General features: G+C 46.4%; 4 protein-coding genes, 2 long non-coding RNA genes, 2 other non-coding genes and 2 pseudogenes across 11 annotated transcripts; 4 read left to right on the top strand and 6 right to left on the bottom strand.

Moving 5' to 3' along the window:
• Positions 1-3,296: 3,296 nt before the first annotated feature.
• LOC139533117 (U2 spliceosomal RNA) lies at positions 3,297-3,459 on the top strand (annotated as a pseudogene).
• Positions 3,460-3,764: 305 nt separating this feature from the next.
• On the top strand, positions 3,765-3,943 carry LOC139533108 (U2 spliceosomal RNA; annotated as a pseudogene).
• On the bottom strand, positions 3,805-8,700 carry LOC139532834 (uncharacterized). The gene is made up of 2 exons (XR_011666658.1): positions 6,606-8,700; positions 3,805-6,553 (listed from the first exon to the last, which is right to left on the bottom strand). It is a non-coding gene; the product is annotated as an uncharacterized lncRNA (long non-coding RNA).
• A 188-nt stretch (positions 8,701-8,888) lies between these two features.
• On the bottom strand, positions 8,889-26,792 carry LOC139532833 (uncharacterized). Its single transcript, XR_011666657.1, has 3 exons — positions 21,346-26,792; positions 14,083-14,189; positions 8,889-13,929 (listed from the first exon to the last, which is right to left on the bottom strand). It is a non-coding gene; the product is annotated as an uncharacterized lncRNA (long non-coding RNA).
• A 5,620-nt stretch (positions 26,793-32,412) lies between these two features.
• gtf2f2a (general transcription factor IIF, polypeptide 2a) lies at positions 32,413-48,427 on the top strand. 3 transcript variants are annotated; one of them, XM_071330943.1, is made up of 10 exons: positions 32,413-32,614; positions 32,799-32,872; positions 33,007-33,025; positions 33,166-33,310; positions 35,137-35,148; positions 37,240-37,299; positions 42,065-42,146; positions 42,658-42,757; positions 43,167-43,310; positions 46,737-48,427. In XM_071330943.1, the coding sequence occupies exons 1-10, from the start codon at positions 32,549-32,551 to the stop codon at positions 46,866-46,868; spliced, it is 834 nt and encodes a 277-aa protein (XP_071187044.1). In that variant the 5' UTR covers positions 32,413-32,548; the 3' UTR covers positions 46,869-48,427. The 3 variants fall into 3 exon arrangements, with proteins under 3 accessions (XP_071187044.1, XP_071187046.1, XP_071187043.1); XM_071330945.1 differs by lacking the exon at positions 37,240-37,299; XM_071330942.1 differs by lacking the exons at positions 32,413-32,614; positions 32,799-32,872; positions 33,007-33,025; ... (4 more) ...; positions 42,658-42,757; positions 43,167-43,310 and adding an exon at positions 43,518-43,550.
• A 1,330-nt stretch (positions 48,428-49,757) lies between these two features.
• LOC139532838 (translationally-controlled tumor protein homolog) lies at positions 49,758-54,716 on the bottom strand. Its single transcript, XM_071330946.1, has 6 exons — positions 54,412-54,716; positions 53,871-53,944; positions 53,456-53,643; positions 52,705-52,810; positions 52,141-52,257; positions 49,758-50,248 (listed from the first exon to the last, which is right to left on the bottom strand). Exons 1-6 carry the CDS (start codon positions 54,437-54,439, stop codon positions 50,246-50,248), a joined length of 516 nt encoding a protein of 171 aa, XP_071187047.1. The 5' UTR covers positions 54,440-54,716; the 3' UTR covers positions 49,758-50,245.
• LOC139533122 (small nucleolar RNA SNORA31) lies at positions 51,161-51,296 on the bottom strand. Its single transcript, XR_011666708.1, has one exon. It is a non-coding gene; the product is annotated as a small nucleolar RNA SNORA31 (small nucleolar RNA).
• LOC139533121 (small nucleolar RNA SNORD58) lies at positions 52,425-52,504 on the bottom strand. The gene has a single exon (XR_011666707.1). It is a non-coding gene; the product is annotated as a small nucleolar RNA SNORD58 (small nucleolar RNA).
• A 16,457-nt stretch (positions 54,717-71,173) lies between the features above and the next one.
• Positions 71,174-132,699, top strand: rbm26 (RNA binding motif protein 26). Of its 2 annotated transcripts, none has more exons than XM_071330940.1 (21): positions 71,174-71,588; positions 71,894-72,012; positions 72,349-72,497; positions 72,774-72,862; positions 73,948-74,234; positions 74,482-74,772; positions 77,202-77,441; positions 78,764-78,889; positions 79,670-79,807; positions 80,029-80,140; positions 87,133-87,316; positions 87,759-87,983; positions 91,089-91,280; positions 91,871-91,993; positions 94,179-94,253; positions 94,889-95,056; positions 97,778-97,882; positions 130,111-130,314; positions 130,658-130,744; positions 130,888-131,001; positions 131,884-132,699. In XM_071330940.1, the coding sequence occupies exons 1-21, from the start codon at positions 71,530-71,532 to the stop codon at positions 131,971-131,973; spliced, it is 3,177 nt and encodes a 1,058-aa protein (XP_071187041.1). In that variant the 5' UTR covers positions 71,174-71,529; the 3' UTR covers positions 131,974-132,699. The 2 variants fall into 2 exon arrangements, with proteins under 2 accessions (XP_071187041.1, XP_071187040.1); XM_071330939.1 differs by having other exon boundaries at positions 71,176-71,588; positions 91,086-91,280.
• Positions 83,008-86,769, bottom strand: LOC139532836 (uncharacterized). The gene is made up of 9 exons (XM_071330941.1): positions 85,992-86,769; positions 85,728-85,904; positions 85,576-85,637; positions 85,407-85,493; positions 85,278-85,319; positions 85,036-85,209; positions 84,268-84,956; positions 83,875-83,986; positions 83,008-83,780 (listed from the first exon to the last, which is right to left on the bottom strand). Exons 1-7 carry the CDS (start codon positions 86,086-86,088, stop codon positions 84,921-84,923), a joined length of 675 nt encoding a protein of 224 aa, XP_071187042.1. The 5' UTR covers positions 86,089-86,769; the 3' UTR covers positions 83,008-83,780; positions 83,875-83,986; positions 84,268-84,920.
• Positions 132,700-144,179: the final 11,480 nt, after the last annotated feature.

The following is a 144,179-nucleotide window of genomic DNA, read 5'->3' as shown; positions in this document are numbered from 1 at the left end:
ACTTTGTAATCTAATAACTTTCCCTGGTGCCCTCGAATTCATAGTTAATTAGTTACGTTATTACTCAAGTGATCGCGTAATCCCTAATTATAGGAATCTATGATAAAAACTATAAGTCTTCAATTTAACGATAATAAAGACACGACACAGCGAAAACACAACATGTATTTCTATTAGCTAACCACAATAGCAAAAGACGCATATTTTCACAATTTTTCTACCGCATAGGTAGCTTTCACAAAACCGACCAAATGGAGATATAATTAGTCACTAACCAAGAAACAACTTCATCAGATGACAGTCTTATAACACGTTATACAATAAATCTATGTTTTGTTGGAAAATGTGCATATTTGAGGTATAAATCATAGTTTCACATTGCAGCTACCATCAAAAATATCACCAAAGCAGCCAGAATAATTACAGAGAGCAACGTGAAATACCTAAATACTCATCATAAAACATTTATGAAAAATACATGGTGTACAGCAAATGAAAGATAAACATCTTGTGAATCCAGCCAATATTAACGATTTTTTAAGTGTTTTACAGCGAAAACACAATATAGCATTATATTAGCTTACCACAATAGCCAAACACACAACCGCATTCATTCACCGCAAAGATAGCATTCGCAAAAACCAGCAAAAGATATAAAATTAATCACTAACCTTGACCAACTTCATCAGATGACAGTCTTATAACATCATGTTACACAATACATATATGTTTTGTTCGAAAATGTGCATATTTAGAGGTACAAATCTTGGTTTTACATTGTGAATACGTAGCCAAAATGCACAAAATTCTCCGGAGATATTTTGGACAGTCACCTAATCTAATCAAAGAACTCATCATAAACTTTACTAAAAAATACTTGTTGTACAGCAAATGAAAGATACACTGGTTCTTAATGCAATCGCCGTGTTAGAATTCTAAAAATAACTTTAGTACGACATACAGCTTGCGTTATTGCGAGACAGAGCCTGCTATAAGGGCGGAGAATAGGACTAAACATTTCACACAAAAATACGAAATAACATCATAAATTGTTCTTAGTTTTTGCTGAGCTTCCATCAGAATCTTGTACAAGGAGTCGTTGTTTGGTTTTAGAATGTCCTTTTCTCCTGTCGAATTAGCAACCTTAGCTAGCCAAGTGGCGCGAAGATGTCCATCTTCACCTAACGCAGAGAACGGAAAACCCCAAAACTCCCGATAAACGTTGAATAATCTGATGAAACTCGATTGAAAAAACATACTTTACGATGATATTATATTATGTATCAAATAAAATTAGAGCCGGAGATATTAGCCGTGTATACCGAACGCTTTTCAGAAGGCAATCTGGGGTTCCTTCTCGCGCCTTCGAAGACAATGAAATTTCCAGACCTGTCACTCCAAAAGCTCTTATTCGACCTCAGATCAAGCTAGACACCCCATTCCACCTCCCACTGCCTGTTGACATCTAGTGGAAGGCGTATGAAGTGCATGTATATCCATAGATTTCAGGCAATTGAATAGGAAGGCCCTGGAACAGAGCCTCGATTTCAGATTTTTCACTTCCTGTTAGGAAGTTTGCTGCAAATTGAGTTCTGTTTTACTCACAGATATAATTCAAACGGTTTTAGAAACTTGAGAGTGTTTTCTATCCAATAGTAATAATAATATGCATATTGTACGATCTAGAATAGAGTACGAGGCAGTTTCAGTTGGGCACGATTTTTTCCAAAGTGGAAACAGCGCCCCCATATTGACAAGAAGTTTTAAGGCCACTCCGTCCTCTACTGCTGGTTCCAGCTCCGTGACAATGCAGTTGGACAGTGGAGATGAAGAGGATTTCCTTGCCGATCTATGATTCATCATATTTACAGTACGTATGCAAGGAGTGGACTTTCTGGAACTGGCGGAGACACACAGCTGATGGTGGCAGTGTGTACTGCAGTGTGTGCGAAAACAGTGGCAATATCTGGAGGAAACCATTGAGCAGCTAGCCAGCCAAGCAGCACAACAGCCTGGAGAGAGATGCCTAGCGCACACATCATTATTAGAGTTAAGTTGCTTGTTCAATAATAAAGCATATATACCTTGTTATTAGCTTGTACCTATAGTAGTTGATCAGTTAGGTAGCATGTTAACTACCAATACACTGCTTAAAATTATAATTGTTCAGAATGTGTACGTTTACTAGTTAAAAAGAAAATAAATAAAATGTAATTGTTCAATGTGTAATTGTTTAATAATTCAATGTGTTATGTTTAAAAATTCAAAATATCTAATCATATAAAATGTGTTGTATTTATATTACTTTTACACAGAAAAATATATGATAATAAACAAACAAATCTAAACTAACAAATGTCAAATCATATTTTTCGCCGAGATGGCCAGTCAATTTGAGATACAAAAAAGACAGGCTATTTTTAATTGTTCACATTATTTTCGTAGACGATGTATTGAAGTCAAGTGGTTCAACATCCCAATGCCCCAGGGCAGTGATTGGGGACACTGCCCTGTGTAGGGTGCCGTCTTTCGGATGGGACGTTAAACGGGTGTCCTGACTCTCTGAGGTCATTAAAGATCCCATGGCACTTATCGTAAGAGTAGGGGTGTTAACCCCGGTGTCCTGGCTAAATTCCCAATCTGGCCCTCAAACCATCTTGGTCACCTAATAATCCCCAGTTTATAATTGGCTCATTCATCCCCCTCCTCTCCCCTGTAACTATTCCCCAGGTCGTTGCTGCAAATGAGAACGTGTTCTCAGTCAACTTACCTGGTAAAATAACGGTAAAAAAAAATAAAAAAATAAAAAAATAAAAAATTGAAATGCAGCTTGCTGTACCACACAGGACAGCCAGGAAAAAGCGACGGTCGGTGGAACTCTGGCGCCACCAAGTGGACAATTGCTTCAGTTCAGTTGTGGCAGCAGCGCTACCGGAGATATTTGATACAAGATCAAATGTTATGTCAATATTAGTATCTCCAAATTGTTCCCCCCACCCGTAATATATTATTATTCCAATGTAGCTGTTGATCTGGTTTTAATTTAACAAAGCTTTCTCTCATTTCTAATTGGAGGGCGGATGACCACGTGACATTAGAACCTACAAATGTGTTACTTTGTAACAGTCGAACGTGGTTATTCCTGACGTTGATCAACTCCCAATCCATGCCACCTTTTATTTAAAGCCTTGTCTTTTTTTATGGGGAAAAAAAGCATACGGAGCTCATTTTGGTGTGTCCATTGTCGAATTTGACGTGTCGGAGAACGGCGACTTCCTCCCGAAACCATTGCGGGTATCGCTTCTCGGCCTTTTGGCTAAGATCAAGTGTAGTATCTGTTCTTGTTTGAATTTATAAAACAGGACATTTGGAAAAGAATAGAATTCGAAATAGATAAGTGGGGCATTGTATCTGTGAAACAGAAATGGAAAGGGATTTACCCTTCACTGTAAATGTTTTTAGAGCCAATTGAAATGTAGGCTAAGCCTTTGTACATATTTGTATACACTGAGGTTTATTCAGAATTCACTTTGGTATATGTATATGTTTGTATTTATAGAATTCTTTGTATTGTTTTTTGGAGATTGTTAGAGACATGTTAAACTTGAATGTAATAATACTGGTCAGGTTCTGCAGAACAGCACTTTATTGAGTAGTTTTGCTATTGTTATATTGTTACACTACTTTTGGATACTGTTTTTATGAATCGATGTAATGTAATGCACTGATTTTGTAATTGTATTTTAATGAGAAATGAAAATAAAAAATCTTTTTCCAAAAAAAAAAAAAATCTGTTCTTATCAGTTTAATATCTGATACGTCCCCTATCTGGGGACCATATATTAAATTGATTTTTGGAATAGGGAGATGGAATAGGGGCTTGCTCCGTCCACTCCACGCATCGACCTGGTATCGCAGTACCTCCAGGAACGGTGCACCCCCTGCCGTTGTAAACAGAAATCAGACAGAATCAACGGAGTTGCTTCGTTGGTCTATATTGTATTTGCACTTTGAGCAACTTCAGTTCAATGTCAGTGATGGCTAGATAGCGCTGGTTAAATCGGTCACCGTTATATTGACTACGATAGCCGCTGGGAATGGGCTGCGTTCATCTTCTATTCAAACATTTTTATTCACGGGATACAGGGTACAGTGAAACGCTTACTCGCAAACTTTGCAATCAATAGCCATGATCAAAAATATACACAAATAGCTAAGCGATAAAGTAGTTAAAACATGTTTTTGTTATGATTGGAAATATATACAGTAGAAGACTATACAGAATAAACTATGAAATGTGCCTCAAGCCGTGTACTGGTAACATGGACTGTCTCACAAGCAGCTGTCTGTATGTATTCGTTTCTCTCAATCACCTACAAGCTGTTCTCTGGAACAATGTTGTCGATTTTCAAAACAGAGTCCACAAGACACACAACTTTTGAAAAACAGTAAATGCATTTTGAAAAATGTAGTTGTCTTTCAAACACATAAAAACATGAATAAAAAATGTATTATACCGTCAAAATTGCAAATGTATTCATCAAAATAACACGACTGTGTGCAGAAACATGAATACATCTATACTTATCTCTTGAGTGCAAGAGCAGACAAAACAGAAAGTTAGTCTCTTTTAAAAAATCCCAGTCGATCCATAAATGTTCTTTGCAGTCACTAAATCAGGATGATCAACTATCCAAAGTTGCAGAATTATGGACAATTACTCTCCTTTTATGCATATTTCACCAAACTATTTCATACACATCAAATTTGATTCCTGATAAACAATGAAATAAATAATTTGTGTGCACGATTCATTCATCGGTATCATCACAATCCAATTCCATGTATTCAATACATAGGCTGGTTTTCTCATAGTTTTGTAGACTTTCCATTGGCGTACAGAAACACAATCCACAACAGAAATAAGGAAAAGGTGAATACAATGGGGGAACACCACTGATAGGAATGTATAGGACTCAATCCACACCAAAACATTTGGATTTGAACTAAACTATTTAATGTCAGATAAATCATGGTAAACAATCTGGTTGATGGTTAGCCTCAGATACATGATCTATTTAAAAATGTAGAACATACAGCTAGCTCAACAATAAACAAATGATGTTTGTGTTCATATATTCTCTGCTTCAGATGTATAGTGACAAAGGGCACATTGATTGCACATGCCCATTAGGCCAGTAATGCCATCATACTGTAGACAGACAGTATGGCTGCATTGGTAATCCATTATGATAAGCAGCAAAATGGGTGATATCCTGAGACAGACTGACAATCAAATAAAACCTCTCGCAGAGATTACAGCTGGACAAAAAGGTCATGTTCATTTGGGAAAACAACACAGAAACAAAGACAAATTAGAGACAGATCCCCTTCACACCTTTTTTTATTGTAGCATTGTGTTCTGTAACTAATGAGCATTGACACTAGTTCATCTTGAATAATGTTTTTACCTTAACAATTTAAAACAAGTTCAAACAACTAATACAAATGAAATGAATCAACATATAATTTCAAAATGTACAAATAAGATAACTTGTTTGTAAATGTTAGACATCTTTAGTAAGTAGGCTGTTATTACATAAGCATCATTTAGGGAAAACAAATATATCCATACCAGAGGTGGAACCTGATCCACTCCCTGATCTACTGGGTGAGCAGACTTCTATTCCAGCCCAGCATTAATACACATTACTATCAACTCATTGGATAAATTGAGCAGACTTCTAGCATTAATACACATTATTATCAACTCATTGGATAAATTGAGCAGACTTCTAGCATTAATACACATTACTATCAACTCATTGGATAAATTGAGCAGACTTCTAGCATTAATACACATTATTATCAACTCATTGGATAAATTGAGCAGACTTCTAGCATTAATACACATTATTATCAACTCATTAGGTTGGATAAATTGAGCAGACTTCTACTCGTACACTACTAGTCCCCTACTCTACTAGTCCCCAACTCTACTATTCCCCTACTCTGCTAGTTCCCTACTCTGCTAGTTCCCTACTCTGCTAGTTCCCTACTCTGCTAGTTCCCTACTCTGCTAGTTCCCTACTCTGCTAGTTCCCTACTCTGCTAGTTCCCTACTCTGCTAGTCCCCTACTCTGCTAGTTCCCTACTCTGCTAGTTCCCTACTCTGCTAGTTCCCTACTCTGCTAGTTCCCTACTCATCTCCTACTCTACCGGTCCCCTACTATTGTGCTGACCCTGGTTTCTCCCTTCAGATCAGAAGAATCAGTGGAACAGGCAAAGCCATGGCGAAGTCTGACAAATACCAACACAAGAGGTGAGTTACACCTGGAGACTACTGTCTTGGGTAACTAACCTTCTGTCGCGTCTCTCTGGTAACTAACCCTCTGTCGCGTCTCTCTGGTAACTAACCTTCTGTCGCGTCTCTCTGGTAACTAACCTTCTGTCGCGTCTCTCTGGTAACGAACCCTCTGTCATCTCTCTGGTAACTAACCCTCTGTCATCTCTCTGGTAACTAACCTTCTGTCGCGTCTCTCTGGTAACTAACCTTCTGTCATCTCTCTGGTAACTAACCCTCTGTCATCTCTCTGGTAACTAACCTTCTGTCGCGTCTCTCTGGTAACTAACCTTCTGTCATCTCTCTGGTAACTAACCCTCTGTCATCTCTCTGGTAACTAACCCTCTGTCATCTCTCTGGTAACTAACCTTCTGTCGTCTCTCTGGTAACTAACCTTCTGTCGTCTCTCTGGTAACTAACATTCTGTCATCTCTCTGGTAACTAACCTTCTGTCGTCTCTCTGGTAACTAACCTTCTGTCGCGTCTCTCTGGTAACTAACCTTCTGTCGCGTCTCTCTGGTAACTAACCTTCTGTCATCTCTCTGGTAACTAACCTTCTGTCATCTCTCTGGTAACTAACCTTCTGTCATCTCTCTGGTAACTAACCTTCTGTCGTCTCTCTGGTAACTAACCTTCTGTCATCTCTCTGGTAACTAACCTTCTGTCATCTCTCTGGTAACTAACCTTCTGTCGTCTCTCTGGTAACTAACCTTCTGTCGTCTCTCTGGTAACTAACCTTCTGTCATCTCTCTGGTAACTAACCTTCTGTCGTCTCTCTGGTAACTAACCTTCTGTCGCGTCTCTCTGGTAACTAACCTTCTGTCGCGTCTCTCTGGTAACTAACCTTCTGTCATCTCTCTGGTAACTAACCTTCTGTCATCTCTCTGGTAACTAACCTTCTGTCATCTCTCTGGTAACTAACCTTCTGTCGTCTCTCTGGTAACTAACCTTCTGTCGTCTCTCTGGTAACTAACCTTCTGTCATCTCTCTGGTAACTAACCTTCTGTCATCTCTCTGGTAACTAACCTTCTGTCGTCTCTCTGGTAACTAACCTTCTGTCGTCTCTCTGGTAACTAACCTTCTGTCATCTCTCTGGTAACTAACCTTCTGTCGTCTCTCTGGTAACTAACCTTCTGTCGCGTCTCTCTGGTAACTAACCTTCTGTCGCGTCTCTCTGGTAACTAACCTTCTGTCATCTCTCTGGTAACTAACCTTCTGTCATCTCTCTGGTAACTAACCTTCTGTCATCTCTCTGGTAACTAACCTTCTGTCATCTCTCTGGTAACTAACCTTCTGTCGTCTCTCTGGTAACTAACCTTCTGTCGTCTCTCTGGTAACTAACCTTCTGTCATCTCTCTGGTAACTAACCTTCTGTCATCTCTCTGGTAACTAACCTTCTGTCATCTCTCTGGTAACTAACCTTCTGTCGTCTCTCTGGTAACTAACCTTCTGTCATCTCTCTGGTAACTAACCTTCTGTCATCTCTCTGGTAACTAACCTTCTGTCATCTCTCTGGTAACTAACCTTCTGTCGTCTCTCTGGTAACTAACCTTCTGTCGTCTCTCTGGTAACTAACCTTCTGTCATCTCTCTGGTAACTAACCTTCTGTCATCTCTCTGGTAACTAACCTTCTGTCGTCTCTCTGGTAACTAACCTTCTGTCATCTCTCTGGTAACTAACCTTCTGTCATCTCTCTGGTAACTAACCTTCTGTCGTCTCTCTGGTAACTAACCTTCTGTCATCTCTCTGGTAACTAACCTTCTGTCGTCTCTCTGGTAACTAACCTTCTGTCGTCTCTCTGGTAACTAACCTTCTGTCGTCTCTCTGGTAACTAACCTTCTGTCGTCTCTCTGGTAACTAACCTTCTGTCGTCTCTCTGGTAACTAACCTTCTGTCGCGTCTCTCTGGTAACTAACCTTCTGTCATCTCTCTGGTAACTAACCTTCTGTCATCTCTCTGGTAACTAACCTTCTGTCGTCTCTCTGGTAACTAACCTTCTGTCGTCTCTCTGGTAACTAACCTTCTGTCGCGTCTCTCTGGTAACTAACCTTCTGTCATCTCTCTGGTAACTAACCTTCTGTCATCTCTCTGGTAACTAACCTTCTGTCATCTCTCTGGTAACTAACCTTCTGTCATCTCTCTGGTAACTAACCTTCTGTCATCTCTCTGGTAACTAACCTTCTGTCATCTCTCTGGTAACTAACCTTCTGTCATCTCTCTGGTAACTAACCTTCTGTCGCGTCTCTCTGGTAACTAACCTTCTGTCGTCTCTCTGGTAACTAACCTTCTGTCGTCTCTCTGGTAACTAACCTTCTGTCAACCCCTAGGTCCCGGAGAACAGGTAATGGAGGACATCTCATCCAACGTCTCCGACCACTACTTTGTATCCTTTTCCCTCTCGCTCTCATCCAACACTTCCCACACTGCCCCTACTCGGATGGTATCGCGCCGTCCCAACCTTCGCTCTCTTTCCCCCGCTACTCTCTCCTCTTCCATCCTATCATCTCTTCCCTCTGCTCAAACCTTCTCCAACCTATCTCCTGATTCTGCCTCCTCAACCCTCCTCTCCTCCCTTTCTGCATCCTTTGACTCTCTATGTCCCCTATCCTCCAGGCCGGCTCGGTCCTCCCCTCCTGCTCCGTGGCTCGGCGACTCATTGCGAGCTCACAGAACAGGGCTCCGGGCAGCCGAGCAGAAATGGAGGAAAACTCGCCTCCCTGCGGACCTGGCATCCTTTCACTCCCTCCTCTCTATATTCTCCTCTTCTGTCTCTGCTGCTAAAGCCACTTTCTACCTCTAAATTCCAAGCATCTGCCTCTAACCCTAGGAAGCTCTTTGCCACCTTCTCCTCCCTCCTGAATCCTCCTCCCCCTCCTCCCCCCTCCTCCCTCTCTGCGGATGACTTCGTCAACCATTTTGAAAAGAAGGTCGACGACATCCGATCCTCGTTTGCTAAGTCAAACGACACCGCTGGTTCTGCTCACACTGCCCTACCCTGTGCTTTGACCTCTTTCTCCCCTCTCTCTCCAGATGAAATCTCGCGTCTTGTGACGGCCGGCCGCCCAACAACCTGCCCGCTTGACCCTATCCCCTCCTCTCTTCTCCAGACCATTTCCGGAGACCTTCTCCCTTACCTCACCTCGCTCATCAACTCATCCTTGACCGCTGGCTACGTCCCTTCCGTCTTCAAGAGAGCGAGAGTTGCACCCCTTCTGAAAAAACCTACACTCGATCCCTCCGATGTCAACAACTACAGACCAGTATCCCTTCTTTCTTTTCTCTCCAAAACTCTTGAACGTGCCGTCCTTGGCCAGCTCTCCTGCTATCTCTCTCAGAATGACCTTCTTGATCCAAATCAGTCAGGTTTCAAGACTAGTCATTCAACTGAGACTGCTCTTCTCTGTGTCACGGAGGCGCTCCGCACTGCTAAAGCTAACTCTCTCTCCTCTGCTCTCATCCTTCTAGACCTATCGGCTGCCTTTGATACTGTGAACCATCAGATCCTCCTCTCCACCCTCTCCGAGTTGGGCATCTCCGGCGCGGCCCACGCTTGGATTGCGTCCTACCTGACAGGTCGCTCCTACCAGGTGGCGTGGCGAGAATCTGTCTCCGCACCACGTGCTCTCACCACTGGTGTCCCCCAGGGCTCTGTTCTAGGCCCTCTCCTATTCTCGCTATACACCAAGTCACTTGGCTCCGTCATATCCTCACATGGTCTCTCCTATCATTGCTATGCAGACGACACACAATTAATCTTCTCCTTTCCCCCTTCTGATAACCAGGTGGCGAATCGCATCTCTGCATGTCTGGCAGACATATCAGTGTGGATGACGGATCACCACCTCAAGCTGAACCTCGGCAAGACGGAGCTGGTCTTCCTCCCGGGGAAGGACTGCCCGTTCCATGATCTCGCCATCACGGTTGACAACTCCATTGTGTCCTCCTCCCAGAGTGCTAAGAACCTTGGCGTGATCCTGGACAACACCCTGTCGTTCTCAACTAACATCAAGGCGGTGACCCGTTCCTGTAGGTTCATGCTCTACAACATTCGCAGAGTACGACCCTGCCTCACACAGGAAGCGGCGCAGGTCCTAATCCAGGCACTTGTCATCTCCCGTCTGGATTACTGCAACTCGCTGTTGGCTGGGCTCCCTGCCTGTGCCATTAAACCCCTACAACTCATCCAGAACGCCGCAGCCCGTCTGGTGTTCAACCTTCCCAAGTTCTCTCACGTCACCCCGCTCCTCCGCTCTCTCCACTGGCTTCCAGTTGAAGCTTGCATCCGCTACAAGACCATGGTGCTTGCCTACGGAGCTGTGAGGGGAACGGCACCTCCGTACCTTCAGGCTCTGATCAGGCCCTACACCCAAACAAGGGCACTGCGTTCATCCACCTCTGGCCTGCTCGCCTCCCTACCTCTGAGGAAGTACAGCTCCCCCTCAGCCCAGTCAAAACTGTTCGCTGCTCTGGCACCCCAATGGTGGAACAAACTCCCCCACGACGCCAGGTCAGCGGAGTCAATCACCACCTTCCGGAAACACCTGAAACACCACCTCTTTAAGGAATACCTAGGATAGGATAAAGTAATCCTTGTAACCCCCCCCCCTTTAAAAGAGTTAGATGCACTATTGTAAAGTGGTTGTTCCACTGGATATCATAAGGTGAATGCACCAACTTGTAAGTCGCTCTGGATAAGAGCGTCTGCTAAATGACTTAAATGTAAATGTAAATGTAATGGAGGACATCAGGTGGGTCCAGGTCTGGATGTTGGGTAGAACCACTGGGTCCCGGAGAACAGGTAATGGAGGACATCAGGTGGGTCCAGGTCTGGGTGTTGGATAGAACCACTAGGTCCCGGAGAACAGGTAATGGAGGACATCAGGTGGATCCAGGTCTGGGTGTTGGGTAGAATCCATAGGTCCTGGAGAACAGGTAACGGAGGACATCAGGTGGGTCTGGGTATTGGGTAGAACCCCTAGGTCCTGGAGAACAGGTAATGGAGGACTTCAGGTGGGTCTGGATGTTGGGCAGAACCCCTAGGTCCTGGAGAACAGGTAACGGAGGACATCAGGTGGGTGTTGGGTAGAACCCCTAGGTCCTGGAGAACAGGTAACGGAGGACATCAGGTGGGTGTTGGTTAGAACCCCTAGGTCCTGGAGAACAGGTAATGGAGGACATCAGGTGGGTCCAGGTCTGGATGTTAGGAAGAACCTCTAGGTCCTGGAGAAAATCAGGTGGATCCAGGTCTGGGTGTTGGGTAGAACCCCTAGGTCCCGGAGAACAGATAACGGAGGAAATCAGGTGGGTCCAGGTCTGGGTGTTGGGTAGAACCCCTAGGTCCTGGAGAACAGGTAATGGAGCACATGAGGTGGGTCTGGGTAGAACCCCTAGGTCCTGGAGAACGTTAACGGAGGACATCAGGTGTGTCTGGTTCTTGGGTAGAACGCCTAGGTCCTGGAGAACATCAAGTGGATCCAGGTCTGGGTGTTGGGTAGAATCCATAGGTCCTGGAGAACAGGTAATGGAGCACATGAGGTGGGTCTGGGTAGAACCCCTAGGTCCTGGAGAACGTTAACGGAGGACATCAGGTGTGTCTGGTTCTTGGGTAGAACGCCTAGGTCTTGGAGAACAGGTAATGGAGGACATCAGGTGGGTCTGGGTGTTGGGTAGAACCCCTAGGTCCTGGAGAACAGGTAATGGAGGACATCAGGTGGGTCCAAGTCTGGTTCTTGGGTAGATCCCCTAGGTCCTGAAGAACAGGTAATGGAGGACATCAGGTGGGTCTGGGTATTGGGTAGAACCCCTAGATCCTGGAGAACAGGTTTGGGAGGACAACAGGTGGGTCTGGTTGTTGGGTAGAACCCCTAGGTCCTGGAGAACAGGTAATGGAGGACATCAGGTGGGTCCAGGTCTGGTTCTTGGGTAGATCCCCTAGGTCCTGGAGAACAGGTAATGGAGGACATCGGGTGGATCTAGGTCTGGCTCTTGGGTAGAACCCCTAGATCCTGGAGAACAGGTATGGAAGGACATCAGGTGGGTCTGGGTGTTGATTAGAACTCCAAGGTCCTGGAGAACAGATAATGAAGGACATCAGGTGGGTCCAGGTATGGGTGTTGGGTAGAACCCCTAGGTCCTGGAGAACAGGTATGGAAGGACACCAGGTGGGTCTGGGTGTTGATTAGAACTCCAAGGTCCTGGAGAACAGATAATGAAGGACATCAGGTGGGTCCAGGTCTGGATGTTGGGCAGAACCCCTAGGTCCTGGAGAACATCAGGTGGATCCAGGTCTGGGTGTTGGGTAGAACCCCTAGGTCCTGGAGAATAGGTAATGGAGGACATCAGGTGGGTCTGGGTGTTGGGTAGAACGCTGAGGTCCTGGAGAACAGTTAATGGAGGACATCAGGTGGGTCTGGGTGTTGGGTAGAACGCTGAGGTCCTGGAGAACAGGTAACGGAGGACATCAGGTGGGTGTTGGGTAGAACCCCTAGGTCCTGGAGAACAGGTAATAGAGGACATCAGGTGGGTCCAGGTCTGGATGTTGGGAAGAACCTCTAGGTCCTGGAGAACATCAGGTGGATCCAGGTCTGGGTGTTGGGTAGAACCCCTAGGTCCTGGAGAACAGGTAACGGAGGACATCAGGTGGGTGTTGGGTAGAACCCCTAGGTCCTGGAGAACAGGTAATGGAGGACATCGGGTGGATCCAGGTCTTTGTGTTTAGTAGAACCCCTAGGTCTTGGAGAACAGGTAATGGAGGATTTCAGGTGGGTCTGGGTGTTGGGCAGAACCCCTAGTTCCTGGAGACCAAGTAATGGAGGACATCAGGTGGGTCCAGGTCTGGGTGTTGGGTAGAACCCCTAGGTCCTGGAGAATAGGTAACGGAGGACATCAGGTGGGTCTGGGTAGAACCTCTAGGTCCTGGAGAACAGGTAATGGAAAACATCGAGTGGATCCAGATCTGGTTATTGGGTAGAACCCCTAGGTCGTGGAGAACAGGTAATGGAGGACATCAGGAGGGTCCAGGTCTGGGTGTTTTGTAGAACCCCTAGCTCCTGGAGAACAGGTAATGGAGGACTTCAGGTGGGTCTGGATGTTGGGCAGAACCCCTAGGTCCTGGAGAACATCTGTTGGATCCAGGTCTGGGTGTTGGGTAGAACCCAATGGTCCTGGAGAACAGGTAATGGATGACATCAGGTGGGTCTGGGTAGAACCCCTCGGTCCTGGAGAACAGGTAATGGAATACATCGGGTGGATCCAGGTCTGGGTGTTGGGTAGAACCCCTAGGTCCTGGAGAACGGTAACGGAGAACATCAGGTGGATCCAGGTCTGGGTGTTGGGTAGAACCCCTAGGTCCTGGAGAACGGTAACGGAGGACATCAGGAGGGTCTGGGTGTTGGGTAGAACCCCTAGGTCCTGGAGAACGGTAACGGAGAACATCAGGTGGATCCAGGTCTGGGTGTTGGGTAGAACCCCTAGGTCCTGGAGAACAGGTAATGGAGGACATCAGGTGGGTGTTGGGTAGAACCCCTAGGTCCTGGAGAACAGGTAATGGAGGACATCAGGTGGGTGTTGGGTAGAACCCCTAGGTCCTAGATAACAGGAGCAGAGTTAGAGGTTAGGAGATGGACGTCAACAAGCAAACACACAGGTTACACTTTACTGGGAGAACATTTTGATGGATTAGTGCAGTGTTATAAATGGGAGATATTTATTTTTCAACACTTTTGGATGGTATGGCCTACCTCAAGCTGTTCCCCCTCTGACCACGAGCACAGAGAATCAGACTGATCTGAACTCACTGGTTCTGGTGGACGTGATACTTCCTGGGAAGCTCGGACAGTTGATGGTCCTAAAAGTCATTTGGAGGTAAATTGAGGTACATTTTTATAAGATCAGCATAACTACCATTTCTTTCTCCAATGTCAACCAGAGTGTAACATACTTTATCTATTGGGCTTCACCAAAGTGTAGGGCGTCAGGGCTTTCAGTGGTTGACCGTCCAACTCAGTGGCAGTTTTAGCATGTACATCTTGGTGGGGCAAAGGGGGGGGGAGACAGTTCCTAGATGCATGCCAGCAAAGCCACTGCACAACTAAACAATACATTAATTGCACTATAGTGGTGACAAGTAGACCTCACAGTGAAATGCTGAATCCAACAGGTATTCACCTCACAGTGAAATGCTGAATCCAACAGGTGTAGTAGACCTTACAGTGAAATGCTGAATACAACAGGTGTAGTAGACCTTACAGTGAAATGCTGAATACAACAGGTGTAGTAGACCTCACAGTGAAATGCCGAATACAACAGGTGTAGTAGACCTCACAGTGAAATTATGAATCCAACAGGTGTAGTAGACCTTACAGTGAAATGCTGAATACAACAGGTGTAGTAGACCTTACAGTGAAATGCTGAATACAACAGGTGTAGTAGACCTTACAGTGAAATGCTGAATACAACAGGAGTAGTAGACCTTACAGTGAAATGCTGAATACAACAGGTGTAGTAGACCTCACAGTGAAATGCTGAATACAACAGGTGTAGTAGACCTCACAGTGAAATGCTGAATCCAACAGGTGTAGACCTCACAGTGAAATGCTGAATACAACAGGTGTAGTAGACCTCACAGTGAAAATGCTGAATACAACAGGTGTAGTAGACCTCACAGTAAAATGCTGAATCCAACAGGTGTAGTAGACCTTACAGTGAAATGCTGAATACAACAGGTGTAGTAGACCTCACAGTGAAATGCTGAATACAACAGGTGTAGTAGACCTCACAGTGAAATGCTGAATACAACAGGTGTAGTAGACCTTACAGTGAAATGCTGAATACAACAGGTGTAGTAGACCTCACAGTGAAATGCTGAATACACCAGGTGTAGTAGACCTTACAGTGAAATGCTGAATACAACAGGTGTAGTAGACCTTACAGTGAAATGCTGAATACAACAGGTGTAGTAGACCTTACAGTGAAATGCTGAATACAACAGGTGTAGTAGACCTTACAGTGAAATGCTGAATACAACAGGTGTCGTAGACCTTACAGTGAAATGCTGAATACAACAGGTGTAGTAGACCTCACAGTAAAATGCTGAATCCAACAGGTGTAGTAGACCTTACAGTGAAATGCTGAATACAACAGGTGTAGTAGACCTCACAGTGAAATGCTGAATACAACAGGTGTAGTAGACCTCACAGTGAAATGCTGAATACAACAGGTGTAGTAGACCTTACAGTGAAATGCTGAATACAACAGGTGTAGTAGACCTCACAGTGAAATGCTGAATACACCAGGTGTAGTAGACCTTACAGTGAAATGCTGAATACAACAGGTGTAGTAGACCTTACAGTGAAATGCTGAATACAACAGGTGTAGTAGACCTTACAGTGAAATGCTGAATACAACAGGTGTAGTAGACCTTACAGTGAAATGCTGAATACAACAGGTGTCGTAGACCTTACAGTGAAATGCTGAATACAACAGGTGTAGTAGACCTCACAGTGAAATGCTGAATACAACAGGTGTAGTAGACCTTACAGTGAAATGCTGAATACAACAGGTGTAGTAGACCTCACAGTGAAATGCTGAATACAACAGGTGTAGATCTTACAGTGAAATGCTGAATACAACAGGTGTAGTAGACCTCACAGTGAAATGCTGAATACAACAGGTGTAGTAGACCTCACAGTGAAATGCTAAATACAACAGGTGTAGTAGACCTCACAGTGAAATGCTGAATACAACAGGTGTAGTAGACCTCACAGTGAAATGCCGAATACAACAGGTGTAGTAGACCTCACAGTGAAATTATGAATCCAACAGGTGTAGTAGACCTTACAGTGAAATGCTGAATCCAACAGGTGTAGTTGACCTTACAGTGAAATGCTGAATCCAACAGGTGTAGTAGACCTCACAGTGAAATGCCGAATACAACAGGTGTAGTAGACCTTACAGTAATCTAATGAATACAACAGGTGTAGTAGACCTTACAGTGAAATGCTGAATACAACAGGTGTAGTAGACCTTACAGTGAAATGCTGAATACAACAGGTGTAGTAGACCTTACAGTGAAATGCTGAATACAACAGGTGTAGTAGACCTTACAGTGAAATGCTGAATACAACAGGTGTAGTAGACCTCACAGTGAAATGCTGAATACAACAGGTGTAGTAGACCTCACAGTGAAATGCTGAATCCAACAGGTGTAGACCTCACAGTGAAATGCTGAATACAACAGGTGTAGTAGACCTCACAGTGAAAATGCTGAATACAACAGGTGTAGTAGACCTCACAGTAAAATGCTGAATCCAACAGGTGTAGTAGACCTTACAGTGAAATGCTGAATACAACAGGTGTAGTAGACCTCACAGTGAAATGCTGAATACAACAGGTGTAGTAGACCTCACAGTGAAATGCTGAATACAACAGGTGTAGTAGACCTTACAGTGAAATGCTGAATACAACAGGTGTAGTAGACCTCACAGTGAAATGCTGAATACACCAGGTGTAGTAGACCTTACAGTGAAATGCTGAATACAACAGGTGTAGTAGACCTTACAGTGAAATGCTGAATACAACAGGTGTAGTAGACCTTACAGTGAAATGCTGAATACAACAGGTGTAGTAGACCTTACAGTGAAATGCTGAATACAACAGGTGTCGTAGACCTTACAGTGAAATGCTGAATACAACAGGTGTAGTAGACCTCACAGTGAAATGCTGAATACAACAGGTGTAGTAGACCTTACAGTGAAATGCTGAATACAACAGGTGTAGTAGACCTCACAGTGAAATGCTGAATACAACAGGTGTAGATCTTACAGTGAAATGCTGAATACAACAGGTGTAGACCTCACAGTGAAATGCTGAATACAACAGGTGTAGTAGACCTCACAGTGAAATGCTGAATACAACAGGTGTAGATCTCACAGTGAAATGCTGAATACAACAGGTGTAGTAGACCTCACAGTGAAATGCTGAATACAACAGGTGTAGATCTCACAGTGAAATGCTGAATACAACAGGTGTAGTAGACCTCACAGTGAAATGCTGAATACAACAGGTGTAGTAGACCTCACAGTGAAATGCTGAATACAACAGGTGTAGATCTCACAGTGAAATGCTGAATACAACAGGTGTAGTAGACCTCACAGTGAAATGCTGAATACAACAGGTGTAGTAGACCTCACAGTGAAATGCTGAATACAACAGGTGTCGTAGACCTTACAGTGAAATGCTGAATACAACAGGTGTAGTAGACCTCACAGTGAAATGCTGAATACAACAGGTGTAGTAGACCTCACAGTGAAATGCTGAATACAACAGGTGTAGTAGACCTCACAGTGAAATGCTGAATACAACAGGTGTAGTAGACCTCACAGTGAAATGCTGAATACAACAGGTGTAGATCTTACAGTGAAATGCTTAGTTACAGGCTCTAACCAATAGTGCAAAAAAAGGTGTTAGGTGAACAATAGGTAAGTAAAGAAATAAAACAACAGTAAAAAGACAGGCTATATACAGTAGAGAGGCTATATACAGTAGAGAGACTATATACAGTAGAGAGGCTATAACAGTAGAGAGGCTATATACAGTAGAGAGGCTATATACAGTAGAGAGGCTATAACAGTAGAGAGGCTATATACAGTAGAGAGGCTATATACAGTAGAGAGGCTATAACAGTAGAGAGGCTATATACAGTAGACAGGCTATATACAGTAGAGAGGCTATATACAGTAGAGAGGCTATATACAGTAGAGAGGCTATATACAGTAGAGAGGCTATATACAGTAGAGAGGCTATAACAGTAGAGAGGCTATATACAGTAGACAGGCTATATACAGTAGAGAGGCTATATACAGTAGACAGGCTATATACAGTAGAGAGGCTATAACAGTAGAGAGGCTATATACAGTAGAGAGGCTATAACAGTAGAGAGGCTATATACAGTAGAGAGGCTATATACAGTAGAGAGGCTATAACAGTAGAGAGGCTATATACAGTAGACAGGCTATATACAGTAGAGAGGCTATATACAGTAGACAGGCTATATACAGTAGAGAGGCTATAACAGTAGAGAGGCTATATACAGTAGAGAGGCTATAACAGTAGAGAGGCTATATACAGTAGACAGGCTATATACAGTAGAGAGGCTATATACAGTAGAGAGGCTATATACAGTAGAGAGGCTATATACAGTAGACAGGCTATATACAGTAGTTAGGCTACATACAGTAGTGAGGCTACATACAGTAGAGAGGCTATATACAGTAGAGAGACTATATACAGTAGAGAGACTATAACAGTAGAGAGGCTATATACAGTAGACAGGCTATATACAGTAGAGAGGCTATATACAGTAGAGAGGCTATATACAGTAGAGAGGCTATATACAGTAGAGAGGCTATATACAGTAGAGAGGCTATAACAGTAGAGAGGCTATATACAGTAGACAGGCTATATACAGTAGAGAGGCTATAACAGTAGAGAGGCTATATACAGTAGAGAGGCTATAACAGTAGAGAGGCTATATACAGTAGAGAGGCTATATACAGTAGAGAGGCTATATACAGTAGAGAGGCTATATACAGTAGAGAGGCTATAACAGTAGAGAGGCTATATACAGTAGACAGGCTATATACAGTAGAGAGGCTATATACAGTAGACAGGCTATATACAGTAGAGAGGCTATAACAGTAGAGAGGCTATATACAGTAGAGAGGCTATATACAGTAGACAGGCTATATACAGTAGAGAGGCTATATACAGTAGAGAGGCTATATACAGTAGAGAGGCTATATACAGTAGACAGGCTATATACAGTAGTTAGGCTACATACAGTAGTGAGGCTACATACAGTAGAGAGGCTATATACAGTAGAGAGGCTACATACAGTAGTGAGGCTACATACAGTAGAGAGGCTATATACAGTAGAGAGGCTATATACAGTAAAGAGGCTACATACAGTAGAGAGGCTATATACAGTAGAGAGGCTACATACAGTAGAGAGGCTATATACAGTAGAGAGGTTATATACAGTAGAGAGGCTACATACAGTATAGAGGCTACATACAGTAGAGAGGCTACATACAGTAGAGAGGCTATATACAGTAGAGAGGTTATATACAGTAGAGAGGCTACATACAGTAGAGAGGCTATATACAGTAGAGAGGTTATATACAGTAGAGAGGTTATATACAGTAGAGAGGCTATATACAGTAGAGAGGTTATATACAGTAGAGAGGCTACATACAGTAGAGAGGCTATATACAGTAGAGAGGCTATATACAGTAGAGAGGCTACATACAGTAGAGAGGCTATATACAGTAGAGAGGTTATATACAGTAGTGAGGCTACATACAGTAGAGAGGCTACATACAGTAGAGAGGTTATATACAGTAGAGAGGCTACATACAGTAGAGAGGCTATATACAGTAGAGAGGTTATATACAGTAGAGAGGCTACATACAGTAGAGAGGCTATATACAGTAGAGAGGCTACATACAGTAGTGAGGCTACATACAGTAGAGAGGCTACATACAGTAGAGAGGTTATATACAGTAGAGAGGCTACATACAGTAGAGAGGCTATATACAGTAGAGGCTGTATACAGTAGAGGCTATATATAGTAGAGAGGCTATATACAGTAGAGAGGCTATATACAGTAGAGGCTGTATACAGTAGAGGCTATATATAGTAGAGAGGCTATATACAGTAGAGAGGCTATATACAGTAGAGAGGCTATATGATGAACAGAGAGTAGCAGTAGAGAGGCTATATACAGTAGAGAGGCTATATACAGTAGAGAGGCTATATACAGTAGAGGCTGTATACAGTAGAGACTATATATAGTAGAGAGGCTATATACAGTAGAGAGGCTATATACAGTAGAGAGGCTATATACAGTAGACAGGCTATATACAGTAGAGAGGCTACATACAGTAGAGAGGCTATATACAGTAGAGAGGTTATATACAGTAGTGAGGCTACATACAGTAGAGAGGCTACATACAGTAGAGAGGTTATATACAGTAGAGAGGCTACATACAGTAGAGAGGCTATATACAGTAGAGAGGTTATATACAGTAGAGAGGCTACATACAGTAGAGAGGCTATATACAGTAGAGAGGCTACATACAGTAGTGAGGCTACATACAGTAGAGAGGCTACATACAGTAGAGAGGTTATATACAGTAGAGAGGCTACATACAGTAGAGAGGCTATATACAGTAGAGGCTGTATACAGTAGAGGCTATATATAGTAGAGAGGCTATATACAGTAGAGAGGCTATATACAGTAGAGGCTGTATACAGTAGAGGCTATATATAGTAGAGAGGCTATATACAGTAGAGAGGCTATATACAGTAGAGAGGCTATATGATGAACAGAGAGTTGCAGTAGAGAGGCTATATACAGTAGAGAGGCTATATACAGTAGAGAGGCTATATACAGTAGAGGCTGTATACAGTAGAGACTATATATAGTAGAGAGGCTATATACAGTAGAGAGGCTATATACAGTAGAGAGGCTATATACAGTAGACAGGCTATATACAGTAGAGAGGCTATATGATGAACAGAGAGTAGCAGTAGAGAGAGTATATACAGTAGAGGCTGTATACAGTAGAGAGGCTATATATAGTAGAGAGGCTATATACAGTAGAGAGGCTATATCAATCAATCAATCAATCAATCAATTTTATTTTATATAGCCCTTCGTACATCAGCTAATATCTCGAAGTGCTGTACAGACACCCAGCCTAAAACCCCAAACAGCTAGTAATGCAGGTGTAGAAGCACGGTGGCTAGGAAAAACTCCCTAGAAAGGCCAAAACCTAGGAAGAAACCTAGAGAGGAACCAGGCTATGAGGGGTGGCCAGTCCTCTTCTGGCTGTGCCGGGTGGAGATTATAACAGAACTATGCCAAGATGTTCAAAAATGTTCATAAGTGACAAGCATGGTCAAATAATAATCATGAATAATTTTCAGTTGCCTTTTCATACCCGATCATCAAGAGTTGAAAAACAACAGGTCTGGGACAGGTGGCGGTTCCATAACCGCAGGCAGAACAGCTGAAACTGGAATAGCAGCAAGGCCAGGCGGACTGGGGACAGCAAGGAGTCACCACGGGCGGCAGTCCCGACGCATGGTCCTAGGGCCCAGGTCCTCCGAGAGAAAGAAAGAGAGAAGGAGAAAATTAGAGAGAGCCAAGATTTTCAAAATTTCCATAAATGACAAGCATGGTCAAATAATAATCAGGAATAAATCTCAGTTGGCTTTTCATAGCCGATCATTAAGAGTTGAAAACAGCAGGTCTGGGACAGGTAGGGGTTCCATAACCGCAGGCAGAACAGTTGAAACTGGAATAGCAGCAAGGCCAGGCGGACTGGGGACAGCAAGGTGTCATCATGCCCGGTAGTCCTGACGTATGGTCCTAGGGCTCAGGTTCTCAGAGAGAAAGAGAGAACGAGAGAATTAGAGAGAGCATACTTAAATTCACACAGGACACTGGATAAGACAGGAGAAGTACTCCAGGTAACCAACTGACCCTAGCCCCCCGACACAAACTACTGCAGCATAAATACTGGAGGCTGAGACAGGAGCGGTCAGGAGACACTGTGGCCCCATCCGAAGAAACCCCCGGACAGGGCCAAATAGGAAGGATATAACCCCACCCACTTTGCCAAAGCACAGCCCCCGCACCACTAGAGGGAAATCCTCAACCACCAACTTACAATCCTGAGACAAGGCCGAGTATAGCCCACAAAGGTCTCCACCACAGCACAAACCAAGGGGGGGCGCCAACCCAGACAGGAAGATCACGTCAGTAACTCAACCCACTCAAGTGACGCACCCCTCCTAGGGACGGCATGAAAGAGCACCAGCAAGCCAGTGACTCAGCCCCTGTAACAGGGTTAGAGGCAGAGAATCCCAGTGGAGAGAGGGGAACCGGCCTGGCAGAGACAGCAAGGGCGGTTCGTTGCTCCAGAGCCTTTCCGTTCACCTTCACACTCCTGGGCCAGACTACACTCAATCATATGACCTACTGAAGAGATAAGTCTTCAGTAAAGACTTAAAGGTTGAGACCGAGTCTGCGTCTCTCACATGGGTAGGCAGACTGTTCCATAAAAATGGAGATCTATAGGAGAAAGCCCTGCCTCCCGCTGTTTGCTTAGAAATTCTAGGGACAATTAGGAGGCCTGCGTCTTGTGACCGTAGCGTACGTATTGGTATGTACGGCAGGACCAACTCGGAAAGATAGGTAGGAGCAAGCCCATGTAACGCTTTATAGGTTAACAGTAAAACCTTGAAATCAGCCCTTGCCTTAACAGGAAGCCAGTGTAGGGAAGCTAGCACTGGAGTAATATGATCAAATTTCTTGGTTCTAGTCAGGATTCTAGCAGCCGTATTTAGCACTAACTGAAGTTTATTTAGTGCTTTATCCGGGTAGCCGGAAAGTAGAGCATTGCAGTAGTCTAACCTAGAAGTAACAAATGCATGGATTAATTTTTCTGCATCTTTTTTGGACAGAAAATTTCTGATTTTTGCAATGTTACGTAGATGGAAAAAAGCTGTCCTTGAAACAGTCTTGATATGTTCGTCAAAAGAGAGATCAGGGTCAAGAGTAACGCCGAGGTCCTTCACAGTTTTATTTGAGACGACTTTACAACCATCAAGATGAATTGTCAGATTTAACAGAAGATCTCTTTGTTTCTTGGGACCTAGAACAAGCATCTCTGTTTTGTCCGAGTTTAAAAGTAGAAAGTTTTCAGCCATCCACTTCCTTATGTCTGAAACACAGGCTTCTAGCGAGGGCAATTTTGGGGCTTCACCATGTTTCATTGAAATGTACAGCTGTGTGTCATCCGCATAGCAGTGAAAGTTAACATTATGTTTTCGAATAACATCCCCAAGAGGTAAAATATATAGTGAAAACAATAGTGGTCCTAAAACGGAACCTTGAGGAACACCGAAATGTACAGTTGATTTGTCAGAGGACAGACCATTCACAGAGACAAACTGATATCTTTCCGACAGGTAAGATCTAAACCAGGCCAGAACTTGTCCGTGTAGACCAATTTGGGTTTCCAGTCTCTCCAAAAGAATGTGGTGATCGATGGTGTCAAAGGCAGCACTAAGGTCTAGTAGCACGAGGACAGATGCAGAGCCTCGGTCTGACGCCATTAAAAGGTCATTTACCACCTTCACAAGTGCAGTCTCAGTGCTATGATGGGGTCTAAAACCAGACTGAAGCATTTCGTATACATTATTTGTCTTCAGAAAGGCAGTGAGTTGCTGCGCAACAGCTTTTTCTAAAATCTTTGAGAGGAATGGAAGATTTGATATAGGCCGATAGTTTTTTATATTTTCCGGGTCAAGGTTTGGCTTTTTCAAGAGAGGCTTTATCACTGCCACTTTTAGTGAGTTTGGTACACATCCGGTGGATAGAGAGCTGTTTATTATGTTCAACATAGGAGGGCCAAGCACAGGAAGCAGCTCCTTCAGCAGTTTAGTAGGAATAGGATCCAGTATGCAGCTTGAAGGTTTAGAGGCCATGATTATTTTCATCATTGTGTCAAGAGATATAGTACTAAAACACTTAAGTGTCTCTCCCGATCCCAGGCCCTCGCAGAGCTGTGCAGATCCAGGACAGCTAAGCCCTGGAGGAATACGCAGATTCAAAGAGGAGTCCGTAATTTGCTTTCTAATGGTCATGATCTTTTCCTCAAAGAAGTTCATGAATTTATTACTGCTGAAATGAAAGCCATCCTCTCTTGGGGAATGCTGCTTTTTAGTTAGTTTCGCAACAGTATCAAAAAGAAATTTTGGATTGTTCTTATTTTCCTCGATTAAGTTGGAAAAGTAGGATGATCGAGCAGCAGTGAGGGCTCTTCGGTACAGCACGGTACTGTCTTTCCAAGCTAGTCGGAAGACTTCCAGTTTGGTGTGGCGCCATTTCCGTTCCAATTTCCTGGAAGCTTGCTTCAAAGCTCGGGTATTTTCTGTATACCAGGGAGCTAGTTTCTTATGACAAATGTTTTTCGTTTTTAGGGGTGCAACTGCATCTAGGGTATTGCGCAAGGTTAAATTGAGTTCCTCAGTTAGGTGGTTAACTGATTTTTGTCCTCTGACGTCCTTGGGTAGGCAGAAGGAGTCTGGAAGGGCATCAAGGAATTTTTGTGTTGTCTGAGAATTTATAGCACGACTTTTGATGCTCCTTGGTTGGGGTCTGAGCAGATTATTTGTTGCAATTGCAAACGTAATAAAATGGTGGTCCGATAGTCCAGGATTATGTGGAAAAACATTAAGATCTACAACATTTATTCCATGGGACAAAACTAGGTCCAGAGTATGACTGTGGCAGTGAGTAGGTCCAGAGACATGTTGGACAAAACCCACTGAGTCGATAATGGCTCCGAAAGACTTTTGGAGTGGGTCTGTGGACTTCTCCATGTGAATATTAAAATCACCAAAAATTAGAATATGATCTGCTATGACTACAAGGTCTGATAGGAATTCAGGAAACTCAGAGAGGAACGCTGTATATGGCCCAGGAGGCCTGTAAACAGTAGCTATAAAAAGTGATTGAGTAGGCTGCATAGATTTCATGACTAGAAGCTCAAAAGACGAAAACGCCATTTTTTTTTTTGTAAATTGAAATTTGCTATCGTAAATGTTAGCAACACCTCCGCCTTTGCGGGATGCACGGGGGATATGGTCACTAGTGTAACCAGGAGGTGAGGCCTCATTTAACACAGTAAATTCATCAGGCTTAAGCCATGTTTCAGTCAGGCCAATCACATCAAGATTATGATCAGTGATTAGTTCATTGACTATGACTGCCTTTGAAGTGAGGGATCTAACATTAAGTAACCCTATTTTGAGATGTGAGGTATCACGATCTCTTTCAATAATGGCAGGAATGGAGGAGGTCTTTATCCTAATAAGATTGCTAAGGCGAACACCGCCATGTTTAGTTTTGCCCAACCTAGGTCGAGGCACAGACACAGTCTCAATGGGTATGGCTGAGCTGACTACACTGACTGTGCTATTGGCAGACTCCACTAAGCTGGCAGGTTGGCTAACAGCCTGCTGCCTGGCCTGCACCCTATTTCATTGTGGGGCTAGAGGAGTTAGAGCCCTGTCTATGTTGGTAGATAAGATGAGAGCACCCCTCCAGCTAGGATGGAGTCCGTCACTCCTCAGCAGGTCAGGCTTGGTCCTGTTTGTGGGTGAGTCCCAGAAAGAGGGCCAATTATCTACAAATTCTATCTTTTGGGAGGGGCAGAAAACAGTTTTCAACCAGCGATTGAGTGCTGAGACTCTGCTGTAGAGCTCGTCACTCCCCCTAACTGGGAGGGGGCCAGAGACAATTACTCGATGCCGACACATCTTTCTAGCTGATTTACACGCTGAAGCTATGTTGCACTTGGTGACCTCTGACTGTTTCATCCTAACATCGTTGGTGCCGACGTGGATAACAATATCTCTATACTCTCTACACTCGCCAGATTTAGCTTTAGCCAGCACCATCTTTAGATTAGCCTTAACGTCGGTAGCCCTGCCCCCTGGTAAACAGTGTATGATCGCTGGGTGATTCGCTTTAAGTCTAATACTGCGGGTAATGGAGTCGCCAATGACTAGGGTTTTCAATTTGTCAGAGCTAATGGTGGGAGCCTTCGGCGTCTCAGACCCCGTAACGGGAGGAGTAGAGACAAGAGAAGACTCAGACTCAGACTCCGACTCGCTACATAGTGGGGAGAACCGGTTGAAAGTTTCTGTCGGCTGAATGAGCGACACCGGTTGAGCATTCCAACAGCATTTCCCTCCAGAAGCCATGAGAAAGTTGTCCGGCTGCGGGGACTGTGCGAGGGGATTTATACTAACGTTACTATCTGTACTTACTGGTGGCACAGACGCTGTTTCTTCCTTTCCTACACTGAAATCAAATCAAATCAAATCAAATTTATTAGTCACATACACATGGTTAGCAGATGTTAATGCGAGTGTAGCGAAATGCTTGTGCTTCTAGTTCCGACAATGCAGTAATAACAACAAGTAATCTAACCTAACAATTCCGCAACTACTACCTTATACACGCAAGTGTAAAGGGATAAAGAATATGTACATAAAGATATATGAATGAGTGATGGTACAGACGGCATAGGCAAGGTGCAGTAGATGGTATAGAGTACGGTATATACCTATGAGATGAGTACTGTAGGGTATGTAAACATAAAGTGGCATAGTTTAAAGTGGCTAGTGGTCCATGTATTACATAAGATGGCAAGATGCAGTAGATGATATAGAGTACAGTATATACATATACATAAGAGATGTGTAATGTAGGGTATGTAAACATTATATTAGGTGGCATTGTTTAAAGTGGCTGGTGGTACATTTTTACATAATTTCCATCAATTCCCATTTTTAAGGTGGCTGGAGCTGAGTCAGTTTGTTGGCAGCGGCCGCTAAATGTTAGTGGTGGCTGTTTAACAGTCTGATGGCCTTGAGATAGAAGCTGTTTTTCAGTCTCTCGGTCCCTGCTTGGATGCACCTGTACTGACCTCGCCTTCTGGATGATAGCGGGGTGAACAGGTAGTGGCTTGGGTGGTTGTTGTCCTTGATGATCTTTATGGCCTTCCTGTGACATCGGGTGGTGTAGGTGTCCTGGAGGGCAGGTAGTTTGCCCCGGGTGATGCGTTCTGCCGACCTCACTACCCTCTGGAGAGCCTTACGGTTGTGTGCGGAGCAGTTGCCGTACCAGGCGGTGATACAGCCCGACAGGATGCTCTCGATTGTGCATCTGTAGAAGTTTGTGAGTGCTTTTGGTGACAAGCCGAATTTCTTCAGCCTCCTGAGGTTGAAGAGGCGCTGCTGCGCCTTCTTCACAACGCTGTCTGTGTGGGTGGACCAATTCAGTTTGTCCGTGATGTGTACACCGAGGAACTTAAAACTTTCCACCTTCTCCACTACTGACCCGTCGATGTGGATAGGGGGGAGCTCCCTCTGCTGTTTCCTGAAGTCCACAATCATCTCCTTTGTTTTGTTGACGTTGAGTGTGAGGTTATTTTCCTGACACCACACTCCGAGGGCCCTCACCTCCTCCCTGTAGGCCGTCTCGTCGTTGTTGGTAATCAAGCCTACCACTGTAGTGTCGTCCGCAAACTTGATGATTGAGTTGGAGGCGTGCATGGCCACGCAGTCGTGGGTGAACAGGGAGTACAGGAGAGGGCTCAGAACGCACCCTTGTGGGGCCCCAGTGTTGAGGATCAGCGGGGTGGAGATGTTGTTACCTACCCTCACCACCTGGGGGCGGCCCGTCAGGAAGTCCAGGACCCAGTTGCACAGGGCGGGGTCGAGGCCCAGGGTCTCGAGCTTGATGACGAGTTTGGAGGGTACTATGGTGTTAAATGCTGAGCTGTAGTCGATGAACAGCATTCTCACATAGGTATTCCTCTTGTCCAGATGGGTTAGGGCAGTGTGCAGTGTGGTTGCGATTGCGTCGTCTGTGGACCTATTGGGTCGGTAAGCAAATTGGAGTGGGTCTAGGGTGTCCGGTAGGGTGGAGGTGATATGGTCCTTGACTAGTCTCTCAAAGCACTTCATGATGACGGAAGTGAGTGCTACGGGGCGGTAGTCGTTTAGCTCAGTCACCTTAGCTTTCTTGGGAACAGGAACAATGGTGGCCCTCTTGAAGCATGTGGGAACAGCAGACTGGGCTAAGGATTGATTGAATATGTCCGTAAACACACCAGCCAGCTGGTCTGCGCATGCTCTGAGGACGCGGCTGGGAATGCCGTCTGGGCCTGCAGCCTTGCGAGGGTTAACACGTTTAAATGTTTTACTCACCTCGGCTGCAGTGAAGGAGAGCCCGCAGGTTTTGGTAGTGGGCCGTGTCAGTGGCACTGTATTATCCTCAAAGCGGGCAAAAAAGGTATTTAGCCTGTCTGGGAGCAAGACATCCTGATCCGCGACGGGGCTGCTTTTCTTTTTGTAATCCGTGATAGACTGTAGACCCTGCCACATACCCCTTGTGTCTGAGCTGTTGAATTGCGATTCAATTTTGTCTCTGTACTGGGACTTAGCCTGTTTGATAGCCTTGCGGAGAGAATAGCTACACTGTGTGTATTCGGTCATGTTTCCGGTCACCTTGCCCTGGTTAAAAGCAGTGGTTCGCGCTTTCAGTTTCACGCGAATGCTGCCGTTAATCCACGGTTTCTGGTTTGGGAATGTTTTAATCGTTGCTCTGGGTACGACATCGTCAATGCACTTCCTAATGAACTCGCTCACCGAATCTGCATATTCATCATTGTTGTTGTTGGACGCCGTGCGGAACATATTCCAATCCGCGTGATCAAAGCAGTCTTGAAGCGTGGATTCAGATTGGTCGGACCAGCGTTGAACAGACCTGAGCGCGGGAGCTCAGAAATTACCCTTGCCTAACGATTGCGTCTGAAGCTGGGCTTGTAGCACAGCTATTCTCGCCGTAAGGCGATCGTTCTCCTGTATATTATGAGTACAGCGACTGCAATTAGAAGACATCATGTTATATACAGTAGAGAGGCTATATACAGTAGAGAGGCTATATACAGTAGAGAGGCTATATACAGTAGAGAGACTATATACAGTAGAGAGGCTATATACAGTAGAGAGGCTATATACAGTAGAGAGGATATATGATGAACAGAGAGTAGCAGTAGAGAGGCTATATACAGTAGAGAGGCTATATACAGTAGAGAGACTATATACAGTAGAGAGGCTATACAGTAGAGAGGCTACATACAGTAGAGAGGCTATATGATGAACAGAGAGTAGCAGTAGAGAGGCTATATACAGTAGAGAGGCTATATACAGTAGAGAGGCTATATGATGAACAGAGAGTAGCAGCAGCGTAAAAGAAAAGGCCTGATGGTGGCGCTAGAGGAAGTGTCAAGAGGTCACCAAATCAACAGGTTTCTTCCACTTGAGGTCTTGATTGGCAATCCAGCCATTACTTTGAGATATATCTCGTTCTCAGTCTGTTCTCAGTCTGTGGGCATCATGTGTGTAGTGATCCAATATCCATAGCCATTTAACAGTTATCACTGGCCCTTGCTCAGCCTTACTCACCGCCGAGCCGTCTCGCTAACAAAGTCACTGATCTAGTCTTTGAAGTCCAGCTTTCTAGCTAACTGACTTTCAATGGACAGCGTGACAAGACTGCAAAGCCTGTCCTGGGACATAGTGGACCTCAAATAGTTAAAAAAAAATCTGTTTTAGCTTACTGAAAGCTCTCTCAACACCAGCAACAGTCACAGGCAATGTGGAAAATATACGTAAAGCAATGTACACTTCTCCCAAAATGCTTTGCAGCTGCATCAACCGAAAGGTTGCAAGATCGAATCCCCCTGAGCTGACAAGGTACACATCTGTTGTTCTTCCCCCTGAACAAGGCAGTTAACCCACTGTTCCCCGGTAGGCCGTCATTGAAAATAAGAATTTGTTCTTAACTGACTTACCTAGTTAAATAAAGGTTAAATAAAAAATATAATCTTACAAATTGCATTCAGGAGACCAAGTTAGGGGGGGAATGTGGCAGCATATATAGTGTTCAGGTGTCTTACTTCATTATGAAACTCAGGTGTAAGATCTCTGGAATACGTCATGATCAGTGGATGACACACAGAAGGGACTTTATCCTCACTAATCTGCCCAACTTTCAGAACAGCAGAAAATACTACAACAATTTTTTGGGCAGTGGTGTCAAACCTAGTGTCCAAGTCACTTATGTTGTTGTCCATAGCAGTAAAAAACCCTGTGTTCCGAAACACCTTTGGCTGCACTGTCCTGAGCCGTCTCCTCTTGAGAGGTCTCATCGTGGAATCTCTTCCTTTTCCTCTGGCGGCTGTGTTCCTTGATAAATTGAAGTGCAACATCCATTTGAGTAGCAATCAGTGTTACCTCAGACAGGAGAGACTCCCATCCATCTCTAAGAGCATCTCTTCCTTTAAGGCTCTGATATTGGCTGCCTCTGTGTCAAGTGAGATTTTTCCTAACTGGAGAATCACATTCCTGTCCTCAATGCATTGCTGTACCTGCAATTATGCCAACTGACATGTCATTCGACACAATGCTGCTCACATCCTTCTTCTGTTGGGAGACAGGGCTGGTTCAGGGGGATGAGGAGACAGGGCTGGTTCAGGGGGATGGGGAGACAGGGCTGGTTCAGGGGGATGGGGAGACAGGGCTGGTTCAGGGGATGAGGAGACAGGGCTGGTTCAGGGGTATGGGGAGACCGGGCTGGTTCAGGGGTATGGGGAGACAGGGCTGGTTCAGGGGGATGGGGAGACAGGGCTGGTTCAGGGGGATGGGGAGACAGGGCTGGTTCAGGGGGATGGGGAGACGGGCTGGTTCAGGGGTATGGGGAGACAGGGCTGGTTCAGGGGTATGGGGAGACAGGGCTGGTTCAGGGGTATGAGGAGACAGGGCTGGTTCAGGGGGATGGGGAGACAGGGCTGGTTCAGGGGGATGGGGAGACAGGGCTGGTTCAGGGGATGAGGAGACAGGGCTGGTTCAGGGGTATGAGGAGACAGGGCTGGTTCAGGGGTATGGGGAGACAGGGCTGGTTCAGGGGGATGAGGAGACAGGGCTGGTTCAGGGGGATGGGGAGACGGGGCTGGTTCAGGGGTATGGGGAGACAGGGCTGGTTCAGGGGTATGGGGATGGGGAGACAGGGCTGGTTCAGGGGTATGGGGAGACAGGGCTGGTTCAGGGCTATGGGGAGACAGGGCTGGTTCAGGGGGATGGGGAGACAGGGCTGGTTCAGGGGTATGGGGAGACAGGGCTGGTTCAGGGGTATGGGGAGACAGGGCTGGTTCAGGGGGATGGGGAGACAGGGCTGGTTCAGGGGGATGGGGAGACAGGGCTGGTTCAGGGGATGAGGAGACAGGGCTGGTTCAGGGGTATGGGGAGACAGGGCTGGTTCAGGGGTATGGGGATGGGGAGACAGGGCTGGTTCAGGGGTATGGGGAGACAGGGCTGGTTCAGGGGGATGGGGAGACAGGGCTGGTTCAGGGGTATGGGGAGACAGGGCTGGTTCAGGGGGATGGGGAGACAGGGCTGGTTCAGGGGTATGGGGATGGGGAGACAGGGCTGGTTCAGGGGGATGGGGAGACAGGGCTGGTTCAGGGGGATGGGGAGACAGGGCTGGTTCAGGGGTATGGGGATGGGGAGACAGGGCTGGTTCAGGGGTATGGGGAGACAGGGCTGGTTCAGGGGTATGGGGAGACAGGGCTGGTTCAGGGGTATGGGGAGACAGGGCTGGTTCAGGGGTATGAGGAGACAGGGCTGGTTCAGGGGTATGGGGAGACAGGGCTGGTTCAGGGGTATGGGGAGACAGGACTGGTTCAGGGGTATGGGGATGGAGAGACAGAGCTGGTTCAGGGGTATGGGGATGGAGAGACAGGGCTGGTTCAGGGGTATGGGGAGACAGGGCTGGTTCAGGGGTATGGGGAGACAGGGCTGCTGAGCCTGAAGCTGCATTTGTTGGACCTGGCACCAGACAGGTGCAGGGACAACTGATTTAGTATGAATAGCTTGCTAAAAGTTTGCCTGCATTGATTAAATGTCAGCTAAAAGAGGAGCGAAATGTAAACACTATTAAGTAACTAATGTTAGAGGAGCAACAGTAGCCTATTTCACTACGGACTAAGCTAACAGGATAATTTCCACCACTCACTGACGACACCTACCTTCCTTTTGGAAGCCAGATTTCTCTTTAGGAAGTTGAGACATGATGCTCACACCTGCACTCCTCACTCGCAATTCATTTTATTTACATTGTAAATAAAATATTCTATTAATGATGATAGGTTAATAATTTAATATAGATTTTTTTTAAACCTAATGTTCTAATAATTTTTGGGGGCCCCTGTCAGTCACAGGCCCTTAGAATCGGCCTAACCCCCCGGCGCCCCTGTAGGTATGAATATGAGTTATTTGATTAAAATATATTCGAACAATACACTTTTTCATTGACCACCGAACTTCGAGTTCTAGTAGTTTTGGTTTCGCCCGTCCTTTCTGTCTCTCTTGCGCCTCCGTAGTTATGGTTTGTTCATTTTACCGGACCGTGTGTTGTTTAGTTAACGTTAGCTAGCCTACCTCTTAACGCCAAACGAATTGTAATGGTAACGTGTAAGAGGTGATTTCAACGTTTTAAACATGTCAGAGAAAGGCGAAGTGGATTTAACTGGTGCTAAACAGAACACGGGCGTGTGGCTGGTCAAGGTACGTTGGAAATGTCGGGTATAAACAGATCGCTAGCTAGCGGCTAACACGTTAGCAAGCTAGTGGCAGCGCGGATGGATGAGGACGAGACTAGTTATCTATTGAAGTAGACTACAGTAACTATCATTATGATCACACTGCACAAGTTGGCTAGCTAGCTAACAACCAGTGTCTGTGCTCACAGGTGCCCAAATACCTGTCCCAGCAATGGGCCAAAGCATCCGGCAGGGGAGAGGTGGGGAAGCTCCGGATCGGCAAGTATGTAGAATTGGCTCGTTCCTGTATTATTGTTTGTTGGTAATCACCATCGTTGTTTACTTTATCTGCTGGCTAAAGAGAAGTAGCTAGCTAAGGGGATTTAGCTAATCAGTTGTTTTCTTCTTTTGCGTTAGGAACCAAGGGAAAGCAGAGGTAATAATACTGACTATGGTGTCTGACGAGTCAATGCACAGACACAGATGAATTTGCATTCCTATGGAATATTGATCCCAACTCAGCCAACAGTGTCCTGGTCCTAAACTGATATAACTTACACTCTGTTGTGGCACCAGGTGGAATTCACTCTGAACGAAGACCTGACGATGATTGACGGCCTGGGGGACAAGCCATCGGGGGTGCAGGCCCCCAGGGACCACCCGTTCACCATGCAGACTGTAGGAGGACAGACCCTGGCCGTGTTCACCGAGACCCAGTCAGGTAAGGAACAGTTACCTGGCCTCCAGCTGTAAACATGATGATGATGATGATGATGATGAAGAAATGTTGGTCTATTTTGGTGCACACAGCGGCACCCAGGAGTTGTGTGCTAAACGGCGCCGTACCTCCTAAGTGTGCGGGGCGCCGTGCCACCTAAGTGTGCGGGGCGCCGTGCCTCCTAAGTGTGCGGGGCGCCGTGCCACCGTGCCTCCTAAGTGTGCGGGGCGCCGTACCTCCTAAGTGTGCGGGGCGCCGTACCTCCTAAGTGTGCGGGGCGCCGTACCTCCTAAGTGTGCGGGGCGCCGTGCCTCCTAGGTGTGAGGGGCGCCGTACCTCCTAAGTGTGCGGGGCGCCGTACCTCCTAAGTGTGCGGGGCGCCGTACCTCCTAAGTGTGCGGGGCGCCGTACCTCCTAAGTGTGTGGGGCGCCGTACCTCCTAAGTGTGTGGGGCGCCGTACCTCCTAGGTGTGAGGGGCGCCGTACCTCCTAAGTGTGCGGGGCGCCGTACCTCCTAGGTGTGCGGGGCGCCGTACCTCCTAAGTGTATGGGGCGCCGTACCTCCTAAGTGTGCGGGGCGCCGTACCTCCTAAGTGTGCGGGGCGCCGTACCTCCTAAGTGTGCGGGGCGCCGTACCTCCTAAGTGTGCGGGGCGCCGTACCTCCTAAGTGTGCGGGGCGCCGTACCTCCTAGGTGTGAGGGGCGCCGTGCCGCCTAGGTGTGCGGGGCGCCGTACCTCCTAAGTGTGCGGGGCGCCGTGCCTCCTAGGTGTATGGGGCGCCGTACCTCCTAAGTGTGTGGGGCGCCGTGCCTCCTAGGTGTACGGGGCGCCGTACCTCCTAAGTGTGCGGGGCGCCGTACCGCCTAGGTGTGCGGGGCGCCGTACCTCCTAGGTGTGTGGGGCGCCGTACCGCCTAGGTGTGAGGGGCGCCGTGCCGCCTAGGTGTGCGGGGCGCCGTACCTCCTAAGTGTGCGGGGCGCCGTACCTCCTAAGTGTGCGGGGCGCCGTACCTCCTAAGTGTGCGGGGCGCCGTGCCTCCTAAGTGTGCGGGGCGCCGTGCCTCCTAAGTGTGCGGGGCGCCGTGCCTCCTAGGTGTGAGGGGCGCCGTGCCTCCTAGGTGTGCGGGGCGCCGTGCCTCCTAAGTGTGCGGGGCGCCGTGCCTCCTAAGTGTGCGGGGCGCCGTGCCTCCTAAGTGTGCGGGGCGCCGTGCCTCCTAAGTGTGCGGGGCGCCGTGCCTCCTAAGTGTGCGGGGCGCCGTGCCTCCTAAGTGTGCGGGGCGCCGTGCCTCCTAAGTGTGCGGGGCGCCGTGCCTCCTAAGTGTGCGGGGCGCCGTGCCTCCTAAGTGTGCGGGGCGCCGTGCCTCCTAAGTGTGCGGGGCGCCGTGCCTCCTAAGTGTGCGGGGCGCCGTGCCTCCTAAGTGTGCGGGGCGCCGTGCCTCCTAAGTGTGCGGGGCGCCGTGCCACCTAAGTGTGCGGGGCGCCGTGCCTCCTAGGTGTGCGGGGCGCCGTGCCTCCTAGGTGTGCGGGGCGCCGTGCCTCCTAGGTGTACGGGGCGCCGTGCCTCCTAAGTGTGTGGGGCGCCGTGCCTCCTAGGTGTGCGGGGCGCCGTACCTCCTAGGTGTGCGGGGCGCCGTACCTCCTAGGTGTGCGGGGCGCCGTACCTCCTAAGTGTGCGGGGAGCCGTACCTCCTAAGTGTGTGGGGGTAAAGTGCTGTTTAAGTAACCATGAAACCTGAAAGCCATGTTGTTTGAGTCATAACCTCTATTTGAATGTGTAGTCAGATAATATTCACTGTCTAAATGCCTTGTGTTGTCCTTTCACCCATTAGAGTCATCTAAGGGTAAGTAGTTCTGTGTGTATCCCTCCGCCTCGGGGTAAGTAGTACTGTGTGTATCCCTCCGCCTCAAGGTAAATAGTTCTGTGTGTCTGTGTGTATCCCTCCGCCTCAGGGTAAGTAGTACTGTGTGTATCCCTACGCCTCTCTCTCCTTCTCCATCTCTCTCTCTGCCCCTTCCCGTCTCTCTCTGCCCCTTCCCATCTCTCTCTGCCTCTTCCCATCTCTCTCCATCTCTCTCTGCCCCTTCCCGTCTCTCTCTGCCCCTTCCCATCTCTCTCCATCTCTCTCTGCCCCTTCCCATCTCTCTCTCTGCCCCTTCCCATCTCTCTCCATCTCTCTCTGCCTCTCTCCATCTCTCTCTGCCCCTTCCCATCTCTCTCTGCCCCTTCCCATCTCTCTCTGCCTCTTCCCATCTCTCTCCATCTCTCTCTGCCCCTTCCCGCCTCTCTCTCTGCCCCTTCCCATCTCTGCCCCTTCCCGTCTCTCTCTCTGCCCCTTCCCGCCTCTCTCTCTGCCCCTTCCCATCTCTCTCCATCTCTCTCTGCCCCTTCCCGTCTCTCTCTCTGCCCCTTCCCGCCTCTCTCTCTCTGCCCCTTCCCGCCTCTCTCCATCTCTCTCTCTGCCCCTTCCCATCTCTCTCCCTCTCTCTCTGCCCCTTCCCGCCTCTCTCTCTGCCCCTTCCCGCCTCTCTCTCTCTGCCCCTTCCCGCCTCTCTCTCTCTGCCCCTTCCCGTCTCTCTCTCTGCCCCTTCCCGCCTCTCTCTCTCTGCCCCTTCCCGCCTCTCTCCATCTCTCTCTCTGCCCCTTCCCGCCTCTCTCTCTGCCCCTTCCCGCCTCTCTCTCTGCCCCTTCCCGCCTCTCTCTCTCTGCCCCTTCCCGTCTCTCTCTCTGCCCCTTCCCGCCTCTCTCTCTCTGCCCCTTCCCGCCTCTCTCTCTCTGCCCCTTCCCGCCTCTCTCTCTCTGCCCCTTCCCGTCTCTCTCTCTGCCCCTTCCCGTCTCTCTCTCTGCCCCTTCCCGTCTCTCTCTCTGCCCCTTCCCGTCTCTCTCTCTGCCCCTTCCCGTCTCTCTCTCTGCCCCTTCCCGTCTCTCTCCATCTGCCCCTTCCCGCCTCTCTCTCTCTGCCCCTTCCCGTCTCTCTCTCTCTCTCTGCCCCTTCCCGCCTCTCTCTCTCTGCCCCTTCCCGTCTCTCTCTCTGCCCCTTCCCGTCTCTCTCTCTGCCCCTTCCCGTCTCTCTCTCTGCCCCTTCCCGTCTCTCTCTCTGCCCCTTCCCGTCTCTCTCTCTGCCCCTTCCCGTCTCTCTCTCTGCCCCTTCCCGTCTCTCTCTCTGCCCCTTCCCGTCTCTCTCTCTGCCCCTTCCCGTCTCTCTCCATCTCTCTCTGCCCCTTCCCGCCTCTCTCCATCTCTCTCTGCCCCTTCCCGTCTCTCTCCATCTCTCTCTGCCCCTTCCCGTCTCTCTCCATCTCTCTCTATCTCTCTCTCTATCTCTCTGTCTTTGTTGTGGGCTGCATGTTTAATTTCTGTTGCCACAGCAGAACAGATGAAGGTCCTCTGCTTGTCCTCAGTAACTCCGCTGGCTGTCTCTCTGCTCGGATCAGAACCACTGTTAATCGATCAGCTCAGCAGTGTGGATATGATCTACTGCTGAATGATATTTGGAGCTTGTTAATAATGTAAACAAACCAATCAATATGATGGTATTGATCTGGTGTGGAGTGCTTGGTTTGACGTCATGATTTGTGCATGATCTTGATGCCTCTTCTAATGTGCACGTCCCCCTCTCCTCTCCTCTCCGTCCGTCCTTCCTCTCTCCTCTCCCTCCCTTGAGGGTGTGTGTGTGAGTGTGTCAGTGTGAAGCTCATGGTTTATCCTTGTATGTGAGTTGTAGACAGTATATAAAGTTCTGTTTGAGATACTTCCTGGTTTGAGTGTGAAGTCTGGCCACCGTCAGATGTGTTGTTCCGCAACGCGTTGAAGACCAACCGTCGTTGCCGAGCAGTTCATCTCCGTGGTTACCGCCTCTTCGCCAGAAAGCGGCTAGTCTAAACCCTGGTGTTGTTTCTTATTGGCCCACCCTCTCCTCCCTCCCTCCCTGTAGGCCAGTCAGAAGAGAGATCTGATGGCAGCAGCTCAGTTTCGCGGGCGGGGACAGGCCCAGGTGAGTCCCCTCAGTCTCTTCCCCACTGAGAGGTGTGGAGCCTGGGCAGGAGGCTGGAGGTTAGGTCTCTGTCTGGTGGAGGCTAGGCCTCTGTCTGGTGGAGGTTGGGCCTCTGTCTGGTGGAGGTGGTGGAGGTTGGGCCTCTGTCTGGTGGAGGTTGGGCCTCTGTCTGGTGGAGGCTGGTGAGAGGTGTGGAGCCTGGGCAGGAGGCTGGAGGTTAGGCCTCTGTCTGGTGGAGGTTAGGCCTCTGTCTGGTGGAGGCTAGGCCTCTGTCTGGTGGAGGCTAGGCCTCTGTCTGGTGGAGGCCTCTGTCTGGTGGAGGCTAGGCCTCTGTCTGGTGGAGGTTGGTGAGAGGTGTGGAGCCTGGGCAGGAGGCTGGAGGTTAGGCCTCTGTCTGGTGGAGGTTAGGCCTCTGTCTGGTGGAGGCTAGGCCTCTGTCTGGTGGAGGCTAGGCCTCTGTCTGGTGGAGGTTGGTGAGAGGTGTGGAGCCTGGGCAGGAGGCTGGAGGTTAGGCCTCTGTCTGGTGGAGGCTAGGCCTCTGTCTGGTGGAGGTTGGTGAGAGGTGTGGAGCCTGGGCAGGAGGCTGGAGGTTGGGCCTCTGTCTGGTGGAGGTTAGGCCTCTGTCTGGTGGAGGCTAGGCCTCTGTCTGGTGGAGGTTGGTGAGAGGTGTGGAGCCTGGGCAGGAGGCTGGAGGTTAGGCCTCTGTCTGGTGGAGGCTAGGCCTCTGTCTGGTGGAGGCTAGGCCTCTGTCTGGTGGAGGTTAGGCCTCTGTCTGGTGGAGGTTATGCCTCTGTCTGGTGGAGGTTAGGCCTCTGTCTGGTGGAGGTTGGTGAGAGGTGTGGAGCCTGGGCAGGAGGCTGGAGGTTGGGCCTCTGTCTGGTGGAGGTTAGGCCTCTGTCTGGTGGAGGCTAGGCCTCTGTCTGGTGGAGGTTGGTGAGAGGTGTGGAGCCTGGGCAGGAGGTTAGGCCTCTGTCTGGTGGAGGTTAGGCCTCTGTCTGGTGGAGGCTAGGCCTCTGTCTGGTGGAGGTTGGTGAGAGGTGTGGAGCCTGGGCAGGAGGCTGGATGTTATGTCTCTGTCTGGTGGAGGTTAGGCCTCTGTCTGGTGGAGGTTGGTGAGAGGTGTGGAGCCTGGGCAGGAGGCTGGAGGTTAGGCCTCTGTCTGGTGGAGGTTAGGCCTCTGTCTGGTGGAGGCTAGGCCTCTGTCTGGTGGAGGCTAGGCCTCTGTCTGGTGGAGGTTGGTGAGAGGTGTGGAGCCTGGGCAGGAGGTTAGGCCTCTGTCTGGTGGAGGTTAGGCCTCTGTCTGGTGGAGGCTAGGCCTCTGTCTGGTGGAGGCTAGGCCTCTGTCTGGTGGAGGCTAGGCCTCTGTCTGGTGGAGAATGTTGATCAGTTAGACGACCCTAGTGATCAGTTGGTCTCTTCTCCCGTTAGACGACCCTAGTGATCAGTTGGTCTCTCTTCTCCTGTCAGACGACCCTAGTGATCAGTTGGTCTCTTCTCCTGTTAGACGACCCTAGTGATCAGTTGGTCTCTCTTCTCCCGTTAGACGACCCTAGTGATCAGTTGGTCTCTCTTCTCCCGTTAGACGACCCTAGTGATCAGTTGGTCTCTCTTCTCCAGTTAGACGACCCTAGTGATCAGCTGGTCTCTCTTCTCCCGTCAGACGACCCTAGTGATCAGTTGGTCTCTCTTCTCCTGTTAGACGACCCTGGTGATCAGTTGGTCTCTCTTCTCCTGTTAGACGACCCTAGTGATCAGTTGGTCTCTCTTCTCCCGTTAGACGACCCTAGTGATCAGTTGGTCTCTTCTCCCGTTAGACGACCCTAGTGATCAGTTGGTCTCTTCTCCCGTCAGACGACCCTAGTGATCAGTTGGTCTCTCTTCTCCCGTTAGACGACCCTAGTGATCAGTTGGTCTCTTCTCCCGTCAGACGACCCTAGTGATCAGTTGGTCTCTCTTCTCCCGCTAGACGACCCTAGTGATCAGTTGGTCTCTCTTCTTCCGTTAGACGACCCTAGTGATCAGTTGGTCTCTCTTCTCCTGTTAGACGACCCTAGTGATCCGTTGGTCTCTTCTCCCGTTAGACGACCCTAGTGATCAGTTGGTCTCTCTTCTCCCGTTAGACGACCCTAGTGATCAGTTGGTCTCTCTTCTCCCGTTAGACGACCCTAGTGATCAGTTGGTCTCTCTTCTCCTGTTAGACGACCCTAGTGATCAGTTGGTCTCTTCTCCCGTTAGACGACCCTAGTGATCAGTTGGTCTCTCTTCTCCCGCTAGACGACCCTAGTGATCAGTTGGTCTCTCTTCTCCCGTCAGACGACCCTAGTGATCAGTTGGTCTCTTCTCCCGTTAGACGACCCTAGTGATCAGTTGGTCTCTTCTCCCGTTAGACGACCCTAGTGATCAGTTGGTCTCTTCTCCCGTTAGACGACCCTAGTGATCAGTTGGTCTCTCTTCTCCCGTTAGACGACCCTAGTGATCAGTTGGTCTCTTCTCCCGTTAGACGACCCTGGTGATCAGTTGGTCTCTCTTCTCCCGTTAGACGACCCTAGTGATCAGTTGGTCTCTCTTCTCCCGTTAGACGACCCTAGTGATCAGTTGGTCTCTCTTCTCCCGTTAGACGACCCTAGTGATCAGTTGGTCTCTTCTCCCGTTAGACGACCCTAGTGATCAGTTGGTCTCTCTTCTCCCGTTAGACGACCCTAGTGATCAGTTGGTCTCTCTTCTCCTGTTAGACGACCCCAGTGATCAGTTGGTCTCTCTGTTCCTGTTAGACGACCCTAGTGATCCGTTGGTCTCTTCTCCTGTTAGACGACCCTAGTGATCAGTTGGTCTCTTCTCCCGTTAGACGACCCTAGTGATCCGTTGGTCTCTCTTCTCCAGTTAGACGACCCTAGTGATCTGTTGGTCTCTCTTCTCCTGTTAGACGACCCTAGTGATCAGTTGGTCTCTCTTCTCTCGTTAGACGACCCTAGTGATCTGTTGGTCTCTCTTCTCCTGTTAGACGACCCTAGTGATCCGTTGGTCTCTCTTCTCCAGTTAGACGACCCTAGTGATCAGTTGGTCTCTCTTCTCCTGTTAGACGACCCTAGTGATCCGTTGGTCTCTCTTCTCCTGTTAGACGACCCTAGTGATCAGTTGGTCTCTCTTCTCCCGTTAGACGACCCTAGTGATCAGTTGGTCTCTCTTCTCCCGTCAGACGACCCTAGTGATCAGTTGGTCTCTCTTCTCCTGTTAGACGACCCTAGTGATCAGTTGGTCTCTTCTCCTGTTAGACGACCCTAGTGATCAGTTGGTCTCTCTTCTCCTGTTAGACGACCCTAGTGATCAGTTGGTCTCTTCTCCCGTTAGACGACCCTAGTGATCAGTTGGTCTCTTCTCCCGTTAGACGACCCTAGTGATCAGTTGGTCTCTCTTCTCCTGTTAGACGACCCTAGTGATCAGTTGGTCTCTCTTCTCCCGTTAGACGACCCTAGTGATCAGTTGGTCTCTCTTCTCCCGTTAGACGACCCTAGTGATCAGTTAGTCTCTCTTCTCCCGTCAGACGACCCTAGTGATCAGTTGGTCTCTCTTCTCCCGTTAGACGACCCTAGTGATCAGTTGGTCTCTCTTCTCCCGTTAGACGACCCTAGTGATCAGTTGGTCTCTCTTCTCCCGTTAGACGACCCTAGTGATCAGTTGGTCTCTCTTCTCCCGTTAGACGACCCTAGTGATCAGTTGGTCTCTCTTCTCCTGTTAGACGACCCTAGTGATCAGTTGGTCTCTCTTCTCCCGTTAGACGACTCTAGTGATCAGTTGGTCTCTTCTCCCGTTAGACGACCCTAGTGATCAGTTGGTCTCTCTTCTCCCATTAGACGACCCTAGTGATCAGTTGGTCTCTCTTCTCCTGTTAGACGACCCTAGTGATCAGTTGGTCTCTCTTCTCCCGTTAGACGACCCTAGTGATCAGTTGGTCTCTTCTCCTGTTAGACGACCCTAGTGATCAGTTGGTCTCTCTTCTCCCATTAGACGACCCTAGTGATCAGTTGGTCTCTCTTCTCCTGTTAGACGACCCTAGTGATCAGTTGGTCTCTCTTCTCCTGTTAGACGACCCTAGTGATCAGCTGGTCTCTCTTCTCCTGTTAGACGACCCTAGTGATCAGTTGGTCTCTCTTCTCCCGTTAGACGACCCTAGTGATCAGTTGGTCTCTCTTCTCCTGTTAGACGACCCTAGTGATCAGTTAGACGACCCTAGTGATCAGTTGGTCTCTACTCCCGTTAGACGACCCTAGTGATCAGTTAGACGACCCTAGTGATCAGTTGGTCTCTTCTCCTGTTAGACGACCCTAGTGATCAGTTGGTCTCTCTTCTCCTGTTAGACGACCCTAGTGATCAGTTGGTCTCTCTTCTCCCGTTAGACGACCCTAGTGATCAGTTGGTCTCTTCTCCTGTTAGACGACCCTAGTGATCAGTTGGTCTCTCTCCTCCTGGCTGTGTGGCGTCGTACTGCCACTGTGGAATATCACATTAAAACAGATGATGTTGCCAAGTGAGAGAGTCAACACAGTGACTGGTTCTCCCTTCTACAGACAGTCTCTCTCTCTCTGACTCTCTCTCTCTCTCTCACTGACTCTCTCTCTCTGATGATGTTGCCAAGTGAGAGAGTGTGTCAACACACAGTGACTGGTTCTCCCTTCTACAGACAGTCTCTCACTGACTCTCTCTCTCTGATGATGTTGCCAAGTGAGAGAGTGTGTCAACACACAGTGACTGGTTCTCCCTTCTACAGACAGAATCTCCCTGGAGGGCCTGGTGGTGCAGAGAGCAGAGTGTAGACCTGCTGCCAGCGAGAACTACATGAAACTCAAGAGGTACGTACCAACACTCTCTCTCTCTCTCTCTCTCTCTGTCTCTCTGTCTCTCTCTCTCTCTGTCTCTCTCTCTCTCTCTCTCTCTCTCTCTCTCTCTCTCTCTGTCTCTCTCTCTCTCTCTGACTCTCTCTCTCTGACTCTCTCTCTCTCTCTCTCTCTCTCTCTGACTCTCTCTCTCTCTCTCTCTCTCTCTCTCTCTCTCTCTGACTCTCTCTCTCTCTCTCTCTCGCTGACTCTCTCTCTCTCTCTCTCTCTCTCGCTCTCTCTCTCTCTCTCTGACTCTCTCTCTCTCTCTCTGACTCTCTCTCTCTCTCTCTTTCGCTGACTCTCTCTCGCTGACTCTCTCTCTCTCTCTCTGACTCTCTCTCTCTCTCTCTCCTCTCTCTCTGACTCTCTCTCTCTCTCTCTTTTGACTCTCTCTCTCTCTCTCTTTCGCTGACTCTCTCTCGCTGACTCTCGCTGACTCTCTCTCTCTCTCTCGCTGACTCTCACTGCTGTCTCGTGTCCCCAGACTGCAGATAGAAGAGTTATCCAAGCCAGTGAGATTGTCTCAGCAACTAGAAAAGGCTGTTACCACCAACTACAAACCAGTGGCCAACCATTCCTACAACGTAAGGAGCCTTGGCTGGCTGCACGAGCGGTCGTTTCTCTGTTACGACGATGTGCGCTGTCTGTACACATTTTAGGCCCCTTCAACAACAACAAAAAAACAGCCAGACATTCCCTCCCTCTCTCTCTCCCTCCCTCTCCTCCACCCCCCCCTCCCTCTCCTCTCACCCCCCCCTCCCTCTCCTCTCACCCCCCCTCCCTCTCTCCCTCACCCCCCCTCCCTCTCTCCCTCACCCCCCCTCCCTCTCCTCCCTCACCCCCCTCCTCCCTCTCTCCCTCACCCCCCCTCCCTCTCTCCCTCACCCCCCCTCCCTCTCTCTCTCTCCCTCCCTCTCCCTCTCCCTCTCACCCCCTCTCCCTCTCTCTCTCTCTCCCCTGAGTTGGACTAATACAGTGTGTGTCCCCGTCCAGCTGGAGTATGACAGGAAGAAGAAGGACGAAGGTAAAAGAGCGAGGGCCGACAAACAGCAGGTGTTGGACATGTTGTTCTCGGCTTTTGAGAAGCATCAATATTACAACATCAAGGACCTGGTGGACGTCACCAAACAACCTGTGGTGAGATACTACTATATACTGTTTACTACTAGAAACACCCGGTATTATAACATCAAGGATCTGGTGGACGTCCCCCAACAACCTGTGGTGAGATACTACTATATACTGTTTACTACTAGAAACACCTGGTATTATAACATCAAGGATCTGGTGGACGTCCCCCAACAACCTGTGGTGAGATACTACTATATACTGTTTACTACTAGAAACACCTGGTATTATAACATCAAACAACCTGTGGTGAGGAAGGATACTTACTGTGGGGGAGTGGGGCGCCGTGGGGGAGAGTGGGGCGCCGTGGGGGAGAGTGGGGCGCCGTGGGGGAGAGTGGGGCGCCGTGGGGGAGAGGGGGCGCCGTGGGGGAGTGGAGCAGAGAGGCGCCGTGGGGGAGAGGGGCGCCGTGGGGAAGTGGAGCAGAGAGGCGCCGTGGGGGAGAGTGGGGCGCCGTGGGGGAGAGTGGGGCGCCGTGGGGGAGAGTGGGGCGCCGTGGGGGAGAGGGGCACCGTGGGGGAGTGGAGCAGAGGGGCGCCGTGGGGGAGTGGGGCGCCGTGGGGGAGTGGAGCAGAGGGGCGCCGTGGGGGAGTGGAGCAGTGGGGCGCCGTGGGGGAGTGGGGGCGCCGTGGGGGAGTGGAGCAGAGAGGCGCCGTGGGGGAGTGGGGCGCCGTGGGGGAGTGGAGCAGAGAGGTGCCGTGGGGGAGAGGGGCGCCGTGGGGGAGCAGTGAGGCGCCGTGGGGGAGTGGAGCAGTGAGGCGCCGCGGGGGAGTGGGGCGCCGTGGGGGAGAGGGGCGCCGTGGGGAAGTGGAGCAGAGAGGCGCCGTGGGGGAGAGTGGGGCGCCGTGGGGGAGAGTGGGGCGCCGTGGGGGAGAGTGGGGCGCCGTGGGGGAGAGGGGCACCGTGGGGGAGTGGAGCAGAGGGGCGCCGTGGGGGAGTGGGGCGCCGTGGGGGAGTGGAGCAGAGGGGCGCCGTGGGGGAGTGGAGCAGTGGGGCGCCGTGGGGGAGTGGGGGCGCCGTGGGGGAGTGGAGCAGAGAGGCGCCGTGGGGGAGTGGGGCGCCGTGGGGGAGTGGAGCAGAGAGGTGCCGTGGGGGAGAGGGGCGCCGTGGGGGAGCAGTGAGGCGCCGTGGGGGAGTGGAGCAGTGAGGCGCCGCGGGGGAGTGGGGCGCCGTGGGGGAGAGGGGCGCCGTGGGGGAGTGGAGCAGAGAGGCGCCGTGGGGGAGTGGGGCGCCGTGGGGGAGTGGAGCAGAGAGGTGCCGTGGGGGAGAGGGGCGCCGTGGGGGAGCAGTGAGGCGCCGTGGGGGAGTGGAGCAGTGAGGCGCCGTGGGGGAGTGGAGCAGTGAGGCGCCGCGGGGGAGCAGTGAGGCGCCGTGGGGGAGTGGAGCAGTGAGGCGCCGCGGGGGAGTGGGGCGCCGTGGGGGAGAGGGGCGCCGTGGGGGAGTGGAGCAGAGAGGCGCCGTGGGGGAGTGGGGCGCCGTGGGGGAGTGGAGCAGAGAGGTGCCGTGGGGGAGAGGGGCGCCGTGGGGGAGCAGTGAGGCGCCGTGGGGGAGTGGAGCAGTGAGGCGCCGTGGGGGAGTGGGGCGCCGTGGGGGAGAGGGGCGCCGTGGGGGAGTGGAGCAGAGAGGCGCCGTGGGGGAGTGGGGCGCCGTGGGGGAGTGGAGCAGAGCAGTGAGGCGCCGTGGGGGAGTGGAGCAGTGAGGCGCCGCGGGGGAGTGGGGCGCCGTGGGGGAGAGGGGCGCCGTGGGGGAGCAGTGAGGCGCCGTGGGGGAGAAGTACTGTATAATGCTCCTTTTACTACCTCAGGTAAAACAGTTATCAGGGCCGTTCTATAGACCAGACGTTGAAGTTGGGTTCAATTTAGGTTCTGAATGAATAGTGAAAAGGTATTTTCCAGGACGTTGAAATCAGGTTCATTTTCGTTTTTAATTAAAGTTGAAAATACTTATTTTCCTAATGTTGATATCAGGTTCATTTTTGGTTCTGAATGAAAGTTGAAAATAAGTAATTTATAGACGTCAATGTTTGGGCCAAATCAAGGCTGGTTCAGACCGGACAAAGTTCAGATTTGGACCGGACCAAAAACCAATGTCCGTGGACGTGGAAATCAAGGCCGGCTTCGGAACTGACGCCAAAATAAGATGTTGAAAAGACGTCAGCATCGGTCCGTGCTTACTGAGGTGTAAAATGTAATGAATACCCATCTGTGGTAAATGTACCGTTTTTGTAAAACACCAAAAAACAACGTCCGGACAGGACCAAACAGAAAGACGTGCTTACTGGGGTGTAGCCAACCATGTCGCCCCTCAATGGAGCTGTATGAATGTCCATCCGTGTGGCAGACACACTGTTTGGTAAACAGGCCCCTTTATTAGTCCTGAGTCCTGTGACTAATCAATTTAGTCTATTTTAAACTCTGAATATCAGCTACCCAACTTAATCAGGAGTTATCCTGAGCTTATTTTACAATGTGTTTACACCGCGGGAAATGCAGACGTAATTTAATTTTATCTCTATAAATCAACTTGTCAAAAAATTATTTGACAGATACAAACTTGAAGCCACTGATCATGACAACGGGCTGAAACTCCTGGACAACGGTTGTGATTGTCCATTGAACTTTGACCCGTACTGTTATCAGGATTTGTTGCCATTTTAGGTACAGGCTATTTTTCAGAGAAACATGCAGGATTTAAAAAGTGTCTGTCTCTCGTGAAACGTTGTCATCCATTTTATGTCCAGCCTGTTGACTACAGAAAAGGCCACCTCTCTCTCTACCGTATCTTCATCTGCTACATGAGTTATATTAGATCATTTTTTGGGGGGGACTGAATGTTGGAGGAGTCTCTTCAACAGCCCCCTGGAGAGGTGCACCCTGGGAATGGACAAAATATAGATATTTTACACCTCTGCCTTTTTTTTTGACAAAATGGCCACCGTTTATCAAAGAGCTGCACATTAGCGCTCGTCTGAGAGAGAGTCGTTGTTTTGTGGCAGAATTAGGTGAGGTTTTATGTGTTGTTGTTGGAGTGCTGCGTCTTGGGTTAGTTTAGCTCAGAAAAGGCCGCCCGCCTAATGAACGGGTCGTCTGTGTTTCGGTCTGTGGTGGCCTCGCCAATCTGCCTCGTAGAGACGGCTGTCTAATAAACGGGTCGTCTGTGTTTCGGTCTGAGGTGGCCTCGTCAATCTGCCGCCGTAGAGACGGCTGTCTAATGAACGGGTCGACTGTGGTGGTTTGTTTCAATCTGAGGTGGATTTTTGTCAAGTTAGTGATGTATTAATTTCTACACAATATTTCCTTTTTGTAGAAGATTCAACAGGGAATTCTAGACTGGAAACTCAACGCTCTTTCCGGCTCCCTATTCCTGTCTGATCGCAGTCTATATTATAATACAACACCTCTTAACTCTCGCTCGTCTCTCCTCCTCCGCCCTCAGAGTTACCTGAAAGAGATTCTGCGTGACATCGGCATCTACAACGTGAAGGGAACCCACAAGAACACGTGGGAGCTGAAGCCAGAGTACCGACACTACCAGGGAGGAGAGGAGGAGAAGGAGACTGATGACTAGCCTGGTCTGGAGCTCTCTAGGAGGCTGGAGCCCCACGACTAGCCTGGTCTGGAGCTCTCTAGGAGGCTGGAGCCCCACCACTAGGAGAAGGACGACTAGCCTTGGCTGGGACCTCCAGCCTCCTAGAGAGTTCACCACTAGGAGAAGGACGACTAGCCTGGTCTGGGACCTCCAGCCTCCTAGAGAGCTCACCACTAGGAGAAGGACGACTAGCCTGGTCTGGGACCTCCAGCCTCCTAGAGAGCTCACCACTAGGAGAAGGACGACTAGCCTGGTCTGGGACCTCCAGCCTCCTAGAGAGCTCACCACTAGGAGAAGGACGACCAGCCTGGTCTGGGACCTCCAGCCTCCTAGAGAGTTCACCACTAGCCTGGTCTGGGACCTCCAGCCTCCTAGAGAGTTCACCACTAGCCTGGTCTGGGACCTCCAGCCTCCTAGAGAGTTCACCACTAGGAGAAGGACGACTAGCCTGGTCTGGGACCTCCAGCCTCCTAGAGAGTTCACCACTAGGAGAAGGACGACTAGCCTGGTCTGGGACCTCCAGCCTCCTAGAGAGTTCACCACTAGGAGAAGGACGACTAGCCTGGTCTGGGACCTCCAGCCTCCTAGAGAGTTCACCACTAGGACGACCAGCCTGGTCTGGGACCTCCAGCCTCCTAGAGAGTTCACCACTAGGAGAAGGACGACCAGCCTGGTCTGGGACCTCCAGCCTCCTAGAGAGCTCACCACTAGGAGAAGGACGACCAGCCTGGTCTGGGACCTCCAGCCTCCTAGAGAGTTCACCACTAGGAGAAGGACGACCAGCCTGGTCTGGGACCTCCAGCCTCCTAGAGAGTTCACCACTAGGAGAAGGACGACCAGCCTGGTCTGGGACCTCCAGCCTCCTAGAGAGCTCACCACTAGGAGAAGGACGACCAGCCTGGTCTGGGACCTCCAGCCTCCTAGAGAGCTCACCACTAGCCTGGTCTGGGACCTCCCTAGAAAGCTCACCAGTAGATTGGAGTGTCGTTTTGTTTTGTTATAGACTTCAAAAATGTTTTTTTAATGATGCAGAGAAGTTGTCAAGCTACTGATGTGTTGGCCAGTTAGGACCGGATCACTGGCCCTATACTACATGTCGGTGAAGTCCCAAGTGACACCCTATTCCCTATATAGTCCACTACTTTAAACCAGGATCCTGGTCAAATTTAGTCCACTACTTTAAACCAGGACCCTGGTCAAATTTAGTGCACTACTTTAAACCAGGACCCTGGTCAAATTTAGTGCACTACTTTAAACAAAGACCCTGGTCAAATTTAGTGCACTACTTAGGGAATAGGGTGCCACTTTTTGAAGGATTCCTACTATTCTGAGCTTTAGGTTCACTATGAGCCGGTTTGACTGACTGTCTATTCCTGTGTTTGTGTGATCTGACCGTTACTGTCAATCAGGGATCCTTCAGACGTGTTCAGCTTACAGACACACGGCTTGTAACACGGCAACCACGGGTCAATACCTACAAGTTGTTTTTAAAATGGGATTTAATGACTTGTTGGAATAAACTTTTTTGTAAAAATGTACTCGTCTGCTTTCCTTTTGAAATGAGGTGTTACCCCAGTCACATCACACCCCTACTAAAACACCTAGGTTACATCACACCCCTACTAAAACACTTAGGTTACCCTAGTCAGATCACACCCCTACTAAAACACCTAGGTTACCCTAGTCAGATCACACCCCTACTAAAACACTTAGGTTACCCTAGTCAGATGACAGATACCTGTGGAATGACTTGGTGTGTGCAGTAGGATACCTGTGGAATGACTTGGTGTGTGCAGTAGGATACCTGTGGAATGACTTGGTGTGTGCAGTAGGATACCTGTGGAATGACTTGGTGTGTGCAGTAGGATACCTGTGGAATGACGGGGCGTGTGCAGTAGGATACCTGTGGAATGACTTGGCGTGTGCAGTAGGATACCTGTGGAATGACTTGGTGTGTGCAGTAGGATACCTGTGGAATGACTTGGTGTGTGCAGTAGGATACCTGTGGAATGACTTGGGGTGGGCAGTAGGATACCTGTGGAATGACTTGGGGTGTGCAGTAGGATACCTGTGGATGGTCCTGGGCAGTAGGATACCTGAACTGTTCCTGATAAAAAAATCCACCAATAGAACGCAGGTCATCTGTATGAAGTGTCTCAGTAGGAGCGCTGACCTAGGAACAGATCCCACCCATCCGTGGAGATCTGATCTGAGACCAGCCGTCCTACTGAGACGTTGGTAAATACAGCCCCCGGATGGGATTCCCTCTTCTACATGTCAGATGTTTTAAAACTATAGATTTATATCTGGTTGAACCCAGCCCAGAGTGAATGGCCGTGTTTGAGAGCATCAAAACTGATGTATCATGGGTAAATCGGGACTGACCGATGTACAAATAATATCGAGCAGTTATACACACGATGCAAGGTGATCAGTCAGTTGACTCAGTCAGCCGCCATGCCGAATGAACCCAACGTTAATCAACACAGTATGGACCCAACCAGAACAGGGTTTCCTGACCCTCTGCTCAGGGACCAGAACCCAATGTTAATCAACACAGTATGGACCGATCAGAACAGGGTTTCCTGACCCGCTGCTCAGGGACCAGAACCCAATGCTAAACACAGTATGGACCGATCAGAACAGGGTTTCCTGACCCGCTGCTCAGGGACCAGAACCCAATGCTAAACACAGTATGGACCCAACCAGAACAGGGTTTCCTGACCCGCTGCTCAGGGACCAGAACCCAATGCTAAACACAGTATGGACCGATCAGAACAGGGTTTCCTGACCCGCTGCTCAGGGACCAGAACCCAATGCTAATCTGGGTACTGTATTCAGAGTGAACGCAGACAGCACAGAGGACGGTTGTATTTCGGCCAACAGGCCCATTTATTTCACAACATAGTGTCAATGAGTCCTTTACAATTGGTGTGAGAGAGCAAGGTGGGGAGCTTAACGTCGCTGGACAGCTGATGGGAAGTCGCCACAACGCACACAGCAGCCAAGCCGGTTCAATCCATCCATCCACGGTGGTGAGGGGGGGGGGGGGGTCCTGACCCGACGACCGCCCGGTTAGAAACAGAGGCCTGGCGTCTCCCTCGGAGGCCAGATGCGGGGGATGAAGAGACGGTGGTGGGTTGGTTAAAACTTGATTACAGAAAGACAAGTCTGATCCAGGTGTTGGGGCGGGATACAGGCAGGGTCAGTCTGTTCCGTGATCGGGGCGGAGGTCGCTACGGTAACAAGCAGGCGGGGTCGGGTCAGTCTGTTCCATGATCAGGGCGGTTGTAGCTATGGTAACAAGCAGACACGCTCCCTCCGATCCAGGCACTTCTGTTAGACGTCCAGATGATTTACTGCACAGAGGAGACAGAGGAGACTATTACCCACGTGGAGATGGATAGAGGAGACACAGGAGAGACTATTACCCACGTGGAGATGGATAGAGGAGAGACTGTTACCCACATGGAGATGGATAGAGGAGACAGAGGAGAGACTATTACCCACGTGGAGATGGATAGAGACACAGGAGATCCTATTACCCACGTGGAGATGGATAGAGGAGACAGAGAGACTATTACCCACGTGGAGATGGATAGAGGAGACACAGGAGAGACTATTACCCACGTGGAGAGGGATAGAGACAGAGGAGACTATTACCCACGTGGAGAGGGATAGAGACAGAGGAGACTATTACCCACGTGGAGATGGATAGAGGAGACAGGAGAGACTATTACCCACGTGGAGATGGATAGAGACAGAGGAGACTATTACCCACGTGGAGATGGATAGAGGAGAGACTATTACCCACGTGGAGATGGATAGAGGAGAGACTATTACCCACGTGGAGATGGATAGAGGAGACAGGAGAGACTATTACCCACGTGGAGATGGATAGAGGAGAGACTATTACCCACGTGGAGATGGATAGAGGAGACGACTATTACCCACGTGGAGATGGATAGAGGAGAGACTATTACCCACGTGGAGATGGATAGAGGAGACACAGGAGAGACTATTAGGTGTGTCTGATCGGTCCCTAGTCAAAAGTAGTCAACTAGAAAGTGAATAGGGGTGCCATTTGGGACAAAACCCCTAATCAACATGCACGTGTCCTCCGCCTCTGTTCGGGGGCGGTACCCCCTCTGTTCGGGGGCGGTACCCCCTCTGTTCGGGGGCGGTACCCCCTCTGTTCGGGGGCGGTACCCCCTCTGTTCGGGGGCGGTACCCCCTCTGTTCGGGGGCGGTACCCCCTCTGGTAAACACCTTCGTGTGTTCCTCTTCTCTATCCGTACAGCCACTCAGTCAGGCAGTCGGGGAAAGTCAAGGGAAGATTTCATTTAGCATCCAATTGCAAACCCAGAAGTCACGGTGGAGAACTTCAGGTCTATCAGATGAATGCGTGGGCTTAGTAGTCAGAGAGTGGTGTGACTGGTATCTTAAATAGCACCCTATTCCCTATATAGTGCACTACTTTAGACCAGAGCCCTATAGAACCCTATTCCCTATACAGTGCACTACTTTAGACCAGAGCCCATAGTTACATGTTCTATGGCTGTTTCTAGTGCTGATGGGACCTCTAAAGTAGTTGTAGCTGAGACCCGTGATCCCCTCCCTTAAAGCTGAGGGTAAAGGCACCATCCAACCACCCGTGACCCCCTCCCTTAAAGCTGAGGGTAAAGGCACCATCCAACCACCCGTGATCCCCTCTGTGTTCCTGAGGCAGTAATAGTGGATGTACATGCCACACCCAGTGCATTCTTCCCCACTGAATGACGTGGCTGTTCCCGTGGGTGTTGGCGTTTCATTGTCATGAGGCATTTTAAACTCCCAACCCCACTCACTAGGCAGGCAGAGCCAGAGTGTTTTAATGGGGGATATGTGACGTCACAGAGAGTTCAGATAGAAATGGGTTGTGGGGGATTTATCTGGCGTGTAGAACCCAGGGATTTGTCTGTTCTAGTCATTCTATTTCTATATGCAACGATCAGAATGTTTTTGAATTATTTTATCCCAAATGGCACACCAGTGGTCTGAAGTAGTGCACTGTATAGGGAATAGGGTGCCACATGTAATTTCCTATGTGAATTCAGTGGTAACTCCACCCCCTATAGAGAACCAGACAGTCCTCCATCGTCATGGTGGTAACTACATCCCCTATAGAGAACCAGACAGTCCTCCATCGTCATGGTGGTAACTACATCCCCTATAGAGAACCAGACAGTCCTCCATCGTCATGGTTACTTACGTATTTCTCGATCTCGATGCCGTCTTTGAAGAAAACGAAGAACGGTGTGACTCCGTCCTCGCGGTAGTCTAGCAGGCCGATGGCGCCGTCACAGTTCATGGACTCACCGGTGAAAAACTGGAAGGAGGAGCGAGCAACGTGTTCAAGAGCACATACAAGGGAGACACTGTTCATTCATAGGTTCACACAAATGAGGAAGACGAGCGGCCTCCTTTTGGAACAAACCACACACACACGCCGTCCCCCTATTCCAAACGTCAAAGTGTAAGCCAGTGACTTGACAACGTACTCAGGTTTAAAATTACAGATGTTAGTTTCATAGGTCACAACCTCTAAAGGTGTCCTAAGATTGTCATCACTGTACGTTCCGGCGGCCATTTTAACTCGCCCTCATTCATCCAATATAAAGACGGGAGTGTGTTCATAACATACACGTCCATCTTCGCACAGGCCGTTGGTTACATCCCAAACGACCCCCCTCCATAGTGCACTAAATATGGACCTTGGACAGGGGAAAAGTGATCCATTTGGGACTCGGCCATGCAATAGAGGTGTTTCTCTCACCTGGTATTTATCGAGGTTTCCCAGGATCATCTTAACAGCTGCTGGAGCTCCAGCCATGAAGGCCTGGACCCTCTTAGAATTCTGCTCCTCCAGCTTTGCCTTGACTCTGGGGGGGGCAGACATGTTACATTCCCCATCGGGCTTCCTGATACTCCCGGAAAACAGAACCCTGCTTGTGCACTTGTTCATTTCATTACCCATATTTTATCTGGGTCAAGTTGACCGAGAACACATTCTCATTGACAGCAACGACCCGGTGAATAGTTACAGGAGAGACTGAAACTGGACCATATAGACCCCCTGTGGTTTAACACCCATTTAGACTGGACTGATCCATATCGACTCCCCGTGGTTTTAACAGGTATTTACACCCGTTTGAGACCCATAATGAAACACCTTCCCTATTCAATCCGAGATGTCCTAGCAGGGCCGTGTAGAAAGTGCAAGGGACATTTGATGCCACTAGTATCACACAGTTACCAAAAACCCCCGGGGTGTCACCAGAGAGAAGTTGCCCAGGTTGTCAACGTGCATTTTATTGGCCTGACAGTTGAGTTTTATTTGCGGTTTAAATATCACTCTCGCCCTGTTACTGACGTTGGGCCAGTAACTGAAAGGTTGCTGGATCGAATCCCAGAGTTGACAAGGTAAATAAAAGTGTCTTTCTGCCCCTGAACAAGGTAGTTAACCCGATAGGCCGTCGTTGTAAATAAGAAATGTAAAAACAGATTATATGACAAAAGACACTTACGCCTTCATATAGCCCTTGATGTAGCTCTGGTAGGCCTTCTTGTTGTAGGCTGAGGTCTCCTGCAGTTTGCTGTTGAGCACAATGTCAACTCCGCTGACTGTGGCTGCTTCACTGCCCTCATCTCCGCCCTCTGCAGAGGCGTTGGCACCGATCAAAGCACCGTCGACGTCCTCCGATCTGGAAGTGAGCTGGAAAGGGAGATTCCGGTTAGGCTAGCAGGCTAACGTTACAACGGTATCAACACGTCATCATAGTTACCTAGCAGATCCGTTTAACAAGCCGAAGTTGCCAAACATGTTTCATAACCCTCCTGTATTTTGTAAATTAGTGGAATAGCTAGCCAAGATGCTAACAGCTAAGGAAGATAACTGTATTGAAACGGTAAAGTAACTTAGTGGACGTTAGTTTAACGTACCTTTCCCTGTACCTCGTACAGCATACCGTCGCAGATCTCCGTGATCTTGTAGACCTCGGTGAATAGCTCATCTCCTGAAATACATCATTATTAGCCAACTCATACCCAAACTTGGAGTTGAAACGGTAGATAACTATTGTGTGAGTTAGTAGGCTAACTAAAAATCAGCTGTTTACAATAGAAACAGGGCAGTTAGTATAGCTTGTTACCTAGCTAGCCAGTAAATGCTAACTAGTTAGCCAAATGCCGGTAGGCCTCGCTAACTAGCAGGGAAATGCTAACTCTTCGGTAAGCCTAAACAGTCTATCGGTTTACTCCGTTATACAGTACATATAAAATATTAATTGGATCGATCACAGTACAGAATACCATGGGGACTACGACGAAGTTTAAAAAGTAATTTCCACCACATCGTTGGCACAAAAGGCCGTAGAACTTCCGGTAGGCCCCAATAAACACACTACAAATGCAGACCAACAAAAAGAGTGATATTTATGAAAAAAATAATAACAGAGTACTGATAATAAAAACGTTAGTTTACCGGTGAGGATATCCTTGTAGATTATCATTTTTTGTTGGATTGTAGATGTGACGTTCAAGGGAAGATGGTTTTGGATCCCTACCCGTCTCAGGACTCGTATGGAAAAGGACAGAAAACAGCGGTTCCCCAACTTAGATAGCAGCGGTACTAGTGACGTCACGCCGAACGGTCTGCAAATATGGGTCACAGTCGCCCCCTTGAGGACATGTTGCGCGGTGCCGCCTCTCCGGGTGCGTTCCAGCTTGCACTTCTTATTTAGTCTCAGGTTTTAAGCAGTCGAGGAGTTGACTTTGTGTTGGCCACCCCTTTTAATTAATTAATTAATTTCACCTTTATTTAACCACGTAGGCTAGTTGAGAACAAGTTCTCATTTACAACTGCGATCTGGTCAAGATAAAGCAAAGCAGTGCGATAAAAACAACAACACAGAGTTACACATGGAATAAACAAACGTAACACAATATAAAAATCTACCCTGCAGTACTCTCCCAGTCAGGTTTTGTCGTGCTGCCGGGAAGCGTCGCCATCCCATTTTTCTTCCAATTTGAGAAAACACGGAGCTGGTAAAACTATTTCTGAAATTTGTATTCGGATACATTTTAAATTCATTATATTTAAGGCCAGGCATCACAGGATAATAGGGATTTTTTTCTTTACTCTCATCAGACTGAAACTTTACCAGTTGAAAGTATACATAAATACAAGATATTTAATAATTAAAATATGCAAATGAGGCAAACAGTCCTTAAATATGCGCGAATTTGCAAATTATGAGAATCTGTTTTTCAACACATTGCTTTAAGGCAGAATTTTTTTGTTTTGTTTTATTGTGATAAGACACTCAATGGTCAGACTTCTACAGATCAGTTTATCAAAATATTGTAATTTCATGGAATTATTTAAAAACACTATTCACATGTATGACAGATGCATATTTTGCATATATTTACACATAAAATGACACTTAAAATCAAAACAACACAAGATATTTAAAAAAAGCCTCTGTAAAAGTCTGACTATAAGACCTAAGAACCTTTGTGTGGAATAATGGGAATGTACGTACTTTGAAGACTGAGAAAAATGAATTGGCGCACCGGGAACATGTCATTTTGAGAAAATGGCCGATAAAAATAGTGCAATTAAAATGTGCTTTCCATAAATATGACCATTTATGTCACATTAATTATGTACCTCGATCGGTGGATCAGGCACATTTTTTCTTTCATTCCCTGCTTTTCTTCGCATCGCTTATTTTTATTCACATACTGTCGGTATTGTAATAAATGATGTTTTTATTGACCTTAACACTTAGCTATAATATTGTTATAATGCCTTCATTATTAAAGCAGACGTGGTTGTAACACTTTGCTGCACCCCACAGATGAACCCGTTCTGCCTGTGCCAGATACTAACCTTACTCCCATACACACACAGAGAGAGATGGCTGACACAAACCATTGATGAGCACTGATAAGGCAGGGGGGCGCTCTGACCTCAGGGGGGCGCTCGGACCTCAGGGGGGCGCTCGGACCTCAGGCGCCAGTTGCTGGTGTCTGCATCAACATCTTGTCAATACAAGAGACAACCCAGACCAGCATGGCACTCAACGAGCTCGCGCATGCATATACACACACACACACACACACACACACACACACACACACACACACAAACCCCTGTTTCAGGCGGGAGTTCCAAGGACAAAGAACACTACTGAGAACCAATGGAACATTGATAACAGCCTGAAGGGGACCGCCCTCCACTCACAGCGACCAGTCAGGAGAGCAGAACTACTAGAATCAACCTACGTCATTTCACTGTATAAAATGTATTGCACAATATGAGTCGGGGCTCCTCCTGCTAGCTCCCTCTGAGCTAAATGGACGAGCCCGTGCACGTGTTGTCAGATATCTTTGCAACTTATTAAACTGCCTTAAATATCATACCTTATCCACCTGGTCTAGCGTCTCAACTTGGTCTCTCTCTTCTAGTAAATATCATCAATCTTTAACAGTATATTCTTCGAGATTTTCTCATTTTGTCTTTACTTTGATTCTTCGCGGGGAAAATGATCAAACAAGGAAGTGCAGTGCGCGGGACATGAGGCATTTTAACCAATCAGGTTGCCGGAGAGAGCCTTTAAATGCCAGTAACCAATCGGATGTCAGGAAATGACTAATATTTCAGCACGAAGCACGACGTCTACAAAAGGATATAGCCATATATGGACGAGCTAACGATGTGGTCCGGAAAACGAGCGTTTTGAATGATCGATGATTCAACATGGAGAGTTTTAAAAATAGCGGATAAAGTTCTACATGAAACATGAAGTCAAGAACGACATTTACGGAAGATGTAGTTAGTTGACGGAGTTGGAATAAAATGATACAAAATAAACTATTTATATACATTATTGCCGATATTGCCGATATATTTGTACATTTTATGAAAGTATGTATAGTATAGTTGCAAAATACCCCAAAGTCTAAAAATTGACAGATGGAAGCAAAATCACATTTTTTGTGCCTGTGGTGCCTGGCCTTAATTACCACGAAAATTCCATGAAAAATGACAAATAGAATGACAAATCAAAAACTTATGTATATCAGCCTAGAGGTACTCTTAGAAAATAAGGTGCCATCTAGAACCTCAGTTGTACCCCATAGTAGAACCCTTTGAAGAACCCTATTTGACTCCAGGTAGAATAGAACCCTTTTGGTTCCAGGTAGAACCCTTTTGGTTCCATGAAGAACCCTTTCCACAGAGGGTTCTACGTGGAATCAAAAAGGGTTCTACCTGGAACCAAAACGTGTTCTACCCGGAGCCAAAAAGTTTTGTCCTATGGGGAGTGTCGGTAAACGGTGGTTTCTTCCCAGTGTTCTCTCTGGCCGTGGCGAGAATGATGAAGAACTGTCGGCTACGTTCGTGTTACTGCAGAGGCCTGTCAGAGGCTTGACCACTTGGGCCAATCAGAACGTTGAAAACATAGTCACCAGCAGTTCCCATCCAGCATTATAAAACAACATGTTCACAACCACAAGCTTTAAAAGGCACGTCCGCAGCGGACCAGACCAGAGTGGCCATTGCAAAGCCCAAGGAGCCTGAACCTCTCTGGAAGTTGCTGTAGGGATATGTAGCCTCTACTGGCTATTGGTTGAGTCGCAGGGTCCATTCTAGCTTGATATGTCAGGGTGGACAAGTGGACAATGTGAATTGGCCCAAGTTAAAGGTTATAATGCATTCAGGTTATAGTTTATTGAGATAAATGAATACACCAACACCAAAATATTGATTTTATGGCAGTTTTACAACGGATTTCCTGCAATTCTACTTAGTAATGACTTATGTCCACTACTTGGTCAATTGATTTGATAGCAGGTTTAATCTATGCAAATAAATTCCATGAATTGATAGTTCACCTCTGTATTTTGTCACTCCCTGATCTGTTTCACCTGTCTTGTGTTTGTCTCCACCGCGCCCACCAGGTGTCTCCCACGTTTCTCCGTTATCTCCTGTGTATTTATACCTTTGTTTTCTGTTTGTCTGTTTCCTGTTTGTCTTGTCAGGTCATACCAGTGTGTTTCCTGTTTGTCTTGTCAGGTCATACCAGTGTTTCCTGTTTGTCTTGTCAGGTCATGCCAGTGTTTCCTGTTTGTCTTGTCAGGTCATGCCAGTGTTTCCTGTTTGTCTTGTCAGGTCATACCAGTGTTTCCTATTTGTCTTGTCAGGTCATACCAGTGTGTTTTCTGTTTGTCTTGTCAGGTCATACCAGTGTGTTTCCTGTTTGTCCTGTCAGGTCTTACCAATGTTTCCTGTTTGTCTTGTCAGGTCATACCAGTGTGTTTCCTGTTTGTCTTGTCAGGTCATACCAGTGTGTTTCCTGTTTGTCTTGTCAGGTCATACCAGTGTGTTTCCTGTTTGTCTTGTCAGGTCTTACCAGTGTTTCCTGTTTGTCTTGTCAGGTTTTGGCCAGGACTACTCAGGTTTTGGTCACTAGATGTCCCCATTGCGCCTTTTTGAACCGTTTGTTTTTTTCCCTTCTAGTTATTGTTTTCACCTGTGCCTCATTTCCTTGTAGGTATTTAAACCATTAGTGTGCCTCAGTTCTTTGCTCTGTGTTTGTATGTTAGCACCCAGCTCCAGCCATGCTGTGAACATATATTTCTCTTGTTGGATTTTCCAGAGGTACTCTGGTTTTGTTCTTGTTTATTTTTGATTAGTCTTTTGAGGTTTGTTTTTTCCCTGCTGTTCTTACCACTTTGTGGATTTTCTTTGTATTTTGGAGGATATCCATTTTTTTCTCTTGGCTTTACTTTTGACGTTGTGGATTTATATCTTTTGCCTGAAGATCTTTTACCTTGATTAAACCACCGTCTCTAGTACTGCCTCATCTTCTGGATTCTGCCGACTATTAGTGACAGTTTCTCACACCGGGTCCTGACATGTCTTGTCAGGTCTGACCAGTGTTTCCTGTTTGTCTTGTCAGGTCTGACCAGTGTTTCCTGTTTGTCTTGTCAGGTCTTACCAGTGTGTTTCCCGTTTTCCTCTTCTCAAGTTTTGTTTCTAGTCTTCCCCGGTTACAGCTAATATAAACCTATGATAGTTGACAGAAGGTCAGGGGTTACTGCTGTATAAACCTATGATAGAGTTGTCAGGGGTTACAGCTGTATAAACCTATGATGGAGTTGTAGGAATAGTATTTATTGTTATTGACTATTTCTAGAGATTTGATTAAATTCAAGTAAAAAATATTGCATTTTGGGGACAGATTTCAAACACTAAAATTTACCCGAGAGAATGAAAACATGAACCACTAATTCTGTCACGGTTCTCTAAAGTAGAACCCAGAAGCAGACCAGGACAAGGAGAGTAAGACGAAGGTGAGTATTTATTTACAAGTTTAAATGTAGTGATAGAAAAATCCAAGTAGCGGAGCGTGCAGCGGAGGTGAGTTGATGGAATTGAGTAAGCAGATCCAAGGAAGTAACTGAAGTCACCGACGACCAGGTAGGGATGGGATGAGTGTTCCGGGTGAATGACTGTAGACAGAAAAAACGGAGGTAAGTTCAAGGCAAGCAAGACGTACAAAACAACAAAACAAACAAAACAAACTCTATCAAACTGGAGGCTGATACGCTGGCACAACATACTGTTCATGGCTAACGATCCGGCAGGGAATGGATGTCAGGTCAGCGCTTATGAAGTGGAGGGGTGATGATCAGGACCAGGTGTGCAGATAGCTGATGGGATACAGGTGCGGGTACTCAGAGATCCTCCAACTAGCTACGTCGCCCGGCAGTCAGACAGGGTGCGTTCCAGGACACCGGAAAAAACACTCCAGGACAGAACACAGGCAAAAACAGACTCAGGAAGCGGGATTCGTGACAAATTCAATAGTTATGTTTTCATTTAAATAATGACATATTACATATTTCATTGTAAATTCATGGGTCTTATTAATGAAATTAAAAATGTAATAACTTATTTTCTCTCAAAATAATGTCAGAGTCACAATCATAAAAAAAACGTGTACAATAGTTTCCACTTTATCACAAAAAATAAATATGTCCTTTAAGTTCATACATTTATTACAAGGGTATATATTGCGCGAGATTTTTAAAGATAATTTATTTTACTTTATTTTATATACAAAATTTGTGAGGAAGCAACCGAGCGTTCTTTCATTCGATTTCAGTAATATGTGCGTTCCAGAAGAGTTTCCCTGTAGGAGAGAAAAAGTTCCCTTATTATGAATGTGTTATTACATGTCTTATCCAGCAGGGGGCGACCTTCTAACATAAAGTGTGCATCGATCTTGAAAATGGTCTCCAAAACACGAATGAGATTTCATTAATTGAGTAACGCCAGAAGGTATTGCGATCTTTTATAATGTATTGGGAAGTTATATGTAAAGCAGACCGCTGCACCATTCAGGAGCACTGAAAAAATCTACCGCAAATATATTATTTCTATCAAACCACTTAGGGAAGAATAAGAAATAGTTTTTAACAATAATATCTTTGTTTTTTCCACAGAAGTGTTTTGTATGGGGGAGAAGTTATGGACAACATCGTTTCCAGCCTTAAAAGTTTGTTAGTGAAATTTGGACAGTTTCCTTCCAGTTCTCTGCTGCCAATGACTGGAACGAACTACAAAAATCTCTGAAACTGGAAACACTTATCTCCCTCACTAGCTTTAAGCACCAGCTGTCAGAGCAGCTCACAGATTACTGCACCTGTACATAGCCCATCTATAATTTAGCCCAAACAACTACCTCTTTCCCTACTGTATTTATTTATTTATTTTGCTCCTTTGCACCCCATTATTTCTATCTCTACTTTGCACATTCTTCCACTGCAAATCAACCATTCCAGTGTTTTACTTGCTATATTGTATTTACTTGTATTTACTAGTTAACAACTGGTTAACTAGTTGAACTAGTTAACAACTGGTTAACTAGTTGAACTAGTAACCTAGGTAGTGAATAACTGGTTAACTAGTTGAACTAGTAAGCTAGGTAGTGAATAACAGGTTAACTAGTTGAAATAGTAAACTAGGTAGTGAATAACTGGTTAAATAGTTGAACTAGTAAGCTATGTAGTGAATAACAGGTTAACTAGTTGAACTAGTAAGCTATGTAGTGAATAACTGGTTAACTAGTTGAACTAGTAACCTAGGTAGTGAATAACTGGTTAACTAGTTGAACTAGTAAGCTAGGTAGTGAATAACTGCTTAACTAGTTGAACTAGTAAGCTAGGTAGTGAACAACTGGTTAAGTAGTTGAACTAGTAAGCTAGGTAGTGAATAACAGGTTAACTATTTGAACTAGTAAGCTAGGTAGTGAATAACTGGTTAACTAGTTGAACTAGTAAGCTAGGTGGTGAATAACTGGTTAACTAGTTGAACTAGTAAGCTAGGTAGTGAATAACTGGTTAACTAGTTGAACTAGTAAGCTAGGTAGTGAATAACAGGTTAACTAGTTGAACTAGTAAGCTAGGTGGTGAATAACTGGTTAACTAGTTGACCTAGTAAGCTAGGTAGTGAATAACTGGTTAACTAGTTGAACTAGTAAACTAGGTAGTGAATAACAGGTTAACTAGTTGAACTAGTAAGCTAGGTAGTGAATAACTGGTTAACTAGTTGAACTAGTAAACTAGGTAGTGAATAACAGGTTAACTAGTTGAACTAGTAAGCTAGGTAGTGAATAACTGGTTCACTAGTTGAACTAGTAAACTAGGTAGTGAATAACAGGTTAACTAGTTGAACTAGTAAACTAGGTAGTGAATAACAGGTTAACTAGTTGAACTAGTAAGCTAGGTAGTGAATAACTGGTTAACTAGTTGAACTAGTAAGCTAGGTAGTGAATAACTGGTTAACTAGTTGAACTAGTAAACTAGGTAGTGAATAACAGGTTAACTAGTTGAACTAGTAAGCTAGGTAGTGAATAACTGGTTAACTAGTTGAACTAGTAAACTAGGTAGTGTGGATTTACATCCTCTACCTTATTATGGATTGAGAGTTGCCTGTCTAATAGAACACAGAGGGGTTTTCCTCAATGGAAGCCTCTTTAATGCAAATTCAGTTGAATGTGTTGTACCGTTGTTTTGACTAATGACCTTCCACTGACCTTGAATATTTTTGTATATTTTTTAATTTAACCTTTATTTATTTAGGCAAAGTCAGTTTAAGAAAAAATTCTTGTTTACAATGATGGCCTACACCCTGGCTAAACCCGGACGACGCTGGGCCAAATGTACACCAGCCCTATGGGACTCCCGATCACGGCAGGTTGTGATACAGCCTGTGTGTCTGTGTACGCTGACGACTCAACAGTAAAATAAATAACTGACAGCCTTAACATAGAGCTCCAGTCAGTTTAGAACGGGTAACTAGCAATAGGCTGGTGCTAAATAAATAAAAAACTATAAGCATAATTTTTGGAACAAATCCCTCGCTCAACGCTAAACCTCGTTTAGATCTAGTATTGAATAATGTGGGCTTTTGAGCAAGTTGAGGAGACTAAACTTCTGGGTGTAACCCTAGATAGCAAGCTGTCATGGCCAAAACATATAGACTCGATGGTTGATAAAATGGGACGAGGTCTGTCCATGTTAGGATGTTGTTCTGCCTTCTTGACGTCTCATTCGACCTACAGGCCCTAGTTTTGTCACTCCTGGACTACAGGCCCAGCTGTGTCGTTATGTGCGGCAAAGAAGGACATCGGTAAATTGCAGTTGGTCCAGAAACAAAGCAGCACGTATCACACTTAGATGTACATGGAGGCTATGTGTGACATTTTAAATGTATGTATTTCAGTCCTTGACTATTGTAAGGAATTGTATTAGATATTGGTAACTTGTTTTGACAACTTCTCAACATTAGCTATGGATGACATAATATACACACTCCCTCTTTCTATTGGACATATGCTGGACTCATTGGACACATGCACGACACCCACAACTCCCCTCCCCCATGACAATCACTCAGACACACACAACTCAGGGTTGGAGCTCCAGACAAAGAACTATGTCAAGAACCAATGGAACGTCGACACCGGGTACGAGCAGGACTACCCACGACCCAGATCGACCAATCGGAAGGCCAGACGACAAGATCAACCTACTTTGCTTGTTGCCTATATAATCTGTATGTACTGCTTAGAGCGGCCTCTTCTCCGACGATTTCATAAGAATCTGACAGAAAGGGGCCGTGCACGTTTTTGCCTGATATCTTTACACTTGAATAAAACGGCCTTATTATAAAATTATCCACCTCGTCCTATGTCTCCACTTGTTCTCCTGTCTCAAGTAAACGTTTTATCAACAGACTTGGTAGCAGAGGATGGTTAACAGCCTTACAATTCGGTCCATAGAGAGTTGATGAGACAGGAGGCGAGTGGGAGAAAGATTCAAGAAGGAGAGGTGACCCGCTCGAGGGAGACGTCGGCGATTCAACTCACCCAGGAAACTGATCAAAGAGCTCGAAAATATTAAGGTAAGCAGAGACGGTTTAATCAAAATCTGCATATTGTATAATAGCCAATATCTAAATTATGATCAGGAGTACTGAGGTGAGTGTGAATTGTTGCTAAATTTATGTGGAATTGTCTAGAATTTAAGGCATGCTGTAAGGATATCTGCGTTAAAAATCCCATTCCAAGTAGTCTGATAACAGTGAGGAATTAGAATGTATTCCAAGTAGTCTGATAACAGTGAGGAATTAAATGAATTAACTGAATGTATTCCAAGTAGTCTGATAACAGTGAGGAATTAACTGAAATATATTCCAAGTAGTCTGATATAACAGTGAGGAATTGTGGTAATAGCGAACCTGAGCCTACTGGAGTTGGCATTCCAGTAGACAGAAGGCTATGCTGAATGTATTCCAAGTAGTCTGATAACAGTGAGGAATTAAATGCTGAAATGTATTCCAAGTAGTCTGATATACCAGTGAGGAATCGATGAAATAAGTTGCATGAGCAGAACCGAGACAAGTCGATAACACCAAATCAATGTGAGTGATTGAACGTTTCACGAGGCCGATTGCTACTAGTAGCCATATGCTAGGTTGAGGCTGTGTTTAAGTGACCGCCGAGTCAGATTGTGGGAGCTGCTGTGAAGCAGCTATTTTTCTGCTGATAAATTGACCTGGTTTTTCCCTCTGGTGCTGTTGGTAAATCCTTAAGGGTTAGAATTAATTTGATAATTATTCTAAAAGCGCTAGGATACACCATATATTGTCCTAAAAGGAAACGTTTGAAATACTTTGGGAAAGTATTTAATTAATTAAGTTAGTTTTTGAGTTTTGAGTTTTTTAATTAGTTTTTGAGAAAAATGAGTCCTAGAATTAATTAAATATTTATTCTAGAAACGCTTGAATATACTAATATAATGTCCCGAAAGGACATTTCTGAAATGTTTTGGCAAAGTATTTAAATAATCGAAAAAGTGAAAACGAATAATAACTGTTTGAAAATAGTTCCTAAAATTATTATTATATTTAAAATAGAAGCGCTAGATAATACTAGTAGAGTGTTCCAAAAGGATATTGCCGAAATACTTTGGGAAAGTATTTAATTAATTCGCCAAACATAAAGCAATAACATTCTTTGTACACAAGGGGGAGACAGACACCAGAGATAAGACTGTGTCAGCACCAGAGATACATTGTTAGTTTTGGCCAGTGATGGGCTAAGTGCACCAAAATAGCATAAGAGCCAGACATAGCTTAACGACAAAATGGCCACAACCACCGTCCCCAAACACAAATTCAATGAATACTTAGATCAGAGAATGAAAGATAGATCAGGGGGAAAGATGCAGTATAAGAAGGTACAAAACAGAGGGGGAGAGTAGAGTGGTGATGTATCACTCCTCCAAACTGGACCACATTGAACTAGGACAAACCACATGCTCCAGGTATGTAGCTGTAGTGGCAAAAGCTATTAAAAAACAGCCCACTTGGTAATGTGCCATCCATTGGAAATACACACCCACCATGGGGTTGCAGCATATCTGATGAGCAAAGAATTCAGAAAGAAAAACGAAAATCCAGAATAAATGCACACAATCACACATCACATTTGTCAACACTGACAAAAACATGGCAGACGCACTCAATGCTGAAGAAGGTCTGCCCCACTCCTGTGCAGAAAGAGCTGCACAAGAACTGAAACTGAGACCTGACCTGGGGAACGAACCACTCACCAACCCGGACCTATGGTTATACACAGATGGATGCTGCTATAGAGGAGAGGAAGGGAACATAGCAGCATACGCAATGGTGCAGCAGCTCCCGGATAGATCACATGTGACTTTGGAATCTGCCATCATCACACACCTGCATCAGCCCAGTTAGCTGAAATCATAGGGTTGACACAAGCTCTGGAAAGAGCTGAAGGAAAGACTGTAAACATCTACACCGACTCAGCGTATGCTCATGGAGCAGTCCATACTGTTGGACCACAATGGGTTAGCAGGACATCAGCATAGATTACACAGATATGGGGCAAGACAATGTGACAAATGGAAAAAGGTACCTGTTAGTTATGGTAGACAGGTTCTCTAAATAGGTACCTGTTAGTCTCGTGGAACGCGCCAATCAAATGTATGTGCAGGTTTGAAGTTGATTTGGGTTGAAGCCCTGCCCCTGGCGTTGATGGCCATGAGAGCCTCTCCAGGTGCAGGCACCCATCTCTCTCCTCATGCTTGGTTCACCAAGGGAGGGAGGTCATATGCCCGCCCTTGATGTACAACAAATTGTAATGTCTGATAATTGACGGAACTTTCTGCAGCTCTCTCCAAACAGATTCACAAGGTCCAAGAAGGGGAGCTGACGAGAGATCCGGCACCACGGAAGGTAAAAAATTGGTGACTGGGTGGGGTAAAAGTCCACAAGAGAAAGTGGCTAGAACCCAGGTGGACTGGACAGTACGAAGTGAGGGAGGTTACTTCACACTCAGTCCAGGTCAAAGGTAAATCAGGCGCACCTTGGCACCACCTCACACATTGCACTCCAGCCCCAATCCCTTCTAGAACACTGACAGAAGTCAGAGCTGATTTAAACAGCTTAAATCCGATTCCAAATGAAGACATTCCTGACTCAGGGGATGCGGCATCAAACTCCGCCTCCCCTGAAAAAGGAACCTCGCCCATTTAGAGGGACATTTCTCCCTCCCTGGGCAAGACTAGGGATATCTGGCCCCTTATTTGTGATATTCCTCCACACACTCATAACTCTTAGAATAGTTTGGGGGTGGAGAGCTATACAGAGAATGGACAGAAGATGGCAGTATTGCAGCACTCAACGGTCTCCCAGGAGCCTGTTTGAGTGCTGGTGACAGAAAAAAAAAAAAACTTAAAACCAATTCGGAGTAGAGAGAATACGTTTAATAACTTATTCAGGTTAAATTTACAGACTAATGATATTATTGTTATGGATTGGGTGACATGCGAGATAAATTTAGCGAAGTATATGGTAAGTTTACACTTTGGAATGGAGAAAGTTGAGAAGTCGATTTTACTTATACGATAGTTTTGCTGCCAAACTTAGTTGGGGTAACTAGATGTTTTGCCTAGAGGCAGGAATAAGACAGTCATTTTTGGTATTATATTGGCTAGTTGCTGCGTTCTGAACACAGGTTGAGCGCTAGTAAACGCATATCTTTATTTGAACTATACTAATCTATTTGATAAAAGTACTAAACCTGTATATTTAACATTTGATAATAATTGGCAAATCCATATATTTAACCACAACTTTGAATTTAGCATTGAGTATTATAGGAGGAACGGGATAAAATGTGTACTTTCCCCACCGGGTGTGGTCGTATTAAATTATGCTAGAGAAAATTGGTTGTGTCATTTAGAGGGAAAATGTGTACATTATAGCTTTGAGATACTTTTCAAAAGTTGCTGAAAGTTATTGGTTTTTGTTTAGGTAACACCAGAGAATTCGAACAATAAGTAAACGTATTCTAAACGTGATCTGTTTTCATTATGGGGAACAATGAACGACTCGCAACCTGGTATGGCTGGCAGGGAGTTTTTAAAGGGACAGTACACGTTTATCACAGTTGTGTTACATGAAACATCGGGGAAATTTAGAACGAATGATTTAAGGGTATTATCATAATTATTAGGTTTTGTTTTTGTGGTAAACGTTTGGGTTAAGGGGTTTTCCGTGTTCCCAGAGACAAGATATCTTAAAAGAATACACTCATATTGGAATAGGAGTTTTACTTTCTGAGTTTTATTTAGGCAAGGGACTTTGAGAAGATGAAGGGTTCTTTTGGTATGCCTAGATATGGTATGGAACACGAATGTAGGTGTAACCTTTTTGACCTATTTTCATTGCATTTTCCGGTGACTTGATCACTCACGGGAGAATGTAGTGGGAATAATGAATTTCTGTCATTTGGGATACTAGTTTATAACTCTTGACCATAAGGTTAGCATTTGTTTTGGCCATTAGAAGATAGAGATAGGTTTATTAAGGTTATGTAAGGACTTTAGAGATTGACACTATAAGACATGTTGTTATTTTAAATCCATTTGGGATAGATAAAGTCAAAACAGTGAGACACTTAGTTAATATTGCAAAAGAACACATAGTTGTTATTGACTATTATTAGAAAAAGGCAGACAGATGGGTCTACCCCGCACTGTTGAGACTTTGAAGGTTTGAGAGTAGAGTGGGGAGGGTGGACCGGGAAATGAGCAAGGTAGGCTGTGAAATAAGAAAGGAGAGAAAGGGTTTAACATATATAAGCAGCACAGATACATTTTAAAGTAGATAAGTCACTTGACAGAGAATTGGAAAAAAAAAAAAAAAAAAATAGATATGAATGTACGCCCAAGGGAGAATTGGATATGCGGCGAATGAATGGGACGTTTCTATATTATAATGTACTAAGTCATTATTTAGAGTAGGTAAGGTTGATACCTGGCCAGAGCCAGGTATCAAACGGGGGAGGGGTACATTGTGGTCTAGGATAGGATGGGGCCTATTGGAAAATAAACTAATGTAAAATTCAAAATTATAGCTAACAAATAGGTATAGAAGTTAAATATATAATCAGATAAAACAAATGAGAAACTGGTGGTTATCCAAATCTGTATGTCCAGGATTTTATGCGTTGCAGGTGAATTAAAGGAGAAGGTGATTCACTCGACCTGGGGGCATATCGCACTTGGAGGGTGAGGCACACTGACACTGCCGAATGATCACAGAGTTAAGGAGAAGAACTGTTGCTAATAAAGCTCGGGGGTCAACTCCTTAATGAAAATTCCCTGACCCCGACCTTTCCTCACTGTGTACGTTCATAGAAGTGAAAGTGTTGTTTGACCTCTGGCTGATGATGTGTTCTTTGGGAGAGGGTGGGGTTTTACAGGACTGCTTGCAGTCCTGAGCTGTCTGATTAGGATACGATGGGGATGTTACCATCGCAGTGTTGCCAGAACCACCACCAGTTCTAACGGACCAGGGTTCAGCCGGCCTCCTCCACCACTTCAAGACCAAGTTCCACGCCATCACCTAAGCTCTCCAATCTGGTACAGAAGTACCTCCCCAGAAGGTACCGTGGGGAGTTAAGGCATATGGAGGATATTACAGCTGTAACACTGGTACAGGTAGAGGTAGAGACTATGGGAGGTTCCCTACTGCTGCCTGCATCACTAATGTCACTATTAACTAGAGGTGTTGCTGATGTATGGTGGATGTGTGGACCTGCCAGGCAGTTGACCCCCATTTTGAAAGGAAATTGTCGTTGCACATGTGTTTTGGCCAGTCTGATAACACCATTGCCTATTATTGAGGTTACAGCTAATCAACTTCTGGGAGCTGCACATGACACAGAGACTCGGTACCAACCCAGGAGACGGCAGAACCGTGACGCTCCTTGGTCCGAGGGTACAGATAACATGCACACCAACCTGTTGGGGTCCCAATAGGGGTCCCCCACGAATACCAGACATCAAACAGGAACGATGGCCTGTGGCATCTATTGCCCAGTTTGGCCCAGCTATTGTTGATGCTAAGCAGAATGCTTGGATCAATTATATCTACTATAATCAACAATGATTTGTTAAACTACACCCACACAGTACTTACGGGGATGGCTGAACGATTGGAGGCTACCTCTCAAACCAGTAGACAAAATAGACTAGAACTGGACATGATTCTGGCCAACCAGGGAGGTGTATGTAAAATGATTGGAGAACAGTGTTGCACGTTTGTCCCTAAACAATACTAGTCCGGATGGGAGCATTTCAAAAGCGCTGAGTGGGTTGGCAAGGTTATCAGTGGAGATGAAGGGTCTTGCAGGTGTGGAGGAGAGTGGACTGTTCTCTGGCTGGGTGGTTGGTTTGGTAAGTATACTGCAATGATGATTACTGGATATCTGACACTAGTTGTTGTTTTTCATTTTTGTGTTGCCTGTATCATACCTTGTTTGAAGTCTGTTACAGATGTGGAAAGGGCCTATGGTATGATGCCGCTGCTTGATGCTCCAGTTGGAGAGGCTGATACGAAAACAAGCTTCCGCAGGAAAGTGGGCTTGACAGAGGAGGACCCTTGGTTTGCTGTAGTTGATGTTGTCGAATGAATAAAAAGTGATGTTTGTCCTCCCTGTTGTGAAGGTTTGAAGTTCCCGGGTGGCGACGAGCCCACCTGGTACAGGTTGTATAGAGGGATGGACCTGAGGGTTTAACATATTCTCGTTTTTTGGGTTACTAATGTGTGGTTGGCCACTCCAGGTGTAGTTATTGGAGTGGTCTCCTTTTTGGTCCTTGCTTATTTACGACTCAACTTACATTGATGCTAGTGGTGTCCCTAGGGGGTGCCAGATGAATATAAACTGGTGGACTAAGTGACAGCTGGGTTTGAATCTTCTGTCTGTTGGTGGTGTACAGTTAATAAAAATGTGGACAGAATTAACTACATTCATTTTAATGTCCAGAAACTGGGCAATTGGACTCAACAAGGATTTGAGGTGGTCCATGGACAATTGGCAGCTACATCCCTGATGGCATTTCAAAACAGAATCGCGGTAGATATGTTATTGGCTGAGAAAGGGGGGGTCTGTGCCATGTTTGGTGAGCAGTGCTGTACTTTCATTCCCAACAATACAGCTACGGATGGGAGTCTGACTGAGGTATTGGAGGGACTCCGTACCCTTAATGGTAAGATGAAACAGCATTCTGGAGTGGACACGTCTATGTGGGACTCATGGATGGATGCTTTTGGGAAATATAAGACGCTGGTTTCCTCCATCCTAGTATCTATTTCCGTGTTTGCAGGCATTCTTGTACTTTGTGGATGCTGTTGCATTCCATGTGCGCGCACGCTTGCTAGTCGTGTTATCACTGCCGCCATAGACCCTATTCAGGAAAGGGCCCAAATGTTCCCATTGCTTGATGATGGGGAAGCTGGACCTGTTTATCTATTTGAGGACTAAGATACTTTTATGTCACGTCTCTTGTGAGACGTGAAGAGAGGGAATCAAAAATTTGTCTTCTGACAAATTTTATCCTTTAGTTTTGTCTTTTTATATACTTTATGTCACGTCTCTTGTGAGACGTGAAGAGGGGGATTTGTAAGGAATTGTATTAGATATTGGTAACTTGTTTTGACAACTTCTCAACATTAGCTATGGATGACATAATATACACACTCCCTCTTTCTATTGGACATATGCTGGACTCATTGGACACATGCACGACACCCACAACTCCCCTCCCCCATGACAATCACTCAGACACACACAACTCAGGGTTGGAGCTCCAGACAAAGAACTATGTCAAGAACCAATGGAACGTCGACACCGGGTACGAGCAGGACTACCCACGACCCAGATCGACCAATCGGAAGGCCAGACGACAAGATCAACCTACTTTGCTTGTTGCCTATATAATCTGTATGTACTGCTTAGAGCGGCCTCTTCTCCGACGATTTCATAAGAATCTGACAGAAAGGGGCCGTGCACGTTTTTGCCTGATATCTTTACACTTGAATAAAACGGCCTTATTATAAAATTATCCACCTCGTCCTATGTCTCCACTTGTTCTCCTGTCTCAAGTAAACGTTTTATCAACACTATTAATGTTATGTACTATGTATTATGTCATTATGTTTCATGTGGACCCCAGGAAGAGTTGCTGATGCTTTTGAAGCGGCCGATGGGGATCCTAATAAATACCAACTATGCCAAGTTACAATGTGACATGTCCGTTCTTATTCTCGCGATATCTGTCAACGAGAATACACGGGAGTAAATATTCTCCATTTATTTGCAATGAGGGAAGGCCTGCATTGCCTGAACATTCAAACTAGTTGAGGGAATAGTTTAACAGTGAACAAATTGTCTTCCCCCTTTGTATTGCAAGAATTTAAAAAGCAAGAAACACACTCAAGACAATCTAGCTAACTACAACAAGTCGTTGAGCCTTTTGTGTTGAATAGTCATGCAGGTTTGAGAGAGAAGGCGGTAACTAACAGCTAACGTTAGCTTGTTGACTTCTTGTCTTTGGACTTACAGTATCTTGTCATTAAGAGACATTCCCGAGGGAGAATTAACCCTGGCTACTAAGTGGAACAGACGTTGACCGGTGTCTGAAAATGATAATTGAAAACCTAGATTCCTTGAAAACGTGGCTTTTCAAAACCCTCGAACCCATGTAAGTAGCTAACTTAGATGGCTAACCGTTTAGCAACATTAGCTTGCCAGCACCAGATGCAACAACATGACTCAAGACAAGGCTAGCATCGTTTGGATGCTAACTGACTAGCTTGTTAATGTTTCTATCATGTGACTAGATATTTCAAAACAAAATAGCAGTTTATAGTTGATAAATTGTCTGAAATCTTGTAATCGATTGGTCTTCTTAGTATGGTAAGGATATATTCTAGGTAATTTGTTGTTGTATAGCAAGAGTTGGCATGGCTAACTGTGTGTTTTGTGTTGACACTTTCCCTGTTATAGTTGTGATGCGGATCCTTCTGCCCTCGCTAAATACGTCGTTGCCTTGGTGAAGAAAGACAAAAGTGAGACGGAACTCAAAGCCCTATGTATCGACCAGTTGGACGTATTTCTACAGAAAGGTAACGTTACTTATTTAAAACACATGTTTATAGTTGTGACAACAAGTGGTGGTGACGTTGCCGTCATCTGCCTCGAAGTCGAGAAAAGCAGAGGTACTTTTTTCACAGACTGTGACTGAGGATGCATCCTATTCTCTTTTTATAGTGCATTACATTGGTTAAAAGTAGTGCACTAAATTGGTCATAGTGTTGCATTTGGAACTATACACACAGTGACTGATAGTCATTGGTTACCTAATATGCAATGTGTCGGTGTCAGCCCCACTATTCATGCCCCCTTGTCCTCCTCTCCCCCTCATCAACCACCCCTCGTTCCCTCTCCTGTCTTCTCCTCAGAGACGCAGACCTTTGTCGATAGACTGTTTGAAGCTGTCAACTCCAAAAGCTACTACCTACCTCAGCAGCAGGACCATCAGCCAGCCTCCGCGGCCAAAGCGGCGGTACACCTGACCAGGACGGACAAAGACGACCAGAGGAAAGATGAGGTGACTGGCCCGAGTCCTGTTTAAAGGCACCGACACTTAAAGGGCATGTTTACTTTAACAGTGATGCTACAGGAAACAGCTGTGGTAGAATTTAGTGCCTCCACACAACTGGCATGGAAGGTTACACACCACAGTCTGACAGTAGACATCTATTGTTCAATCGTATTCTTTGTAAACAGGAAGTGGGATATTTGTAAATTTGTAAACAGGATGAGATCAATGCAGTTTATCTACTGCTACTTTCAGGATCTTAGAGTTCAAACTTGTGTTTTCCAGCCAAGTCGTGAGGAGGACTGGGGCAAGAAGTTCTCCAGGAGAGTGAACTACAGCCCCCCGTCCAGCTCCCGCTACAGCAGAGACAGCAGGTCAGTATGAACTACAGCAGAGACAGCAGGTCAGTGTGAACTACAGCAGAAACAGCAGGTCAGTGTGAACTACAGCAGAGACAGCAGGTCAGTGTGAACTACAGCCCCCCGTCCAGCTCCCGCTACAGCAGAGACAGCAGGTCAGTGTGAACTGAAGCAGAGACGGCAGGTCAGTGTGAACTACAGCAGAGACAGCAGGTCAGTGTGAACTACATCCCCCCCGTCCAGCTCCCGCTACAGCAGAGACAGCAGGTCAGTGTGAACTACAGCAGAGACAGCAGGTCAGTGTGAACTACAGCAGAGACAGCAGGTCAGTGTGAACTACAGCAGAGACGGCTGGTCAGTGTGAACTACAGCAGAGACAGCAGGTCAGTGTGAACTACAGCCGAGACGGCAGGTCAGTGTGAACTACAGCAGAGACGGCAGGTCAGTGTGAACTACAGCAGGTCAGTGTGAACTACAGCAGAGACAGCAGGTCAGTGTGAACTACAGCAGAGACAGCAGGTCAGTGTGAACTACAGCAGAGACGGCAGGTCAGTGTGAACTACAGCAGAGACGGCAGGTCAGTGTGAACTACAGCAGAGACAGCAGGTCAGTGTGAACTACAGCAGAGACAGCAGGTCAGTGTGAACTACAGCAGAGACAGCAGGTCAGTGTGAACTACAGCAGAGACAGCAGGTCAGTGTGAACTACAGCAGAGACAGCAGGTCAGTGTGAACTACAACAGAGACAGCAGGTCAGTGTGAACTACAGCAGAGACAGCAGGTCAGTGTGAACTACAGCAGAGACAGCAGGTCAGTGTGAACTACAGCAGAGACAGCAGGTCAGTGTGAACTACAGCAGAGACAGCAGGTCAGTGTGAACTACAGCAGAGACGGCAGGTCAGTGTGAACTGGTCAATAGTAGTACACTATATAGTGTATAGGGTGCTATATGAGACGGATCCTTAAATGTTCCTGTCTACAGGTCTCTGTCCTCCACTACTGTTCACTGGGATGTTGGCTAAGTGACTTCTCTCTCTCCCCCCTTCTCTCTCTCCCCCCTTCTCTCTCTCCACCCTTCTCCCCTTCTCTGTCATTTGTCAGACGAGGGGATGGCCGTAAAAGGGAGGACCGTACCAGGAAGCGAAACGATTACGACCGCATCCCCCCGAGACGGGATTCGTACCGGGACCGTTACAACCGGAGGAGGGGTCGTAGCGGTAGCTACAGCCGCAGTAGGAGCAGGAGCAAGGACCGGGCCAGGGACCGGGAGAGAGACCGCGACCGCAGTAGCAGGAGTCACAGCAGGAGCAAGGACCGGGCCAGGGACCGGGAGAGAGACCGCGACCGCGGTAGCAGGAGTCACAGCAGGAGCAACTCCAAGAGCAGAGGTGAGAGGGAGGGAGACAGAACAACTCTGGTTCTGTGCAGGTTTTTGTTCCTGCCCAGCACACCTGATTCAAATAATCAAGGTTTAGACATAGGACTATGATTTGTTGATTTCTATTGTAAGTCAGTATGTCTGGCTGTTAGACTAGTGTTGGGGTGGAACAAAAACATGCACATCCAACAGCTCTACACCTGCTCTAGATATCATGACTGTTTCCTGTTTCCTGCCGCTAATCCTTCTGATCACAGAGCGGGATGCTGGGAAGTCAAAGTATGAGCCCGACCGAGGAGACCGGGGGACGGAGGTTGGAGCTGGCGAAGGCCTCCTGCCGATCCCCACGGCAACCACCACGTTCCCCGTGCCGACCCTCAGCAGCACCATCACGGTGATCGCCCCTCAAGGTAACCACAGCAACACCTCGGTGACGGACAGCTGGTCGGACTTCCACCCGGATCAGTCACTGGACCGGCCCCTTCCGCCGCCGCCCTTCAACCGGGGTCCGCCCCCTCAGCAAAGGAAACGTTGCCGTGACTACGACGGTAAGCAGGAAGGAAGTTGACATGCCTGAGATGTTAGTTTTTTTAGTTTTTACAACGAGACGTGTCTTTTAGAGTCCCGGGATCAGTATGACTGACAGATGTACAGGACAAGGAGGATGTTTGGAGGGATTTTTGTATTCTTTCTGTCTGTCTGTTCCTGGAAAAGGACTTCTGTATCTAACTGTCTATTTGTGCTTCTTCACAATGGGTTGTTGTGTATGTGTGGAGATATAACAGCTGGTGTCTAACAGCTGGTGTCTAACGGCTGGTGTCTAACGGCTGGTGTCTAACGGCTGGTGTCTAACGGCTGGTGTCTAACGGCTGGTGTCTAACGGCTGGTGTCTAACGGCTGGTGTCTAACGGCTGGTGTCTAACGGCTGGTGTCTAACGGCTGGTGTCTAACGGCTGGTGTCTAACGGCTGGTGTCTAACGGCTGGTGTCTAACTGCTGGTGTCTAACTGCTGGTGTCTAACAGCTGGTGTCTAACTGCTGGTGTCTAACTGCTGGTGTCTAACTGCTGGTGTCTAACAGCTGGTGTCTAACAGCTGGTGTCTAACTGCTGGTGTCTAACTGCTGGTGTCTAACTGCTGGTGTCTAACTGCTGGTGTCTAACAGCTGGTGTCTAACAGCTGGTGTCTAACAGCTGGTGTCTAACAGCTGGTGTCTAACAGCTGGTGTCTAACAGCTGGTGTCTAACTGCTGGTGTCTAACTGGTGGTGTCTAACTGGTGGTGTCTAACTGGTGGTGTCTAACTGGTGGTGTCTAACTGGTGGTGTCTAACTGGTGGTGTCTAACTGGTGGTGTCTAACTGGTGGTGTCTAACTGGTGGTGTCTAACTGGTGGTGTCTAACTGGTGGTGTCTAACTGGTGGTGTCTAACTGGTGGTGTCTAACAGCTGGTGTCTAACAGCTGGTGTCTAACTGCTGGTGTCTAACTGCTGGTGTCTAACTGCTGGTGTCTAACTGCTGGTGTCTAACTGCTGGTGTCTAACTGCTGGTGTCTAACAGCTGGTGTCTATCTGGTGGTGTCTATCTGGTGGTGTCTAACTGGTGGTGTCTATCTGGTGGTGTCTAACTGGTGGTGTCTAACTGCTGGTGTCTAACAGCTGGTGTCTAACAGCTGGTGTCTAACTGCTGGTGTCTAACTGCTGGTGTCTAACTGCTGGTGTCTAACTGCTGGTGTCTAACTGCTGGTGTCTAACTGCTGGTGTCTAACTGCTGGTGTCTAACTGCTGGTGTCTAACTGCTGGTGTCTAACTGCTGGTGTCTAACTGCTGGTGTCTAACTGGTGGTGTCTAACAGCTGGTGTCTAACTGCTGGTATCTAACTGTGTTACTATATATTATTGTTGTGTTGTCTTCCAGAGAAGGACTTCTGTATGTATGGAGATATAACAGCTGGTATCTAACTGTCCTCTAGCTATATATTATTGTGTGTTACTATATATTATTGGTTGTCTTCCAGAGAAGGACTTCTGTGTGTATGGAGATATAACAGCTGGTATCTAACTGTCCTCTATCTGTTTAATGTACAGAACCAGTCAAAGGTTGACACACCTAATTCATTCAAGGGTTTTTCTTTATTTTTACTATTTTCTACATTGTAGAATAATAGTGAAGATATCAAAACTATGAAATAACACATATGGAATCATATAGTAACCAAAAAAGTGTTTAACAAATCAAACCTATATATTTGACATTTTTCAAAGTAGCCACCCTTTGCCTTGATGACAGCTTTGCACACTCTTGGCATTCTCTCAACCAGCTTCATCTGGAATGGTTTTCCAACAGTCTTGAAGGAGTTCCCACATATGCTGAGCACAGGCCTGATTCACGCAGTCGCCTCTGAACAGTTGATGTTGAGATGTCTGTTACTTGAACTCTGTGAAGCATTTATTTGGGCTGCAATTTCTGAGGCTGGTAACTCTAATGAACGTATCCTCTGCAGCAGAGGTAACTCTGGGTCTTCCTTTCCTGTGTCAGTCCTCATGAGAGCCAGTTTCATCATAGCTCTTGATGGTTTTTGCGACTGCATTGAAGAAACTTTCAAAGTTCTTGAAATGTTCCGTATTGACTGACCTTCATGTCTTAAAGTAATGATGGACTGTCGCTTCTCTTTGCTTATTTGAGATGTTCTTGCCATACAGGTGACTACCTCATGAAGCTGGTTGAGAGAATGCCAAGTGTGCAAAGCTGTCATCAAGGCAAAGGGGTGGTACTTTGAAGAATCTCAAATCTAAAATATATTTTGATTTGTTTAACACTTTTTTTTGGTTACTACATGATTCCATAATGTGTTATTTCATAGTTTTGATGTCTTCACTATTATTCTACAATGTAGAAAATAGTAAAAAATAAAGAAAAACCCTTGAATGAGTAGGTGTGTCCAGACGTTTGACTGGTCCTGTATATTATCGATGTGTTCCAGAGAAGGGCTTCTGTATGCGCGGAGACATCTGCCCGTTCGACCACGGCATTGACCCAGTGGTGGTGGAGGACGTTAATCTACCAAACATGTTCCAAGCCCCTCCCCCTATCCCGGGGGTCGCCCAGCCCCCGCCCGGCCTACCGCCCCCGCCAGGACCTCCCCCTCTCATGACCCCACCGCCCGTCAACCTCCGTCCCCCCGTGTCCATGCCACCCAGCCTGCCACCCAGCCTGCCACCAGGTAGGAATTCAGTAGATCCATCTTGTCATAACGAGTCCGTGACTTAAGACACGTTTGTTGGCATTCCAAATGGAACCCTCTTCCCTATAGGGTGAGCTGCTATTGACCATAGCCAATAGGGTGTTTGTTGGCATTCCAAATGGAACCCTCTTCCCTATAGGGTGAGCTGCTATTGACCATAGCCAATAGGGCGTTTGTTGGCGTTCCAAATGGAACCCTCCTCCCTATAGGGTGAGCTGCTATTGACCATAGCCAATAGGGTGTTTGTTGGCGTTCCAAATGGAACCCTCTTCCCTATAGGGTGAGCTGCTATTGACCATAGCCAATAGGGTGTTTGTTGGCGTTCCAAATGGAACCCTCCTCCCTATAGGGTGAGCTGCTATTGACCATAGCCAATAGGGTGTTTGTTGGCGTTCCAAATGGAACCCTCTTCCCTATAGGGTGAGCTGCTATTGACCATAGCCAATAGGGCGTTTGTTGGCGTTCCAAATGGAACCCTCTTCCCTATAGGGTGAGCTGCTATTGACCATAGCCAATAGGGTGTTTGTTGGCGTTCCAAATGGAATCCTCCTCCCTATAGGGTGAGCTGCTATTGACCATAGCCAATAGGGTGTTTGTTGGCATTCCAAATGGAACCCTCCTCCCTATAGGGTGAGCTGCTATTGACCATAGCCAATAGGGTGTTTGTTGGCGTTCCAAATGGAACCCTCCTCCCTATAGGGTGAGCTGCTATTGACCATAGCCAATAGGGTGTTTGTTGGCGTTCCAAATGGAACCCTCTTCCCTATAGGGTGAGCTGCTATTGAACATAGCCAATAGGGTGTTTGTTGGCATTCCAAATGGAACCCTCCTCCCTATAGGGTGAGCTGCTATTGACCATAGCCAATAGGGTGTTTGTTGGCATTCTAAATGGAACCCTCTTCCCTATAGGGTGAGCTGCTATTGACCATAGCCAATAGGGTGTTTGTTGGCATTCCAAATGGAACCCTCCTCCCTATAGGGTGAGCTGCTATTGACCATAGCCAATAGGGTGTTTGTTGGCATTCTAAATGGAACCCTCTTCCCTATAGGGTGAGCTGCTATTGACCATAGCCAATAGGGTGTTTGTTGGCGTTCCAAATGGAACCCTCTTCCCTATAGGGTGAGCTGCTATTGACCATAGCCAATAGGGTGTTTGCCTTCCTTTTTTAAAGATCTCCCGAGAGACTCTAATTCACTAGAGTGTGTTGATGTCGTTCTAGAATGTTGTGATGATGGCAGCCATCTTGATCAGGAACCATTCTGGTGTTTTATTTAATTCTGTGTCCCCCCCCCCCCCACAGGTCCCTCTCTCCAGGCATCAGGGATGGACACTCCTCCTAACTCCATCACCAGCTCTGTTCCCACTATTGTAACCACAGGGACACGACCCTCCATCCCCCAGCCCCCACCTCCTCTCTTCTCACCAGGTAGGGATGAGACGGAGCTGTGTGTGTGTGTGTGTGTGTGTGTGTGTGTGAGTTGACAACCAGAGGGGTTGTCTTAAGTGTCAATCTCCTGCCGTTGTGCCCTCGAGCAAAAAGCATTTAGTTCTCTTAACTGTAGGCCACATTGTACCGTTGTTATCTACCTCTCCAACCTCTGTATCCGTGTGTCTTTCAGAGGGGAAATGTTTTGTCTCTAAGTCTGTGTTGTGGTCTCTCTCTAAGTCTGTGTTGTGGTCTCTCTCTAAGTCTGTGTTGTGGTCTCTCTCTAAGTCTGTGTTGTGGTCTCTCTCTAAGTCTGTGTTGTGGTCTCTCTCTAAGTCTGTGTTGTGGTCTCTCTCTAAGTCTGTGTTGTGGTCTCTCTCTAAGTCTGTGTTGTGGTCTCTCTCTAAGTCTGTGTTGTGGTCTCTCTCTAAGTCTGTGTTGTGGTCTCTCTCTAAGTCTGTGTTGTGGTCTCTCTCTAAGTCTGTGTTGTGGTCTCTCTCTAAGTCTGTGTTGTGGTCTCTCTCTAAGTCTGTGTTGTGGTCTCTCTCCAAGTCTGTGTTGTGGTCTCTCTCTAAGTCTGTGTTGTGGTCTCTCTCTAAGTCTGTGTTGTGGTCTCTCTCTAAGTCTGTGTTGTGGTCTCTCTCTAAGTCTGTGTTGTCTCTAAGTCTGTGTTGTCTCTAAGTCTGTGTTGTCTCTAAGTCTGTGTTGTCTCTAAGTCTGTGTTGTCTCTAAGTCTGTGTTGTCGTTGTCTCTAAGTCTGTGTTTCGGTCTCTCTCCCAGACCTGTATGACTCTGACATGTATAACCCAGAAGACCCCAGCCTCACCGACACCTCCAGGCCTCTATATCGCCACAGAGTCAACGCCCAAAGACCCAACCTCATAGGACTGACGATGGGGGACGACCTGCCTCACAGAGGTACAACACCTAAACACAACCAGTCTAGATGTGGAGTCAGAGGGAAGGTGGGACTGCAATGTGTTGTTATATTAGAGAGGGAAGAGAGAGGGGAGAGGGGAGAGGAAAGAGAGGGGAGAGGAAAGAGAGGCGAGAGAGAGAGAGAGGTTCTCTAACCTGACTGGTCAAGGCCTCGTCTGATCTAGTCGATCCCGTCACATCGTTGTTTAATGAATTCCCAGATCAGATGCCCAACAGCAACAGAATGAGGATCGTTCTGGACTCGGCCTCTAGGAAGAGATCTGATGTCTCACACCACGGAGTGATGCCCCTCAAGAAACCCTGGGCCGACAAGTAAGAACACACACACACACACACACACACACACACACACACACACACACACACACACACACACACACACACACACACACCTTGGTCCGACAAGTAGGAACACACACACACACACACACACACACACCTTGGTCCGACAAGTAGGAACACACACACACACACCTTGGTCCGACAAGTAGGAATACACACACACACACACACACACACACACACACCTTGGTCCGACAAGTAGGAACACACACACACACACACCTTGGTCCGACAAGTAGGAACACACACACACACACACACACACACACACACACACACACACACACACACACACACACACACACACACACACACACACCCTGATTCGTTATAGACCACAACAGGTAATATACCTGAGGGTTCATACAGAACATTACACCATCATAGTCCACAACAGGTAATATACCTGGGGGTTCATACAGAACATTACACCATCATAGTCCACAACAGGTAATATACCTGGGGGTTCATACAGAACATTACACCATCATAGACCACAACAGGTAATATACCTGGGGGTTCATACAGAACATTACACCATCATAGACCACAACAGGTAATATACCTGAGGGTTCATACAGAACATTACACCATCATAGTCCACAACAGGTAATATACCTGGGGGTTCATACAGAACATTACACCATCATAGTCCACAACAGGTAATATACCTGGGGGTTCATACAGAACATTACACCATCATAGACCACAACAGGTAATATACCTGGGGGTTCATACAGAACATTACACCATCATAGACCACAACAGGTAATATACCTGGGGGTTCATACAGAACATTACACCATCATAGACCACAACAGGTAATATACCTGGGGGTTCATACAGAACATTAAACCATCATAGACCACAACAGGTAATATACCTGGGGGTTCATACAGAACGTTAAACCATCATAGACCACAACAGGTAATATACCTGGGGGTTCATACAGAACGTTAAACCATCATAGACCACAACAGGTAATATACCTGGGGGTTCATACAGAACGTTAAACCATCATAGACCACAACAGGTAATATACCTGGGGGTTCATACAGAACATTACACCATCATAGACCACAACAGGTAATATACCTGGGGGTTCATACAGAACATTACACCATCATAGACCACAACAGGTAATATACCTGGGGGTTCATACAGAACATTACACCATCATAGACCACAACAGGTAATATACCTGGGGGTTCATACAGAACATTACACCATCATAGACCACAACAGGTAATATACCTGGGGGTTCATACAGAACATTACACCATCATAGACCACAACAGGTAATATACCTGGGGGTTCATACAGAACATTACACCATCATAGACCACAACAGTAGAAGGACAACCGTTTCAAGTCCCATTTTGATTTTCAGTTCGTATAACATGTCAATAACCTTTTTACACAAAGAACCTTGTAAACAACAAGCAGTACAGGAGCTGTTCCTGTGTAAACAACAAGCAGTCCAGTAGCTGTTCCTGTGTAAACAACAAGCAGTACAGGAGCTGTTCCTTTGTAAACAACAAGCAGTACAGGAGCTGTTCCTGTGTAAACAACAAGCAGTACAGGAGCTGTTCCTGTGTAAACAACGAGCAGTACAGGAGCTGTTCCTGTGTAAACAACGAGCAGTACAGTAGCTGTTCCTGTGTAAGCAACAAGCAGTACAGGAGCTGTTCCTGTGTAAACAACAAGCAGTACAGGAGCTGTTCCTGTGTAAATAACAAGCAGTACAGTAGCTGTTCCTGTGTAAACAACAAGCAGTACAGTAGCTGTTCCTGTGTAAATAACAAGCAGTACAGTAGCTGTTCCTGTGTAAACAACAAGCAGTACAGGAGCTGTTCCTGTGTAAATAACAAACAGTACAGGAGCTGTTCCTGTGTAAACAACTAGCAGTACAGGAGCTGTTCCTGTGTAAACAACGAGCAGTACAGGAGCTGTTCCTGTGTAAACAACGAGCAGTACAGGAGCTGTTCCTGTGTAAACAACGAGCAGTACAGGAGCTGTTCCTGTGTAAACAACGAGCAGTACAGGAGCTGTTCCTGTGTAAACAACGAGCAGTACAGGAGCTGTTCCTGTGTAAACAACGAGCAGTACAGGGGCCTGTTGCACAAAACTAGGATAAGGGATTAAGCCAGGATATCTTGGTGATCCTGGCTCAATTGATCCGTAATCCGGTTGCACTAAAGATGGATAGGGGGCAGGAGGATATGTTATGGTATAAATTACCATGGAGATTTATTCTGTGGAGCTAGCCTGCTCCAGACCAGGCTAAATTCCAGGATCTATTTAATCTCATCCCTAATGTCAGTCAGCAGTCACCACAAATGGAAACCAATAGTTATTTCACTGCTCACTATACATTGTTATCACATATAACTAGACCCACTGTTATTATTTAAACGTTTGTGATCATTAATTTCAATGATTTTGGATAAAAAATGATTTTTAGATGATGTTGCTATCATTAGATAATTTACAGTTTCCCATAGACTATAAGGCTATATATAAAATGATAGAATATTAGGGCCACAGAGGGGAAAAAAACACAAGTCATAATATTGTAACCAGTTGTTTTAAAGGAGGACAGTTGTTAAAATGACAGATGTGGGGCATTTCGTGAAATTGTACTTCAGTATGGTTTCATAAACAAAGACATGCTGATGTGCCAGAATATTAAGTATCACATTGTCATAAGTATCAAAACTGTAAAAACAATATGTAGCTTTTCTGCAGAAAGAACCAGCCTCATAAATTTATGACTTTATCCTTTTTCTTCAGTGTGGCCCTAGTACTCTGTCATATAAACAAATACACATTCCATATGAATATAAAAACACAATGTGTAACATTATGTTCCTTTATTGAATAAGGACAAAACAAAGCAGGTAAACCATCAGCTCCTTTCGAAACTGAAGTCACAGTGACTCTACAAGATGGAAAGCACAGAATCCAAGCATATTATACAAAATGATACATACACATTCAAAGGTCTGTATATAACACACCCTGCATGTCTGCACACTAAAATAAATGCAGGACAAATCCATACACATCAACTGAACAGACAAATGAATGGATGCAGTAGCCTCCCTGCAGCCTTGTATTACACACAGTATACCGCACAAACATCATAAGAGGCCAAATTCGTCAAAAAACGAACCCAAAAAAAACCAAATTCCTCTGCCACCGCAGGACATATTTAACCAAAATTGAAAGCACACATATTAACTAAAATAATTCAACACATATTGGTCCCTCAGCAGCCGACCACTGTCGTCATCAGGGAAGATTGCCGGATTGTCCCAGTCCATGGCTGGTGGCACTCTGGGGGCCCTCTCCTTCCTCAGGCAGGCCACATTGTGGAGGACAGCACAAGCCACAGTAATATCACATGCCCTAACAGGGCTGACCTTTAATTTGTGAAGGCAGTGAAAGCGTGCCTTCAGGAGGCCAAAGGTCATTTCAACTCTGGCCCTGGTCCTGGCATGGGCATGGTTGTAGGCCTGCTGTGCTTCCTGGGGGTCTGTGAAAGGTGTCAGGAGAAAAGGCTGGCAGCCATACCCCCTGTCTCCCAGCAACACACCAGAGAATTCACCTGTCAACACAAAATCTCATCATTACTACCTCATAAACACAGTGATATTCTTGACACAGCCATGATGGTTATAAATAGGGGTTGTGTGGCTTACCTTGTGATAGGCACTGATAGATTTCAGAGGCCCGAAAGATTCTGGAGTCATGGACTGAGCCAGGCCATTTTGCCACAACATTGCTGATCACACAGTCAGCATTGCAGACCATCTGAAATCATAAGATGAGGAATATTACACCAATCAATGCACATCACTGGCAATGCAGAGTGTTCGTCAATGGACAATATCAAAAAGTTATGTTCACCTGAACATTAATGCTGTGAAAGGATTTCCTATTCACAAAATCGGCCTCATGGGCACCTGAGGGGGCTTTTATCCTTATGTGTGTGCAGTCCACTGCACCAATGACATTGGGGAAACCTGTCACACAAAGTAATGAGTATCCTACTATGTGTTAACAGTTGTCCTGTAATTTGTAGATCCTCTTACCTGCAATCCTATAGAACTCCTCTTTGATGTCACAGAGTCTTCTGTGGCCAGGGAAGGAGATGAAGACATCTGCTAATGCTTTGATAGCCAGACACACACTCCTTATTGTGCGGCAAATTGTGGCCTTGTTCAGCTGTTCTGCATCCCCCACTGAGTACAGGAAGGCTCCACTAGCAAAAAAGCGCAAGGCCACACAAACCATTTGCTCCACACTCAGTGCATGGCTCCGTGCAGTGCGGTGCTTAATCCTGGGACCCAGTAGTCTGCATAGATACCTGATGCCATCTGCAGAAAACCTGTATCTTTCATATAGATGGTCATCAGGGAAGGCCAGTGGGTCCAACCGGTCCCTGAAGACCCTTTCTCGCCTGAAGGCTCTCCTCAGCACAAGTGCTTCTTCATCCACCACATCTCGCACGAATGGGCATGCCATTGTCAGAGCAGAAAGGAACACACAATTTTGGGCCTTCATATAGGCTAGTGGCCACACCTGGTGCTGGGGGGGTGGGCAAAAGAGGGCGATGCCTTATAACGATGACTTGGTTGTACTGATTGCTGGGAAAATAAAAAAAACCTTAGAAAGATGCCACCGTCCTGTGTGCTCACAATAAGAGCTCATATGTCATGGCTCACTTGACTTTACGAGAATATACCTAATTTTTATTTTGAGCTGTGTCATCTTCTTGGAGCTGGGGGAGGAAAGAAAAATAATGATTAATACATTTGTGTTACAGTTAGCATACAGTGTACATTGAAGGCATATCTCACCTCCCTCTCAAGTTTTTTTATTTCAAGGTCCAGTTTCCTAATTGTCCTCTTTTTTATTTCGGACTCCAGTGCAAGATTTTCCATCTTTTTCTTCTTGTACTGAATGTCTATGTCTGCCAGTTCTATTTGGCGCCGGAGGTGGTTGCCATACAACTTTCTGATAGCTTGTGAGCTCTGTGAACACAATACAATTAGCGCAGCTGGAATTTGGCAGGATGTGGTGTCCTTTTATTAATACGCACTATGTTGCCAGGCTGGTTTTCCCACTGTATAGCATCTGGGTCCTGTAAAAGAAATTAGATTTTTTGATTTTGATGAGGACTCCTCACCATTGTAGAGTAAATAGTACTTTCACAGTCTTAACATGATACCTCATGCCTTCTGGAATCCAGAGAGATGGTCTCCTCCTCATCATCGTCTCCATCATGTGCTGTTGCTGCTGCACTGGGGCCTTCACCCTATCACATTTAATCGGATTCATATTGAAGCTAGTAGACAAGACATGCCAGGCCTACAGTATGCCTTTGATGGAGTACTCACTGGATCAGCATCGTCTGGTGCTTGTGCTGGTGGCTCTAACAGGAACACAGTGCTGCCAGACACTGCAAGGCAATAGGTAAACCAAAGTCAGACAGTCCAAATTGATTCAATATGAATGTGGTTGTATCCCATGTAGAGATGGAAGGACATACCTTGAATGAAGCGGGTGGCATCTTGGGAGGAACCTATGCTCGTCTCTTTCCCCCCAGGGATCCCCTCTAAGACAGGCCTGCCTTTATTTAGCTCCAAGGCCATGTCCTCTGCTGGGGTAAGGTCAGCCTTTGGTGACCCACCACCCGTGCCTTGTCTGTGGGTATTCTTTTTCACTGCTAAAACAGTACAGACAATGTGTGAGCAGGCACCTTCTGGGTACAATATATGCTTGTGCTTTGTTAAATATTAGTCAGGGACCATACCATTCTGCAGAATGTTCTTGTATTTGATTTTGACCTGCTGCCATGTCCGTTTTGGCCCGTTCATGTTTAATCTACACACACACACACACACACACATTTAATGGAGTCACACTGCAAAAAATTACTTGGTATTTTTGTCTTGTTTTCAGTAAAAATATCAAAAAATTTATCATAGCTTTATACAGTGTGATGGAGTTACTTTACACAATTTCACTCATATCTGCAGTGCATTTCAATTAAAAATTTAACCGTTTCATAATTACAGTACAACTGCATTTTTGGAGATGTGAATTAAATATTTGAATTGTAATTGTGATGTTTCAGCGGAGCGGTGAGTGTGTAATTGTGCACTACTTACGCATTCAGGCGGTCTGCAATACTTTGCCACGCTTTTTCTCTTTGCTTTATCACTGTGGCGGTGTTGCCTTTCTTCTTAATTATATCTTTTACCTCCTCGTATGCCTCCATGAGGATTTGTGCTTCCGACGGGGAAAAGTACGCGGCTCTAGTTGCCATGGTAAATCAGTTAATCTGTGATCTGTGGCGGGGTCTATTTGAGTGAGCCGTGAGCGCGCACCTATCCAGGATTGGTTTCACCTGGCTTAATGAATCCGTGTCTGCTCATCCTGGCTTGGTCTTTGTGCAACCAATTAAGCCTGGACGCACATGTTTTGGCTTCATTGAGCTCAGCTGAGTCATTTATCCCGGATGTCTTAATTCTACTTTTGTGCAACAGGCCCCAGGAGCTGTTCCTTTGTAAACAACGAGCAGTACAGGAGCTGTTCCTGTGTAAACAACTAGCAGTACAGGAGCTGTTCCTTTGTAAACAACAAGCAGTACAGGAGCTGTTCCTGTGTAAACAACAAGCAGTACAGGAGCTGTTCCTGTGTAAACAACAAGCAGTACAGGAGCTGTTCCTGTGTAAACAACAAGCAGTACAGGAGCTGTTCCTGTGTAAACAACAAGCAGTACAGGAGCTGTTCCTTTGTAAACAACAAGCAGTACAGGAGCTGTTCCTGTGTAAACAACAAGCAGTACAGGAGCTGTTCCTGTGTAAACAACAAGCAGTACAGGAGCTGTTCCTGTGTAAACAACAAGCAGTACAGTAGCTGTTTCCTCTGTTCTCCATGTGTTCTGTCAGACCTAACTTCAACCAGCAGAACCTCCAGGGTGGGTTCCACAACAAGAACCCTCATCACCAGAACCAGAAGGCTCCGTTTGGGTCTAACACCAAGCTGGCGGTCCGTCAGATCCCTCAGGGTCTCAACAACATCTCCAAGCTCAACGAACACTTCAGCAAGTTCGGGACTATCGTCAACCTGCAGGTTAGACTGATTGGCTAACGATACCTTTCTGCTTTAAGCTGTCATGTTTTTTTGGCATTATTGGCACACTACTTCCTATTTAGTGCACTACTTCTTAGTGAGGTGAGGGTTAACATAACCCTATCTTCCGTGCTTCCTCTCTTGCTCCTTCCTCCCTCCCCCTGCTCACCCTCCCTCCTGTCTTCCTTCCTCTCTCTCCTCTCTCTCTCCTCTCTCTGTCTGTGTCTCTCTCTTTCTCTCCTCCTCACTCTCTCCTCTCTCCTTTCTGTGTCTCCCTCCTCTCTCTCTCCTCCTTGCTCTGTCTCCTCTCTCTCCTCTCTCGGTGTCTATCTCTCTCTCTCCTCTCTCTCCTCCTTGCTCTGTCTCCTCTCTCTCCTCTCTCTGTCTGTGTCTCTCTCTATCGCTCTCTCTCTCTGTCTCTCTGTCTCTCTCCCCCCTCTAGGTAACCTATGGTAATGACCCGGAGGGGGCCCTGATCCAGTTTGACAGTCATGAGGAGGCTAAGCGTGCTCTGCAGAGTCCTGAAGCCGTTCTCAACAACCGCTTCATTAGAGTCCTCTGGCACTGTGAGGACGGGATGGGACCGCAGGGAATGGGACCGCAGGGAATGGGACCGCAGGGAATGGGACCGCAGGGACAGCAACACCATCAACCACAGTCACTCATGGTAAGTCTACATCCCAAATATGGCAGCCTATTCTCTTTAAAAGTGCACTACTTTTCCACCAGAGACCGATGGACCCTGGTCAAAAGTGGTGCACTTGGTTTTAGGAAGCAGCTTTCAGCCATTTTGTCCAATGGTCATTCATTATTAGTGGCCTCAGATCCTGTGTTTTTCCTGCTGGTCGGGGCGTACTGCAACACATTTGGCCTTCTGTGTTATGTTGTTGATCTAGTCTGTTGTCGTTGACCTAGTCTGTTTGTTGTCGTTGACCTAGCCTGTCTGTTGTCGTTGACCTAGCCTGTCTGTTGTCGTTGACCTAGCCTGTTTGTTGTCGTTGACCTAGCCTGTCTGTTGTCGTTGACCTAGCCTGTCTGTTGTCGTTGACCTAGCCTGTCTGTTGTCGTTGACCTAGCCTGTCTGTTGTCGTTGACCTAGCCTGTCTGTTGTCGTTGACCTAGCCTGTCTGTTGTCGTTGACCTAGCCTGTCTGTTGTCGTTGACCTAGCCTGTCTGTTGTCGTTGACCTAGCCTGTTTGTTGTCGTTGACCTAGCCTGTCTGTTGTCGTTGACCTAGCCTGTCTGTTGTCGTTGACCTAGCCTGTCTGTTGTCGTTGACCTAGCCTGTCTGTTGTCGTTGACCTAGCCTGTCTGTTGTCGTTGACCTAGCCTGTCTGTTGTCGTTGACCTAGCCTGTCTGTTGTCGTTGACCTAGCCTGTCTGTTGTCGTTGACCTAGCCTGTCTGTTGTCGTTGACCTAGCCTGTCTGTTGTCGTTGACCTAGCCTGTCTGTTGTCGTTGACCTAGCCTGTTTGTTGTCGTTGACCTAGCCTGTTTGTTGTCGTTGACCTAGCCTGTCTGTTGTCGTTGACCTAGCCTGTCTGTTGTCGTTGACCTAGCCTGTCTGTTGTCGTTGACCTAGCCTGTCTGTTGTCGTTGACCTAGCCTGTTTGTTGTCGTTGACCTAGCCTGTTTGTTGCCGTTGACCTAGCCTGTTTGTTTTTGTTGCCGTTGACCTAGCCTGTTTGTTTTTGTTGTCGTTGACCTAGCCTGCCTGTTTTAGTTGACCTAGCCTGTTTGTTGTCGTTGACCTAGCCTGTTTTAGTTGACCTAGCCTGTTTGTTGTCGTTGACCTAGCCTGTTTGTTGTCGTTGACCTAGCCTGTTTGTTGTCGTTGACCTAGCCTGTCTGTTGTCGTTGACCTAGCCTGTCTGTTGTCGTTGACCTAGCCTGTCTGTTGTCGTTGACCTAGCCTGTCTGTTGTCGTTGACCTAGCCTGTCTGTTGTCGTTGACCTAGCCTGTCTGTTGTCGTTGACCTAGCCTGTCTGTTGTCGTTGACCTAGCCTGTCTGTTGTCGTTGACCTAGCCTGTCTGTTGTCGTTGACCTAGCCTGTTTGTTGTCGTTGACCTAGCCTGTTTGTTGTCGTTGACCTAGCCTGTTTGTTGTCGTTGACCTAGCCTGTTTGTTGTCGTTGACCTAGCCTGTTTGTTGTCGTTGACCTAGCCTGTTTGTTGTCGTTGACCTAGCCTGTTTGTTGTCGTTGACCTAGCCTGTCTGTTGTCGTTGACCTAGCCTGTCTGTTGTCGTTGACCTAGCCTGTTTGTTGTCGTTGACCTAGCCTGTTTGTTGTCGTTGACCTAGCCTGTCTGTTGTCGTTGACCTAGCCTGTCTGTTGTCGTTGACCTAGCCTGTCTGTTGTCGTTGACCTAGCCTGTCTGTTGTCGTTGACCTAGCCTGTTTGTTGTCGTTGACCTAGCCTGTTTGTTGTCGTTGACCTAGCCTGTTTGTTGTCGTTGACCTAGCCTGTTTGTTGTCGTTGACCTAGCCTGTTTGTTGTCGTTGACCTAGCCTGTTTGTTGTCGTTGACCTAGCCTGCCTGTTGTCGTTGACCTAGCCTGCCTGTTGTCGTTGACCTAGCCTGCCTGTTGTCGTTGACCTAGCCTGCCTGTTGTCGTTGACCTAGCCTGCCTGTTGTCGTTTACCTAGCCTGCCTGTTGTCGTTGACCTAGCCTGCCTGTTGTCGTTGACCTAGCCTGCCTGTTGTCGTTGACCTAGCCTGCCTGTTGTCGTTGACCTAGCCTGCCTGTTGTCGTTGACCTAGCCTGCCTGTTGTCGTTGACCTAGCCTGTCTGTTGTCGTTTACCTAGCCTGCCTGTTGTCGTTGACCTAGCCTGTCTGTTGTCGTTGACCTAGCCTGTCTGTTGTCGTTGACCTAGCCTGCCTGTTGTCGTTGACCTAGCCTGCCTGTTGTCGTTTACCTAGCCTGCCTGTTGTCGTTGACCTAGCCTGCCTGTTGTCGTTGACCTAGCCTGCCTGTTGTGGTTGACCTAGCCTGTTTGTTGTCGTTTGTTGTCGTTGACCTAGCCTGTTTGTTGCCGTTGACCTAGCCTGTTTGTTTTTGTTGCCGTTGACCTAGCCTGTTTGTTTTTGTTGTCGTTGACCTAGCCTGCCTGTTTGTTGTCGTTGACCTAGCCTGTTTGTTGTCGTTGACCTAGCCTGTTTGTTGTCGTTGACCTAGTCTGTTTGTTTTTGTTGCCGTTGACCTAGCCTGTTTGTTTTTGTTGTCGTTGACCTAGCCTGCCTGTTTTAGTTGACATAGCCTGTTTTTTGTTGTCGTTGACCTAGCCTGTTTTAGTTGACCTAGCCTGTTTGTTGTCGTTGACCTAGCCTGTTTGTTGCCGTTGACCTAGCCTGTTTGTTTTTGTTGCCGTTGACCTAGCCTGTTTGTTTTTGTTGTCGTTGACCTAGCCTGCCTGTTTTAGTTGACCTAGCCTGTTTGTTGTCGTTGACCTAGCCTGTTTTAGTTGACCTAGCCTGTTTGTTGTCGTTGACCTAGCCTGTTTGTTGTCGTTGACCTAGCCTGTTTGTTGTCGTTGACCTAGCCTGTTTTAGTTGACCTAGCCTGTTTGTTGTCGTTGACCTAGTCTGTTTGTTGCCGTTGACCTAGCCTGTTTGTTGTCGTTGACCTAGCCTGTCTGTTGTCGTTGACCTGGCCCGTTGCCGTTGCCCTAGCCTGTTTGTTGTCGTTGACCTGGCCCGTTGCCGTTGCCCTAGCCTGTTTGTTGTTGTTGGCCATGTTTGTTTATTGTTGTTGTTGTGAACTCCAGCAGGTGCAGCAGCCAGCCACTAGTTTGAAACAGTCAGTCAAAGACCGTCTGGGCCCTCTGCCTGCTGACAGCTCAGAGCCCAACCAAGACTCAAGTGTTGCCTCTCAGAACGCCTTTAAATCCAACCTATCAGTGAAGGAGAGGCTGGGCTTCGCCTCTAAACCAGGAAGTACACCTAGTGGACCGGCAGGAAAGGTGAGAATAAAAGTCCGCTGTTTCAACACATCTAAATATAGTTTTTGACTTGAGTTTCCCTTCTACTATAAGTCCCCAGTAATAACAACATGGACCTCCTCTCCTCCAGGTGTTCTCCTATATAAGTCCCCAGTAATAACAACATGGACCTCCTCCAGGTGTTCTCCTATATAAGTCCCCAGTAATAACAACATGGACCTCCTCTCCTCCAGGTGTTCTCCTATATAAGTCCCCAGTAATAATAACATGGACCTCCTCTCCTCCAGGTGTTCTCCTATATAAGTCCCCAGTAATAACAACATGGACCTCCTCTCCTCCAGGTGTTCTCCTATATAAGTCCCCAGTAATAACAACATGGACCTCCTCTCCTCCAGGTGTTCTCCTATATAAGTCCCCAGTAATAACAACATGGACCTCCTCTCCTCCAGGTGTTCTCCTATATAAGTCCCCAGTAATAACAACATGGACCTCCTCTCCTCCAGGTGTTCTCCTATATAAGTCCCCAGTAATAATAACATGGACCTCCTCTCCTCCAGGTGTTCTCCTATATAAGTCCCCAGTAATAATAACATGGACCTCCTCTCCACCAGGTGTTCTCCACCTCTACGGGGCTGACTAAGACGGTGTACAACATGGCGGCTCTGAAAGCAGCCCAGAAGACCGCTCTGTTTGCTGGCGTCGCTGCTACAGAGGAGGCTATGAAGAATAAACAGGTGAGGATGGAGTAGAGGGTGGGAGGGTGGGAGGGAGGGAGGGAGGAGAGGGAGGGGTGGGAGGGAGGGAGGAGAGAAAGAGGGATGGATGGAGGAGAGGGTGGGATGGAGGAGAGGGTGGGATGGAATGGAGGGATGGAGGAGAGGGAGGGAGGGAGGGAGGGATGGAGTAGAGGAAGGGATGGAGGAGAGGGAGGGAGGGAGGGAGGGATGGAGTAGAGGAAGGGATGGAGGAGAGGGAGGAAGGGATGGAGGAGAGGGAGGGAGGGATGGAGGAGAGGGTGGGTGGAGGAGGAGGAGCGGGGTGGAGGAGGAGAGGGTCGGACTAAGGAGGAAGAGGAGGGTGGGGGGCTGGCAGGAGGGAGGGTGGGACTAAGGAGGAAGAGATGGATGGAGGAGAGGGTGGGTGGCTGGAAGGAGACGAAGGTGGGGGGCTGGAAGGGGGAGAGGGTAGTGGGTGGAGGAGGAGAGGGTCGGACTAAGGAGGAAGAGATGGTGGGATGGAGAGGGTGGGTGGAGGAGGAGAGGGTGGGTGGAGGAGGGGAGGGAGTAGAGGAAGGGATGGAGGAGGAGGAGAGGGTGGGTGGAGGAGGAGAGGGAGGGATGGATGGAGGAGAGGATGCGAGGGAGGGATGGAGGAGAGGATGGGAGGGAGGGATGGAGGAGAGGATGGGAGGGAGGGAGGGATGGAGGAGAGGGAGGGAGGGGTAGAGGAAGGGATGGAGGGATGGAGGAGGAGAGGGAGGGATGGAGGAGGAGAGGGAGTAGAGGAAGGGAGGGAGTAGAGGAAGGGAGGGAGTAGAGGAAGGGAGGGAGTAGAGGGAGGGATGGAGGAGGAGAGGGAGGGATGGAGGGAGGGAGGGATGGAGGGAGGGAGGGAGGGATGGATGGAGGAGAGGGAGGGATGGAGTGATGGAGGAGAGGGAGGGAGGAGAGGGAGGGAGTAGAGGGAGGAGGAGAGGGAGGGTGGAGGAGGAGAGGGAGGGAGAGAGGGAGGGAGGGGTGGATGGAGGAGAGGGTGGGTGGAGGAGGAGAGGGATGGAGGAGGAGAGGGTCGGACTAAGGAGGAAGAGATGGATGGAGGAGAAGGTGGGGGGCTGGCAGGAGGAGAAGGTGGGTGGGTGGCAGGAGGAGGAGAAGGTGGGTGGGTGGCAGGAGGGGAGGGTCGGACTAAGGAGGAAGAGATGGATGGATGGAGGAGAAGGTGGGTGGGTGGCAGGAGGAGGAGAAGGTGGGTGGGTGGCAGGAGGAGGAGAAGGTGGGTGGGTGGCAGGAGGAGGAGAAGGTGGGTGGGTGGCAGGAGGAGGAGAAGGTGGGTGGGTGGGTGGCAGGAGGAGGAAGAGATGGATGGATGGAGGAGAAGGTGGGTGGGTGGCGGGAGGGAGAGAGGGAGGGATGGATGGAGGAGAGGGTGGGTGGAGGAGGAGAGGGATGGAGGAGGAGAGGGTCGGACTAAGGAGGAAGAGATGGATGGAGGAGAAGGTGGGGGGCTGGCAGGAGGAGAAGGTGGGTGGGTGGCAGGAGGAGGAGAAGGTGGGTGGGTGGCAGGAGGGGAGGGTCGGACTAAGGAGGAAGAGATGGATGGATGGAGGAGAAGGTGGGTGGGTGGCAGGAGGAGGAGAAGGTGGGTGGGTGGCAGGAGGAGGAGAAGGTGGGTGGGTGGCAGGAGGAGGAGAAGGTAGGTGGGTGGCAGGAGGAGGAGAAGGTGGGTGGGTGGCAGGAGGAGGAGAAGGTGGGTGGGTGGCAGGAGGAGGAGAAGGTGGGTGGGTGGCAGGAGGAGGAGAAGGTGGGTGGGTGGCAGGAGGAGGAGAAGGTGGGTGGGTGGCAGGAGGAGGAGAAGGTGGGTGGGTGGCAGGAGGGGAGGGTCGGACTAAGGAGGAAGAGATGGATGGAGGAGAAGGTGGGGGGCTGGCAGGAGGAGGAGAGGGAGGGAGGGAGGGGGGGAGGGTGGGTGGGTGGCAGGAGGGGAGGGTCGGACTAAGGAGGAAGAGATGGAAGGAGGAGAAGGAGGAAATAAGGGTTAGGGAAGAGGTGTCATGTTCTTTCATCTCTAATCCTGTAAGGAGACTTCTGGGAAAAGAGTCTGAACGTAACAGCTGGCTCTATGTAGCTTTTCCAGACGCTCAGAGCACTTTACCGTGGTTGTGGACGAGGTGAATTACCACTTTTAATATCCCCCTGACAGGAAGCCCTGCGGCTCCAACAGGAAATGAGGAAAAAGAAGCAGGAAATCCTGGAGAAACACATCGAGACTCAGAAGGTGAGTTTTTTTCCCCCCCATAGAGAATGATAGAGATCTCTAGTGGCCAACAGGCTGTTTAAACATGGGCAGCTCCATTTAAGGGCATTTTAAAGTAGTCGACGGCGTGAGGTCTTCCTATGGGTTGTAGCTCTGCCCATGCTGTCACCGACGCTGGAAACGGCACATATATACAGTGGGGAGAACAAGTATTTGATACACTGCCGATTTTGCAGGTTTTCCTACTTACAAAGCATGTAGAGGTCGGTAATTTTTTATCATAGGTACACTTCAACTGTGAGAGACGCAATCTAAAACAAAAATCCAGAAAATCACATTGTATGATTTTTAAGTAATTTATTTGCATTTTATTGCATGACATAAGTATTTGATACATCAGAAAAGCAGAACTTAATATTTGGTACAGAAACCTTTTGTTTGCAATTACATCTATATAAAGATGAGTCCTCTATCTATCTCTATGGTTTTACCTCACCCGTGGCTCAATTAATCTATCCTTGATTCCTCTCTCCTTTCCTTCTCAAAACCCATTGAAGAAGGTCTGAGGTAGAGGAGATGAGGTGGCCATGTAAAATGAATCCCCCTCTAGTCCCTAGTATCATGTTTCTCCTCTCTCTCGTACTCCCACGTTCCAGCTGTTGATCTGTAAACTGGAGACGAACAAGACGATGAAGGCAGAAGACAAGGCGGTGATCATGACGACGCTGGGAACCCTCACCAAGAGTATTACTAAACTACAGCAAGAGATTAAAGGAATCTCTAACACTTCTGGAGTACGGGGGGCGCCCAAGAGCAAGGCTCAGGTACACACACACACACACACACACACACACACACACACACACACACACACACACACACACACACACACACATATAACTCCATCATCGTGATTCATTTAAACACTCATGTGTAATTTAACCAATATAACAAACCCTACTTTCTGAAGAGGCGATAACGGCAGGGGAAATGCCTCCGTCTGTGTTTGTGTCGGGCCTCAACATCCAGGGGAGGTTTGGGAAACTCTGTGCCAGTCCATCATCCCTGTCTTGGACCAGTGTAAAAAAAAAAAGTATATATTGTAAATGATGCTATTTTTAATCTAGCCTATATAATTGATATTAAAAACAGCCTATAGATAATCTGTCAGGTAGAGAGAGAGGGGGGGCAGCTCTCAAACATAGGCTCCTCTGGATCCTGGTTGGGACAGGTAGGCTGCTCTGGATCCTGGTTATGATTGGTAGGCTGCTCTGGATCCTGGTTATGACAGGTAGGCTGCTCTGGATCCTGGTTATGACAGGTAGGCTGCTCTGGATCCTGGTTATAACAGGTAGGCTGCTCTGGATCCCGGTTATGACAGGTAGACAGGCTGCTCTGGATCCTGGTTATAACAGGTAGACATAGGCTGCTCTGGATCCTGGTTATAACAGGTAGACATAGGCTGCTCTGGATCCTGGTTATGACAGGTAGACAGGCTGCTCTGGATCCTGGTTATGACAGGTAGACAGGCTGCTCTGGATCCTGGTTAGGACAGGTAGACAGGCTGCTCTGGATCCTGGTTAGGACAGGTAGGCTGCTCTGGATCCTGGTTATAACAGGTAGACAGGCTGCTCTGGATCCTGGTTAGGACAGGTAGGCTGCTCTGGATCCTGGTTATAACAGGTAGACATAGGCTGCTCTGGATCCTGGTTATAACAGGTAGACAGGCTGCTCTGGATCCTGGTTATAACAGGTAGGCTGCTCTGGATCCTGGTTATGACAGGTAGACAGGCTGCTCTGGATCCTGGTTATAACAGGTAGACAGGCTGCTCTGGATCCAGGTTATGACAGGTAGGCTGCTCTGGATCCTGGTTATGACAGGTAGGCTGCTCTGGATCCTGGTTATGACAGGTAGACAGGCTGCTCTGGATCCTGGTTATGACAGGTAGGCTGCTCTGGATCCTGGTTATGACAGGTAGGCTGCTCTGGATCCTGGTTATGACAGGTAGATATAGGCTGCTCTGGATCCTGGTTATGACAGGTAGGCTGCTCTGGATCCTGGTTATAACAGGTAGACAGGCTGCTCTGGATCCTGGTTATAACAGGTAGACAGGCTGCTCTGGATCCTGGTTATAACAGGTAGACAGGCTGCTCTGGATCCTGGTTATGACAGGTAGACAGGCTGCTCTGGATCCTGGTTATGACAGGTAGACATAGACTGCTCTGGATCCTGGTTATAACAGGTAGACAGACTGCTCTGGATCCTGGTTATAACAGGTAGACAGGCTGCTCTTGATCCTGGTTATGACAGGTAGACTGGCTGCTCTGGATCCTGGTTATGACAGGTAGGCTGCTCTGGATCCTGGTTATGACAGGTAGGCTGCTCTGGATCCAGGTTAGGACAGGTAGACTGCTCTGGATCCTGGTTATGACAGGTAGGCTGCTCTGGATCCTGGTTATGACAGGTAGGCATAGGCTGCTCTGGATCCTGGTTATAACCGGTAGACAGGCTGCTCTGGATCCTGGTTATGACAGGTAGACAGGCTGCTCTGGATCCTGGTTATGACAGGTAGACAGGCTGCTCTGGATCCTGGTTATAACAGGTAGACATAGACTGCTCTGGATCCTGGTTATAACAGGTAGACAGACTGCTCTGGATCCTGGTTATAACAGGTAGACAGGCTGCTCTGGATCCTGGTTATGACAGGTAGACTGGCTGCTCTGGATCCTGGTTATGACAGGTAGGCTGCTCTGGATCCTGGTTAGGACAGGTAGACTGCTCTGGATCCTGGTTATGACAGGTAGGCTGCTCTGGATCCTGGTTATGACAGGTAGGCATAGGCTGCTCTGGATCCTGGTTATAACAGGTAGACAGGCTGCTCTGGATCCTGGTTATGACAGGTAGACAGGCTGCTCTGGATCCTGGTTATGACAGGTAGGCATAGGCTGCTCTGGATCCTGGTTATGACAGGTAGACAGACTGCTCTGGATCCTGGTTATGACAGGTAGGCTGCTCTGGATCCTGGTTATGACAGGTAGGCTGCTCTGGATCCTGGTTAGGACAGGTAGACTGCTCTGGATCCTGGTTAGGACAGTAAGGTTGCTCTGGATCCTGGTCAGGACAGGTATGCTGCTCTGGATCCTGGTTAGGACAGGTAGGCTGCTCTGGATCCTGGTTAGGACAGGTAGGCTTAGGAGCGTCTGCTAAATGACGGAAATGTAATAAGCACACAGAAAATATGCCAACCCATTTAGAAGAGGAGTCTGAAATGTTTTCTCCTGTCTGCCTGTCTCGTCTGCCTCTCTCTCTGTCTCTCTATCTGTTTCTCTCTGTCTGTCTCGTCTGCCTGTATCTCTGTCTGTCTGTCTGTCTCTCTCTCTCTGTCTCTCTCTCTGTCTCTCTCTCTCTCTGTCTCTCTGTTTCTCTCTCTCTGTTTCTCTCTCTGTCTGTTTCTTTCTGTCTGTCTCTCTCTGCCTGCCTGTCTGTCTCTCTGTCTGTCTCTCTGTCTCTGTCTGCCTGTCTCTGTCTGTCTGTCTGTCTGTAGGCTCAGAAGGAGTTGCTGGACACAGAACTGGACCTCTATAAGAAGATCCAGTCTGGAGAAGATACCGTTCAGCTGAAGATCAGATACACACAACTACAATTAGAGGTACAGTTCAGCTGGAGATCAGATACAACTACAGTTAGAGGTACCGTTCAGATCAGATACAACTACAGTTAGAGGTACCGTTCAGCTGGAGATCAGATACAACTACAGTTAGAGGTACCGTTCAGCTGGAGATCAGATACAACTACAGTTAGAGATACCGTTCAGATCAGATACAACTACAGTTAGAGGTACCGTTCAGCTGGGGATCAGATACAACTACAGTTAGAGGTACCGTTCAGCTGGAGATCAGATACAACTACAGTTAGAGGTACCGTTCAGATCAGATACAACTACAGTTAGAGGTACCGTTCAGCTGGGGATCAGATACAACTACAGTTAGAGGTACCGTTCAGATCAGATACAACTACAGTTAGAGGTACCGTTCAGCTGGGGATCAGATACAACTACAGTTAGAGGTACCGTTCAGCTGAGGATCAGATACAACTACAGTTAGAGGTACCGTTCAGCTGGAGATCAGATACAACTACAGTTAGAGGTACCGTTCAGATCAGATACAACTACAGTTAGAGGTACCGTTCAGATCAGATACAACTACAGTTAGAGGTACCGTTCAGCTGGGGATCAGATACAACTACAGTTAGAGGTACCGTTCAGATCAGATACAACTACAGTTAGAGGTACCGTTCAGATCAGATACAACTACAGTTAGAGGTACCGTTCAGCTGGGGATCAGATACAACTACAGTTAGAGGTACCGTTCAGATCAGATACAACTACAGTTAGAGGTACCGTTCAGCTGGGGATCAGATACAACTACAGTTAGAGGTACCGTTCAGCTGAGGATCAGATACAACTACAGTTAGAGGTACCGTTCAGCTGGAGATCAGATACAACTACAGTTAGAGGTACCGTTCAGCTGGAGATCAGATACAACTACAGTTAGAGGTACCGTTCAGATCAGATACAACTACAGTTAGAGGTACCGTTCAGATCAGATACAACTACAGTTAGAGGTACCGTTCAGCTGGGGATCAGATACAACTACAGTTAGAGGTACCGTTCAGCTGGAGATCAGATACAACTACAGTTAGAGGTACCGTTCAGCTGGAGATCAGATACAACTACAGTTAGAGGTACCGTTCAGATCTGATACAACTACAGTTAGAGGTACCGTTCAGATCAGATACAACTACAGTTAGAGGTACCGTTCAGCTGGAGATCAGATACAACTACAGTTAGAGGTACCGTTCAGATCAGATACAACTACAGTTAGAGGTACCGTTCAGCTGGGGATCAGATACAACTACAGTTAGAGATACCGTTCAGCTGGAGATCAGATACAACTACAGTTAGAGGTACCGTTCAGCTGGAGATCAGATACAACTACAGTTAGAGGTACCGTTCAGATCAGATACAACTACAGTTAGAGGTACCGTTCAGATCAGATACAACTACAGTTAGAGGTACCGTTCAGCTGGGGATCAGATACAACTACAGTTAGAGGTACCGTTCAGCTGGAGATCAGATACAACTACAGTTAGAGGTACCGTTCAGCTGGGGATCAGATACAACTACAGTTAGAGATACCGTTCAGATCAGATACAACTACAGTTAGAGGTACCGTTCAGCTGGGGATCAGATACAACTACAGTTAGAGGTACCGTTCAGATCAGATACAACTACAGTTAGAGGTACCGTTCAGCTGGGGATCAGATACACACAACTACAGTTAGAGGTACCGTTCAGATCAGATACAACTACAGTTAGAGGTACCGTTCAGATCAGATACAACTACAGTTAGAGATACCGTTCAGCTGGAGATCAGATACAACTACAGTTAGAGGTACCGTTCAGATCAGATACAACTACAGTTAGAGGTACCGTTCAGCTGGGGATCAGATACAACTACAGTTAGAGGTACCGTTCAGCTGGAGATCAGATACAACTACAGTTAGAGGTACCGTTCAGCTGGGGATCAGATACAACTACAGTTAGAGGTACCGTTCAGCTGAGGATCAGATACAACTACAGTTAGAGGTACCGTTCAGCTGGAGATCAGATACAACTACAGTTAGAGGTACCGTTCAGCTGGAGATCAGATACAACTACAGTTAGAGGTACCGTTCAGATCAGATACAACTACAGTTAGAGGTACCGTTCAGATCAGATACAACTACAGTTAGAGGTACCGTTCAGCTGGGGATCAGATACAACTACAGTTAGAGGTACCGTTCAGCTGGAGATCAGATACAACTACAGTTAGAGGTACCGTTCAGCTGGGGATCAGATACAACTACAGTTAGAGGTACCGTTCAGCTGGAGATCAGATACAACTACAGTTAGAGGTACCGTTCAGATCAGATACAACTACAGTTAGAGGTACCGTTCAGATCAGATACAACTACAGTTAGAGGTACCGTTCAGCTGGAGATCAGATACAACTACAGTTAGAGGTACCGTTCAGCTGGGGATCAGATACAACTACAGTTAGAGGTACCGTTCAGCTGGAGATCAGATACAACTACAGTTAGAGGTACCGTTCAGATCAGATACAACTACAGTTAGAGGTACCGTTCAGATCAGATACAACTACAGTTAGAGGTACCGTTCAGCTGGAGATCAGATACAACTACAGTTAGAGGTACCGTTCAGCTGGGGATCAGATACAACTACAGTTAGAGGTACCGTTCAGCTGGAGATCAGATACAACTACAGTTAGAGGTACCGTTCAGATCAGATACAACTACAGTTAGAGGTACCGTTCAGATCAGATACAACTACAGTTAGAGGTACCGTTCAGATCAGATACAACTACAGTTAGAGGTACCGTTCAGATCAGATACAACTACAGTTAGAGGTACCGTTCAGCTGGAGATCAGATACAACTACAGTTAGAGGTACCGTTCAGCTGGGGATCAGATACAACTACAGTTAGAGGTACCGTTCAGCTGGAGATCAGATACAACTACAGTTAGAGGTACCGTTCAGATCAGATACAACTACAGTTAGAGGTACCGTTCAGATCAGATACAACTACAGTTAGAGGTACCGTTCAGCTGGAGATCAGATACAACTACAGTTAGAGGTACCGTTCAGCTGGAGATCAGATACAACTACAGTTAGAGGTACCGTTCAGATCAGATACAACTACAGTTAGAGGTACCGTTCAGATCAGATACAACTACAGTTAGAGATACCGTTCAGCTGGAGATCAGATACAACTACAGTTAGAGGTACCGTTCAGATCAGATACAACTACAGTTAGAGGTACCGTTCAGCTGGGGATCAGATACAACTACAGTTAGAGGTACCGTTCAGCTGGAGATCAGATACAACTACAGTTAGAGGTACCGTTCAGATCAGATACAACTACAGTTAGAGGTACCGTTCAGCTGGAGATCAGATACAACTACAGTTAGAGGTACCGTTCAGCTGGAGATCAGATACAACTACAGTTAGAGGTACCGTTCAGCTGGAGATCAGATACAACTACAGTTAGAGGTACCGTTCAGATCAGATACAACTACAGTTAGAGGTACCGTTCAGATCAGATACAACTACAGTTAGAGGTACCGTTCAGCTGGAGATCAGATACAACTACAGTTAGAGGTACCGTTCAGATCAGATACAACTACAGTTAGAGGTACCGTTCAGATCAGATACAACTACAGTTAGAGATACCGTTCAGCTGGAGATCAGATACAACTACAGTTAGAGGTACCGTTCAGATCAGATACAACTACAGTTAGAGGTACCGTTCAGCTGGGGATCAGATACAACTACAGTTAGAGGTACCGTTCAGATCAGATACAACTACAGTTAGAGGTACCGTTCAGATCAGATACAACTACAGTTAGAGGTACCGTTCAGATCAGATACAACTACAGTTAGAGGTACCGTTCAGCTGAGGATCAGATACAACTACAGTTAGAGGTACCGTTCAGCTGGAGATCAGATACAACTACAGTTAGAGGTACCGTTCAGCTGGGGATCAGATACAACTACAGTTAGAGGTACCGTTCAGATCAGATACAACTACAGTTAGAGGTACCGTTCAGCTGGAGATCAGATACAACTACAGTTAGAGGTACCGTTCAGATCAGATACAACTACAGTTAGAGGTACCGTTCAGATCAGATACAACTACAGTTAGAGGTACCGTTCAGCTGGAGATCAGATACAACTACAGTTAGAGATACCGTTCAGCTGAGGATCAGATACAACTACAGTTAGAGGTACCGTTCAGATCAGATACAACTACAGTTAGAGGTACCGTTCAGATGGAGATCAGATACAACTACAGTTAGAGGTACCGTTCAGCTGGAGATCAGATACAACTACAGTTAGAGGTACCGTTCAGCTGGAGATCAGATACAACTACAGTTAGAGATACCGTTCAGATCAGATACAACTACAGTTAGAGGTACCGTTCAGCTGGGGATCAGATACAACTACAGTTAGAGGTACCGTTCAGCTGGAGATCAGATACAACTACAGTTAGAGGTACCGTTCAGATCAGATACAACTACAGTTAGAGGTACCGTTCAGCTGGGGATCAGATACAACTACAGTTAGAGGTACCGTTCAGATCAGATACAACTACAGTTAGAGGTACCGTTCAGCTGGGGATCAGATACAACTACAGTTAGAGGTACCGTTCAGCTGAGGATCAGATACAACTACAGTTAGAGGTACCGTTCAGCTGGAGATCAGATACAACTACAGTTAGAGGTACCGTTCAGCTGGAGATCAGATACAACTACAGTTAGAGGTACCGTTCAGATCAGATACAACTACAGTTAGAGGTACCGTTCAGCTGGGGATCAGATACAACTACAGTTAGAGGTACCGTTCAGATCAGATACAACTACAGTTAGAGGTACCGTTCAGCTGGGGATCAGATACAACTACAGTTAGAGGTACCGTTCAGCTGAGGATCAGATACAACTACAGTTAGAGGTACCGTTCAGCTGGAGATCAGATACAACTACAGTTAGAGGTACCGTTCAGATCAGATACAACTACAGTTAGATGTACCGTTCAGATCAGATACAACTACAGTTAGAGGTACCGTTCAGCTGGGGATCAGATACAACTACAGTTAGAGGTACCGTTCAGCTGGGGATCAGATACAACTACAGTTAGAGGTACCGTTCAGCTGGAGATCAGATACAACTACAGTTAGAGGTACCGTTCAGATCAGATACAACTACAGTTAGAGGTACCGTTCAGATCAGATACAACTACAGTTAGAGGTACCGTTCAGCTGGAGATCAGATACAACTACAGTTAGAGGTACCGTTCAGCTGGAGATCAGATACAACTACAGTTAGAGGTACCGTTCAGCTGGAGATCAGATACAACTACAGTTAGAGGTACCGTTCAGATCAGATACAACTACAGTTAGAGGTACCGTTCAGCTGGGGATCAGATACAACTACAGTTAGAGATACCGTTCAGCTGGAGATCAGATACAACTACAGTTAGAGGTACCGTTCAGCTGGAGATCAGATACAACTACAGTTAGAGGTACCGTTCAGATCAGATACAACTACAGTTAGAGGTACCGTTCAGCTGGGGATCAGATACAACTACAGTTAGAGGTACCGTTCAGCTGAGGATCAGATACAACTACAGTTAGAGGTACCGTTCAGCTGGAGATCAGATACAACTACAGTTAGAGGTACCGTTCAGCTGGAGATCAGATACAACTACAGTTAGAGGTACCGTTCAGCTGGGGATCAGATACAACTACAGTTAGAGGTACCGTTCAGCTGGAGATCAGATACAACTACAGTTAGAGGTACCGTTCAGCTGGGGATCAGATACAACTACAGTTAGAGGTACCGTTCAGCTGGGGATCAGATACAACTACAGTTAGAGGTACCGTTCAGATCAGATACAACTACAGTTAGAGGTACCGTTCAGATCAGATACAACTACAGTTAGAGGTACCGTTCAGATCAGATACAACTACAGTTAGAGGTACCGTTCAGATCAGATACAACTACAGTTAGAGGTACCGTTCAGCTGGAGATCAGATACAACTACAGTTAGAGGTACCGTTCAGCTGGGGATCAGATACAACTACAGTTAGAGGTACCGTTCAGCTGGAGATCAGATACAACTACAGTTAGAGGTACCGTTCAGCTGGGGATCAGATACAACTACAGTTAGAGGTACCGTTCAGCTGGGGATCAGATACAACTACAGTTAGAGGTACCGTTCAGATCAGATACAACTACAGTTAGAGATACCGTTCAGCTGGAGATCAGATACAACTACAGTTAGAGGTACCGTTCAGATCAGATACAACTACAGTTAGAGGTACCGTTCAGCTGGGGATCAGATACAACTACAGTTAGAGGTACCGTTCAGATCAGATACAACTACAGTTAGAGGTACCGTTCAGATCAGATACAACTACAGTTAGAGGTACCGTTCAGATCAGATACAACTACAGTTAGAGGTACCGTTCAGATCAGATACAACTACAGTTAGAGGTACCGTTCAGCTGGAGATCAGATACAACTACAGTTAGAGGTACCGTTCAGCTGGAGATCAGATACAACTACAGTTAGAGGTACCGTTCAGCTGGGGATCAGATACAACTACAGTTAGAGGTACCGTTCAGCTGGAGATCAGATACAACTACAGTTAGAGGTACCGTTCAGCTGGGGATCAGATACAACTACAGTTAGAGGTACCGTTCAGCTGGAGATCAGATACAACTACAGTTAGAGGTACCGTTCAGATCAGATACAACTACAGTTAGAGGTACCGTTCAGATCAGATACAACTACAGTTAGAGGTACCGTTCAGCTGGAGATCAGATACAACTACAGTTAGAGGTACCGTTCAGCTGGAGATCAGATACAACTACAGTTAGAGGTACCGTTCAGATCAGATACAACTACAGTTAGAGGTACCGTTCAGATCAGATACAACTACAGTTAGAGATACCGTTCAGCTGGAGATCAGATACAACTACAGTTAGAGGTACCGTTCAGATCAGATACAACTACAGTTAGAGGTACCGTTCAGCTGGGGATCAGATACAACTACAGTTAGAGGTACCGTTCAGCTGGAGATCAGATACAACTACAGTTAGAGGTACCGTTCAGATCAGATACAACTACAGTTAGAGGTACCGTTCAGCTGGGGATCAGATACAACTACAGTTAGAGGTACCGTTCAGCTGGAGATCAGATACAACTACAGTTAGAGGTACCGTTCAGCTGGAGATCAGATACAACTACAGTTAGAGGTACCGTTCAGCTGGGGATCAGATACAACTACAGTTAGAGGTACCGTTCAGCTGGAGATCAGATACAACTACAGTTAGAGGTACCGTTCAGATCAGATACAACTACAGTTAGAGGTACCGTTCAGATCAGATACAACTACAGTTAGAGGTACCGTTCAGCTGGAGATCAGATACAACTACAGTTAGAGGTACCGTTCAGATCAGATACAACTACAGTTAGAGGTACCGTTCAGATCAGATACAACTACAGTTAGAGATACCGTTCAGCTGGAGATCAGATACAACTACAGTTAGAGGTACCGTTCAGATCAGATACAACTACAGTTAGAGGTACCGTTCAGATCAGATACAACTACAGTTAGAGGTACCGTTCAGATCAGATACAACTACAGTTAGAGGTACCGTTCAGCTGGAGATCAGATACAACTACAGTTAGAGGTACCGTTCAGATCAGATACAACTACAGTTAGAGGTACCGTTCAGCTGGGGATCAGATACAACTACAGTTAGAGGTACCGTTCAGATCAGATACAACTACAGTTAGAGGTACCGTTCAGATCAGATACAACTACAGTTAGAGGTACCGTTCAGATCAGATACAACTACAGTTAGAGGTACCGTTCAGCTGAGGATCAGATACAACTACAGTTAGAGGTACCGTTCAGCTGGAGATCAGATACAACTACAGTTAGAGGTACCGTTCAGCTGGGGATCAGATACAACTACAGTTAGAGATACCGTTCAGCTGGAGATCAGATACAACTACAGTTAGAGGTACCGTTCAGCTGGGGATCAGATACAACTACAGTTAGAGGTACCGTTCAGATCAGATACAACTACAGTTAGAGGTACCGTTCAGCTGGAGATCAGATACAACTACAGTTAGAGGTACCGTTCAGATCAGATACAACTACAGTTAGAGGTACCGTTCAGATCAGATACAAATACAGTTAGAGGTACCGTTCAGCTGGAGATCAGATACAACTACAGTTAGAGATACCGTTCAGCTGAGGATCAGATACAACTACAGTTAGAGGTACCGTTCAGATCAGATACAACTACAGTTAGAGGTACCGTTCAGATGGAGATCAGATACAACTACAGTTAGAGGTACCGTTCAGCTGGAGATCAGATACAACTACAGTTAGAGGTACCGTTCAGATGGAGATCAGATACAACTACAGTTAGAGATACCGTTCAGATCAGATACAACTACAGTTAGAGGTACCGTTCAGCTGGAGATCAGATACAACTACAGTTAGAGGTACCGTTCAGATCAGATACAACTACAGTTAGAGGTACCGTTCAGCTGGGGATCAGATACAACTACAGTTAGAGGTACCGTTCAGATCAGATACAACTACAGTTAGAGGTACCGTTCAGCTGGGGATCAGATACAACTACAGTTAGAGGTACCGTTCAGCTGAGGATCAGATACAACTACAGTTAGAGGTACCGTTCAGCTGGAGATCAGATACAACTACAGTTAGAGGTACCGTTCAGCTGGAGATCAGATACAACTACAGTTAGAGGTACCGTTCAGATCAGATACAACTACAGTTAGAGGTACCGTTCAGCTGGGGATCAGATACAACTACAGTTAGAGGTACCGTTCAGATCAGATACAACTACAGTTAGAGGTACCGTTCAGCTGGGGATCAGATACAACTACAGTTAGAGGTACCGTTCAGCTGAGGATCAGATACAACTACAGTTAGAGGTACCGTTCAGCTGGAGATCAGATACAACTACAGTTAGAGGTACCGTTCAGCTGGAGATCAGATACAACTACAGTTAGAGGTACCGTTCAGCTGGAGATCAGATACAACTACAGTTAGAGGTACCGTTCAGATCAGATACAACTACAGTTAGATGTACCGTTCAGATCAGATACAACTACAGTTAGAGGTACCGTTCAGCTGGGGATCAGATACAACTACAGTTAGAGGTACCGTTCAGCTGGGGATCAGATACAACTACAGTTAGAGGTACCGTTCAGCTGGAGATCAGATACAACTACAGTTAGAGGTACCGTTCAGATCAGATACAACTACAGTTAGAGGTACCGTTCAGATCAGATACAACTACAGTTAGAGGTACCGTTCAGCTGGAGATCAGATACAACTACAGTTAGAGGTACCGTTCAGCTGGAGATCAGATACAACTACAGTTAGAGGTACCGTTCAGCTGGAGATCAGATACAACTACAGTTAGAGGTACCGTTCAGATCAGATACAACTACAGTTAGAGGTACCGTTCAGCTGGGGATCAGATACAACTACAGTTAGAGATACCGTTCAGCTGGAGATCAGATACAACTACAGTTAGAGGTACCGTTCAGCTGGAGATCAGATACAACTACAGTTAGAGGTACCGTTCAGATCAGATACAACTACAGTTAGAGGTACCGTTCAGATCAGATACAACTACAGTTAGAGATACCGTTCAGCTGGAGATCAGATACAACTACAGTTAGAGGTACCGTTCAGATCAGATACAACTACAGTTAGAGGTACCGTTCAGCTGGGGATCAGATACAACTACAGTTAGAGGTACCGTTCAGCTGGAGATCAGATACAACTACAGTTAGAGGTACCGTTCAGATCAGATACAACTACAGTTAGAGGTACCGTTCAGATCAGATACAACTACAGTTAGAGGTACCGTTCAGCTGGAGATCAGATACAACTACAGTTAGAGGTACCGTTCAGCAGGAGATCAGATACAACTACAGTTAGAGGTACCGTTCAGATCAGATACAACTACAGTTAGAGGTACCGTTCAGATCAGATACAACTACAGTTAGAGGTACCGTTCAGATCAGATACAACTACAGTTAGAGGTACCGTTCAGATCAGATACAACTACAGTTAGAGGTACCGTTCAGATCAGATACAACTACAGTTAGAGGTACCGTTCAGATCAGATACAACTACAGTTAGAGGTACCGTTCAGCTGGAGATCAGATACAACTACAGTTAGAGGTACCGTTCAGATCAGATACAACTACAGTTAGAGGTACCGTTCAGCTGGGGATCAGATACAACTACAGTTAGAGGTACCGTTCAGCTGAGGATCAGATACAACTACAGTTAGAGGTACCGTTCAGATCAGATACAACTACAGTTAGAGGTACCGTTCAGCTGGAGATCAGATACAACTACAGTTAGAGGTACCGTTCAGATCAGATACAACTACAGTTAGAGGTACCGTTCAGATCAGATACAACTACAGTTAGAGGTACCGTTCAGCTGAGGATCAGATACAACTACAGTTAGAGATACCGTTCAGCTGGAGATCAGATACAACTACAGTTAGAGGTACCGTTCAGATCAGATACAACTACAGTTAGAGGTACCGTTCAGCTGGAGATCAGATACAACTACAGTTAGAGGTACCGTTCAGCTGGGGATCAGATACAACTACAGTTAGAGGTACCGTTCAGCTGGAGATCAGATACAACTACAGTTAGAGATACCGTTCAGCTGGAGATCAGATACAACTACAGTTAGAGGTACCGTTCAGCTGGAGATCAGATACAACTACAGTTAGAGGTACCGTTCAGATCAGATACAACTACAGTTAGAGGTACCGTTCAGCTGGAGATCAGATACAACTACAGTTAGAGATACCGTTCAGCTGAGGATCAGATACAACTACAGTTAGAGGTACCGTTCAGCTGGAGATCAGATACAACTACAGTTAGAGATACCGTTCAGCTGAGGATCAGATACAACTACAGTTAGAGATACCGTTCAGCTGGAGATCAGATACAACTACAGTTAGAGGTACCGTTCAGATCAGATACAACTACAGTTAGAGGTACCGTTCAGCTGGAGATCAGATACAACTACAGTTAGAGGTACCGTTCAGCTGGGGATCAGATACAACTACAGTTAGAGGTACCGTTCAGCTGGAGATCAGATACAACTACAGTTAGAGATACCGTTCAGCTGGAGATCAGATACAACTACAGTTAGAGGTACCGTTCAGCTGGAGATCAGATACAACTACAGTTAGAGGTACCGTTCAGATCAGATACAACTACAGTTAGAGGTACCGTTCAGCTGGAGATCAGATACAACTACAGTTAGAGATACCGTTCAGCTGAGGATCAGATACAACTACAGTTAGAGGTACCGTTCAGATCAGATACAACTACAGTTAGAGGTACCGTTCAGATGGAGATCAGATACAACTACAGTTAGAGGTACCGTTCAGCTGGGGATCAGATACAACTACAGTTAGAGGTACCGTTCAGCTGGAGATCAGATACAACTACAGTTAGAGGTACCGTTCAGCTGAAGATCAGATACAACTACAGTTAGAGGTACCGTTCAGATCAGATACAACTACAGTTAGAGGTACCGTTCAGCTGGGGATCAGATACAACTACAGTTAGAGGTACCGTTCAGCTGGAGATCAGATACAACTACAGTTAGAGGTACCCGTTCAGCTGGGGATCAGATACAACTACAGTTAGAGGTACCGTTCAGATCAGATACAACTACAGTTAGAGGTACCGTTCAGCTGGAGATCAGATACAACTACAGTTAGAGGTACCCGTTCAGCTGGGGATCAGATACAACTACAGTTAGAGGTACCCGTTCAGCTGAGGATCAGATACAACTACAGTTAGAGGTACCGTTCAGCTGGAGATCAGATACAACTACAGTTAGAGGTACCGTTCAGATGGAGATCAGATACAACTACAGTTAGAGGTACCGTTCAGCTGGAGATCAGATACAACTACAGTTAGAGATACCGTTCAGATCAGATACAACTACAGTTAGAGGTACCGTTCAGATCAGATACAACTACAGTTAGAGGTACCGTTCAGATCAGATACAACTACAGTTAGAGGTACCGTTCAGATCAGATACAACTACAGTTAGAGGTACCGTTCAGCTGGAGATCAGATACAACTACAGTTAGAGGTACCGTTCAGATCAGATACAACTACAGTTAGAGGTACCGTTCAGCTGGGGATCAGATACAACTACAGTTAGAGGTACCGTTCAGATCAGATACAACTACAGTTAGAGATACCGTTCAGCTGGGGATCAGATACAACTACAGTTAGAGGTACCGTTCAGCTGAGGATCAGATACAACTACAGTTAGAGGTACCGTTCAGCTGGAGATCAGATACAACTACAGTTAGAGGTACCGTTCAGCTGGGGATCAGATACAACTACAGTTAGAGGTACCGTTCAGATCAGATACAACTACAGTTAGAGGTACCGTTCAGCTGGAGATCAGATACAACTACAGTTAGAGGTACCGTTCAGATCAGATACAACTACAGTTAGAGGTACCGTTCAGATCAGATACAACTACAGTTAGAGGTACCGTTCAGCTGAGGATCAGATACAACTACAGTTAGAGATACCGTTCAGCTGGAGATCAGATACAACTACAGTTAGAGGTACCGTTCAGATCAGATACAACTACAGTTAGAGGTACCGTTCAGATCAGATACAACTACAGTTAGAGGTACCGTTCAGCTGGGGATCAGATACAACTACAGTTAGAGGTACCGTTCAGCTGGAGATCAGATACAACTACAGTTAGAGATACCGTTCAGCTGAGGATCAGATACAACTACAGTTAGAGATACCGTTCAGCTGGAGATCAGATACAACTACAGTTAGAGGTACCGTTCAGATCAGATACAACTACAGTTAGAGGTACCGTTCAGCTGGAGATCAGATACAACTACAGTTAGAGGTACCGTTCAGCTGGGGATCAGATACAACTACAGTTAGAGGTACCGTTCAGCTGGAGATCAGATACAACTACAGTTAGAGATACCGTTCAGCTGGAGATCAGATACAACTACAGTTAGAGGTACCGTTCAGCTGGAGATCAGATACAACTACAGTTAGAGGTACCGCTCAGATCAGATACAACTACAGTTAGAGGTACCGTTCAGCTGGAGATCAGATACAACTACAGTTAGAGATACCGTTCAGCTGAGGATCAGATACAACTACAGTTAGAGGTACCGTTCAGATCAGATACAACTACAGTTAGAGGTACCGTTCAGATGGAGATCAGATACAACTACAGTTAGAGGTACCGTTCAGCTGGGGATCAGATACAACTACAGTTAGAGGTGCCGTTCAGCTGGAGATCAGATACAACTACAGTTAGAGGTACCGTTCAGCTGAAGATCAGATACAACTACAGTTAGAGGTACCGTTCAGATCAGATACAACTACAGTTAGAGGTACCGTTCAGCTGGGGATCAGATACAACTACAGTTAGAGGTACCGTTCAGCTGGAGATCAGATACAACTACAGTTAGAGGTACCCGTTCAGCTGGGGATCAGATACAACTACAGTTAGAGGTACCGTTCAGATCAGATACAACTACAGTTAGAGGTACCGTTCAGCTGGAGATCAGATACAACTACAGTTAGAGGTACCCGTTCAGCTGGGGATCAGATACAACTACAGTTAGAGGTACCCGTTCAGCTGAGGATCAGATACAACTACAGTTAGAGGTACCGTTCAGCTGGAGATCAGATACAACTACAGTTAGAGGTACCCGTTCAGCTGGGGATCAGATACAACTACAGTTAGAGGTACCGTTCAGATCAGATACAACTACAGTTAGAGGTACCGTTCAGCTGGAGATCAGATACAACTACAGTTAGAGGTACCGTTCAGCTGAGGATCAGATACAACTACAGTTAGAGGTACCGTTCAGATCAGATACAACTACAGTTAGAGGTACCGTTCAGCTGGAGATCAGATACAACTACAGTTAGAGGTACCGTTCAGATCAGATACAACTACAGTTAGAGGTACCGTTCAGCTGGGGATCAGATACAACTACAGTTAGAGGTACCGTTCAGCTGGAGATCAGATACAACTACAGTTAGAGATACCGTTCAGCTCAGATACAACTACAGTTAGAGGTACCGTTCAGCTGGAGATCAGATACAACTACAGTTAGAGGTACCGTTCAGATCAGATACAACTACAGTTAGAGGTACCGTTCAGATCAGATACAACTACAGTTAGAGGTACCGTTCAGCTGGGGATCAGATACAACTACAGTTAGAGATACCGTTCAGCTGGAGATCAGATACAACTACAGTTAGAGGTACCGTTCAGCTGGAGATCAGATACAACTACAGTTAGAGGTACCGTTCAGCTGGAGATCAGATACAACTACAGTTAGAGGTACCGTTCAGCTGGGGATCAGATACAACTACAGTTAGAGGTACCGTTCAGCTGGAGATCAGATACAACTACAGTTAGAGATACCGTTCAGCTGAGGATCAGATACAACTACAGTTAGAGGTACCGTTCAGATCAGATACAACTACAGTTAGAGGTACCGTTCAGCTGGAGATCAGATACAACTACAGTTAGAGGTACCGTTCAGCTGGGGATCAGATACAACTACAGTTAGAGGTACCGTTCAGCTGGAGATCAGATACAACTACAGTTAGAGGTACCGTTCAGCTGGAGATCAGATACAACTACAGTTAGAGGTACCGTTCAGCTGGAGATCAGATACAACTACAGTTAGAGGTACCGTTCAGCTGGAGATCAGATACAACTACAGTTAGAGGTACCGTTCAGCTGGAGATCAGATACAAGTACAGTTAGAGGTACCGTTCAGCTGGAGATCAGATACAACTACAGTTAGAGGTACCGTTCAGATCAGATACAACTACAGTTAGAGGTACCGTTCAGCTGGGGATCAGATACAACTACAGTTAGAGGTACCGTTCAGCTGAGGATCAGATACAACTACAGTTAGAGGTACCGTTCAGCTGGAGATCAGATACAACTACAGTTAGAGGTACCGTTCAGCTGGGGATCAGATACAACTACAGTTAGAGGTACCGTTCAGATCAGATACAACTACAGTTAGAGGTACCGTTCAGCTGGAGATCAGATACAACTACAGTTAGAGGTACCGTTCAGATCAGATACAACTACAGTTAGAGGTACCGTTCAGATCAGATACAACTACAGTTAGAGGTACCGTTCAGCTGAGGATCAGATACAACTACAGTTAGAGATACCGTTCAGCTGGAGATCAGATACAACTACAGTTAGAGGTACCGTTCAGATCAGATACAACTACAGTTAGAGGTACCGTTCAGCTGGAGATCAGATACAACTACAGTTAGAGGTACCGTTCAGCTGGGGATCAGATACAACTACAGTTAGAGATACCGTTCAGCTGAGGATCAGATACAACTACAGTTAGAGATACCGTTCAGCTGGAGATCAGATACAACTACAGTTAGAGGTACCGTTCAGATCAGATACAACTACAGTTAGAGGTACCGTTCAGCTGGAGATCAGATACAACTACAGTTAGAGGTACCGTTCAGCTGGGGATCAGATACAACTACAGTTAGAGGTACCGTTCAGCTGGAGATCAGATACAACTACAGTTAGAGATACCGTTCAGCTGGAGATCAGATACAACTACAGTTAGAGGTACCGTTCAGCTGGAGATCAGATACAACTACAGTTAGAGGTACCGTTCAGATCAGATACAACTACAGTTAGAGGTACCGTTCAGCTGGAGATCAGATACAACTACAGTTAGAGATACCGTTCAGCTGAGGATCAGATACAACTACAGTTAGAGGTACCGTTCAGATCAGATACAACTACAGTTAGAGGTACCGTTCAGATGGAGATCAGATACAACTACAGTTAGAGGTACCGTTCAGCTGGGGATCAGATACAACTACAGTTAGAGGTACCGTTCAGCTGGAGATCAGATACAACTACAGTTAGAGGTACCGTTCAGCTGAAGATCAGATACAACTACAGTTAGAGGTACCGTTCAGATCAGATACAACTACAGTTAGAGGTACCGTTCAGCTGGGGAGCAGATACAACTACAGTTAGAGGTACCGTTCAGCTGGAGATCAGATACAACTACAGTTAGAGGTACCCGTTCAGCTGGGGATCAGATACAACTACAGTTAGAGGTACCATTCAGATCAGATACAACTACAGTTAGAGGTACCGTTCAGCTGGAGATCAGATACAACTACAGTTAGAGGTACCCGTTCAGCTGGGGATCAGATACAACTACAGTTAGAGGTACCCGTTCAGCTGAGGATCAGATACAACTACAGTTAGAGGTACCGTTCAGCTGGAGATCAGATACAACTACAGTTAGAGGTACCCGTTCAGCTGGGGATCAGATACAACTACAGTTAGAGGTACCGTTCAGATCAGATACAACTACAGTTAGAGGTACCGTTCAGCTGGAGATCAGATACAACTACAGTTAGAGGTACCGTTCAGCTGAGGATCAGATACAACTACAGTTAGAGGTACCGTTCAGATCAGATACAACTACAGTTAGAGGTACCGTTCAGCTGGAGATCAGATACAACTACAGTTAGAGGTACCGTTCAGATCAGATACAACTACAGTTAGAGGTACCGTTCAGCTGGAGATCAGATACAACTACAGTTAGAGATACCGTTCAGCTGGAGATCAGATACAACTACAGTTAGAGGTACCGTTCAGATCAGATACAACTACAGTTAGAGGTACCGTTCAGCTGGAGATCAGATACAACTACAGTTAGAGGTACCGTTCAGATCAGATACAACTACAGTTAGAGGTACCGTTCAGATCAGATACAACTACAGTTAGAGGTACCGTTCAGCTGGGGATCAGATACAACTACAGTTAGAGATACCGTTCAGCTGGAGATCAGATACAACTACAGTTAGAGGTACCGTTCAGCTGGAGATCAGATACAACTACAGTTAGAGGTACCGTTCAGCTGGAGATCAGATACAACTACAGTTAGAGGTACCGTTCAGCTGGGGATCAGATACAACTACAGTTAGAGGTACCGTTCAGCTGGAGATCAGATACAACTACAGTTAGAGATACCGTTCAGCTGAGGATCAGATACAACTACAGTTAGAGGTACCGTTCAGATCAGATACAACTACAGTTAGAGGTACCGTTCAGATGGAGATCAGATACAACTACAGTTAGAGGTACCGTTCAGCTGGGGATCAGATACAACTACAGTTAGAGGTACCGTTCAGCTGGAGATCAGATACAACTACAGTTAGAGGTACCGTTCAGCTGGAGATCAGATACAACTACAGTTAGAGGTACCGTTCAGCTGGAGATCAGATACAACTACAGTTAGAGGTACCGTTCAGCTGGAGATCAGATACAACTACAGTTAGAGGTACCGTTCAGCTGGAGATCAGATACAAGTACAGTTAGAGGTACCGTTCAGCTGGAGATCAGATACAACTACAGTTAGAGGTACCGTTCAGCTGGAGATCAGATACAACTACAGTTAGAGGTACCGTTCAGATCAGATACAACTACAGTTAGAGGTACCGTTCAGCTGGAGATCAGATACAACTACAGTTAGAGGTACCGTTCAGATGGAGATCAGATACAACTACAGTTAGAGGTACCGTTCAGCTGGAGATCAGATACAACTACAGTTAGAGGTACCGTTCAGATGGAGATCAGATACAACTACAGTTAGAGGTACCGTTCAGCTGGGGATCAGATACAACTACAGTTAGAGGTACCGTTCAGCTGGAGATCAGATGCAACTACAGTTAGAGGTACCGTTCAGCTGGGGATCAGATACAACTACAGTTAGAGGTACCGTTCAGCTGGGGATCAGATACAACTACAGTTAGAGGTACCGTTCAGATCAGATACAACTACAGTTAGAGGTACCGTTCAGCTGGAGATCAGATACAACTACAGTTAGAGGTACCGTTCAGCAGGAGATCAGATACAACTACAGTTAGAGGTACCGTTCAGATCAGATACAACTACAGTTAGAGGTACCGTTCAGCTGGAGATCAGATACAACTACAGTTAGAGATACCGTTCAGCTGAGGATCAGATACAACTACAGTTAGAGGTACCGTTCAGATCAGATACAACTACAGTTAGAGGTACCGTTCAGCTGGAGATCAGATACAACTACAGTTAGAGGTACCGTTCAGCTGGAGATCAGATACAACTACAGTTAGAGGTACCGTTCAGATGGAGATCAGATACAACTACAGTTAGAGGTACCGTTCAGCTGGGGATCAGATACAACTACAGTTAGAGGTACCGTTCAGATCAGATACAACTACAGTTAGAGGTACCGTTCAGCTGGAGATCAGATACAACTACAGTTAGAGATACCGTTCAGCTGAGGATCAGATACAACTACAGTTAGAGGTACCGTTCAGATCAGATACAACTACAGTTAGAGGTACCGTTCAGATGGAGATCAGATACAACTACAGTTAGAGGTACCGTTCAGCTGGAGATCAGATACAACTACAGTTAGAGGTACCGTTCAGCTGGAGATCAGATACAACTACAGTTAGAGATACCGTTCAGATCAGATACAACTACAGTTAGAGGTACCGTTCAGCTGGGGATCAGATACAACTACAGTTAGAGGTACCGTTCAGCTGGAGATCAGATACAACTACAGTTAGAGGTACCGTTCAGATCAGATACAACTACAGTTAGAGGTACCGTTCAGCTGGGGATCAGATACAACTACAGTTAGAGGTACCGTTCAGATCAGATACAACTACAGTTAGAGGTACCGTTCAGCTGGGGATCAGATACAACTACAGTTAGAGGTACCGTTCAGCTGAGGATCAGATACAACTACAGTTAGAGGTACCGTTCAGCTGGAGATCAGATACAACTACAGTTAGAGGTACCGTTCAGCTGGAGATCAGATACAACTACAGTTAGAGGTACCGTTCAGATCAGATACAACTACAGTTAGAGGTACCGTTCAGCTGGGGATCAGATACAACTACAGTTAGAGGTACCGTTCAGATCAGATACAACTACAGTTAGAGGTACCGTTCAGCTGGGGATCAGATACAACTACAGTTAGAGGTACCGTTCAGCTGGAGATCAGATACAACTACAGTTAGAGGTACCGTTCAGATCAGATACAACTACAGTTAGAGGTACCGTTCAGCTGGGGATCAGATACAACTACAGTTAGAGATACCGTTCAGCTGGAGATCAGATACAACTACAGTTAGAGGTACCGTTCAGCTGGAGATCAGATACAACTACAGTTAGAGGTACCGTTCAGATCAGATACAACTACAGTTAGAGGTACCGTTCAGATCAGATACAACTACAGTTAGAGATACCGTTCAGCTGGAGATCAGATACAACTACAGTTAGAGGTACCGTTCAGATCAGATACAACTACAGTTAGAGGTACCGTTCAGCTGGGGATCAGATACAACTACAGTTAGAGGTACCGTTCAGCTGGAGATCAGATACAACTACAGTTAGAGGTACCGTTCAGATCAGATACAACTACAGTTAGAGGTACCGTTCAGATCAGATACAACTACAGTTAGAGGTACCGTTCAGATCAGATACAACTACAGTTAGAGGTACCGTTCAGATCAGATACAACTACAGTTAGAGGTACCGTTCAGCTGGAGATCAGATACAACTACAGTTAGAGGTACCGTTCAGATCAGATACAACTACAGTTAGAGGTACCGTTCAGCTGGGGATCAGATACAACTACAGTTAGAGGTACCGTTCAGATCAGATACAACTACAGTTAGAGGTACCGTTCAGCTGGGGATCAGATACAACTACAGTTAGAGGTACCGTTCAGCTGAGGATCAGATACAACTACAGTTAGAGGTACCGTTCAGCTGGAGATCAGATACAACTACAGTTAGAGGTACCGTTCAGCTGGGGATCAGATACAACTACAGTTAGAGGTACCGTTCAGATCAGATACAACTACAGTTAGAGGTACCGTTCAGCTGGAGATCAGATACAACTACAGTTAGAGGTACCGTTCAGATCAGATACAACTACAGTTAGAGGTACCGTTCAGATCAGATACAACTACAGTTAGAGGTACCGTTCAGCTGAGGATCAGATACAACTACAGTTAGAGATACCGTTCAGCTGGAGATCAGATACAACTACAGTTAGAGGTACCGTTCAGATCAGATACAACTACAGTTAGAGGTACCGTTCAGCTGGAGATCAGATACAACTACAGTTAGAGGTACCGTTCAGCTGGGGATCAGATACAACTACAGTTAGAGGTACCGTTCAGCTGGAGATCAGATACAACTACAGTTAGAGATACCGTTCAGCTGGAGATCAGATACAACTACAGTTAGAGGTACCGTTCAGCTGGAGATCAGATACAACTACAGTTAGAGGTACCGTTCAGATCAGATACAACTACAGTTAGAGGTACCGTTCAGCTGGAGATCAGATACAACTACAGTTAGAGATACCGTTCAGCTGAGGATCAGATACAACTACAGTTAGAGGTACCGTTCAGATCAGATACAACTACAGTTAGAGGTACCGTTCAGATGGAGATCAGATACAACTACAGTTAGAGGTACCGTTCAGCTGGGGATCAGATACAACTACAGTTAGAGGTACCGTTCAGCTGGAGATCAGATACAACTACAGTTAGAGGTACTGTTCAGCTGAAGATCAGATACAACTACAGTTAGAGGTACCGTTCAGATCAGATACAACTACAGTTAGAGGTACCGTTCAGCTGGGGATCAGATACAACTACAGTTAGAGGTACCGTTCAGCTGGAGATCAGATACAACTACAGTTAGAGGTACCCGTTCAGCTGGGGATCAGATACAACTACAGTTAGAGGTACCGTTCAGATCAGATACAACTACAGTTAGAGGTACCGTTCAGCTGGAGATCAGATACAACTACAGTTAGAGGTACCCGTTCAGCTGGGGATCAGATACAACTACAGTTAGAGGTACCCGTTCAGCTGAGGATCAGATACAACTACAGTTAGAGGTACCGTTCAGCTGGAGATCAGATACAACTACAGTTAGAGGTACCGTTCAGATCAGATACAACTACAGTTAGAGGTACCGTTCAGCTGGAGATCAGATACAACTACAGTTAGAGGTACCCGTTCAGCTGAGGATCAGAAACAACTACAGTTAGAGGTACCCGTTCAGCTGAGGATCAGATACAACTACAGTTAGAGGTACCGTTCAGCTGGAGATCAGATACAACTACAGTTAGAGGTACCCGTTCAGCTGGGGATCAGATACAACTACAGTTAGAGGTACCGTTCAGATCAGATACAACTACAGTTAGAGGTACCGTTCAGCTGGAGATCAGATACAACTACAGTTAGAGGTACCGTTCAGCTGAGGATCAGATACAACTACAGTTAGAGGTACCGTTCAGATCAGATACAACTACAGTTAGAGGTACCGTTCAGCTGGAGATCAGATACAACTACAGTTAGAGGTACCGTTCAGATCAGATACAACTACAGTTAGAGGTACCGTTCAGATCAGATACAACTACAGTTAGAGGTACCGTTCAGCTGGGGATCAGATACAACTACAGTTAGAGATACCGTTCAGCTGGAGATCAGATACAACTACAGTTAGAGGTACCGTTCAGCTGGAGATCAGATACAACTACAGTTAGAGGTACCCGTTCAGCTGGGGATCAGATACAACTACAGTTAGAGGTACCGTTCAGATCAGATACAACTACAGTTAGAGGTACCGTTCAGCTGGAGATCAGATACAACTACAGTTAGAGGTACCCGTTCAGCTGGGGATCAGATACAACTACAGTTAGAGGTACCCGTTCAGCTGAGGATCAGATACAACTACAGTTAGAGGTACCGTTCAGCTGGAGATCAGATACAACTACAGTTAGAGGTACCCGTTCAGCTGGGGATCAGATACAACTACAGTTAGAGGTACCGTTCAGATCAGATACAACTACAGTTAGAGGTACCGTTCAGCTGGAGATCAGATACAACTACAGTTAGAGGTACCGTTCAGCTGAGGATCAGATACAACTACAGTTAGAGGTACCGTTCAGATCAGATACAACTACAGTTAGAGGTACCGTTCAGCTGGAGATCAGATACAACTACAGTTAGAGGTACCGTTCAGATCAGATACAACTACAGTTAGAGGTACCGTTCAGCTGGAGATCAGATACAACTACAGTTAGAGATACCGTTCAGCTGGAGATCAGATACAACTACAGTTAGAGGTACCGTTCAGATCAGATACAACTACAGTTAGAGGTACCGTTCAGATCAGATACAACTACAGTTAGAGGTACCGTTCAGCTGGGGATCAGATACAACTACAGTTAGAGATACCGTTCAGCTGGAGATCAGATACAACTACAGTTAGAGGTACCGTTCAGCTGGAGATCAGATACAACTACAGTTAGAGGTACCGTTCAGCTGGAGATCAGATACAACTACAGTTAGAGGTACCGTTCAGCTGGGGATCAGATACAACTACAGTTAGAGGTACCGTTCAGCTGGAGATCAGATACAACTACAGTTAGAGATACCGTTCAGCTGAGGATCAGATACAACTACAGTTAGAGGTACCGTTCAGATGGAGATCAGATACAACTACAGTTAGAGGTACCGTTCAGCTGGGGATCAGATACAACTACAGTTAGAGGTACCGTTCAGCTGGAGATCAGATACAACTACAGTTAGAGGTACCGTTCAGCTGGAGATCAGATACAACTACAGTTAGAGGTACCGTTCAGCTGGAGATCAGATACAACTACAGTTAGAGGTACCGTTCAGCTGGAGATCAGATACAACTACAGTTAGAGGTACCGTTCAGCTGGAGATCAGATACAAGTACAGTTAGAGGTACCGTTCAGCTGGAGATCAGATACAACTACAGTTAGAGGTACCGTTCAGCTGGAGATCAGATACAACTACAGTTAGAGGTACCGTTCAGATCAGATACAACTACAGTTAGAGGTACCGTTCAGCTGGAGATCAGATACAACTACAGTTAGAGGTACCGTTCAGATGGAGATCAGATACAACTACAGTTAGAGGTACCGTTCAGCTGGAGATCAGATACAACTACAGTTAGAGGTACCGTTCAGATGGAGATCAGATACAACTACAGTTAGAGGTACCGTTCAGCTGGGGATCAGATACAACTACAGTTAGAGGTACCGTTCAGCTGGAGATCAGATACAACTACAGTTAGAGGTACCGTTCAGCTGGGGATCAGATACAACTACAGTTAGAGGTACCGTTCAGCTGGGGATCAGATACAACTACAGTTAGAGGTACCGTTCAGCTGGGGATCAGATACAACTACAGTTAGAGGTACCGTTCAGATCAGATACAACTACAGTTAGAGGTACCGTTCAGCTGGAGATCAGATACAACTACAGTTAGAGGTACCGTTCAGCAGGAGATCAGATACAACTACAGTTAGAGGTACCGTTCAGATCAGATACAACTACAGTTAGAGGTACCGTTCAGCTGGAGATCAGATACAACTACAGTTAGAGGTACCGTTCAGATCAGATACAACTACAGTTAGAGGTACCGTTCAGCTGGAGATCAGATACAACTACAGTTAGAGATACCGTTCAGCTGAGGATCAGATACAACTACAGTTAGAGGTACCGTTCAGATCAGATACAACTACAGTTAGAGGTACCGTTCAGCTGGAGATCAGATACAACTACAGTTAGAGGTACCGTTCAGCTGGAGATCAGATACAACTACAGTTAGAGGTACCGTTCAGATGGAGATCAGATACAACTACAGTTAGAGGTACCGTTCAGCTGGGGATCAGATACAACTACAGTTAGAGGTACCGTTCAGATCAGATACAACTACAGTTAGAGGTACCGTTCAGCTGGAGATCAGATACAACTACAGTTAGAGGTACCGTTCAGCTGGAGATCAGATACAACTACAGTTAGAGGTACCGTTCAGATCAGATACAACTACAGTTAGAGGTACCGTTCAGCTGAAGATCAGATACAACTACAGTTAGAGGTACCGTTCAGATCAGATACAACTACAGTTAGAGGTACCGTTCAGATCAGACACAACTACAGTTAGAGGTACCGTTCAGCTGGGGATCAGATACAACTACAGTTAGAGATACCGTTCAGCTGGAGATCAGATACAACTACAGTTAGAGGTACCGTTCAGATCAGATACAACTACAGTTAGAGGTACCGTTCAGATCAGATACAACTACAGTTAGAGGTACCGTTCAGCTGGGGATCAGATACAACTACAGTTAGAGGTACCGTTCAGCTGGACATCAGATACAACTACAGTTAGAGGTACCGTTCAGATCAGATACAACTACAGTTAGAGGTACCGTTCAGATCAGATACAACTACAGTTAGAGATACCGTTCAGCTGGGGATCAGATACAACTACAGTTAGAGGTACCGTTCAGATCAGATACAACTACAGTTAGAGGTACCGTTCAGATCAGATACAACTACAGTTAGAGGTACCGTTCAGCTGGAGATCAGATACAACTACAGTTAGAGGTACCGTTCAGCTGGAGATCAGATACAACTACAGTTAGAGGTACCGTTCAGCTGGAGATCAGATACAACTACAGTTAGAGGTACCGTTCAGCTGGAGATCAGATACAACTACAGTTAGAGGTACCGTTCAGCTGGAGATCAGATACAACTACAGTTAGAGGTACCGTTCAGCTGGGGATCAGATACAACTACAGTTAGAGGTACCGTTCAGCTGGAGATCAGATACAACTACAGTTAGAGGTACCGTTCAGATCAGATACAACTACAGTTAGAGGTACCGTTCAGATCAGATACAACTACAGTTAGAGGTACCGTTCAGCTGGAGATCAGATACAACTACAGTTAGAGGTACCGTTCAGCTGGAGATCAGATACAACTACAGTTAGAGGTACCGTTCAGATCAGATACAACTACAGTTAGAGGTACCGTTCAGATCAGATACAACTACAGTTAGAGGTACCGTTCAGATCAGATACAACTACAGTTAGAGGTACCGTTCAGATCAGATACAACTACAGTTAGAGGTACCGTTCAGCTGGAGATCAGATACAACTACAGTTAGAGGTACCGTTCAGATCAGATACAACTACAGTTAGAGGTACCGTTCAGATCAGATACAACTACAGTTAGAGATACCGTTCAGCTGGGGATCAGATACAACTACAGTTAGAGGTACCGTTCAGATCAGATACAACTACAGTTAGAGGTACCGTTCAGATCAGATACAACTACAGTTAGAGGTACCGTTCAGCTGGAGATCAGATACAACTACAGTTAGAGGTACCGTTCAGCTGGAGATCAGATACAACTACAGTTAGAGGTACCGTTCAGCTGGAGATCAGATACAACTACAGTTAGAGGTACCGTTCAGCTGGAGATCAGATACAACTACAGTTAGAGGTACCGTTCAGCTGGAGATCAGATACAACTACAGTTAGAGGTACCGTTCAGCTGGAGATCAGATACAACTACAGTTAGAGGTACCGTTCAGCTGGGGATCAGATACAAGTACAGTTAGAGGTACCGTTCAGCTGGAGATCAGATACAACTACAGTTAGAGGTACCGTTCAGCTGGAGATCAGATACAACTACAGTTAGAGGTACCGTTCAGATCAGATACAACTACAGTTAGAGGTACCGTTCAGATCAGATACAACTACAGTTAGAGGTACCGTTCAGCTGGGGATCAGATACAACTACAGTTAGAGGTACCGTTCAGCTGGACATCAGATACAACTACAGTTAGAGGTACCGTTCAGATCAGATACAACTACAGTTAGAGGTACCGTTCAGATCAGATACAACTACAGTTAGAGATACCGTTCAGCTGGGGATCAGATACAACTACAGTTAGAGGTACCGTTCAGATCAGATACAACTACAGTTAGAGGTACCGTTCAGATCAGATACAACTACAGTTAGAGGTACCGTTCAGCTGGAGATCAGATACAACTACAGTTAGAGGTACCGTTCAGCTGGAGATCAGATACAACTACAGTTAGAGGTACCGTTCAGCTGGAGATCAGATACAACTACAGTTAGAGGTACCGTTCAGCTGGAGATCAGATACAACTACAGTTAGAGGTACCGTTCAGCTGGAGATCAGATACAACTACAGTTAGAGGTACCGTTCAGCTGGAGATCAGATACAACTACAGTTAGAGGTACCGTTCAGCTGGGGATCAGATACAACTACAGTTAGAGGTACCGTTCAGATCAGATACAACTACAGTTAGAGGTACCGTTCAGATCAGATACAACTACAGTTAGAGGTACCGTTCAGATCAGATACAACTACAGTTAGAGGTACCGTTCAGCTGGAGATCAGATACAACTACAGTTAGAGGTACCGTTCAGCTGGAGATCAGATACAACTACAGTTAGAGGTACCGTTCAGATCAGATACAACTACAGTTAGAGGTACCGTTCAGATCAGATACAACTACAGTTAGAGGTACCGTTCAGATCAGATACAACTACAGTTAGAGGTACCGTTCAGCTGGAGATCAGATACAACTACAGTTAGAGGTACCGTTCAGATCAGATACAACTACAGTTAGAGGTACCGTTCAGATCAGATACAACTACAGTTAGAGATACCGTTCAGCTGGGGATCAGATACAACTACAGTTAGAGGTACCGTTCAGATCAGATACAACTACAGTTAGAGGTACCGTTCAGATCAGATACAACTACAGTTAGAGGTACCGTTCAGCTGGAGATCAGATACAACTACAGTTAGAGGTACCGTTCAGCTGGAGATCAGATACAACTACAGTTAGAGGTACCGTTCAGCTGGAGATCAGATACAACTACAGTTAGAGGTACCGTTCAGCTGGAGATCAGATACAACTACAGTTAGAGGTACCGTTCAGCTGGAGATCAGATACAACTACAGTTAGAGGTACCGTTCAGCTGGAGATCAGATACAACTACAGTTAGAGGTACCGTTCAGCTGGGGATCAGATACAACTACAGTTAGAGGTACCGTTCAGCTGGAGATCAGATACAACTACAGTTAGAGGTACCGTTCAGATCAGATACAACTACAGTTAGAGGTACCGTTCAGATCAGATACAACTACAGTTAGAGGTACCGTTCAGATCAGATACAACTACAGTTAGAGGTACCGTTCAGATCAGATACAACTACAGTTAGAGGTACCGTTCAGCTGGGGATCAGATACAACTACAGTTAGAGATACCGTTCAGCTGGGGATCAGATACAACTACAGTTAGAGGTACCGTTCAGCTGGAGATCAGATACAACTACAGTTAGAGGTACCGTTCAGCTGGAGATCAGATACAACTACAGTTAGAGGTACCGTTCAGCTGGGGATCAGATACAACTACAGTTAGAGGTACCGTTCAGCTGGAGATCAGATACAACTACAGTTAGAGATACCGTTCAGCTGAGGATCAGATACAACTACAGTTAGAGGTACCGTTCAGATCAGATACAACTACAGTTAGAGGTACCGTTCAGATGGAGATCAGATACAACTACAGTTAGAGGTACCGTTCAGCTGGGGATCAGATACAACTACAGTTAGAGGTACCGTTCAGCTGGAGATCAGATACAACTACAGTTAGAGGTACCGTTCAGCTGGAGATCAGATACAACTACAGTTAGAGGTACCGTTCAGCTGGAGATCAGATACAACTACAGTTAGAGGTACCGTTCAGATCAGATACAACTACAGTTAGAGGTACCGTTCAGCTGGAGATCAGATACAAGTACAGTTAGAGGTACCGTTCAGCTGGAGATCAGATACAACTACAGTTAGAGGTACCGTTCAGCTGGAGATCAGATACAACTACAGTTAGAGGTACCGTTCAGATCAGATACAACTACAGTTAGAGGTACCGTTCAGATCAGATACAACTACAGTTAGAGGTACCGTTCAGATGGAGATCAGATACAACTACAGTTAGAGATACCGTTCAGATCAGATACAACTACAGTTAGAGGTACCGTTCAGATGGAGATCAGATACAACTACAGTTAGAGGTACCGTTCAGCTGGGGATCAGATACAACTACAGTTAGAGGTACCGTTCAGCTGGAGATCAGATACAACTACAGTTAGAGGTACCGTTCAGCTGGGGATCAGATACAACTACAGTTAGAGGTACCGTTCAGCTGGGGATCAGATACAACTACAGTTAGAGGTACCGTTCAGCTGGGGATCAGATACAACTACAGTTAGAGGTACCGTTCAGATCAGATACAACTACAGTTAGAGGTACCGTTCAGCTGGAGATCAGATACAACTACAGTTAGAGGTACCGTTCAGCAGGAGATCAGATACAACTACAGTTAGAGGTACCGTTCAGATCAGATACAACTACAGTTAGAGGTACCGTTCAGCTGGAGATCAGATACAACTACAGTTAGAGGTACCGTTCAGATCAGATACAACTACAGTTAGAGGTACCGTTCAGCTGGGGATCAGATACAACTACAGTTAGAGGTACCGTTCAGCTGGGGATCAGATACAACTACAGTTAGAGGTACCGTTCAGCTGGGGATCAGATACAACTACAGTTAGAGGTACCGTTCAGATCAGATACAACTACAGTTAGAGGTACCGTTCAGCTGGAGATCAGATACAACTACAGTTAGAGGTACCGTTCAGCTGGAGATCAGATACAACTACAGTTAGAGGTACCGTTCAGATCAGATACAACTACAGTTAGAGGTACCGTTCAGCTGAAGATCAGATACAACTACAGTTAGAGGTACCGTTCAGATCAGATACAACTACAGTTAGAGGTACCGTTCAGATCAGACACAACTACAGTTAGAGGTACCGTTCAGCTGGGGATCAGATACAACTACAGTTAGAGATACCGTTCAGCTGGAGATCAGATACAACTACAGTTAGAGGTACCGTTCAGATCAGATACAACTACAGTTAGAGGTACCGTTCAGATCAGATACAACTACAGTTAGAGGTACCGTTCAGCTGGGGATCAGATACAACTACAGTTAGAGGTACCGTTCAGCTGGACATCAGATACAACTACAGTTAGAGGTACCGTTCAGATCAGATACAACTACAGTTAGAGGTACCGTTCAGATCAGATACAACTACAGTTAGAGATACCGTTCAGCTGGGGATCAGATACAACTACAGTTAGAGGTACCGTTCAGATCAGATACAACTACAGTTAGAGGTACCGTTCAGCTGGGGATCAGATACAACTACAGTTAGAGGTACCGTTCAGATCAGATACAACTACAGTTAGAGGTACCGTTCAGCTGGAGATCAGATACAACTACAGTTAGAGGTACCGTTCAGATCAGATACAACTACAGTTAGAGGTACCGTTCAGCTGGGGATCAGATACAACTACAGTTAGAGGTACCGTTCAGCTGGGGATCAGATACAACTACAGTTAGAGGTACCGTTCAGCTGGGGATCAGATACAACTACAGTTAGAGGTACCGTTCAGATCAGATACAACTACAGTTAGAGGTACCGTTCAGCTGGAGATCAGATACAACTACAGTTAGAGGTACCGTTCAGCTGGAGATCAGATACAACTACAGTTAGAGGTACCGTTCAGATCAGATACAACTACAGTTAGAGGTACCGTTCAGCTGAAGATCAGATACAACTACAGTTAGAGGTACCGTTCAGATCAGATACAACTACAGTTAGAGGTACCGTTCAGATCAGACACAACTACAGTTAGAGGTACCGTTCAGCTGGGGATCAGATACAACTACAGTTAGAGATACCGTTCAGCTGGAGATCAGATACAACTACAGTTAGAGGTACCGTTCAGATCAGATACAACTACAGTTAGAGGTACCGTTCAGATCAGATACAACTACAGTTAGAGGTACCGTTCAGCTGGGGATCAGATACAACTACAGTTAGAGGTACCGTTCAGCTGGACATCAGATACAACTACAGTTAGAGGTACCGTTCAGATCAGATACAATTACAGTTAGAGGTACCGTTCAGATCAGATACAACTACAGTTAGAGATACCGTTCAGCTGGGGATCAGATACAACTACAGTTAGAGGTACCGTTCAGATCAGATACAACTACAGTTAGAGGTACCGTTCAGATCAGATACAACTACAGTTAGAGGTACCGTTCAGCTGGAGATCAGATACAACTACAGTTAGAGGTACCGTTCAGCTGGAGATCAGATACAACTACAGTTAGAGGTACCGTTCAGCTGGAGATCAGATACAACTACAGTTAGAGGTACCGTTCAGCTGGAGATCAGATACAACTACAGTTAGAGGTACCGTTCAGCTGGAGATCAGATACAACTACAGTTAGAGGTACCGTTCAGCTGGAGATCAGATACAACTACAGTTAGAGGTACCGTTCAGCTGGGGATCAGATACAACTACAGTTAGAGGTACCGTTCAGCTGGAGATCAGATACAACTACAGTTAGAGGTACCGTTCAGATCAGATACAACTACAGTTAGAGGTACCGTTCAGATCAGATACAACTACAGTTAGAGGTACCGTTCAGCTGGAGATCAGATACAACTACAGTTAGAGGTACCGTTCAGCTGGAGATCAGATACAACTACAGTTAGAGGTACCGTTCAGCTGGAGATCAGATACAACTACAGTTAGAGGTACCGTTCAGCTGGAGATCAGATACAACTACAGTTAGAGGTACCGTTCAGCTGGAGATCAGATACAACTACAGTTAGAGGTACCGTTCAGCTGGGGATCAGATACAACTACAGTTAGAGGTACCGTTCAGCTGGAGATCAGATACAACTACAGTTAGAGGTACCGTTCAGATCAGATACAACTACAGTTAGAGGTACCGTTCAGATCAGATACAACTACAGTTAGAGGTACCGTTCAGCTGGAGATCAGATACAACTACAGTTAGAGGTACCGTTCAGCTGGAGATCAGATACAACTACAGTTAGAGGTACCGTTCAGATCAGATACAACTACAGTTAGAGGTACCGTTCAGCTGAAGATCAGATACAACTACAGTTAGAGGTACCGTTCAGATCAGATACAACTACAGTTAGAGGTACCGTTCAGCTGGAGATCAGATACAACTACAGTTAGAGGTACCGTTCAGCTGGAGATCAGATACAACTACAGTTAGAGGTACCGTTCAGATCAGATACAACTACAGTTAGAGGTACCGTTCAGCTGGAGATCAGATACAACTACAGTTAGAGGTACCGTTCAGATCAGATACAACTACAGTTAGAGGTACCGTTCAGCTGGAGATCAGATACAACTACAGTTAGAGGTACCGTTCAGATCAGATACAACTACAGTTAGAGGTACCGTTCAGCTGGAGATCAGATACAACTACAGTTAGAGGTACCGTTCAGATCAGATACAACTACAGTTAGAGGTACCGTTCAGCTGGGGATCAGATACAACTACAGTTAGAGGTACCGTTCAGATCAGATACAACTACAGTTAGAGGTACCGTTCAGCTGGAGATCAGATACAACTACAGTTAGAGGTACCGTTCAGATGGAGATCAGATACAACTACAGTTAGAGGTACCGTTCAGCTGGAGATCAGATACAACTACAGTTAGAGGTACCGTTCAGCTGGAGATCAGATACAACTACAGTTAGAGGTACTGTTCAGCTGGAGATCAGATACAACTACAGTTAGAGGTACCGTTCAGATCAGATACAACTACAGTTAGAGGTACCGTTCAGCTGGAGATCAGATACAACTACAGTTAGAGGTACCGTTCAGCTGGAGATCAGATACAACTACAGTTAGAGGTACCGTTCAGCAGGAGATCAGATACAACTACAGTTAGAGGTACCGTTCAGATCAGATACAACTACAGTTAGAGATACCGTTCAGCTGGAGATCAGATAGACAGTTATAGTGAGTTGTAGGGTTCAACTGAAGGTCAGATTTGAGGCCTACCTCTAACTGTACTTGTCTATCTGATTGATTCATTGATTTCTGATTTCTTCACCCATTTTATATACTGTCTGTTGTGTCTCTGTTCAACCACCAGGGGGTGCTGTCACTCTGTCAGATGTGTTTCTGCTGCATGGCTGTGTTTCATCTTTATATATGGTCTCTTCTAGATTACTTCGTGTGTTGAGATAACATTGATCATCCTGTCGTTGTCCCCCTTCCTCTCCAGGCAGCTAAGAGGGGGATCCTGGCTCCAGGGCGGGGCAGAGGGGCCCATGGTAGAGGCCGTGGGGGCCTGAGGAGCAGGGGTAGGGGTAGGGGTGGCCGGGGTAGGGGTCTCCCTGTCCACTCTACGGTAGACCACAGACCTAAAGCCCTGGAGATCTCTGGCTTTACTGAGACTGACCTCCAGGATCTGCTGCCACACTTTGCTGTGAGTTGAGCTTCTTCAACTAGTTTTAATGAACCCTGTCTGGTTTAAACTAGTTTTAGTGAACCCTGTCCTGGTTTTAAACTAGTTTTAATGAAGCCTGTCCTGGTTTATATGAATTACATTTGGAATGTTTGTTGGAGGTCTTTATGTGATGTTTTTGGGGGAAAAATAGAAAATAACTGTTGTATTGTTGAAAACAAAATGGTTGTCAGCAGTGCTCTGATGTCTGTTTTACTTGGGTGAATCAATGAGTTCAGACTCTGGGACTAAGAGACCAGCGTGTTTTTACCTTCCTCCATCTTTCATCTTATTCCGTCTTGTTGTTTTCCCTTTTCTTCTCAAGCAATTTGGCGAGTTGGAGGACTGTCAGATAGATGAGGCATCCTGTCTGGCTGTCATCACCTACAGGAGCCGACCAGAGGCTGAACAGGTAAATGTTTAAACACCTTTCAACCCAGTGGTACAACGCTGGCCAGTCATTCTCCACCTCGTTCTCATATGTCTTCCTCTCTCTCCCTTCCTCTTCTCCTTTTCCCCCGGTGTTCCCTCTCTCCATCCTTCTCCCTCCCGTAGGCGGCGCTGCACGGTGTTCGTCTGAACAGCTGTGATCTGCATCTGTCCTGGCACAAGCCTGCCGTCTTCCTGACCTCCCAGGAGCCTGATGAGCAGGAGGCGGATCATGACGAGGTGAAGGAGATGTTGTTTCGCCAGTTATGGACTACAATATGTTGCTAATGGTTCTGAAAGGGTGTTTGCAGGATGAGTGTGTGGGGCTCAGTGCTTCACAGCTAAGGCTTTCTCCGAGGCCACGTGAATCCGATGAAAATGAGACGATGGGAGGCAAAAAAAAACATGTACGGTGTTTTTTTGTCTCGTTATTAGCCTGAGGCCTCAGGATCTTCCCGCTGCTCTGTCGTACGCTACGTTCTTCAGTCTGAGACTGCCGTCGTTGAGGTCCTTTTGTGGTGACGAGGGACAGGAGAAGTCGTACCGGACTTAAGTCATCAGTCGATATGAATCGTCTCTAACCGATCAGAGTATCCAAAGCCAAATTAAGAATTTTCAAACCACAGCTTTACCCAACGTGTTGTTCTGGCTGTGTCCCAACCCATTAGTTTCTGGACCAATCAGACAGTCCCCAATGTGTTGGCTTTCCAGCGAAGGCTTGTGGAGGTACTCCGTTTCAGACTCATTGAGGATGAAGAGGGGAGCAGGTAGCATAACGGTACTCCGTTTCAGACTCATTGAGGATGAAGAGGGGAACAGGTAGCATAACGGTTGAGATCGTTTGATCAGTAAACCCGAAAGGTTGCTGGTTCGAATCCCCGAGCCGACACTAGGTGAAAAATCTCTGTGCCCTTGAGCAAGGCACTTACCCCTAATTGCTCCTGTAAGTCTCTCTGGATAAGAGTGTCTGCTAAATGACTCCAAATGTAAAGAAACTACCGTGCTGTGCGTGTAACATTTGGCCAGATCAAGGAGTTTAGGATAGCTAGAGATGATCTTTCTACCTTTTTGTCATTCATTATAAAAGTGTTTGTCTCACCCCGTCTTGTCCCTTTTTTGTAGTTCCAGGAAGAGTCGCTGATTGATGATGCGTTGCTCCAGGACGACGACGAGGAGGATGACGACAACGAACCCCGCCCCTGGCGCAGATGAAGACGGCACCTGATTGGACGAAAATGTTAACGCAATTTTTTTTTTATTTTTTTTTGCTTTGCAGTTTCTGATTGGCTGTTTGTTTGTTTTTTTAAACTACTAGACGTATTTCACAATAGGTCAGAACCTTAACAGCTAATTCATTCTGTTGTGGCGATTCAGAAGATTACTAGACAAAGTAATGTGGGAGTTTTATGTAAATATAGTGTTTTGTTCTTCCCGCCTTTTTTTATTTGTAAAAGTAGTTTAACATGAAGATTGGTAACAGTTTTATTTTTTGTTTATCGGGTTGAAATTAAATAATACTAGATTACTTTAGAAAATCATTTGGGTGTTGACTGCTCAGATAAAAACGATGACATAAAGAGCCGTTGTTGAAACACTGTGCGATGTTTAACGGTGAGAATCGCAGAATGGTGATTTTACTAAATGACTGAAGAGTTTGACTGTGTGATATTAGGTGGCTTCTTGTGTAAATATTTTCCGTCTGGATTTTAATGATTTGTATGACAGCTTTGCTTCGGGATTCTTTCTTGGGATTTATTTTGAAATGTCAAAAAAATAAAAAATAAAGACTTCAAATGGTCAAAAAAAAAAATCTGCTGCAAAAAAAAAAAGCCTGAAAAAAGCCTGCAGCTGTGATGGCATTGATGAAACAAACCAGCTAAAAAAACATCCCACAGAAAGAGCTGACAAAATAAAGACCATTAAAAAAAATAAAAAAAATGTTTCACAAAAAGAGCAAATTTCCATATGGTTTTCCATTTACCATAAAAAAAAATTGGTAAGACAAGAACTATTTTCCATGTCCACACTTGGTGAGGCTCGGTGTCAGAAAGATTGTCTGGTGTCTCTGTAATGGTAAGTTCTGTTTATCTCTTGGTATGGTTTCTCCGTAACGGTAAGTTCTGTTTATCTCTTGGTCTGGTATCTCCGTAACGGTAAGCTGTATGGTTATCTCTTGGTATGGTATCTCCGTAACGGTGGTTATCTCTTGGTATGGTGAGCAGTGTGGTTCTCTTGGTCTGCTTTCTCCATAATGGTGAGCTGTGTGGTTATCTCTTGGTATGGTATCTCCGTAATGGTAAGCTGTGTGGTTATCTCTTGGTATGGTTTCTCCGTAATGGTGAGCTGTGTGGTTATCTCTTGGTATGGTATCTCCGTAACGGTAAGCTGTGCGGTTATCTCTTGGTATGGTATCTCCGTAACGGTGGTTATCTCTTGGTATGGTATCTCCGTAACGGTGAGCTGTGTGGTTATCTCTTGGTGTGGCATCCCAAATTGCACCCTACTCCCTATATAGTGCACCCTATTCCCTATATGGTACACCCTACTCCCTATATAGTGCACCCTATTCCCTATATGGTACACCCTACTCCCTATATAGTGCACCCTATTCCCTATATGGTACACCCTACTCCCTATATAGTGCACCCTATTCCCTATATGGTACACCCTACTCCCTATATAGTGCACCCTATTCCCTATATGGTACACCCTACTCCCTATATAGTGCACCCTATTCCCTATATGGTACACCCTACTCCCTACATAGTGCACCCTATTCCCTATATGGTACACCCTACCCCCTATATACTGCACTACTTGGGAGTTTTTCCTAGCCACCGTGCTTCTACACCTGCATTGCTTGCTGTTTGGGGTTTTTAGGCTGGGTTTCTGTACAGCACTTTGAGATATCAGCTGATGTAAGAAGGGCTTTATAAATACATTTGATTTGATATGACTTGGGCTCTGGTCAACAATAGTACCCAATATTAGGGCATAGGATGCCATTTGGGATGCTCCCTAGTCTCCGTCGACACCAATCAATCCTGATGTTAAATACAGCTCAGGAGTTGGATAGTCATGGTTCGCTTTGGAGGTAATTAGCCTTTTTGTGTTTTCACATTTTGTCTCTTAGATCTGGGTCCAGAGGACAACGGGACGTGATGTCTCTTAGGTCTGGGACAACAGGACGTGATGTCTCTTAGGTCTGGGACAACAGGACGTGATGTCTCTTAGATCTGGGACCAGAGGACAACGGGACGTGATGTCTCTTAGATCTGGGACCAGAGGACAACGGGACGTGATGTCTCTTAGATCTGGGACCAGAGGACAACTGGACGTGATGTCTCTTAGATCTGGGACCAGAGGACAACGGGACGCGATGTCTCTTAGATCTGGGTCCAGAGGGCATCGGGACGTGATGTCTCTTAGATCTGGGACCAGAGGACATCGGGACGTGATGTCTCTTAGATCTGGGTCCAGAGGACATCGGGACGTGATGTCTCTTAGATCTGGGACAACAGGACGTATTGTCTCTTAGATCTGGGACCAGAGGACAACGGGACGCGATGTCTCTTAGATCTGGGACCAGAGGACAACGGGACGCGATGTCTCTTAGATCTGGGACCAGAGGACAACGGGACGTGATGTCTCTTCGATCTGGGACCAGAGGACAACGGGACGTGATGTCTCTTAGATCTGGGACCAGAGGACAACTGGACGTGATGTCTCTTAGATCTGGGACCAGAGGACAATGGGATGTGATGTCTCTTAGATCTGGGACCAGAGGACAATGGGACGTGATGTCTCTTAGATCTGGGACCAGAGGACAACGGGACGTGATCGGCAGGCAGCACACTTCCTCTCCTGATTAACAATACATTTAGGATTTTACTTTTTGAAATGTTAATGACGTGATTTGGAATACATTTGTGGTGATTTGTAGTCAGTTATGTTTGTATATAAAACATGAATACATGTTTACTTGGTCACTTCTCTGAGTAATGATGAGACCATTTCAATGGAGGTCCCTCAGCACTTATAATGTGTCTATATAACAGGTTGTTGAGGCTGTACGCCTGTCCTGGCACCTGTACACCTGCCTGTCCTGCCGCCTGTACACCTGCCTGTCCTGCCACCTGTACACCTGCCTGTCCTGCCGCCTGTACACCTGCCTGTCCTGCCACCTGTACACCTGCCTGTCCTGCCGCCTGTACACCTGCCTGTCCTGCCGCCTGTACACCTGCCTGTCCTGCCGCCTGTACACCTGCCTGTCCTGCCGCCTGTACACCTGCCTGTCCTGCCGCCTGTACACCTGCCTGTCCTGCCACCTGTACACCTGCCTGTCCTGCCGCCTGTACACCTGCCTGTCCTGCCGCCTGTACACCTGCCTGTCCTTTGCCACATATTTTTGCAGTATTACTTTAGTGCCTTGTTGCAAACAGGAAGCATGTTTTGGAATATTTTTATTCTGTTCAGGCTTCCTTCTTTTCATTCTGTCATTTAGGTTCGTATTGTGGAGTAACTACAATGTTGTTGATCCATCCTCAGTGTTCTCCTATCACAGCCATTAAACTCTGTAACTGTTTTAAAGTCACCATTGGCCTCATGTTGAAATCCCTGAGCGGTTTCCTTCCTCTCCGGCAACTGAGTCAGGAAGGACTCCTGTATCTTTGTAGTGACTGGGTGTACTGATACACCATCCAAAGTGTAATTGATAAATTCACCATGCACCAAAGGGATATTCAATGTCTGCTTTTTTTTTTACCCATCTACGAATAGGTGCCCTTTGTGAGGATTGGAAAACCTCCCTGGTCTTCGTGGTTGAATCTGTGGTTTGAAATTCACTGCTTGACTGACGGATCTTACAGATGTATGTTTGTGTGAGGTACAGAGAAGAGGTAGTCATTCCACCATCATGTTCAACACTATTATTGCACACAGAGTCCATGAGACTTATGTGACTTGTTAAGCACATTTTTACCCCTGAATTTATTTAGTCATGCCGTAACAAAGAAGTTGAATACTTGACTCGACATTTCAGTTTTCATTTTTTTTATTACATTTGTTAAAGAAAAATGTGCTTTATATTTTATTTAACCTTTATTTTGAAATAGGCAAGTCAATTAAGAACAAATTGTTATTTTACAATGACGCCCAAACTCTTCCCTAACCCGGACGACGCTGGGTCAATTGTGCGCCGCCCTACGGGATTCACGGCCGGTTGTCATACAGCCCGTGATCGAACCCTGGGTCTGTAGTGATGCCTCTAGCACTGAGATGCAGTGCCTCGGACCGCTGCGCCACTCGGTAGCAAACAGTTAATAGGTTATTAAATAAATAAATCTACATTTTAATAATTCTATTTCAGGCTGTAACACCACACAAATTGTGGGAAAAAAAGTTAAGGGGTGTGAATACTTTGTGAAGGCGCTGTACCTGTCCTGCCGTGAAGGACTTCTAACTGGCTGCTTGTCCTGTACACCTACCTGTCCTGCCGTGAAGGACTTCTAACTGGCTGCTTGTCCTGTACACCTACCTGTCCTGCCGTGAAGGACTTCTAACTGTCTGCTTGTCCTGTACACCTACCTGTCCTGCTGTGAAGGAGCGTCCCACCTGACTGCTCACGGCAGCCTCTGTCCCGTCGCATTTGCATAAGAGCGGACAAATAACCCAATCAGGGAGCAGAGGCCGTCTGATGATATCGCCTCTCCTCTCCGGTGCCTGTCACGGTCGCGCGGATAATGATGAGAAATGACATTTGCTCATGCACCTATTTTCTGTTAGCGTTTATCAGTTAGCCCTCTTCTCTCTGTAGATTGTATTGTAACACCCGTCTGTCTCCCAGCGTGGCACCCTTAAACAGGCCCCCTCCCTCGCCATGGTCCACCTCCCTCTGAACCCTCATTTACCCCCCAACGCTTTGCTCTCACACACACACACACACACACACACACACACAAACACACAGGAGATATACTGCCCCCCCCTCCGCTGTCTGCATCCCCCTGTCCTCAGCTCACTTCCCTCAGTCTAACATTCCGGTCCTGTGGGGTTCTAAAAGAACCGGTCCTGTGGGGTTCTAAAAGATCCGGTCCTGTGGGGTTCTAAAAGATCCGGTCCTGTGGGGTTCTAAAAGATCCGGTCCTGTGGGGTTCTAAAAGATCCGGTCCTGTGGGGTTCTGAAAGGTCCGCCATTGATCATCCCTACAGCAGAGCATGGCTACTGTTACCATGGTGTAGCAGTGTCATTGGCCTACTGTTACCATGGTGGAGCAGTCTCATTGGCCTACTGTTACCATGGTGGAGCAGTCTCATTGGCCTACTGTTACCATGGAGGAGCAGTCTCATTGGCCTACTGTTACCATGGAGGAGCAGTCTCATTGGCCTACTGTTACCATGGAGGAGCAGTCTCATTGGTCTACTGTTACCATGGAGGAGCAGCCTCATTCAGACTTGACAGAACTAGCAAAGCTACAGACCAGGGTCCGTATTCACAAAGCTACAGACCAGGGTCCGTATTCACAAAGCTACAGACCAGAGTCCTTATTCACAAAGCTACAGGCCAGGGTCCTTATTCACAAAGCTACAGACCAGGGTCCTTATTCACAAAGCTACAGACCAGGGTCCTTATTCACAAAGCTACAGACCAGGGTCCTTATTCACAAAGCTACAGACCAGGGTCCTTATTCACAAAGCTACAGGCCAGGGTCCTTATTCACAAAGCTACAGGCCAGGGTCCTTATTCACAAAGCTACAGACCAGGGTCCTTATTCACAAAGCTACAGACCAGGGTCCTTATTCACAAAGCTACAGGCCAGGGTCCGTATTCACAAAGCTACAGACCAGGGTCCGTATTCACAAAGCTACAGACCAGGGTCCTTATTCACAAAGCTACAGACCAGGGTCCTTATTCACAAAGCTACAGACCAGGGTCCTTATTCACAAAGCTACAGACCAGGGTCCTTATTCACAAAGCTACAGACCAGGGTCCTTATTCACAAAGCTACAGACCAGGGTCCGTATTCACAAAGCTACAGACCAGGGTCCTTATTCACAAAGCTACAGACCAGAGTCCTTATTCACAAAGCTACAGACCAGGGTCCGTATTCACAAAGCTACAGGCCAGGGTCCTTATTCACAAAGCTACAGGCCAGGGTCCGTATTCACAAAGCTACAGACCAGGGTCCTTATTCACAAAGCTACAGACCAGGGTCCTTATTCACAAAGCTACAGACCAGGGTCCGTATTCACAAAGCTACAGACCAGGGTCCTTATTCACAAAGCTACAGACCAGGGTCCTTATTCACAAAGCTACAGGCCAGGGTCCTTATTCACAAAGCTACAGACCAGGGTCCGTATTCACAAAGCTACAGGCCAGGGTCCTTATTCACAAAGCTACAGACCAGGGTCCGTATTCACAAAGCTACAGACCAGGGTCCTTATTCACAAAGCTACAGGCCAGGGTCCTTATTCACAAAGCTACAGACCAGGGTCCGTATTCACAAAGCTACAGGCCAGGGTCCTTATTCACAAAGCTACAGGCCAGGGTCCGTATTCACAAAGCTACAGGCCAGGGTCCTTATTCACAAAGCTACAGACCAGGGTCCTTATTCACAAAGCTACAGACCAGGGTCCTTATTCACAAAGCTACAGGCCAGGGTCCGTATTCACAAAGCTACAGGCCAGGGTCCGTATTCACAAAGCTACAGACCAGGGTCCTTATTCACAAAGCTACAGACCAGGGTCCGTATTCACAAAGCTACAGGCCAGGGTCCTTATCCACAAAGCTACAGACCAGGGTCCTTATTCACAAAGCTACAGGCCAGGGTCCGTATTCACAAAGCTACAGACCAGGGTCCTTATTCACAAAGCTACAGACCAGGGTCCTTATTCACAAAGCTACAGGCCAGGGTCCGTATTCACAAAGCTACAGACCAGGGTCCTTATTCACAAAGCTACAGGCCAGAGTCCTTATTCACAAAGCTACAGACCAGGGTCCTTATTCACAAAGCTACAGACCAGGGTCCTTATTCACAAAGCTACAGACCAGGGTCCGTATTCATAAAGCTACAGACCAGGGTCCGTATTCACAAAGCTACAGGCCAGGGTCCTTATTCACAAAGCTACAGGCCAGGGTCCTTATTCACAAAGCTACAGACCAGGGTCCTTATTCACAAAGCTACAGACCAGGGTCCTTATTCACAAAGCTACAGACCAGGGTCCTTATTCACAAAGCTACAGGCCAGGGTCCTTATTCACAAAGCTACAGACCAGGGTCCGTATTCACAAAGCTACAGACCAGGGTCCGTATTCACAAAGCTACAGACCAGGGTCCGTATTCACAAAGCTACAGGCCAGGGTCCGTATTCACAAAGCTACAGGCCAGGGTCCTTGAGATGGTTTGGGATGAGTTGGACCGCAGAGTGAAGGAAAAGCAGCCAACACGTGCTCAGCATATGTGGGAACTCCTTCAAGACTGTTGGAAAAGCATTCCTCATGAAGCTGGTTGAGAGAATGCCAAGAGTGTGCAACGCTGTCATCAAGGCAAAGGGTGGCTACTTTGAAGAATCTAAAATATATTTTGATTTGTTGAACACTTTTTTTGGTTACTACATGATTCCATAATGTGTTATTTCTTAGTGTTGATGTCTTCACTATTATTCTACAATTTAGAAAATAGTAAAAATAAAGAAAAAAAAACCTTGAATGAGTAGGTGTTTTCAAACCTTTGACTGTTACTGTATGTCTTAACAACCTTACAGGCTGATCACTGTGCACAAAACTGATGGACCTGAGTATTGTGATGAGTGTAAGGGTGTGTTTCAAACAGAACCCTATTCCCTATATATTGCGCTACCCTTTTGGGCATCTCACTTTACACAGGGCTACAGAGTCACATCAGACTTTACACAGGGCCACAGAGTCACAGAAGACTTTACACAGGGCCACAGAGTCACATCAGACTTTACACAGGGCCACAGAGTCACATCAGGCATCTCACTTTACACAAGGCCACAGTCACATCAGGCATATCACTTTACACAGGGCCACACAGTCACATCAGGCATATCACTTTCCAATGTATTTATTCACAGTCATTTGAATAACAGCATCACAGGCCTACATTTCACAAGACTGGAACATTTTTTTTGCATATCAATTAATGAATTGCATCTGTTTTGTAGAAAGAAGTCAAAACAACATATCGAAGCTCTCTTCCTCTGATGTCATGAGGAAGGAGACCCCCCTCCTCATCCTCCACCCTCCTGCCAGTTGTTAGAAAAACATAGCTGTTAATATTTTATGTGATCACGGGCCTCCATAAGCACATTTCAGCAGGCCCCGCAAGTTGAGCCAAAATATGATTAATTTAGTATTTATACCCCGACATCCTTTAACAAGCCAAGCCACACACACACAAACACACACACAGCCTCGGCCCCGCAGCGCGCACACAAACACACACACACACACACACACACAGCCTCGGCCCCGCAGCACACACATACACAAACACACACACAGCTTCGGCCCTGCAGCACACACACACACACACACACAGCCTCGGCCCCGCAGCACACACACACACACACATACACATACACAAACACACACACAGCTTCGGCCCCGCAGTGTGCACACACACACACACACAGCTTCGGCCCCGCAGCAGAGCAGACACAGTTTGAGACAGGAGTAGTGGCCCTAAATCATCAACGTTCCGCTGCCAGAATCATGCGAGGTCGGGGGGGGGGACGACGACATATTTTCACGTAATACAACAGTGTTTATAAGGAATTAGTGTCTGTGTGAGGATTAGTTTCCCTGTCAGCCCACCAGTCAACAGCAGGGATATGAGAAACTGCTGTAATTGTTGAGCCAACGGAGCCAAAATGACCTCTTTTTTTGTTGTTTGTGTCTCTTAATGCAGTTGAAAACTCTCCATCAATCTCTGCATGGAAGCTGACAGGAAGGAGTTTTACAACGAGCTGCTACTGGGCCTATTGGGTCCTGTTACTGGGAACAGGGAAACAACATGAATAAATCACTTCCTGTGTGTCCTGCCTTTTACTCTAGCACTGGTCACCAGACCATAATGTTCTTCTGTCTGTCGCCGTGGCGTCATCAGATCCTCCATATGAATCCTTGACACCAGAATGACTTTACCTTAAAAGGGTCAATCTGGGATTGGGTACATCCCACGTTTGTTATTTCTGTTTGAATCCCAGATTGTCCTTTTGAATAATGACATCACAATGACGTATTAGTTCTTGACATAGTGGTGGCTTTTTTATTTATTTATTTTATTTCACCTTTATTTATCCAGGTAGGCCAGTTGAGAACAAGTTCTCATTTACAACTGCGACCTGGCCAAGATAAAGCAAAGCAGTGCGACACAAACAACAACACAGAGTTACACATGGAGTAAAACAAACATACAGTCAATAACACAGTAGAAAAATAGAAAACAAAAAGTCTGTAATGACATCCACAATGACGTTTTAGTTCTTGACATCGGGTTGGTTTGAATTCTTTGCTCAATAAATGAATATTATAACACGTTTCACGTTATGGAGGACAAACTATGATGTAATAGTTGGTCTGAACACTGGAGGGCGCTGTGGTGCATTCAACCCCGTTATGTCCCCTGTTACTAACAGAGAGACAGACAGCCAACAGACCTTACAGACCATCATGAATCTAATACAATGGATTTAAAAAAAAAAACTATTTTTGATTAATGTTTCCCAGGTAGAAATGTCTGAGAGTGGCTTCAACGCGTGTGATCTGGAGAAACAACCCAGAGAGATGGAAAGCCTGTTATCCTTGATTTAAGCCCTTGGCTCCAATAGAGGCCTGTTATCCTTGATTTAAGCCCTTGGCTCCAATAGAAACCTGTTATCCTTGATTTAAGCCCTTGGCTCCAATAGAAACCTGTTATCCTTGATTTAAGCCCTTGACTTGAATAGGAGCCTGTTATCCTTGATTTAAGCCCTTGGCTCCAATAGAAACCTGTTATCCTTGATTTAAGCCCTTGACTTGAATAGGAGCCTGTTATCCCTGATTTAAGCCCTTGGCTCCAATAGAGGCCTGTTATCCCTGATTTAAGCCCTTGGCTCCAATAGGAGCCTGTTATCCTTGATTTAAGCCCTTGGCTCCAATAGAGGCCTGTTATCCTTGATTTAAGCCCTTGGCTCCAATAGGAGCCTGTTATCCTTGATTTAAGCCCTTGTGTGACGATAGTCTATTTCGTCCTACTCATCGGACGAGGAGAGACGAGAAGGATCGGAGGACCAATTTGCAGAGTGGTAGGTTTCCATGAATTTAATGTACACGAAAACAAGACACGATATAAAACAACAAACGAAACTACCGTAACAGTCCCGTGTGGCGAAACACTAACACAGGAACAAACACCCTCAAACCACACGTGAAACCCCGGCTGCCTAAGTATGATTCTCAATCAGAGGAAACGTAAAACACCTGCCCCTGATTGAGAATCATACCAGGCCGAACACAAAAAACCCAACATAGAAAACAACACATAGACAACCCACCCAACTCACGCCCTGACCATACTAAATAAATACAAAATAAGGGAAAATAAGGTCAGGAACGTGACAACTTGGCTCCAATAGGAGCCTGTTATCCTTGATTTAAGGCCTTGGCTCCAATAGGAAGTCACTGTTTCCCTTGTAGCAGATATTACTCCCCCGTCGTCTGTTATCTGTTGTCCATCTCTGTCTCTTCTACTGTCAGTCCATCTGTCTGGTGGCCAACTGGACTATAATACTGTTCCTGTTCCTAGTTACAATGTTACAGTCCATCTGTCTGGTGGCCAACTGGACTATAATACTGTTCCTGTTCCTAGTTACAATGTTACAGTCCATCTGTCTGGTGGCCAACTGGACTATAATACTGTTCCTGTTCCTAGTTACAATGTTACAGTCCATCTGTCTGGTGGCCAACTGGACTATAATACTGTTCCTGTTCCTAGTTACAATGTTACAGTCCATCTGTCTGGTGGCCAACTGGACTATAATACTGTTCCTGTTCCTAGTTACAATGTTACAGTCCATCTGTCTGGTGACCAACTGGACTATAATACTGTTCCTGTTCCTAGTTACAATGTTACAGTCCATCTGTCTGGTGACCAACTGGACTATAATACTGTTCCTGTTCCTAGTTACAATGTTACAGTCCATCTGTCTGGTGGCCAACTGGACTATAATACTGTTCCTGTTCCTAGTTACAATGTTACAGTCCATCTGTCTGGTGGCCAACTGGACTATAATACTGTTCCTGTTCCTAGTTACAATGTTACAGTCCATCTGTCTGGTGGCCAACTGGACTATAATACTGTTCCTGTTCCTAGTTACAATGTTACAGTCCATCTGTCTGGTGACCAACTGGACTATAATACTGTTCCTGTTCCTAGTCACAATGTTACAGTCCATCTGTCTGGTGACCAACTGGACTATAATACTGTTCCTGTTCCTAGTTACAATGTTACAGTCCATCTGTCTGGTGACCAACTGGACTATAATACTGTTCCTGTTCCTAGTTACAATGTTACAGTCCACCTGTCTGGTGGCCAACTGGACTATAATACTGTTCCTGTTCCTAGTCACAATGTTACAGTCCATCTGTCTGGTGACCAACTGGACTATAATACTGTTCCTGTTCCTAGTTACAATGTTACAGTCCATCTGTCTGGTGGCCAACTGGACTGGACTATAATACTGTTCCTGTTCCTAGTCACAATGTTACAGTCCATCTGTCTGGTGGCCAACTGGACTATAATACTGTTCCTGTTCCTAGTCACAATGTTACAGTCCATCTGTCTGGTGAACAACTGGACTATAATACTGTTCCTGTTCCTAGTTACAATGTTACAGTCCATCTGTCTGGTGGCCAACTGGACTATAATACTGTTCCTGTTCCTAGTTACAATGTTACAGTCCATCTGTCTGGTGACCAACTGGACTATAATACTGTTCCTGTTCCTAGTTACAATGTTACAGTCCATCTGTCTGGTGGCCAACTGGACTATAATACTGTTCCTGTTCCTAGTTACAATGTTACAGTCCATCTGTCTGGTGGCCAACTGGACTATAATACTGTTCCTGTTCCTAGTTACAATGTTACAGTCCATCTGTCTGGTGACCAACTGGACTATAATACTGTTCCTGTTCCTAGTTACAATGTTACAGTCCATCTGTCTGGTGACCAACTGGACTATAATACTGTTCCTGTTCCTAGTTACAATGTTACAGTCCATCTGTCTGGTGGCCAACTGGACTATAATACTGTTCCTGTTCCTAGTTACAATGTTACAGTCCATCTGTCTGGTGACCAACTGGACTATAATACTGTTCCTGTTCCTAGTTACAATGTTACAGTCCATCTGTCTGGTG

The sequence above is a fragment of the Salvelinus alpinus genome, chromosome 10, assembly GCF_045679555.1.
Source record: "Salvelinus alpinus chromosome 10, SLU_Salpinus.1, whole genome shotgun sequence".
NCBI lineage: Eukaryota > Metazoa > Chordata > Actinopteri > Salmoniformes > Salmonidae > Salvelinus > Salvelinus alpinus.
This window is presented reverse-complemented; position numbering and strand designations above follow the sequence as displayed.

Bases quoted from the DNA above. Each gene is read 5' to 3' on its own strand.
- LOC139532838 (XM_071330946.1), bottom strand. From the start codon at position 54,439: ATGATAATCTACAAGGATATCCTCACCG. The intron at 53,945-54,411 runs GTAAACTAACGT...GATGTATTTCAG, and splicing joins CTACAAGGATATCCTCACCG to GAGATGAGCTATTCACCGAG. The intron at 52,811-53,455 runs GTAAGTGTCTTT...TGCCCCCCCCAG, and splicing joins ATCAAGGGCTATATGAAGGC to AGTCAAGGCAAAGCTGGAGG.
- LOC139532836 (XM_071330941.1), bottom strand. From the start codon at position 86,088: ATGTGTGTGTGTGTGTGTGTGTGTAGATTAAACATGAACGGGCCAAAA. The intron at 85,494-85,575 runs GTGAGTACTCCA...TAAATGTGATAG, and splicing joins CACCAGACGATGCTGATCCA to GGTGAAGGCCCCAGTGCAGC. The intron at 85,320-85,406 runs GTATCATGTTAA...TTTCTTTTACAG, and splicing joins TGGATTCCAGAAGGCATGAG to GACCCAGATGCTATACAGTG.
- gtf2f2a (XM_071330942.1), top strand. From the start codon at position 46,861: ATGACTAGCCTGGTCTGGAGCTCTCTAGGAGGCTGGAGCCCCACGACT.
- rbm26 (XM_071330939.1), top strand. From the start codon at position 71,530: ATGATAATTGAAAACCTAGATTCCTTGAAAACGTGGCTTTTCAAAACC. The intron at 87,984-91,085 runs GTAAGTCTACAT...TGTGAACTCCAG, and splicing joins ATCAACCACAGTCACTCATG to CAGGTGCAGCAGCCAGCCAC. The intron at 91,281-91,870 runs GTGAGAATAAAA...CCTCTCCACCAG, and splicing joins CTAGTGGACCGGCAGGAAAG to GTGTTCTCCACCTCTACGGG.